This window comes from Porites lutea, chromosome 5 (assembly GCF_958299795.1).
Source record: "Porites lutea chromosome 5, jaPorLute2.1, whole genome shotgun sequence".
Taxonomy (NCBI): Eukaryota; Metazoa; Cnidaria; class Anthozoa; order Scleractinia; family Poritidae; genus Porites; species Porites lutea.
In genome coordinates, this window is record NC_133205.1 from 6,301,023 (window position 1) to 6,445,201 (window position 144,179).

The window sequence follows — 144,179 nt, forward strand, 5'->3', positions numbered from 1 at the left end:
TGTTTTTTTCTTTATGAATTATTAGTGAGTTTCTGAAGCTCTCGTAAGCAATCACTCTCCATTGCTTTACCATGTGATCGCTTATGAGAGCTACATTTTTTCGAATTCCTGAGGTGTCGCTTATGACAGCTACGGCTGTATCCCTTTCTTGGTTGTTACTGCAATGTTACTTCATCATAATTACTTGAGCTCCCTGTGATCATTTTTTTAAATAATGAAAACTTTAAGTACAAGTACCCTTGGGCCTTGGCTTGGCATTCTAGGTGAAAATAAACCAGCAGGAAATGATGGCATCCCTCTTGCACCAGTGCGTTGATCATGGGCCATCATCCCCAGTATTCCTTGCAGATCAGCAGGAGATATTGTGCGATCACGAACTGGAAAGACACGTGAGCCATTTAGTAGTTTGACACTTCATATTACAAGATACCTTTAATTTGCCCTCAGTCATTTAGATCAAACTACAATGGTAATGACATGATTACAGTTATCTTGAAGCAATCAGAAAAGAGTGGCCACTCCGTAGTAACAGCTAATTCAAAAGTAATAATGGAGCAGTTCCTTAGGAATTCTATGGAAACTTGTTTTACTACCAGGGCTGTGCTCTAGCAGAGCCCGGTGGCCCCTGGTGCCTAACTTTTGCCCTCGGGCGACTAGAAAATCTTAGATTTTTCATACAAATCATATGCTGGACACCCTAGATTTGACAGTTTCAGAGCAGTGGGCTCCCTTCAATTTTCCTTAGAGCACAGTCTTGACTACTACCACCACAGTTACAGTGGAAACCAATACAATGAACTAAAACAAGCCTGGAAAAATGTGTTCATTATGGGGTGTTTATCAAAGTATTACCCCCATACAATTACAATAATGTGAGTGAAAGATACCATTCATCAATAATGGTGTTTAAGAGAGAAAGGGGTTATTACAGTACCATTCCACTGGACTGTAAAAGTATAAATCAGTGTAGTACCTCTACTTCTTCTTTCTGGCCGTGGTCTTGGTGGTTCAGTTGTAGGCTGTGGTTGTGGTGGGTTGACAGGAGCAGTAGTTTGTGTTGGAGCTTGTTCTGCAGCTTGAGATTGGGTGGTAGTAGCAGTAGCTGCAGCTGTGGTGGTTGCAGATGGCTGGGTGGTGGCAGCTGGCTGGCTTGCTTGCTCAGTTTGGGATCGCTGTGCCTGGGGTCCAAAATGAAATGACTGGCAAGGTAAGGATGGGTCAGGGTGATTGGAATTTGCCGCACCCATACCAGACATAACATTCATTGAAAGTGCACCAGGTAATCCCTGGGGTCTTGGTTGGGCTTGTCCCGTTGGTGCAGTTGGCACCCCAGGTCTTGACACTGGAGTAGATGGCTGGGGTTGTGACTGACCTGAAGGGGAAGTTGTGCCTAACACACCCTGTCCTTGCACCTGGGGCTGGTTCTGAGTCCCAGCCTGAGTTGTCAGGGGGACCTGTCCCTGTGCTGCTGCAGCAGCAGCAACAGATGCTGGAACATTTGAAATTAATGCAATGAAATCATCAACAATGATACGAGTCCGTACACTAGGCTGTCCAGTCTGTGTGGACTGAGTAGAACTACTGCCATTTGTGTTTGTACCCACAGAAGATCGCTGCTCGCCAAATGAACTTGAGAAAGTCTCTCTAGCTGCCCCATTATCTGCACTTGCACTCATTCGTGATCCACTAGTGGATGTTGTTGAAGAGGATGGCTGTGTACTAGCAGGAGCAGTAGAGCCCACACGTGAAACATTTGATATGATGGTGGTTAAAGAGATTCCACCTTGGGGATTGACATGAATTTGCAAATTCTGGTTGGTTCCCTGTGGCAGAGGTCCTGCAGCTGGGGTAGCCTGTGATGCTGTAACAGGAGGATTCTAAAGAAAAAGCACAAAAACTGCACTGTAGTGATCAGAAGATACCTCCTCACTACCAGTAACCTGCCAAACATTTGTGCAGAAAATATCACTTCCAGAAGGGTGGGTAAAGGGAAGTGCTTGCCTTACAGGTAAGCATTAACTGCTGTTGCTAAAACAGAAAATTCAGAGGAGTGTAGCAGACACCTACTGGGGTGGGATCCGTACTCCCACAATTTTTTTTGATACTTCGTAAACCAGAAAAAGAACCATGTGATAGCAAAATGATTTTGTTCATGTATAGTTTGTCAAATCTGTCTGAAACTCAAGTAATGGTTCTACTTGTCATAGACACCACTTTTGGCCAGTTTCTGTGTAAATATCAAGGAAATCATCCTTGGAATGGACACCACTTGATAAATGGTTAGGTCTTTCCTAAATTTATTTTTAACTTTTTGGTTAGTACAATGACTGGACTGAAAAAGAGCTACGGAAAATCCCACTTTGCTACTGTAGTAGGAAAAATCTTCCTAGCAAAAATATGCCAGTAAACTAACAAATAATTAATCTTGAGCCAAAAGTACAGAAGGAATTAATAAAATAAATAATTTCAAACTTGTAATCTTACTGTTGCTGATTGGGTGGGAACCAACTGAGGTGCCCCCACAAAACTAGACAACATAGGTACTTGTGGAATGTGTGGAGACAGCGATGTAAGGACACTGGGTCTCCTTGGCTCTGGACCTCGGAAATTGAATGTGAGATCTGACAGGGCATGATAAGCATGGCTAAGACTGTGCAAAGCTTCAGCTACTCGGTCAGGCAATGTTTCCTCTGAAGGTTCCAAGTTCTAAAGGAATAAACCTGAATGTTAGTAAAACAAGTAATTGTTACTGTGCAATGTTGTGAAGACAGATCGTGCAGCAACAATAACAAAATGTGCATGTAGGTACTAAGAGGTACTTTTAGGTCAAAACGTTTCCAGTAGTATACAGTAGTGGATCAAGTAAATGAAACTGAAATTAATGCATATTATGCATTTTTATTGAAAATCAGTTTCCTTTACCTATGAGTACCTTGTACCAGAGAGATTTTTTACAAGCCACATTCCACATGTCACAATGATTTACACTGTTTTACTGATGTAAGTAACTAAACCCAATAGTTTCCCCTGGACCAAAAACAACATTTTGGATAAGGATCAGGGCTAGGAGATGCTTCTGGTCTTGCATATTAATTTATCTGTACCTATGTAACCTGTAAAAAACACCTGCAGCCCTGCAACCTCTGTGGAAAAATTGCCAGACTTCAGTCAACTATAAGATGTTCCCACTCGAGACTTAGTCCTCTACCCTTGAATGTCCACAATTTACAGTAAAAGGAGGTGTCCAATTTTCAGAGAGCCAAAGAAAAACAACTGTCAAACAGGGAACAACCCCAGTAAGAAGGAACCCAAGATAGAGAGGTGTCAATCCCCTATCCAGTACTCTAAGCCTTTTTTTTTTAACATTACCTTTGAGTGACTTAAAATTGCATAATGGTCACCAGAAAAAAAAAAAAATTGTGTAATATAACAAAAAAATTCTTGAAAATATCAAACAACCTGTCCAACATTCAAAATCAAATTTGGATACATGTATCTCGAGGTTTAATATCTGGAAAATCAGGGTGAAAGAGGCAAATAATTAAGAAGACAGAGCATAGTATATAAAACATGCATTTAATGTAAATTTTTATCCCACCAGGGGTGTAGCAAGCCCACAGATCTGTAGGCCCATGCCTACAAATTTTGGGTTTGATCACTCTACTGCTTGTAATAAATTGTGCATTGTTGGAGGTGGGGTGAGCTAAAAAGCGTAAGAGCTCAAAGTGTTAATGAGGTCAGTGCATACTAGTCATGTGTACAACTTTAGGATATGTGGAAATGAAAGTCAACCAGGCCTACAAATGTGACCCTCCATATGATTTCAGGGACAAAGGTGATAACACACTCACAACACGCTTTCACTTAAAAACAAAAGAAATTGACCTTAACACGCTTACAAAGCACGCTAGAGCACACTTTAATGAGCTTGTGCTTTTGTCGCACGCAAACTTACTGGACAAGAAGAGAAAGTAATTGTAACACAGTCATTGTACACTCATTCTTGATGTGAAAGCCGAAGCTCTTATCGGTAAATCATCAGTCAGCTTCATGATCGGAAAAAACAATGCTGTAACATTTTCTACAAAGGGTCAAGGATTTAAAATCAAACCCTTTGTATTTTTGGTTTATCTGGAGCCTGTTTTTCCTAAACATCACAAACGTATTTCTTTTAGCTTTCTTTTAGAGTACCTTCAAGTTCAAGGTTGAAATATCAAATTACTGAACGACTTGCCTCAACCGCATAACATGAGCTAACACGTTAACATAACCTGGAAGTTGTTGATAAATCATAAAACTTAAGCTAGAAAATTATAATTATTATTAAGTCTATCTTTTGAAGTGTAGAAAGTGTTTTTATTTTTGGAGCATAGCGTGTGAAGGTATGTATTTGCGTGAGACACGTGTGAAGGGTTAAAAGATCGCAAGTACAGCCACTGAAAATCTTTTTCTAAAACTTTAATGTTTTTGAGATTGGATAATTTCAAAATTACTGCAAAACGTACGGCAAAAAAAAAAGATAACACAGAATAAATGATCTGAGAAATCTCAGAGTGTACCGTTCGTAGCAAGACAGAAAACGCTACTGCTTCGATTGTTGCAGATTGATGCAAGTAATTATCACGCGTCACGCGTAATTTGAAACTTTTTGCTTTTACACACATCGAAAGTTTTTCCCAGACTAAATACATACAACTGCAACCTAAAGTTTTTAAAAGCAAGGGAAAACAGTCATGATTTTAATGCTGAAGGTTTTTCTAAGACTTGTAGATTCATTCAAGATCATTTTTAGACAAGAAACTTTATCTGCACTACAGCGGAAGTCACAGAAGCGAATTTCAAGCGCTTGTTTGTTTACTTTTTATCAGCGGACATTTTTTGTCCAGAGCCGACAATCAATTTAATGATTTACCTTTTCATTGCAAAAGCGCAGAATGAGCAGAGAATTTTGTTGTTTGTTCACTGGAAGTTGTCATAGAGGCTATCCAATAAAAGGCTAAATTTGTACGAGAGTTATATTTTTCAAGGTATGTTTTGTTTTACTTCAGCGTGTTAATCTGTGTCAACTTTGCACACTAAGCGTGTCATCGATCACACTTGACTAAAACAAAGGATTAGCATGCTAAATAAACCGAAACAAAACATTGTGTGTCATTGATTGTTTCAGTAATTAAATATGCACATAAAGTGTGTCTTTGGACACACTAAGCGTGTTGTGTTAGCGTGTTGTGAGCGTGTCATCACCTTTGTCCCTGAAATCACGTGGAAGGTCACAAATAATCAAACAGCTGTCTATACCTCTGCCCACATTAACTTTTAGAAGGACCTAGTGAGAACACTACCAACTGCTTGGCATAGGACTGCTGATCACAAAATGCCAAATTGATAATTTTCACTGACATTTCAGATGCCAAAATTACTTTAGTTGCCATGGTGACCAAACAGCTGCAGCCTGGAGTGCTGCATAGGGTGTTCATAAAGAAATGGTTGTCTGGACACCTACCTCAGGTGTGTTTGCTTCTAGAAGAGACACATATCGATTCATGGCTGTTTGAATGGATGTCATTGACTCCCCTGCTTCCTTTAAGATCTCTGCCAATGCTGCTGGGCTGAAAAGCAGAAGCAAGTAAATACAAACTGTTGAAAATCTTTGACTTTACTCCAGAAAATGCTGAGAGTACATGTAAGAAAGAAAAAAGTCTAACATAACTGAATATCACACAGCCTAGGAAAGTAGACGATATTTTGTGATGCCACCAACAGTTTCCCTGCGAAATGTTTTCTGAGAAACGAGCACAGAAATTCCATGCTGATGACATGTCACTAGCCAGATCTGGGTAGTGTTTCTGATTGGTCGTGCCACTTGTTTTCTCAGGCTAAATATCACATTGCCAACCATACCTAGAAAGGGCTGGTGTTCTTCCAGCTTCAGCAGATGTACCCTGAGCCTGGGAAGTGCTTGGAGCATCAGAAGATTCTGAAGTGTCCATTGGAAGGACACCTTCACCCTAAAGTTACAGTGTAACATTTACATGAATACATCATTCTCACTACCAAAAAAGGTAGACGGCAAATTCATAAATATGTGTGACAGTAAATTTTAATGCCAGACATTAACTAGTACTAAGGTCACTTGGGATCTTTACAAAATACAACCAAAAAGCTGATCGCTTGTGATCACATTCCTTTCTCATTGCTGACTTTCTTGTTTGCACAATAAAGGCAGTAGAAGGCTGCAACCAAAAAGGACTTTCAATGACTGAGTTTCTGCAAACATGCATCCACTTTCTTTGGTTGACAAAGAATGCCACTGTTCAACTTGGCCTACTAAAAGGGTCAGGAATGTGAGCATGTGAGTTCACCTTTTTGGTTTGATAAACAAAGCCACATGACCTAAGTCGTTCACATTTGGCATCAAAATCAACTGTCATGGGTATCTTAAAATTCTCGGTCTACCTGCTTCAATTCTATGTAAAAAAAATCCACAAGTTGAATCCATAAAAATGGAAGCTAACTCCAACAATGACAAGGACAAGGTGTCAAAATAACCTGACAAGAATATTGTCAATAGTTCCTTGGAAGAAAAACTTCCAGTTTATTAGTAGAAACAACATTCATTCATTTGCCTAAAATAAAAATTATAGGTCAGAATGAAATTCGGGTTAAAAAGGCTTCAAACTGGTTTGAATCTCAATTTTCTTTGAATGTTTATTCTCAAACTCATTAATAATTCATAAGAAAATACAAAAGAAATTAATGTTTAATGAGTGTTTGGAAATCAGACAAAAAACTGGTCATTTTAGCAACCTTAATTTCTCCTGCTAAAATCATTTTGTTTGAGAAGTAATATCAATTAAGCATTCAACACAGTGTTTCATCACCAGATGAATCACCTTGAAGTTCGTCAGAAATACTCTACTGCGCATCGTACTTTAAACTCTCTTCTCTGTGTTTCGTCTGGTGATGAAACACTGTGTCTACGTTTGATATGTTGATATGTACTTCTAACCCTAACTATTCACGGTGTCACAGATTTTAAACTACAAGAACCACATCAACATCGACACAGAAACAAAATATAGATGTTAAATAGAAACTTTTTCAAAGTTTATTGCTATATGGAGTAACATTAACATTATTACCTCAGTCCTATTAAGACAAGAGGATGCTTTTCTTATAAAATGCCTTGCCCTGTTTATCCTCTGCGACACATCATTTCCAGGCTACCAAAAACAATACAAAAGAACAAGAAAGTTAAGCCCAATGTTTCTCGAATAAACCAGATAAAACTGTGGCTGAGCATTGGCAAGGTATAATGTATTTTAAATAATAAGTGCATGTTGTGGCTCAATATTGTGCCCTTTGTTTAAACTACATTAATGGTTTGTATTTGAGAAAGGTAATGAATGATAATGAGTTTGAAACAAAGAAAAATATTTTAATTGAAACACAAAATACACACTGTACACCATGTACAGCGATTGTATGATATGTGTTTTATATTGTTGAAACCCAAAGACATTGAATTAAGAGATTTCTATATTATAACGAGGCTTTCAAAAACAAAAGTTTACCTTCATGTGTAAAACATTGACCCATTTAATTCTCATCTTGAAACTCATACCCCCCAAAAACTCATCAATGTTTGGGTAGTTTGTATTAAATTGGCAAATGCACTTACTTGAGTTGTTGCTTGAAGATTAATATGGACATTGACTGAAGACCCATCATCCTGCAAGAAAGGAAGTGCAGTGTTACAGTTGTGACTTGTGAGTCGGACAACAAAATCCTAAGGGTGACCATTCAGATGAAGCCTTTTTTTTCAATACTCTCCATGAAACTATTTGTTTTTGAGCAATTTACACAACAAAACTTCGATATTCACTTTAAATCTTGATTCTATAGAGTAAGTAAAAATAATCTTAGAAGCTGAAGACAATGATAAGGTATTATTCAATCAAGGTTATGAAAGTGTTCCACTCAGAAACAAAGTAGCTATCTATTAACAATGAAAAATTCAAACAAATGATGCCCACTATGACACTTACAGATGACGAGGTGCTGATGTTAGCATGGGCTGAGTCTACACCAAGCTGATTCACCAAGCTCTGAACTATTTGCTGAAACAATAAAAAGTAAAACTTAGACATTAAGACTGTACAGTTCAAACATTGTTCTTTTTATGTACCAAACCTAATTCCTTTAATTAAGTACATAAAAAAATTGACACAAGCGTCAATTAAGTCAAACATTCACGTATCTAATTTGGGTCAACCCGTGAATTAAGTTTGAGTGGCCCACATGGAAATTTCGACTGTGAAACAACTCTGTTCAAACTTTTTCAACTTTTTAAGTGCTGAATCTTATGCAAAAATTGCTTTATTATATGGCTACAATAGAATGTGTGCTCTGATTGGCTGTTTTCTTGTAATGACTGGGCATTACCAGCTAGGTGTCCAAGGTATATACAATCTGTGTTTCAATTGATAGTGGACATCCTTACGGACATCCATGTTATGGTCATTTGGCAGCTGTCAAAAAGGGCATACGCTAACCAGCATCACCTGACTGAAACACGGCTTTAAGTGAACAACTCATTGATGTGCCTTTTTTTTTTAAAATTATCCGCTGACCTGTTGTTACTTTTAATATTGACTGTAGGCTCAGGTTCACAATGGAAAGGCCATACAGTATAATAAATAACTTATTTAACCTCGTCCATTTGGTCATTACAGGGAAATCTCAGACATTGGTCTGAGATTTCCTTGTAATGACCTCACTGTTGGTTAAGAAGAGTATTTTGTGCATACATCATGATAATGAATTGAGTCTGACTAATATGTAATGTTTGACCTCTGAATGAACAGTCTTGAACTTAATCATTTGAGTTGACCCAGATAGGTATTGTGAAGTAAAGTGAAGTGATGCCTTTATAAACTTGTGGCCCCCTATTACCATAAAATCAATAAACTACATGTATTGAAATAATTTTACAATGTCATTATAAAAATATAAAAATTTACATATTAAAAAGTTGTAATACACACAATTAAGACAAGCAAAAATAGTATTTAAAAACTATCTAGAGTGTTATTTTAAAAATTTTAATTATTTAAAAACTATTAACTCTATTTAAAACAAGTGAAAGTTAAATAAAAAATCTACTTACAGCACCTGTATTTTACTATTAACAGACTTAGTATAAAAGGCGACGTAACTATTTAAAAGCTATTATTTAAGATATTATTAATTTTAGGTATTAAGTTCGGTACATGAAAAGCTTGACATTTAAACTGGGCCTAAGGTTTCTTTAGCACATGGCCAAATCAACCTCCCAGATGTACTTTCCTTACCAGTCTGTCTGATCACACAAACATAACAGTTTCCTTGTGATAATTCTTTAAAGAGATGGATGACTAGTCACATACCTGAGTAGCTCCCACTACATCCACTGGCATGGAGAAAGCTCCCATTACAATGTTGGGAGGATTAAAGGCACCTCCCTGAGAAGCTGAACTGGTAGAGGTACTTGATCCATTGGTACCATCTAACAAAAATCATACACAAACAAAATTAAAAGCAGAAAATCCCGCAAAAAATAATTATTTCTCCATCAATATTGTACCTGTATTTTCAAGTCAAACTGCAAAATCAACTAGCCGAAGGATGTTGGACGCAACTTTCTCTACACACTTAAAAAGCTGTATGTGTACACTGTATGTTTTACCCACTAATTGGGTGTGATGAACGTGTACAATAAAAAACATACATATTTACTACAACTTGTCAAGCTAGTGTATGTTAATGTATATTAATGTTGGCCTTCCCAAGAATTCATGATTACTTGAAAGGAAAATGAACAAACCTTGAGAGCTTGCACCCCCTGTTTGAGGTTTTCTTTCAACAAGGTGAATCACACAACCATCAGCACCTGAAATGTAAACACAGGGATTCAGGACTCAGTGTCAATATTAATGGGGTATGACTGTCCAGTTGAAATGCTCTCTCTCCTGAGGGTAGCTGCTTAAAAGAAGTTTGGCTGTACCACATTAAGCTTGATCAAACTCTTCTTACATGTAACAACTCAGATTATAATAAATTCTCAATATCAGTTCTGAAGAAAATTAAGCAGCAATGCAATTACATTTACTGACATCAATACTAAGGGGCTTTACAAAAAAAGTGGTGAGAGTGAAAGGTGATTTGCATGTATATGTTGTTCATGTAGGTAAAGTCTGTTCCCAGGTCAAACCAAATATTTTGTTTGTCTCCTGCATGCCTGAGTAAACACAGCTGTAGGGCAAACAAAAAAACCTCCGAGGTTCTTGTTTAACCTGACAAAGGATCCTACCTAAAAATGATTTTATTTTATTTTATTAGATTCTCCAATTATTGGCAGGGTCACCGCAACAGCATGACGCCAATTACTGCGGGCCCGTAACAGTTTCTCTCCCCATGAGAGATAGACCACCACACCAGGGACTACGTCCCTACTCTTTACGAACAGTGTGTGGGTTCTTTAACGCCCCACAGAATTTATATATGTAAGGGTTGTGAGATGGGCCTACGGTTTGTCATCCTTATCCGAGAAGACTAGAGAGTCAAACCGTTTGCAGATGTCTTTACAAAGGCAGCACTTTCTCCTCAGTTATTTAAAGACTTTGAGTGTTGGTCCGGCCAGGACTTGAACCAGTGGCCTCCTGCTCAGCAGACCGGCGCTTATCTGACTGAGCTAACCGGGCGGCGGTTCAACTAACCGTGTGGCAGTTCAAGTTCAAATTAAAGTAGACATTATTTATAGGGCTTGACACCGAATCGTTGCATCCAAGACACTTTTTTGGAAAAGAGATTACACTTGAACCTCTCTACAACAGACAGAAGAAATTAAAGTGGCCATTGTAGACAGGTAGCCAACAGTTGAGGTTTGACTGCAGTTGTTATATAAGAAAATTGGTTCAGAAATAATTTTTGTGCACTAGGCGTCAAGGGCAATGAACTGGCTTATTAAAGAAAAATTGGAATGAGAGTGAGGTACTTTAAAATTCCGAAAATAAGCCCAGCTATGTGTAAGCCCCCCAAACTCATAATGCAAAAACTCTCCGTTAAATCGCCCCTCCAAATATAAGCCCCCCAGGGGCTTGTACTTGGAAACTGCCCTCGAACACAAAGTAAAACAAAGCAAAAATGGTAGATTTCCTTCTAACTATAAGGCTAACCCAATCGATTTTGAAATGCAAATTGCCCTCCGTAGGTAAGCCCCTCCTCTATAAGCCTCGGGGCTTATTTTTGGAATTTTACAGTATATGAAAAGAAAATTATGCTGGAAATGTCAGGTTTGACTTCAAAAACAAAGTTACATCAATTAAAGTTAATTGTACACGTTAATGTGTAAAACAACAGCATCATACCATATTCTGAAAGTTTTTTGTCATCTTGTAAGACCTTTCCTTTGAAAATAAGTCTTTGTTTATCAGCAGGTATGTTCTGAGGGAGTAAAACAATATCATTAATCACAGCCCCAACAAATAAAGTAATATTATTTGAAGTGTATCGGACTTGATTTTTTTTAAAAACTGATTTTGGTCCTAACATAACTTTAAAAATAGTCCTCTGAGAGGACATGAGCCTACTGGCAATGAATAGTCTGTACAAAAACCACGTGCTTGCAAAACAAATTCATTCTTCAAGGCAGTCATGTTTTGTAGCAACTTCTAATCAGCACGTGCACTTTTTGTCACTGTTCGTTACGTGCTATACATGTAAGTGCTTTATAGCACGAAAGGTTGGTTCAGTGGACACAGCTAAAGTTAAAACTTTTACGGATATGGTTTTGGTACCATTGTAATTTTTTCCAAGATTACAAAGCATGCAAATGTTGTCACAAAATAACCATAAGATGAAATTTTCAAAATGCCTTTTGTTTACTTTAGTTTTAGTTTAGTTTACATGTAGTTTATTTCACCACAAAAAAAAAAAAACACTACTGCATGTACGAGAACAATAGAAATGACCTTACATTCATTCATTCATTCATTCATTCATTCATTCATTCATTCATCCATCCATTCATTCATTCATTCATTCATTCATTCATTCATTCATTCATTCATTCTTACGCAAATGATAGCATACAGTGTTACTGGCAACAAACCAGTAAGCTCGCTCAAAAATGTGTCTTCAAAAAATTAATATTTCTTGCATTTTGGCCATCCAAAAACTTCTTTTTTCCCTGAGAAATATTCCAGAGACTGGGAAGGAGTAAAGGATCAGAGAAAGGCCGATATGATGTCAAGTGATGTCATAAAAATATTGCTCCAACTTGGACAATAATAACTGTTTTAGTGATACTTACTACTTCAGATGCTATGTGTTCTTTGAATTCTTTCACAGTGATCTGATAAAGAAACAAAGAATAAGACTTGAATACAGGAAGGTTTATTTAAGGTATTATTTCCTTTTATGTAAAAATTCACACGCAAGTTTTTTGCGTGGATTTTACACAGAAATCCGCCATATTGCACGCAATTTACGAATGTGTAAGTGCTGCAATGCCCATGGCCTGTACTGTATTTTTAAGTACAAAAAACAAAATACATGTCACAACATTCTTAGAACAGTAAGTATTCATTAACAGTAATTTATTCCCTACATGTCCCTATTTGCTTTGTTTCATGAAGAAAGCAAAGAAAAGAAACGGAGCTTTCTACACTCATGCTATGCATGTCTATGTTACAGGTCTAAATTGATGTTTTACTGACATTCCCTCCATGCAATGTTGTGCTGCTGTTCAAGCTACATATAGAAAACGACAACGGTGCAGATTCTTTTGTTCTCTGAAGTCATCCTATTTGAGTATGTCTCACAATTTTGTCAAACATTGTGGGTTATTTCAACCAGAATTTAATTTTGACCATTAACATGCACATTTAATAATAATAATAATAATAATAATAATAATAATAATAATAATAATAATAATAATAATAATAATAATAATAATGGTTTATTAACAGTGTATCCACCCAGTGGCTCTTCACCTGTTAAAAACTACAATATATAAAAAAAGAAAAACTATAATATACTACAAAAATAAAATTGAATTAAAATCTACAATATATATATATATATATATAAAAAAGCAAAAAATTAATATCGGACTATAAAAGGATATTGTATAAAAAATTAAAATGTTATAAAGATTAATACAACCCTATATACAATTTACAAACTATTTACAAATGTTATTTAATAGATAGGCATTAACTTCCCTACAATATACTTTGAAGTCGCTACAGTTTCTAATATTTGCCGGAAGGACATTAAATAACTTGGCAGCAGAGTCTTGAAAAGTGCCCCTCTCCATTGGTATAGTTAATCTTCATCCAACTGATCAAACACAAGGAAATCCCTGGCTGCCCTTCCCCTGCTCCTAGTTTGTTTTCTGTATTCTTGCCAAATGCCTTTGGGCATCTCCCATGCTTCTACCGCTTGGCTTAAAGGAGAGAGAAATGCCTCCTATACAGGCTACATTTATCTTTGATACAGTATTTCCCAAGCTTAGCATTATTTGTTTCTACAACTGCGGTTGAGAAAACATGCCATTTTGTATGTTTGCTTCAAGGCATGAATTGCTGAGGGAAATTGTCACTTTTGCAATGCATCTAATGCACCTTGTTAGTAAGAAATGCTTGTAGCTCTTTAATGAAACAACTCTTCCCCGATTTCATTTGCATGTAACCATTATATTGTACAATGTAACACACTTATGACACGCAAGCAAAAGAAGTTCTAACACGTAAGAAACGATGTAAGGGAAAGGACTAATAATTTCTTACAAGGGCAAGACCATAAAATTTTCAGAAAAGTTTCTAATGCTGAAGGACATCCACTTTCATCTACTATGCCTCATGTTAAACCATCCAGTTACAATCTTAGGAAAGAAACTCGTTTCAAACCTAAGATTAACACCATGCATTTTAAAAACTCTTTTATTACTGTTTAGTTTTTTAAATATGAGTTAGCCATGTAATAATACTAGATTTTTAATTCTTACTTTTTATCTTTTTGAAATTTCTTACAGTTACTTATAACAAAAGATATGTATTTTTATCTTTTGATGAATGACGACTTTATTATTATTGTTATTAACATGGTAGTGAAACGACTTAACATCAGTGTTCTCCTTATCAGGCGGTAAGCGGTAAAATTTACCGCCTGCAACAGCTTGAAGATTTACTAAAGTTTAAGAGGTAGTTTTAAAAAATAAGTTGTGATGCAATCCCATTGTCACAAGGAAATGAATGAATATATGGAAAAGTGCTAAAGTATACACAGCTTTTCTTTTTATGGGCCATGCATTTTGGAAAGAGAACATGGAAGACAGAGCATAATCATTGAAGTCAAACATTTTTAATTGCTCTCTAAAGATAACAACAGCTGATTTGCGGAAAATAGGTCTTAAAATGAGGGAGTGACTTTTAAGAGAACTTAGCTCCTAAATCTCCACTATCCCTCCTCTGCCCAGGAAAAAGCTTCTCTGGCACATACTCTTTGCCTTACAAGCCATGAATGGTCTGTTACCTGCTGAGCTAAAATTTAAGGAGAACACTGAAAGGGACAGGTTCAAAGTTGAGTGCATGCTCGTTAATCAAAATGCTATTTTTCTATCGGGACTTGCTGTATTGTCTATGAAAGCAATATAATCATGTCATAATGTTGTCAAAGAACCAATCTGCACACTCCCCTGGCAGTCACTTGATCAACTTAGCACACATGTCCTTAGGTGCAAATAGCTGTAAATTTATCAACCATGGCATAAAACCTCTGGGTCAACAATAAATTCAATGTAGGAAGTGTTGGCACAATCCACTAATTTTTCCGTGATTTTAGTACTCCTTCCTTTCCTTTGAATACTTTGAAATACACTCTGAGATAGCTGAAATACATGTACATGTGAATGGGATTATTAACCAATAGAATTAATAATAAATTGGAAAAAATTAATTTAATTAACCCTTTAAGCCCCGATATCCACTTACAAATTCTCCATACTGATCTCTATACATTGCCATTAACAATTAGTTGAGAGAATTTGAAAAAAGATCAAGGCATTTTCACTTTGGTGATCATATTATTAATTCTCATAACCTTTTCTTTTGATAACATATGAATATTCTTGGGAGAAAATTGATGTTGGTCACCATTTGGACTTAAAGGGTTAATGAGCATGTGCTGAACCGTGAACCTGTCCCTTGAACATGTACAGTACGCAAAATGACTCACAATGTACAGTACCGCTCAAAAGTAAGTTGATACTCAAAGCTCGAAGCTCGAAACTCTTGATTTGATCCTCGTGTCTCAAAGCTCGAATACTTCAAGTTTCAAGACGTGAGGATCGAGGAAAACCAGAAGAATGCACCGTGACACAGCTTCAGAGATGGCTTCTTTGCCGTGGAGCTAAAACGAAGGTAAGTACGGACGGACCAGGAAGTTCCAGAAGTTACTCGTGCACAAAAAACACAACAACTTGCAAGTCTCATCAAAACAAAGATAAGTAGGTGCGGACCAGGAAGTTCTACAAGTTACTTGTGCACAGAAAACACAACAACTTGCATGTCTTCTCGCAATTCAAGGTGGCTGATCAACTTGTTCCCCAAAACAATCCCATAAGTAAGCACGTGCTTAGTTTGGGTACCAGGCTATCAGTCTATTCCGACATGAGCTACGTGTCACAGTTTTTGTTGTATCAAACTTCCACAAGGGCTTACAAGATATTTTACATTATTATTCATTCAAAATATTTGTTCTTCAAACACATTTAAAACATTAGGTGGAAAATGAACTTAAGCAAACGGGGGAGACTTTTGACGACCATTATGACCAGACGGAAGTTCAAAGTATATTAGCTTGATTGAACAACTTTATAGGATGCTTGACAAATCAATCAGAAATGATTGACAAATCAGAGTCTATCTACTGAGCAAATGTTTGGTGGATTTTCGTGGCCGACAGTTATTATTTGACTTTTGAGGAGGTCATATGGGTGATTTCAGAAAAAAGTATACTGCAGACTGATTTCGAGGGGGAAAAGCTTGCAAGGATATACACTGTACCTGGGAAAAATATTATCCTGCACTGGAAAAAAATATTGCTCATGATGAATATAATGCTGAAAAAAAAAATCTTAAACTCTTATACATGTATGTCAGGGAAAAAAATCAAGACGTGAGGATCTTACAAAAATGTAAGATAAGTCGAAGTCATATTCCTTGATCTGATTGGCAAATATCAAAACAAAAGGTTTTACATCATGGAAATCATTTTGTCACTCATGTTCGCAGGTGTTATTTTTCAAAGATTTCTTAATCAGTCAAGGATGTGTGTGTACAATAAATTTATTGATTCACCACCTTTTGTCAGTGCTGGTTCAATTGAAATAAATCACGGGTCTGAGCGAGATGTAATAATATTAAGCTATGTTATTTTCCTTTTGCTGTAGCGATTATTTTGTCCAGGTTTTGTTGTGTTACATACTACCATATTGTATAATGTACAAAACAAAGGCCCACATCACATACATAGCTTAAGGAGCTGTTGCTTCACAAAGAAGTCAGCATTCAACATCGCAGGAAACCTTGTTATAGTTGTGAAATTCACGTTCCAAATCGTATTTGGTAACTCTCGCCAAAATCTAAGACATACCAGCACACAAGGTGGTGATGAGTCACTCGAGCTGCATTATAATTATTCCTTGATCTGATTAGCGAATATCAAAACAAAAGGTTTTACATCATGGAAATTGTTTTGTCACTCATGTTCACAGATCTACGTTATTTTTCAGAGGGAGAGAAGCGACGACCGGAAATACGTTTGCTGTTCGCGGGCAACCTCTAAAGGTGAACTGATGCCAAAAGACTCCTTATTTCTTTTTTTTTTTTTGGCTTAGAGTTCACGTTATTAGTTTAAATTTGATTGCTTTTATCTTAAATATAGAAACGGAGGCTTCTCTTTTAGCCCTGGCTGAATCTATATATTGCCTATGCAATAAAACAAAACCTAACCAACAGTTTTATTTTCCCGATGCTTTTCATATGATGTTAGTCTAGAAAACTGTTTCTCCTAATGCATCATTCATGAAAAGACAAAAAGGTGAATTCCCTTGAGAATATCACATGACCTACAGCTGTACAAAATCGCAAAAACAAAACACAGGATCGGGCTGGTTGTAAAGAGGTCTTCTGTCTCTACCACTCCAAAAACAACCCTTCTGTTCTAGTTTATGTGTTCTACTTAATGTCAAAGGAGTTGATCGATGGGTCGCTGGGTATCGGTATTGCATGGTGGCTCAAGTTTTCTTGGACCTTCGAGAGAAGGCCACCCTAACTTTTAATTTAATTTATTCGTGAAATTATTAAGTGGTCCCTTTTAGCTAATTTGACCGGCGTTACTAACTACTGAACGATTAACAAAAAGCTGAAAAGGGGAAAGACACAAACTTGTTTGCTTTGCAGTGCGGAAAGTCTTAAAAGATAAAACTGAAAGTGAACTTCCTTGAAGGAGCATTACTAATCTGCTACAAATACCCGTATAGCAAGCGATTTACAACGTAAGCTTATGACTGTTATTCGATGTTTCCTGTATATACACATATAACGTAGTGTGATTTTCCTTGCGGCATGGGCAGATAGATATTTACAGATGGAAGCTTACAAAGCAACGATGCACTGTTAAAAACACCAATTTAAACTCCATTTCAGTTCAACAAAGAACCTCCCGAAATATCATGAAAGAAATGTACGTGTGTAAAATAAACGTATAAATATCAAATAAAAGAGCGTTGCTTACTTCTTCGGAGACGGTAAAAACCTTTGTCTGTGAGTCGAGCGTCTTCACAGAAATCTTCATACTTTTAAACAGCTCCGAACTTTCACTTTTTCGAATAAAACACACTGCTTAGTCACTCAATCCGACATGGCGGTGCCTGAAGAAGGCTTGGTTTCATTGCTTAGGGGTCGGGTGGGTACGGTATATACTTCATGGCAGACAGCCACAGGTGAGACGGAGTACACGCTGTGTAATGAATAGTATTGTGTCTTCTCTATTTCTAGATATTATTTATTCAAAATGTTTTGCCTAAAATCACACGCACACTTGATCTTATTAAAAACTGAATCATTGGATAATTCAGTTCTAGAGCTCTGATTGGCTTAGCCATCATGGTATACGAGCCATAAATTTTGATGGTTTTCACAGTGACATCATCAAATTGCAAAATCAAAAAAGCGAGGTTTACGAATATTCTTGTTTACGCTAGGTTGAAGATAAATAGAAAATAAATCTTTGTTCAAGTTTCCAGCCCCGAAGCACGTTTCATTTCGAAAATACAGCAATTTGAACTTCCGAGTTTTCACAGTGCATGACACAAATAGGAATGTTTTCTCAATGAAAAAAGTCTCTCCTCTTGATTTTCAGCAATTGAAGCATTTCAAATATTAAAAGATGTGTTTAATGCTCACGTCTGTGAGCTCTCGAGTGAAAAGGAAGAGCTTTATAGAAAAAGTGAACTCCAGATGTTTTTGTTAATTTCCGGCGGCCATTTTGGTGGACCAAAACTGTCCACCAATATGGCGTCTCCATACAAAGGTGGCGGTGAAAGCTATACAAAGGTGTGTCAAACGTTTCGGCAAATAACTCAGAAACTGTGGGCCACAATTAAGACCTGCGATTTGGACAAATTGTTTATATATTAGTCTTTTATAACATTTCATTTTCTTGGCTTCTTCCACTGGACGGTCTCCAATTTATTTTTTTGTGCCGTGTTTATTGCGTGACAGTGAAAATGAAGAATACCGTGTGCCTGCTCAAGATTGAAAACAAGCTGAAAATTGGGTAGTTTCGAAAACGAAGCACTCGAAAACGAAGACCGAAGCACTAAGCACCCAAATCTCGAAAACGATGCACCCAAATCTCGAAAACGGAGCACCCAAGACTCGAAAACGAAGCACCCAAACCTGAGAACTTGGGGTTCGCACTTAGCAATGTCTACCGATGACAGATTTCTACCTCAAGGTGGTGCGACCCATACTCCTGCCCATACTTTAGACAGGGTAGCCTACGTGTAGCCACACCCTCCCCCCGACAAAAGAAAAACCATATAAACTCTTTAAAATATTTTTTAGTTTTCCTGTTAAACTGTAAAATTCGTCATGCATCTACTCCCTGGAAGGACCTAATTCGAAAATCACTATGTTTGCCCATTTTCTGACCTTTTATTTATCGATAGTTTAAATCTGATACTCGCCCCAGTGTCCTACGCAACTCGGAAATGGCAAATAGTCAGGGCGAAGGAAATGAATCTGCAACACCTCGTAGTTCTACTTGAATAGTTTTGAACTGCATTCTATTCGTTATCATGCTTGATTCCTGCTGCTGGTGACTTGACAAGGGACTGTCTCGTGTTGTTAAAGGACAGACATGTTTCGAGTTTAGGGTGCATCGCCTTCGAGTTTTGGGTGCTTCGTTTTCGATTGTTAGGTGCTTCGTTTTCGAGATTTGGGTGCTTCGTTTTCGAGTCTTGGGTGCTTCATTTTCGAGATTTGGGTGCTTCGTTTTCGAGATTTGGGTGCTTCGTGCTTCGGTCTTCGTTTTCGAGTGCTTCGTTTTCGAAACTACCCTGAAAATTGGGAAGAATTCTTGATATTTTGGGGACATTTTTAATAAAACAATTACTTTACTTGCGCCTGTTGAATATGAGATGGCTATCTACCATCTCATATCCAACGCACTCATTGGAATAATTTTTAAATCACCAGCTATTGTTGAACAAATTTGGAAGAATTTTGCCATACTGAACTGATGATATCAGTCCAGCAAAGCTGCAGATTGCTGAAGCATTAACCGAGAGGACCTGGGGACAAGGTTGTGTTATTTTGGTAGGGCTGGGAAGGTTGAGACCAGATTGGATACCCCAAAGCCAGATTGTCAGCTTCACTACAAATACATGATAAGAGTCTTATAACTTAAGAAATAAATAAGAGAAAAAAGAAAACAGAAGAAAACAGTGAGGTAGTATATGTTATGGTGTATGATCCCCGCCAAAATTCATTGTTTAAATTTTAAATTCATCATCATTTAAATTTCTAACCTCGGTTCTTGAATTTTAGAGCCGAATTTAAAAGTTTACACTCTTAATGCTTTAGATTTCGCATCACTGGAAAATGCTTTTACGCTTGTCTTTACGTAGGACTTGATCCTGCATCATTTGATGAAGAATTCACATCCATATCCATGACTACACCATCAAGGCCTAAAGGGCTGACTTTCGAAACCGGTTAATTTTAATGCACCTTACATGACATTAATAATTACTTGCTAACCATTTTTAAAACAGCGCTTAACCCCAAATTGTGTGGCTCTTGAGTGCTATACCCAAACAAGGCAGCTAAGATCCTCTTCAAAGAGAAAATTTTAACTGTAATTTTTTTTTTAATTTTAATCTTGGTAAATTTACTATTTTGTAAAGCACCACAAGCTTTTAGGACATTTTGTGCTATATAAATACTTACTATTATTATTATTATTATAATTACTATTGTTATTATTATTATTGTTATTAACCCTACTCACTTAACCTGAGATCAGGCCCAATTTCACCAGTTCTCATACATTCCCTCTAACAGCTACCACTAAAATTCCGCCTTGCCCACCTGAATGTTATTTTTAAAGTGAAACAAAAATAGAGCCTGATCTCAGGTTACTAATCACTGTACTTCAGTGCTAAACCCTGTATTCAACCCTTTTCCGTGGCAAACCCTCTTACTCTGATTTCCCAACTTTTCTCAAAAATGCGTCCAATCCAATAAATTTTCTTAAAAATAGAAGTATAGCGTTGTGTCATAAACATGAGGTGTCCAACCTTCACAGGTATCCATTTTGCTCACAACCAGTAGTATTTCTACTTTCCCCAATCTTCCCCAGTCATAAAATCATAAACAAGCTTTCGCCTGCCCAAAATAAACCTTAACTGTAGGGTACATGATGTCAAGGAAAACACGGTCCGAAATTTAAGTTTATGAGAGATAGGGACCAGTAATGCTGCCCCCATTGTGTGTTTGTTTCTGCTAAAGATGTTTTATGACGATATTCTATTGAGTGGCCAACCGCCATGAAGCAGCCACTTGCTGGTACACCGAGGGTGGCTGCTTAATTTTGGTTTACAGTGAAACTCACAAAACTGTGAACACCAGAAATATTTATAGAATGTTACCGTGTTGTGAGAAACAAGCCAATAAGGCTTGAGATAATTAAACCGCAAACAGAAACATTCATTAGTTAGTGGTTTTGAGGTTTGATCACGTGTCCTGAACTTTATACAATGATCAACATTCCTGAAAATTTTCAGGTGTTCACGGTTTTCAGGGTTTGACAGTAAGTGTATTCGAAATATTTTATGCAGGGTTGGAGCTCCATATTCCAATTGTTTCTCAGAAAGTATTTAGCCATCTGTTTGCTTTGAAAGTTGAAAGCGGGCAAATTTTGAAATCAAAACCAGTTGAATAGTATCACAGTCTCACAAACCGGTCAATTTTGCTTCTTTAACTGATAGTTTCTTTGTATCATTTTCAAAATTATTGAAACTTTGATCTTGAATTGAAAAACGACAAACATAAAACAGGTTTTCAGGCCCAAAAAGTAATCAGGACTTTTGAGAAATGGGTCCCTGAAGTCAAACAATACAAAAATATAAAATGATATTAATAAATAATGGTAACAGGACTGAGTTCATTTCGGTCTGTAAACATACAAGTGTTTAACAAACTCGGATGATCGGTCGACCACGCAGCCAGAATCCAAGTTGTTTAATCGCAAAAATGATTACAGACTGATTGGACGACATGAAGTTCTGTTACCAATTAATCATGACTATAACAAAAATTTGTAATATTTTAGGCTTTTTTAAATCAAAACACAAGAAATTCCGAGTCTTGTTTGCTAGCAGTGAAAAAAAAAGCCTTATATGTGCGAGCGTGATGGTGTGTACTGTCCAATTACTTAGGTATGACGTGTACTGTCCTATTACACTGTCCTAGCCAATCAGATTTGAGAATTTTGTTATAGTTAAGATGACAATAATAATAATGATAATCATAAGGAATAGTGATAGGACTGAATGGAGTACAATTCAGGGAGTAATCAGACAGGTGAGTAATTTTAAATTTCAAATTATGAGCCTAATTACCCTGAATTGTTCGACACAAAGACCTATTGACAATTAATTGTGTCTGCTCAATAACAAACCACAAGAATCTCAAGACTGGAATATTTATTAAAGTACAAATTAAGTTCTTATTACATCACGTTGCACTCGAAAAGTTACTGGGCCTTTCGAGAAATGGATCCCTGGAGTGCAAAATATCAAAACTAATGATCCTAAGACCTATTGACAATAAATTGTGTCTGCTCAATAACAAACCACAAGAATTTCAAGATTGGAATATTTATTAAAGTACAAATTAAGTTCTTATTACATCACGTCACACTCGAAAAGTTACTGGGCCTTTCGAGAAATGGATCCCTGGAGTACAAAATACCAAAACTAGTGATAACATCAAAATAAGACGAAAACGGCAAATGAGAGTCTCCAGATTTTGGATCCAGCGGTTGGCATCTCTTGGTGTGTAAATAGCAAGCACGTTTAGAATTATTCAACTCTACAATATTTCCTTTGTTGGTATATAACATCATTTATTTGTGCAAAATTTTACAAGAGTTCAATGGTAAAACCAGCAGGCATTTGCCAACATCTTTAAGCAGCTCCTGGCTGTTGTGTCTTGATGAAAACCAATATGGGCGATGTGTAAAATGCTTAGCTGTGCTAACTTGACGGTAAGAATTTTATTCGCTAAAGAGAGAAAAAGAGAAGAAAAAGTCAGCGGCAACAACAAACTAATATGTTATAATTTATGGAAGTAACATCTCTTTTTCAACTCCTAGGCTGCTTTCACCTTAAAACTAAAAGCTGGGATAAAGCCCGTAACAAGCCTGGTTCGTTGTCAAGACAGCAAATTTCAATAGGACAATTGCAGATGATGTCATCTAAGTAAAGTAATGCCATATTTTCTCAGTTAACAGCCGCAACATTTATATTTTGACCTGGCCTTAGTTGTTCAAAAGGTGGATAACACTATCCATGGCATAAATCTCTATCCAGTGGATAATGCAAATGGTTTCCCAAATACTTATCCACTAGATAGTGATGGTGCTATCCAATGTTTGAACAACCGGGACCTGGAGAGTAAAAGTGCCTGCTTGTATCTGCAATTTATTCGCGCTATTTTTTATGACGGGTTTAAAACTTCTTGACACCACAAAAATGTCCTATCCTGTGGCTCACTATATCTTGGATTCATGCCTTATCATGAAATGAGAAATTCAATAACAGTCTACTTACTTGACTTTCAGCAATACACCAAAAGGCAAACCATCCACATTGTGGCAGCCAGTCGACTGTGTTCAGAAATTTGCTTTTCACATCCATACTCAACCATAGAACCAAATGTTCCACCTCTAAAAAAAGAAGCAATGAAAAGATGCAGTGATCAGACAATGAAAGGAAAAGAGAAAATTTATTACACGAAAGCAAAGGTTAATGAAATGTAAATAATAGTATAGCCTGGGAAAACAGCCGACATTTCGCGATGCCACCACTGGTTTGCCCGCGAGATGACGTCTGAGAAACAAGTGCAGAAATTCCATACTGATGATGCGTCACTACCCAGATCTGGGTAATGTTTCTGATTGCATGGTTTTGTTGCATGGAAATTTGCTTCAACCAATCAGAAACACCCAGATCTGGAGAGTGACGCGTCCTGAAACAGTACACAATTTCTGCACTCCTTTCTCAAACGTCATTTCAGGGAGAAAGCAGTGGTGGTGTCGCCAAATGCCGGCTGTTTTCTCAGGCTAGTTTTATTCACCACACCAAAATTAGCCCACGTGTGATGAAAACTTAACCCTGGTCAGACACATACAACAGGTTTTAACGGATCATTAATTATATAACTTTGAAGATGAATTTAAATCTGCCTTGAGCAGTTGAAGGGATCATCACATCGTTCGTTGCTCCTTTCTGTGTATCTTATACAGGTTTTAAAAGTGCTTTGGCCTAGGGACTTGGCAAATCATTAATAAAATCTTCTGATCAGTGGATGGTTTCGCATAAAGGTTCTATGCCGTATACCACACAGAAAGCACACAAGAAACTAATGGGCAAAACACTGGTGGCAGGGAAGTGCTTTAGGGGTAAAAGGACCAGGAGGGAGGCCCTCCCAGAGGGAGACAAGATCGAGTGGTACAGACTTAGCCACCCTGGACAGGAGTCCTGATCAGTATCCGTGGGTAAAGCCCATATCCCCCAGGAACTAAGGGGAACCAGGAGGGGACCCTATTGGGTGGAGTACAGACCAGGTTGAACCGGGGATCATCCTGGAGTGGATATTAAATGCACAGTACTCTCCAACGTCAGTGACTGATATCTTGGAGACTGGGTGGATCTAAGACAAATACAAAATGTGCCTGTGAAACAATAGAAGAACAATTAATACATACTTTATAGTGCCTTTAATTTCCGTGTCCTTCTCTGTTTTTCTTGTCTATGAACCTGATACAAATGAATTTAGAATTCCAAGCTGTAAACAAAAAAGAAAAAGACAAAAACAAAAACAAAAAAAGCATCATTAGATTACAAAACAGTAAAACCAAGTAAAGTAAAGGAGCTGCAAATTTTTGTCTTGCAATGGCACAGAAATAACTCAAATGTGACATCTGAATTTAAATGGTTGGAATTCCTCCATTCTGAATAAAAATCTTTCTGAATTGAAATGTTTTGAGTGATGACATCGGAAATCAAATTTTCGAAGTGATAAAATTCGGAATCGAAATGTTTGAAAAGATAACAATCCAAATTTAAATGTTTAATGTGATGACATTTGGAACTCAAATGTCTCGAAAGATGACATTTGATAGTCAGTTGTTGGAAAGAATGACATTCGATATTCCAGTATTAGGAGAGATGACATTCGGAAGTGAACTGAGTGAAGTTATGACATTCGGAATTTAAATGTTTGGAGTGATGACATTCGGTGTTCCAATATTAGGAGAGATTATAATTATTCCGAAATCAAATGTTTAAAGTGATGACATTCGAAATTGAAATGTTAAGAGTGATAACATTCAGAATATTGAAATGTTAGAAGTGATGACATTCGCAATTCAAATGTTTGGAGGTGATGACAATCAGTATTCCAATATTATGAGTGATGACGTTCGGAATTGAAATGTTTGGAGTGACAATATTCAGAATTCAAATGTTTGGAGAGATGACACTCGGAATTCAAATGTTTGGAATGATGACATTCGTAATTCTTATGTTAGGAGACATTCGGATTTCAAACATTAGCAGTGATGACATTCGGAATTCTACTGTTAGGAGAAATGACATTTGGAATTCAAATGTTTGGAATTGTGACTATTGGAATTGAAATGTTAGGAGTGATGACATTCTGAATTTAAATGTTTGGAGTGATGACATTCACTATTCCAATGTTGAGTGATGACATTCGGAATCGAAATGTTAAGGGTGATGATATTCGGAATTCAAATGTTGGGAGTGATGATATTCGGCATTGCAATATTAGGAGTGATGATATTCGGAACTCAAATGTTTGGAGTGCATGATGACATTCGGAATTCGAATGTTTGGAGTGATGACATTCGGAATTCAAACGTTTGGAGTGATGACATTCGGAATTCAAATGTATGGAGTGATGACATTCAGAACTCAAATGTATGGAATGATGACATTCGGTATCCCAATATTAGGAGTGATGATATTCGGAATTGAAATGTTTGGAGTGATGACATTCGGTATTCCCATGTTAGGAACGACAACATTCAGAATCGAAATGATACGAGTGATGACATTTGGAATTCAAACGTTTTGAGTGATGACATTCGGAATTCGAAAGTTTGGAGTGATGACATTCGGTATTCCAATATTAGGAGTGATGACATTCGGAATTGAAATGTTTGAAGTGATGACTTTCGGTATTCCCATGTTAGGAGTGACGACATTCAGAATCGAAATGTTACGAGTGATGACATTCGGAATTCAAATGTTTGGAGTGATGACATTCGGTATTCCCATGTTAGGAGTGACGACATTCGGAGTCGAAATGTTACGAGTGATGATATTCGGAATTGAAATGTATGGAGTGATGACTTTCGGAATTGAAATGTTAGGAGTGATGACATTCGGTATTCCAATATAGGGTGTGATGACATTCAGAATTGAAATGTTTGGAGTGATGACATTCGGAATTGAAACGTCTGGCGTGATGACATTTAGAATTCAAATGTATGGAGTGATGACATTCGGTATTCCAATATTAGGAGTGATGACATTCGGAATTGAAATGTTTGAAGTGATGACTTTCGGTATTCCCATGTTAGGAGTGACGACATTCAGAATCGAAATGTTACAAGTGATGACATTCGGAATTCAAATGTTTGGAGTGATGACATTCGGTATTCCCATGTTAGGAGTGACGACATTCGGAGTCGAAATGTTACGAGTGATGATATTCGGAATTGAAATGTATGGAGTGATGACTTTCGGAATTGAAATGTTAGGAGTGATGACATTCGGTATTCCAATATAGGGTGTGATGACATTCAGAATTGAAATGTTTGGAGTGATGACATTCGGAATTGAAACGTCTGGCGTGATGACATTTAGAATTCAAATGTATGGAGTGATGACATTCGGTATTCCAATATTAGGAGTGATAACATTCAGAATTGAAATGTTTGAAGTGATGACTTTCGGTATTCCCATGTTAGGAGTGACGACATTCAGAATCGAAATGTTACGAGTGATGACATTCGGAATTCAAATGTTTGGAGTGATGACATTCGGTATTCCCATGTTAGGAGTGACGACATTCGGAGTCGAAATGTTACGAGTGATGATATTCGGAATTGAAATGTATGGAGTGATGACTTTCGGAATTGAAATGTTAGGAGTGATGACATTCGGTATTCCAATATAGGGTGTGATGACATTCAGAATTGAAATGTTTGGAGTGATGACATTCGGAATTGAAACGTCTGGCGTGATGACATTTAGAATTCAAATGTATGGAGTGATGACATTCGGTATTCCAATATTAGGAGTGATAACATTCAGAATTGAAATATTTGGAGTGATGACATCCGGTATTCCAATATTGGGAGTGATGACATTCAGAATTGAAATGTTTGGAGTGATGACATTCAGTATTCTAATTTTAGGAGAGACGACTTCTGGAATCAAATGTTGGGAGTGATGACATTCAGAATTCAAACGTTTGGAGTGATGACACTCAAAATTCAAATTGTAGGAGTGATGACTTTCAGAATTCAAATGTTTGGAGTGATGACATGTGGTATTCAATTGTTTGGAAAAATGATGTCTGGAATTCAAATGTTTGGATTGATGTCATCTAGCATTCAAATGTTAGGAGTGATGACATTCGGAATTCAAATGTTAAGAGTGATGGCACTCGGAATTCAAATGTTTGGATTTATGACATTCTGAATTCAAATGTTTGGTGTAATGACATTCTCAATTCAAAAGTTTGGAAGGATGACATTTGCAAGTCAGTTTTTGGAAGGATCATGTTCAGAATTTAAATGTTTTGAGGAATGACATTCCGAATTCAAATGTTTGAAAGAATGACGTTTGGAATTTAAACTATTGGAATGATGGCATTCTGAATTCAAATGTTTGGAAGGAGGACATTTGGAATTTAAATGTTGGTGATAGCATTTGGAATTTAATCTTTGGATGGATGGCATTCTTAGTCCTAATGTTTCGAGTTATGACCTGGGGAATTTTTGTATTTGGAGAAACGTAATTTTAAGTTCACAAATTGGAGTGAGTTTGTAGTGATGACATTCAGAATTCAAATGGTTGGTGTGACAACATTCGGAATTCAAATGTTTGGAATAATGACATTTGGAAGTCAGATGTTTTGAGTGATGACATTCTGAATTTAAATGTTTGGAGTGATGACATTCTGAGTTCAAAGGTTTGGAAGGATCACGTTCGGATTTTAAATGTTTTGAGGGATGACATTCGGAATTCAAATATTTAAAATGACATTCGGAATTCAAACGACTGGAGTTATTTGGAATTCAAATGTTTGAAATGATGACATTAGCAATTCAAACCTTCGGAGTGATAACATTCAGAACTCAAATGTTTGGAAGGATGACATTTGGAATTTAAATGTTTGGAGTGGTCAAGTCGGTTATGTCTCTCCTTCTGCCGGTCAACCATGTAACCCGGTACAACCTGACTGTTGGGTCGAGCCATCGGGGACAAAACCAGCAACTTAGGCTTTGGCCTAGGTGATGGTACAACTGGGCATCCTTATAGCAGACAATACAAGATCTAACTGAAGGTCTTTGGTGGATCATCCCCAGTAAGGTGACCTGTGGCATCAACAAAGGGTAGAGATAAACAGACCTATCCACCAGCCAGCTACTGCAGCATGGCATAAATGCTAACATGCCTTAGCCTTTCCTTGCCTGCTAGACCACATTTTTGCCCTGCTGAGTAAGCAACCCTAGTCAATTGTAAAAGCTAGTTTTACTAAAATTCTTTTGCATGCAGCTCTAAGTCATAAACGGCACAAAAAACAGGCTCCCAAAAACACCAGGATCAGTTCGACAATAGTGACAAAGAGCTGAAGGATTAGTTTGAGGAAAGAAAGGCTGAACACTAGATCAAACAGGGAATAACTGACTGGCAACAGTGACATTCGGAATTCAAATCTTTACAGTGATGACATTTGGAATTCTTATGTTTGGAAGGATGACATTTAGAATTCAAATGTTTGGAGTGATAAGATTCAAAATTCAAACGTTTTGATTATGACATTTGAAACTGTCATGTTTGGAATGATGACATTCAGAACTCAAAGGTTTGGAGTGAAGCCGTTGGGAATTTGAATGTTTGGAGCAATTACATTTAGAAATCAAATGTTTGGAATGATGACATTCGGAATTCAAACGTTTGGAATGATGGTATTCAGCATGCAAAGTTTTGAAGTGATGACATTCGGAATTCAAATGTTTGCAGTGATAACATTCAGAATTCAAATGATTGGCATGATGAAATTCGGAATTCAAATGTCTGGAATGATGACATTTAAAATTCAAATGTTTGGAGAGATGACATTCGGAATTCAAATGTTTTGAAAATGATTTTCGGAATTCAAATATTTGGAGTAATGACATTTGGAATTCAAACATTTGGAATGATGCCATTCAGAATTCAAATCACTGGTGTGATGACAATCGAAATTCAAATATATTTGGAATGATGACATTCAATTCTAATGTTTCTAATAATGACATTTGAAATTCAAATGTGTGGAAGGAAAACACTCATAACCTAACTGTTTAAAAGAATGAAGTTCATAATTCAATTGTGTAAAAGAATTCCAAGTTAAGGGATTGTTATGGTTCGAAAGACAAACTTCCAATAATTGAAAACATTAACTACAGCAAGGATGACCTTCGTAAAACTTAGAAGGATGAGCTTCATAAAACATACACTTAGAGGAATCAAGCTCAAAATTCCAATGTTCAGAAACAAAAGGTAAGAATTGCAAGGTATGAAAGAAGAACGTCCGTATTCCAGTGTTCAGAAAAAAAAATTACAAAGCTTGAAAGGTGAAGATCAGCATAACATTTTATGGTAGAATAAAGCCACAAGAATTGTCCAATATTTGGACAAATAAGGTCATAAATCCAATGTTCAGAGGGATAAGGACTGAGTTCCAATGTTTGGAAGAATAAGGTACAAGTTCCAATGTTTAGAACGAGAAGGTTCAAAATCCATTAATTGAAAGGTAAGATCAGAATACCAATGTTTCTTAGAATACGGTCAGAATTCCAATGTATGTAAGAATAAGGTCCGAATTCCATGTTTGTAAGGCTAAGGTATGAATTCTAATATTTTAAAAAAATAAAGTCAGAATTGCATTGGTAAAAAGAATACGGTGTGAATTGCAATGTTTCAAAGGATAAGGAGCAAATTCAAATGTTTAAAGGACAAGCAGCGCATTCCAATGTTTAGAAGAATAAGGTGCAAATCCCAATGTTTCAAAGGATAAGGTCAAAAGTCTAATGTTTCAGAGGATAAGATCAGAATTTCAATGTTTTTAAGGATAAGGCCAGAATTTCAATGTTTCTAAGGAGCGAAATCCAGTGTTTCAAAGGATAAGGTGGGAACTCCAATGTTTGTAAGAAAAAGGTTCGAATTCCAATGTTTGAAAAGATAAGAATTGAATTCCAATGTTTGAAAGAATAGGATGCAAATTCATATGCTTGAAAGGAAAAGGTCCCAATTCCAGTGTTAAGAAAGATAAGGTGCCACTTTGAATGTTTAGAAGGATACGATTTCAATTCGATTCTTTCAAAGGATAAGGTCATCATTTCAATGTTTCTAAGGATAAGGTGGGAATTCCAATGTTTAGAAGGATAAGGTGAGAATTCCAATGTTTAAAAGCATAAGATGAGAATTCCAATGTTAAAAAGGATAAGGTAAGAATTTTAATGTTTAAAAGGATAAGGTAGAAATTCAAATGTTTAAAAGGATAAGATAGGAAATTTTATGGTCGAAAGGATAAGGTAGGAATTCCAGTGTTTAAAAGGATCAGGTAGGAATTCCAATGTTTGAACGGATAAGGTAGGACTTGCAATGTATGAAAGGATAAGGTGAGAATTAAAAAGTCTAAAAGGATAAGGTGGCAATTCCAACGAATAAAAAAAAAAGTTGAGAATTGCAATGTTTAAAGGATTAGGTAGCAATTCCAATGTTTCAAAGGATAAGGAGATAATTCCAATGATTAAAAGGAATGTTCAAAAGGATAGAGTAGGAATTCAAATGTTTAAAAGCAAAAGGTAGGAATTCCAAAGTTTAAGAGGAAAAGGTAGGAAGTCTAATGTTTAAAACGATAAGGTAGAAATTCCAATAGTTAAAAGGATAAGGAATTAATTCGAATATTTGAAAAGAGAAGGTAGGAATTCCAATGTTTGAAAGGATACGGTAAGAATTTCAATGTTTAAAAGCACCAAGTGAAAATTCCAAAGTTTAAAAGGATAAGATAGGAATTCCAATCTTTGAAACGATAAGGTAGAAATTCCAGTGCTTAAAAAGATAAGGTAAGAATTCCAATGTTTAAAAGGATAAGGTGAGAATTCCAATGTTTAAAAAGTTAAGTTAGGAATTATAATATTTAAAAGGAAAAGGTAAGAATTCCAATGTTGAAAGGGATAAGGTGAGCATTTCAATGTTTAACAGGATAAAATGAGAATTCAAATGTTTAAAAGGATAAGGTAGGAATTCCAACGTTGGAAACGATCAGGTAGGAATTCTATTGTTTAAAAGCATAAAGTACGAATTTCAATGATTAAAAGGATAAGGTGGGAATTCCAATGTTTGAAAGGATAAGGTAGAAAATCCAGTGTTTAAAAAGATAGGGTAGGAATTCATGTGTTTAAAAGAATAAGGAAGGAAGTCCAATCTTTAAAAGGATAAGTTAGGAATTCCAATGGTTAAAAAGATAAGGTAGGAATCTTATTGTTTGAAAGGATAAGGTAGAAATTCCAGTCTTTAAAGGATAAGATAGGAATTCCAGTGTTTGAAAGGATAAGGTGGGAATTCCAACGTTTAAAAGATCGGGTTAAAATCCCAGTGTTTAAAGGGATAAGGTGAGAATTCCAATGTTTAAAACGATAAGATAGGAATTCCAATGTTTAAAAGGATGGGGTAGGAATTCTAATGTTTAAAAGAATAAAGTAGGAAGTCCAATGTTGATAAGGATAGCTCAGAAATTCCAATGCTTAAAAGGATAGGGTAGGAATTCCAATGTTTATAAGGAAAAGGTAGGAAATCCAAAGTTTAAAAGGATAAGGTAGGACGTCCACTGTTGAAAAGTATAGGGTAGTAATTCCAATGTTTAAAAGGAAAAAGTAGGAATTCCAAGGTTTAAAAGGCAAAGGTAAAAAGTCTAATGTTTAAAAAAAGAAAGGTAGGAATTCCAATGTTCAAAAGGATTAGGTGGGAAGTCCAGTCTTTGAAAGGATAAGGGGAGAAGTTCAACGTTGAAAAGGATAAGGTAGAAATTCCAATAGTTAAAAGGATAAGCAAGGAATTCGAATGTTTGAAAAGATAAGGTAGGAATTCCAATGTTTGAAAGGATAAAGTGGGAATTCCAATGTTTAAAAGGAAAAGATAAAAATTCCAATCTTCAAAAAGATAGGGTAGGAATTCCAGTGTTTAAAAGGACACGGTTAAAATTCCAGTGTTTAAAAGGATAAGGTGAGAATTCCAATGTTTAAAAGGATAAGGTAGGAATTCTAGTGTTTAAAAGGACAAGGTACGAATTCGGAGGTTTAAAAGGATAGGGTGAGACTTCAAATGTTTAAAAGGATAAGGTGAGAATTCTAATTTTTAAAACGATAACATACGAATTCCAATTTTTAAAAGGATAAGGTGAGAATTCCAATCTTTAAAAGGATAAGGTAGAAATTCCAATCATTAAAAAGATAAGGAAGGAATTCCAATCTTTGAACGGATAAGGTAGGACTACCAATGTTTAAATGGATAGGGTAGAAATTCTAATGTTTAAAAGGATAGGTAGGAAACCCAATGTTGAAAAAGATACCGTAGGAATTCCAATGATTAAAAGGATAGGGTAGGAATTCCAATGTTAAAATGGAAAAGGTAGGAATTCCAATGTTTAAACGGATTAGGTACGAATTTTAATGGTTGAAAGGATAAGGTAGGAACTCCACTGTTTAAATGGATAAGGTAGGACTTGCAAAGTACGAAAGTATAAGATTAGAATTGAACAGTCCAAAAGAATAAGGTGGCAAAAGCATAAGTTGAGAAATGCAATGTTTAAAGGATAAGGTAGAAATTCAATTGTTTTAAAGGATACGGTGGGAATAGTAATCTTTAAAAGGATAGGGTGAGAATTACAATGTTTAAAAGGATAATGTGAGAATTCAAATGTTTAGAAGGATAAGATAGGAATTCCAGTGTTTAAAAGAATAAGGTGAGAATTCCAAAGTTTAAAAAGATAAGGTAGGAATTCCAATGTTCAAAAGGATAAGGTAGGAATTTCAATGTTTGAAGAAATAAGGTAGCAACTCCAATATTTAAAAGCATACGGTAGGAATTCCAAAGTTTGAAAGGATAAGGTGGGAATTCCAATGTTTAAAAAGGATAGGGTCGGAATTCCAGTATTTACAAGGGTAAGCTAGGAATTCCAATGTTTTAAAAGATAAGGTAGGAATTCCAGTGTTTAAAAGGATAAGGTAGGAAGTCCAATGTTGATAAGGATAGCGCAGGAATTCCAATGTTTAAAATAATAGGGTAGGAATTCCAATGTTTAAAAGGAAAAGGTACGAATTCCAAAGTTTAAAAGGATAATGTAGGAGGTACAATGGTTAAAAGGATAAGGTAGGAAGTCCAATGTTGAAAAGGATAGCGTAGTAATTCCAATGGTTAAAGGGAAAAGGTAGGAATTCCAAGGTTTAAAACCCAAAGGTAAAAAGTTTAATGTTTAAAAAGAGAAGGTAGGAATTCCGACGTTCAAAAGGATTAGGTGGGAAGCCCAGTGTTTCAAAGGATAAGGGGAGAATTTCAACATTGAAAAGGACAAGGTAGAAATTCCAATAGTTAAAAGGATAAGCAAAGAATTCGAATGTTTGAAAAGATAAGGTAGGAATTCCAGTGTTTGAAAGAATACGGTGAGAATTTCAATGTTTAAAGGATCAAGTAAGAATTCCAAAGTTTAAAAGGAGAAGATAGGAATTCCAATCTTTAAAAGGATAAGGTAGAAATTCTAGTGTTTGAAAAGATAACGTCAGAATTCCAATATTTAATTTAAGAAAAAAATAGGAATTCAAATGTTTAAAAGGATAAGGTGAGAATTTTAATGTTCAAAAGGGTAAGTTAGGAAATATAATGTTAAAAAAGACAAGGTAAGAATTCCAATGTTGAAAGGGATAACGTCAGAATTTCACTGTTTAACAGGATAAGGTGAGAGTTCCAATGTTTAAAAGGATAAGGTAGGAATTCCAAGGTTTAAAAGCCAAAGATAAAAAGTCTAATCTTTAAAAAGAGAAGGTAGGAATTCCAACGTTCAAAAGGATTAGGTGGGAAGTCCAGTGTTTGAAAGGATAAGGGGAGAATTTCAACATTGAAAAGGATAAGGTAGAAATTCCAATAGTTGAAAGGATAAGCAAGGAATTCGAATGTTTGATAAGATAAGGTAGAAATTCCAGTGTTTGAAAGGATACGGTGAGAATTTCAATGTTTAAAAGGATCAAGGTAAGAATTCCAATGTTGAAAGGGATAACATCAGAATTTCAATGTTTAAAAGGATAAGGTAGAAATTAAAGTGTTTAAAAAGATAACGCCAGAATTCCAATTTTGAAAAGAAAAAGATCGGAATTCAAATGTTTAAAAGGATAAGGTGAGAATTCCAATGTTCAAAAGGGCAAGTTAGGAATTATAATGTTAAAAAAGACAAGGTAAGAATTCCAATGTTGAAAGGGATAACATCAGAATTTCAATGTTTAACAGAATAAGGTGAGAATTCCAATGTTTAAAAGGATAAGGTTAGAATTCCAGTCCTTGAAAGGATAACGTGAGAATTCCAATGTTTAAAACGATAAGGTAGCAATTCCAATATTTATAAGGATAAGGTGAGAATTTCAATGTTTGAAAGGATAACGTGAGAATTCAAATGTTTAAGAGGAAAAGGTAGGAATTCCAACGTTTAAAAGGATAGGGTAAGACTTCAAATGTTTAAACGGATAACGTGAGAATTCCAATTTTTAAAACGATAACATAGGAATTCCAATTTTTAAAAGGATAAGGTGACAATTTCAATGTTTAAAAAGATAAGGTGAGAATTCCAGTGTTTAAAAGGATAAGGTAGGACTTCAAATGTTTTAAAGGAAAAGGTAGGAATTTTAATGTTTGAGAGGCTAAGGTGAGAATTTTAATGTTTGAAAGGATAGGGTAAGAATTCTAATGTTTAAAAGGATAAGGTGAAAATTCCAATTTTTAAAAGGATAGGGTACCAATTCCAGTGTTTAAAAGGATAAGGTAGGAAGTCCAATGTTGAAAAGGATAAGGTAGGAATTTTTATGGTTGAAAGGATAAGGTAGGAATTCCAATGTTTGAACGCATAAGGAAGGACTTGCAATGTACGAAAGGATAAGGACACAATTGAAAAGACTAAAAGGAAAAGGTGGCAATTTCAATGTTTGAAAGGATAATTTGAGTTTTGCAATGCTTAAAGAATAAGGTAGCAATTCTAATGTTTCAAAGGATAAGGTGAAAATTACAATGTTTAAAAGGATAAGGTAGAAATTCCAATGTTTGAAAGGATAAGGTGGGAATTCTAATCTTTCAAAGGATAGGGTGAGAATTACAATGTTTAAAAGGATAAGGTGACAATTCAAATGTTTAAAAGGATAAGGTAGGAATTCCAGTGTTTAAAAGGATAAGGTGATAATTCAACTATTTAGACGGATAAGGTAGGAATTCCAATGTTTAAAAGGATGAGGTAAGAATTCTAATGTTTAAAAGGATAGGGTAGGAATTCAAAGTTTGAAAGGATAAGGTGAGAATTCCAATGTTTAAAAAGATAGGGTAGGAATTCTAATGTTTAAAAGGACAGGGTAGGACTTCCAATGTTTTGAAAGACAAGGTAGGAATTCAGATGTTTAAAAGAAAAGGTAAGAAACCCAATGTTAAAAAGGATAGCGTAGGAATTTCAATGATTAAAAGGATAGGGTAGGAATTCCAATGTTAAAAAGAAAAAGGTAGGAATTCCAATGTTTAAACGGATAAGGTAGGAATTTTAATGCTTGAAAGGATAAGGTAGGAATTCCAGTGTTTAAAAGGATCAGGTAGGAATTCCACTGTTTGAACGGATAAGGTAGGACTTGCAATGTACGAACGTATATGGTGAGAATTGAACAGTCTAAAAGGATAAAGTGGCAATTCCAATGTTTAAAAGGAAAAGTTGAGAAATGGAATGTTTAAAGGATAAGGTAGAAATTCCAATATTTTAAAGAATAAGGTGGGAATTCTAATCTTTAAAAGGATAGGGTGAGAATTACAATGTTTAAAAAGAAAAAGGTGAGAATTCAAATGTTAAAAAGGATAAGGTAAGAATTCCAGTGTTTGCAAGGATAAGGTGAGAATTCCAAAGTTTGAAAAGATAAGGTAGGAATTCTAATGTTTAAAAACATAAGGAAGGAATTCCAATCTTTGAAACAATAAAGTAGGAATTTCAATGTTTAAAACGATGAGGTAGAAATTCAAATGTTTGAAAGGATAAGGTGGGAATTCTAATCTTTAAAAGGACAGGGTGAGAATTACAATGTTTAAAAGGATAAGGTGAGAATTAAACGTTTAAAAGGACAAGGTAGGAATTCCAGGGTTTGCAAAGATAAGGTGAGAAGTCCAAAGTTTAAAAAGATAAGGTAGGAATTCCAATGTTCAAAAGCATAAGGTAGGAATTGAAATGTTTGAAAAAATAAGGAAGTAACGCCAAAATATAAAAGGATAGGGTAGCAATTCCAAAGTTTGAAGGGATAAGGTGGGAATTCCAATGTTTAAAAGGACAGGCTAGGAATTCCAATCTTTAAAAAAATACGGTAGGAATTCTGGTGTTTAAAAAGACAAGGTAGGAAGTGCTATGTTGAAAAGGATAGGGTAGGAATTCCAAAGTTTGAAGGGATAAGGTGGGAATTCCAATGTTTAAAAGGATAGGGTCGGAATTCCAGTATTTACGAGGATAAGGTAGGAATTCCAATGTTTAAAAGGACAGGCTAGGAATTCCAATCTTTAAAAAAATACGGTAGGAATTCTGGTGTTTAAAAAGACAACGTAGGAAGTGCTATGTTGAAAAGGATAGGGTAGGAATTCCAATGTTTAAAGGGATAGGGTAGGAATTCCAATGTTTAAAACGAAAAGGTAGGAATTCCAAAATTTTAAAGGATAAGATAGGAAGTCCAACGGATAAAGGGATAGGGTAGGAATTCCAATGCGCAAAAGGAAAAGGTAGGAATTCCACTGTATAAAAGAAAAAGGTAGCAAGTCTAATGTTTAAAAACATAAGGTAGGAATTCCAATGTTCAAAAGGATAAGGTAGGAATTTCAATGTTCAAAAGGATAACGGGAGAACTTAAATCTTTAAGAGGATAAGGTACGCATTCCAATGATTGAAAGGATAAGGTTGGAATTCCAATGTTTGAAAGGGATAAGGTAAGAATTTCAATTTTTAACACGATAAGGTAAGAATTCCAATATTTAAAACGATAAGGTAGGAATTCGAATGTTTGAAAGGATAAGGTAGGCATTCCAATGTTTAAAAGGATAAGGTCGGAATTCCAGTATTTACAAGGATAAGCTAGAAATTCCAATGTTTTAAAAGATAAGATAGGAATTCCAATGTTTAAAAGGATGGGGTAGGAATTCTAATGTTTAAAAGGATAAGGTAGGAAGTCCAATGTTGATAAGGGTAGCGCAGGAATTTCAATGTTTAAAAGGATAGGGTAGGAATTCCAATGTTTAAAAGGAAAAGGTACGAATTCCAAAGTTTAAAAGGATAATGTGGGAAGTACAATGGTTAAAAGGATAAGGTAGGACGTCCAATGTTGAGAAGGATAGCGTAGTAATTCCAATGGTTAAAAGGAAAAGGTAGGAATTCCAAGGTTTAAAAGCCAAAGGTAAAAAGTGTAATCTTTAAAAAGAGAAGGTAGGAATTCCAGCGTTCAAAAGGATTAGGTGGGAAGTCCAGTAGTTGAAAGGATAAGCAAGAAATTCGAATGCTTGAAAAGATAAGGTAGGAATTCCAGTGTTTGAAAGGATACGGTAAGAATTTCAATGTTTAAAAGGATCAAGTAAGAATTCCAAAGTTTAAAAGGATAAGATAGGAATTCCAATCTTTAAAAGGATGATGTAGAAATTCCATATTTGAAAAGATAACGTCAGATTTCCAATTTTTAAAGAAAAAGATAGGAATTCCAATGTTTAAAAGGATAAGGTGAGAATTCCAATGTTCAAAAGGGTAAGTTAGGAATTATAATGTTAAAAAAGACAAGATAAGAATTCCAATAATGGAAGGGATAACGTCAGGATTTCAATGTTTAACAGGATAAGGTGAGAATTCCAATGTTTAAAAGCATAAGGTAGGAATTCCAATGTTTGAAAGGATAAGGTAGGAATTCCAATGTTTGAAAGGATAAGGTGGGAATTCCATTATTTAAAAGGATAAGGTAGAAATTCCAATGTTTTAAAAAAAGGGTAAGAATTCCAGTGTTTAAAACGATAAGGTGAAAATTCAAATGTTTAAAAGGATAAGGTAGGAATTCCAGTGTTTAAAAGGATAAGGTGATAATTCAACTTTTTAAACGGATAAGGTAGGAATTCCAATGTTTGAAAGGATGAGGTAGGAATACCAATGTTTAAAAGGATAAGGTAGGAATTCTAATGTTTAAAAGAATAGCGTAGGAATTCCAATGTTTGAAAGGATAAGCTGGGAATCCAATGTTTAAAAAGATAGGGTAGGAATTCCAGTGTTTAAAAATATAAGGTAGCAATTCTAATGTTTAAAAGAATAGCGTAGGAATTCCAAAGTTTGAAAGGATAAGGCGGGAATTCCAATGTTTAAAAAGATAGGGTAGGAATTCCAGTGTTTAAAAAGATAAGGTAGCAATTCTAATGTTTAAAAGGATAGCGTAGGAATTCCAATGTTTGAAAGGATAAGGTGGGAATCCAATGTTTAAAAAGATAGGGTAGGAATTCCAGTGTTTAAAAGGATAAGGTAGGAATTCTAATGTTTAAAAGGATAGGGTAGGAATTCCAATGTTTTAAAAGACAAGGTAGGAATTTAGATGTTTAAAAGAAAAGGTAAGAAACCCAATGTTGAAAAGGATAGGGTAGGAATTCCAATGTTTGAAGAAATAAGGTAGCAACTCCAATATTCAAAAGCATACGGTAGGAATTCCAAAGTTTGAAAGGATAAGGTGGGAATTCCAATGTTTAAAAAGGATAGGGTCGGAATTCCAGTATTTACAAGGGTAAGCTAGGAATTCCAATGTTTTAAAAGATAAGGTAGGAATTCCAGGGTTTAAAAGGATAAGGTAGGAAGTCCAATGTTGATAAGGATAGCGCAGGAATCCCAATGTTTAAAAGGATAGGGTAGGAATTCCAATGTTTAAAAGGAAAAGGTACGAATTCCAAAGTTTAAAAGGATAATGTAGGAGGTACAATGGTTAAAAGGATAAGGTAGGAAGTCCAATGTTGAGAAGGATAGCGTAGTAATTCCAATGGTTAAAGGGAAAAGGTAGGAATTCCAAGGTTTAAAACCCAAAGGTAAAAAGTTTAATGTTTAAAAAGAGAAGGTAGGAATTCCGACGTTCAAAAGGATTAGGTGAGAAGCCCAGTGTTTGAAAGGATAAGGGGAGAATTTCAACATTGAAAAGGACAAGGTAGAAATTCCAATAGTTAAAAGGATAAGCAAAGAATTCGAATGTTTGAAAAGATAAGGTAGGAATTCCAGTGTTTGAAAGAATATGGTGAGAATTTCAATGTTTAAAGGATCAAGTAAGAATTCCAAAGTTTAAAAGGAGAAGATAGGAATTCCAATCTTTAAAAGGATAAGGTAGAAATTCTAGTGTTTGAAAAGATAACGTCAGAATTCCAATATTTAAAAGAAAAAAATAGGAATTCAAATGTTTAAAAGGATAAGGTGAGAATTTTAATGTTCAAAAGGGTAAGTTAGGAAATATAATGTTAAAAAAGACAAGGTAAGAATTCCAATGTTGAAAGGGATAACGTCAGAATTTCAATGTTTAACAGGATAAGGTGAGAGTTCCAATGTTTAAAAGGATAAGGTAGGAATTGCAAGGTTTAAAAGCCAAAGATAAAAAGTCTAATCTTCAAAAAGAGAAGGTAGGAATTCCAACGTTCAAAAGGATTAGGTGGGAAGTCCAATGTTTGGAAGGATAAGGTAGGAATTCGAATGTTTGAAAGGATAAGGAGGGAATTCCATTGTTTAAAAGGATAGGGTAGAAATTCCAGTGTTTTTAAAAAAGGGTAAGAATCTCAGTGTTTAAAAAGATACGGTTAAAATTCCAGTGTTTAAAAGGATAAGGTGAGAATTCCGATGTTTAAAAGGATAAGGTTAGAATTCCAGTCCTTGAAAGGATAACGTGAGAATTCCAATGTTTAAAACGATAAGGTAGCAATTCCAATATTTATAAGGATAAGGTGAGAATTTCAATGTTTGAAAGGATAACGTGAGAATTCAAATGTTTAAGAGGAAAAGGTAGGAATTCCAACGTTTAAAAGGATAGGGTGAGACTTCAAATGTTTAAAAGGATAACGTGAGAATTCCAATTTTTAAAACGATAACATATGAATTCCAATTTTTAAAAGGATAAGGTGACAATTTCAATGTTTAAAAAGATAAGGTGAGAATTCCAGTGTTTAAAAGGATAAGGTAGGACTTCAAATGTTTTAAAGGAAAAGGTAGGAATTTTAATGTTTGAGAGGCTAAGGTGAGAATTTTAATGTTTGAAAGGATAAGGTGAAAATTCCAATTTTTAAAAGGATAAGGTACCAATTCCAGTGTTTAAAAGGATAAGGTAGGACTTCAAATGTTTTAAAGGAAAAGGTAGGAATTTTAATGTTTGAGAGGCTAAGGTGAGAATTTTAATGTTTGAAAGGATAAGGTGAAAATTCCAATTTTTAAAAGGATAAGGTACCAATTCCAATGTTTAAAAGGATAAGGTAGGAAGTCCAATGTTGAAAAGGATAAGGTAGGAATTTTTATGGTTGAAAGGATAAGGTAGGAATTCCAATGTTTGAACGCATAAGGAAGGACTTGCAATGTATGAAAGGATAAGGACACAATTGAAAAGACTAAAAGGAAAAGGTGGCAATTTCAATGTTTAAAAGGATAATTTGAGATTTGCAATGCTTAAAGAATAAGGTAGCAATTCTAATGTTTCAAAGGATAAGGTGAAAATTACAATGTTTAAAAGGATAAGGTAGCAATACCAATGTTTGAAAGGATAAGGTGGGAATTCTAATATTTCAAAGGATAAGGTGAAAATTCCAATCTTTAAAAGGATAAGGTAGCAATACCAATGTTTGAAAGGATAAGGTGGGAATTCTAATATTTCAAAGGACAGGGTGAGAATTACAATGCTTAAAAGGATAAGGTGACAATTCAAATGTTTAAAAGGATAAGGTAGGAATTCCAGTGTTTAAAAGGATAAGGTGATAATTCAACTATTTAGACGGATAAGGTAGGAATTCCAATGTTTAAAAGGATGAGGTAAGAATTCTAATGTTTAAAAGGATAGGGTAGGAATTCTAAGTTTGAAAGGATAAGGTGAGAATTCCAATGTTTAAAAAGATAAGGTAGGAATTCTAATGTTTAAAAACATAAGGAAGGAATTCTAATGTTTAAAAGGATAGGGTAGGAATTCCAATGTTTTGAAAGACAAGGTAGGAATTCAGATGTTTAAAAGAAAAGGTAAGAAACCCAATGTTAAAAAGGATAGCGTAGGAATTTCAATGATTAAAAGGATAGGGTAGGAATTCCAATGTTAAAAAGAAAAAAGTAGGAATTCCAATGTTTAAACGGATAAGGTAGGAATTTTAATGCTTGAAAGGATAAGGTAGGAATTCCAGTGTTTAAAAGGATCAGGTAGGAATTCCACTGTTTGAACGGATAAGGTAGGACTTGCAATGTACGAACGTATATGGTAAAATTGAACAGTCTAAAAGGATAAAGTGGCAATTCCAATGTTTAAAAGGAAAAGTTGAGAAATGGAATGTTTAAAGGATAAGGTAGAAATTCCAATATTTTAAAGAATAAGGTGGGAATTCTAATCTTTAAAAGGATAGGGTGAGAATTACAATGTTTAAAAGGATAAGGTAGGAATTCCAGTGTTTGCAAGGATAAGGTAGGAATTCCAATGTTTAAAAACATAAGGAAGGAATTCCAATCTTTGAAAGAATAAAGTAGGAATTCCAATGTTTAAAACGATAACGTAGAAATTCAAATGTTTGAAAGGATAAGGTGGGAATTCTAATCTTTAAAAGGATAGGGTGAGAATTACAATGTTTAAAAAGAAAAAGGTGAGAATTAAACGTTTAAAAGGACAAGGTAGGAATTCCAGGGTTTGAAAGGATAAGGTGAGAATTCCAAAGTTTAAAAAGATAAGGTAGGAATTCCAATGTTCAAAAGCATAAGGTAGGAATTGAAATGTTTGAAAAAATAAGGTAGGAACTCCAAAATATAAAAGGATAGGGTAGCAATTCCAAAGTTTGAAGGGATAAGGTGGGAATTCCAATGTTTAAAAGGATAGGGTCGGAATTCCAGTATTTACAAGGATGAGGTAGGAATTCCAATGTTTAAAAGGACAGGCTAGGAATTCCAATCTTTAAAAAGATAGGGTAGGAATTCTAATGTTTAAAAGGACAAGGTAGGAAGTGCTTTGTTGAAAAGGATAGGGTAGGAATTCCAATGTTTAAAGGGATAGGGTAGGAATTCCAATGTTTAAAACGAAAAGGTAGGAATTCCAAAGTTTAAAAGGATAAGGTAGGAAGTCCAATGGTTAAAAGGATAGGGTAGGAATTCCAATGCGCAAAAGGAAAAGGTAGGAATTCCAATGTTTAAAAGAAAAAGGTAGGAAGTCTAATGTTTAAAAACATAAGGTTGGAATTCCAATGTTCAAAAGGATAACGGGAGAACTTAAATATTTAAAAGGATAAGGTAGGCATTCCAATGTTTGAAAGGATAAGGTACGCATTCCAATGTTTGAAAGGATAAGGTAAGAATTCCAATGTTTGAAAGGGATAAGGTAAGAATTTCAATATTTAACACGATAAGGTAAGAATTCCAATATTTAAAAGGATAAGGTAGGAATTCCAAAGTTTAAAAAGATAAGGTAGAAATTTTAATGTTTAAAAGGATAAGGTAGGAATTGAAATGTTTGAAAGGATAAGGTGGGAATTCCAAAGTTTAAAAGGATACGGTTAAAATTCCAGTGTTTAGAAGAAGAAGGTGAGAATTCCAATGTTTAAAACGTTAAGGTAGGAATTCCAATGTTTGAAAGGATAAGGTAGGAAATCCAATGTTTTAAAGGATAAAATAGGAATTCCAATGTTTAAAAAGATAAGGTAGGAATTCCAACGTCTAAAAGGATAGGGTAGGAATTCTAATGTTTAAAAGGATAAAGTACGAAGTCCAATGTTGAAAAGGATAGGCTAGGAATTCCAATGTTTTAAAAGATAAGGTAGAAATTACAATGTTTAAAAGGATAGGGTAGAAATTCTAATGTTTAAAAGCCAAGATATGTCCCTTGTGCTTGTTACCTCACCAAGTCTATTGACATCCATCCTATGTGCGTGGCGTGTGCTGACTTGCGGATGCGTGTTTAAATGACCGCACAGGAATGTCTTGTGAAGATCTGAAATTCATGAACATTGTGGAAGACTCTGTTATGCAGTGTGAGTATGGTCATTACCAAGTTTGTTTGCTCTTTCGTAATCCAAGTTTGACGTTGCCTGCTAATAGATGCCAAGCCGAGCGCAGAGCCCTCTTCCTGAGACGTAAATTCCTCAAGGATGCCAGATTTGCATCTCTTGAAAGCGTAATCCAAGAAGGTTTTGCTGCAAAGGTTCCCTCTGAAGATCTGTGTAGAGCTGACGGAAAGGTCTGGTATATTCCACACCATGGGGTGTACCACAACAAGAAACCTGAGAAGATAAGGGTCGTCTTTGATTGTTCCGCTCAGTTCCAAGGGATGTCTTTGAATAGCGAATTGCTGCAGGGTCCTGATTTGACCAACAACCTGGTTGGAAACTGCTTCGTTTCCGACAAGACCCAGTGGCTGTAATGGGAGATGTACAATCTATGTTTCACCAAGTGCGTGTTCCTGTGGAGGATCGTGACTTGGTAATCTCGGTGGTAATCTCGCTAAGGGTTTGGAAGAGTACCGAATGACCGTGCATCTTTTCGGTGCAGTTTCGTCACCTAATTGTGTTAATTTTGCCATGCGTCGAAATGCTGAAGATCACCAGCACGAGTTTTCGCCTGAAGTCGTTTCTACTGTTCTGAAGAATTTCTATGTCGACGACTGCTTGAAATCTCTACCTTCCAGTCATGAAGAAATTAAGCACATTTGTGATCTGCGCAACCTGATGAATAAAGGAGGCTTTAACTTGACAAAATGGTCAGCAATGATCGCCTGGTATTAGAGTCCATACCTGTCGAAGATAGAGCAAAAGGAACTAAAGAGCTTGACCTAACCTGTGATGTGCTCCCAGTAGAGAGGGCCTTGGGTGTGTCATGGTTCGTGGAGGCTGACCAGTTTGGCTTTAAGGTGTTCATTAAAGATAGGCCGTTTACTAGGCGTGGCATACTTTCTGCCGTCAGTCCGTTGTATGATCCCCTGGGTATGGCAGCTCTTTTCATTCTTCTTGCAAAGCTTCTCCCACAGGATTTGTGCAGACGGGGTTTAGAGTGGGACGACGAGGTCCCAGATCTTCACTTGACCCGCTGGCCAGCGTGGGTAGACGACCTACCGAACATTTCCTGAATTGCCATTGAAAGGTGCGTCAAACCTGTCAAGTCCTCGGATATCGCTTCATGTCAGATCCATCATTTCTGTGACGCCTCTCAGGTGGCCTATCGCACCGTATCGTATCTTCCCTTAGTCGACATGCAAGGTCGGATATTCTGTTCATTCCTCATTGGCAAGTCCCGCCTGGCTCCCTTGAAGGTAACTACCATCCCCAGATTGGAATTGACGGCTGCTACCGTATCAGTTCAGCTGAACAAGATTTTGACAAAGGAGTTGCAGATACCCATTGATAAAGTGACCTTTTGGACAGATAGCATGACGGTTATACGATACATAACGAATGAGTCGTAGCGTTTCCATACCTACGTTGCAAACCGAGTTGCCTTCATCAGAGAGGAATCCAGGCCGTCCCAAGGAGATACATCCACAGCAAATCCAATCCTGCTGATGAAGCCTCGTGGGGCATTACGGCAGCCGTGTTTGTTTGTAATGGCCGTTGGTTAAAGGGGCCGCTTTTTCTTTTAACAACCGAGTCTGAGTGGGCGGACCATGTCCAAGAAAGCGCAGAGCTGACGGAGAATGATCCGGAAATCAAGAAAGAGCCAAAATCATTCGCTGTATCCGTCAGCGAAGTTTATGCAAGCCTTGTTCGTATCGTGAAACGTTTTAGCTCCTGGATGAATTTACTGAAATTTATTGCAATGTGTCGTCGCTGCCAGAGAAGATTTCGATTAAGAAATAGAGAGCCTGGCCCGAATGGTCACGGAAATGTTAGTCCCCTCAGCCTGGAGCCAATGTCTTGTCAAGACTTAGACTTTGCAGAAAGAGAACTAATTATGTTTGACCAGAGGAATGCATTTCCTGAGGAAATTGAAACCATCCAGAAAGGAAGCTGTGTAAATAGGACAAGCTGCCTTGCAAAATTAAGCCCAGTCCTAATTGGTGGTGTACTTCGCGTTGGCGGATGACTTAGCAGAGCTCCTTTACCTGACAAATCAAGGCATCAGATAATTATCTCCAAGGATTCTCCACTTAGTGTTCTGCTTATCAGGTTCTTTCACGAGAAAAGTGGTCACTCTGGGAGAGAATACGTGCTGGCCCTCTTGCGCAAGCGCTTTTGGTTGATTCGAGCCAACACAACGGCAAGAAATGTACTGTTGTCCTGCTTCCAAGGTCAACGTCACCATGGCCCGGCTGGAGAACAGAAAATGGCCGACTTACCTCGTCCCAGGGTCACTCCAGATCAACCCCCCTTTATATTTGTCGGAATTGATTACTTTGGTCCTTTCCTTGTCCGCCAAAAGAGAAGCTTGGTAAAGAGATATGGAGCTATTTTCACATGTTTGGCTTTGAGAGCAGTCCATCTGGAGATTTCCCACACATTGGACACGGATTCCTTTATCTTAGCTCTTAGAAGATTTATTGCCCACAGAGGTCAGGTTAAAGAGGTTCGTTCAGACAATGGTATGAATTTCATGGGAGCTGAAAAGGAACTTCACATTATGATCTCAAGTTGGAATCAGGCCAAGATTCACGACACCCTTCTACAGAAAGGTATCAAATGGGTCTTCAATCCTCCAGCGGCTTCCCACCACGGTGGAGTCTGGGAAAGACTTATCGGATCCACTCGCAAGATTCTTGGAGCTTTGACCAAGGAGCAAGTCCTTGACAACGAGTGTCTTCAAACCTTATTGTGTGAAGCTAAGAGTATCATTAATGGAAGGCCGCAGACCAAGGTCTCCGACGATCCTAACGATTTGGAGCCTCTTACGCCGAATCACCTACTACTACCTCGCCAAAACAAATCTCTACCATTAGGGCTGTTTGAAAAGAACGACACTTATTCCAGGAGAAGATGGCGTCAAGTGCAGTATTTGGCAAATGTGTTCTGGGGTCGCTGGAAACGAGAATACCTTCCTTCGTTGCAAGAGCGCCAGAAATGGTTTTGACCGAGATGAAACTTCACTGTTGGAGACACGGTTATCACTGATGAATCGACACCCAGGAAGGTGCGGCGATTGGTCGAATCACAGAAGTGTTCCCAGATAGAGATGGTTTCGTGTGGTGCGTAAGAGTCAAAACCAAGACCTCTACTTTTGAGCGACCCATTACGAAGTTATGTTTGCTGAAATCAATTGAACATTAAAAGTGTCTTGTTTTCCCGGATTTGTTCAAGAGACTTTAAGTGGTCGATAGGGTAGGAATTCCAAAGTTTGAAAGGATAAGGTGGGAATTCCAACGCTTAAAAGTATAGGGTAGGAATTCCAGTGTTTAAAAGGATAAGGTAGGATTTCCAATGTTTAAAAGGATAGGGTAGGAATTCCAATCTTTTAAAAGATAAGGTAGGAATTCCAATGTTTAAAAGGATGGGTTACGAATTCTAACGTTTAAAAGGATAAGGTAGGAAGTCCAATGTTGATAAGGAGAGCGCAGGAATTCCAATCTTTAAAAGGATAGGGTAGGAATTTTAATGTTTAAAAGGAAAAAGTAGGAATTCCAAAGTTTAAAAGGATAAGGTAGGAAGTACAGTGGTTAAAAGGATAAGGTAGGAAGTCCAGTGTTGAAAAGTATAGGGTAGTAATTCCAATGTTTAAAAAGCAAAGGCAAAAAGTCTAATGTGTAGAAAGAGCAGGTAGGAATTCCAACGTTCAAAAGGATTAGGTGGGAAGTCCACTGTTTGAAAGGATAAGGGGAGAATTTCAACGTTGGAAAGGATAAGGTAGAAATTCCAATAGTTAAAAGGATCAGCAAGGAATTCGAATGTTTGAAAAGATAAGGTAGGAATTCCAATGTTTGAAAGGATAAGGTAGGAATTCCAATGTTTAAAAAAATAAGGTAGGAATCCCAATCTTTAAGAGGATAAGGTACGAATTCCAATGTTTAAAAGGATAAGGTAAGAATTCCAAAGTTTAAAAGGAGACGGATAAAATTCCACTGTTTAAAAAGATAAGGTAGGAATTCCTAACTTTAAAAGGATAAGGTGGAAATTCCAATGTTTAAAAGGATAGGGTAGGAATCCGAGTGTTTGAAAGGATAAGGTAGGAATTCCAGTGTTTAAAAGGATCAGATAGGAATTCCAATGTTTGAACGGATAAGGTAGGACTTGCAATGTATGAAACGATAAGGTGAGAATTGACAAGTCTAAAAGGATAAGGTGCCAATTCCAATGTTTCAAAGGATAAGGTGAGAATTCCATTCTTTAAAAGGATAAGGTGAGAATTCCATTCTTTAAAAGGGTAAGGTAGGAATTCCAATCTTTCAAAGGATAAGGTAGGAATTCCAATGTCTAAAACGATAAGGTAGAAATTCCAATGTTAGAAAGGATAAGGTAGGAGTTCCAATGTTTAAAAAGATAGGGTAGGAATTCCAAAGTTTGAAAGCATAAGGTGGGAATTCCAGTGTTTAAAAGGATAGGGTAGGAATTCCAGTGTTTAAAAGGATAAGGTAGGAATTCCAATGCTTAAAAGGATGGGGTAGGAATTCTAATGTTTAAAAGGATAAGGTAATGTTTGAACGAATAAGATAGGACTTGCAATGTACGAAAGTATAAGGTGAGAATTGAACAGTCTAAAAGGATAAGGTGGTAATTCCAATGTTTAAAAGGATAGGGTAGGAATTCCAAAGTTTGAAAGGATAAGGTGGAAATTCGAATGTTTAACAGGATAGGGTAGGAATTCCGGTGTTTAAAAGGATAAGGTAGGAATTCGAATGTTTAAAAGGATAGGGTAGGAATTCCAAAGTTTAAAAGGATAAGGTGGGAATTCCAATGGTTAAAAGGATAGCGTAGGAATTCCAATGTTAAAAAGGATAGGGTAGGAATTCCAATGTTTTAAAAGATAAGGTAGGAATTCCAATGTTTGAAACAATTGGGTAGCAATTCTAATGTTTAAAAGAATAGGTAGGAACCCCAAAGTTGAATAGGATAGCGTAGGAATTCCAATGATTAAAAGGATAGGGTAAGAATTCCAATGTTTAAAAGGAAAAGGTAGGAATACCAATGTTTAAAAGGATAAGGTAGGAATTCCAATGTTTGAACGGATAAGGTAGGACTTGCAGTGTATGAAACGATGAGGTGAGAATTGAAAGCTCTAAAAGGATAAGGTGGAAATTCCAATGTTTAAAAGGATAAGTTGAGAATTGCAATGTTTAACGGATAAAGTACCAATTGCAATGTTTTAAAGGATCAGGTGAGAATTCTAATCTTTAAAAGGATAAGGTAGGAATTCCACTGTTTAAAAGGATAGGGTAGGAATTCCAAAGTTTGAAAGGATAAGGTGGGAATACCAATGCTTAAAAGTATAGGGTAGGAATTCCAGTGTTTAAAAGGATAAGGTAGGAATTCCAATGTTTAAAAGGATAGAGTAGGAATTCCAATGTTTTAAAAGGATGGGGTAGGAATTCCAATGTTTAAAAGGATGGGGTAGGAATTCCAATGTTTTAAAAGGATAGGGTAGGAATTCCAATGTTTTAAAAGGATGGGGTAGGAATTCCAATGTTTAAAAGGATGGGGTAGGAATTCTAACGTTTAAAAGGATAAGGTAGGAAGTCCAATGTTGATAAGGATAGCGCAGGAATTCCAATCTTTAAAAGGATAGGGTAGGAATTTTAATGTTTAAAGGGAAAAGGTAGGAATTCCAAAGTTTAAAAGGATAAGGTAGGAAGACCAATGTTTAAAAGGATAGCGGAGGAATTCCAATATTTAAAAGAATAGGGTAAGAATTCCAATGTTTTTAAAGATAAGGTAGAAATTCCAATGTTTAAAAGGATAGGGCAGGAATTCTAATATTTTAAAGGATAAGGTAGGAAGTGCAATGTTGAAAAGGATAGGGCTGAAATTCCAATGTTCAAAAGGAAAAGGTAGGAATTCCAGTGTTTAAAAAGATAAGGTAGGAATTTTAATGGTTGAAAGGATAAGGTAGGAATTCCAATGTTTAAAAGGATGAGATAGGAATTACCATGTTTGAACGCATAACGAAGGAGTTGCAATGTACGAAAGGATACGGTGAGAATTAAAAAGTCTAAAAAGATAAGGTCGCAATTCCAATGTTTAAAAGGATAAGATGAGAATCGCAATGTATAAAGGATAAGGTAGGAATTCCAATGTTTGAAAAAATAAGGTAGGAATTTCAATTTTTAAAAGAATAAGGTAGAAATTCCAATTTGAAAGGATAAAGTGGGAATTCTAATGTTTAAAAGGATAAGGTGAGAATTACAATGTTTAAAAGGATAAGGTGAGAATTCAAATGCTTAAAAAGATAAGGTAGGAATTCCAAAGTTTGAAAGGATAAGGTAGGAATTCCAATGTTTAAAAGGATAAGGTGGGAAGTCTAATGTTTAAAAGGATCCAATGTTTGATAGGGTAGGAATTCCAGTGTTTAAGGTGCGAATTCCAGTGTTTCTAAGGTTACAGTACGAATTCCAATGTTTGAAAGAATAAGGTGAAAATTTCAATTTTTAAAAGAATAAGGTAGAAATTCCAATTTGAAAGGATAAAGTGGGAATTCTAATGTTTAAAAGGATAGGGTGAGAATTACAATGTTTAAAAGGATAGGGTAGGAATTCCAAAGTTTGAAAGGATAAGGTGGGAAATCCAATGTTTAAAAGGATAGGGTAGGAATTCCAATGTTTAAAAGGATAGGGTAGGAAATCCAATGTTTAAAAGAAAAACGTAGGAATTCCAAACTTTAAAAGGGTAAGGTGGGAAGTGCAATGTTGAAAAGGATAAGGTATGAATTCCAATGTTTAAAAGGGTAAGGTAGGAATTCCAGTGTTTGAAAGGATGAGGTTAGAATTCCAATGTTTAACAGGGTAAGTTAGGGACTCCATTGTTTAGAAGGTTAAGGTGAGAATTCCAGTGTTTAAAAGGACAAGGTAGGAATTCCAATGTTTAAAGGAATAAGGTAGAAATTAGAATCTCTAAAAGGATAAGGTGAGAATTTCAATGTTTAAAAGGATAAGGTGAGAAATCCAATGTTTAAAAGGATAAAGTCAGAATTCCAATGTTTAAAAAGAAAAGGTAGGAAGTTCAATCTTAAAAAGGATAAGGTAGGAATTCCAATGTTTGAAAGGATAAGGTGGGAATTCCAATGTTTAAAAGAATTAGGTGCCAATGCCAGTGTTTGAAAGGATAAAGTCAGGATTCTTGCGTTTTTAAGGATAAGATGCGAATTCCAATGGTTGAAAGGAAAAAGTGCGAATTCCAGTGTTTATAAGAAGAAGAGGCAAATTCCAAAGTTTCTAAGGACAAGGTATGAATTCTAATTTTTTAAACGATAAGGAGCGAATTGCAATTTTCAAAAGGATAAGATGCAATTTCCAGTGTTTGAAAGGATAAGGTGGGAATTCCAATGTTTAAAAGGATAAAGTGCAAATTCCAATGTTTGAAAGGATCAGGTGCAAATTCCAATGTTTGAAAAGATAAGGTGCGAATTCCAATTTTTAAAAGTGTAAGATGTGAATTCCAGTGTTTGTAAAGATAAGGTGCGAATTTTAATGTTTGAATTGATAAGATGCTAATTCTAAGATTTAAAAGGATAAGATGCGAATTCCAATGTTTGAAAGTATAAGGTCCAAATTCGAGTCTTTGAAAGAATAAGGTGCGAATTCCAATCTTTCAAAGGATGAGGCGCAAATTCCAATGTTTGAAAGGATAAGGTGAGAATAAGGTGAGAATTCCAATGTTTGAAAGGACAAGGTGCGAATTCCAGTATTTGAAAGGATAAGCTATGAATTCCAATGTCTGAAAGAATTAGGTGCGAATTCCAATGTTTGGAAGGATAAGGCCGATAATCCAGTGTTTCCAAGGATAAGGTCAGAATTCCAATGTTTCTAAGGATGCGGTGCGAATTCCAATGTTTCAAAACGTAAGGGGCAAATTCAAATGTTTGTAAGGATAACGTGTAACCTCCAATATTTGAAAGGATAAGGTCAGAATTCTAATGTTTGAAACGATAAGACGAAAGTTCCAATGTTTGTACCAATAAGATGCGAATTCCAGTGTTTGACAAGATGAGGTAAGAATTCATATGTTTGAAAGGATAAGGTGTGATTTCCAATGTTTAACAACTGCATCGCTAAAATGGAGGTTGGGTGCCTGGAATATCCAGGGGCTTCCACTATTGGCAGCCAGCCCCTAGATTGAAATAATGCCCCGATGACTGGCACAACAGTGCGACCCAGCCATGAGCCCCCACACCAAGCCAAAGGGACCAGCAAGCCATGGCACTAAGGTTCGGAGAAGGGGCTTGTGAACTTTGATGCACACGTGAAGCCTGGAAGGATTAACCTCAGCATCTACTTGTAGGTCCTGAACAGTTAAATGAAAGGATGGGTCAAGGGTGGAACCTCCCCAGCCCTTAGGAATCCAAAGAAACCTAGGCAACAGGCAGCCCACAGCATGACGTGCTCCAAGTTGTGGGTATCCAAGGAACGCTGGATAATCTGCATGAGGTCGGCTGTAACTGGCTGGCATTGTGGGAGAGTCGAGTCTTGGTGGCACATAATGCCCTGGAGAATACGCTGAAGTTGGAGGCAGTACATCAAGGGACAAGGGAAATCCTGATTGATGTGCAAGGAAGGTATCGCCGAAAGATAACCTTTATTGAGGAGTGATGTTAACGATCCACCAGATGGGAACAAATACGCAGCAAGGTTTGTTCATTAGTGGGCAGTAAAGAACCATTTGAAGCCATCTAAAGTACAGAAATCAATGAACTGACGCTGCGCTGAGCGATACAACCATTGCATTGAAGGAGCCGTACCATTGGAGAGATAAAATTGGCACTTTTGGTCTAAAGTACAGGCAGCTGGGCCAAGACCAAAGGAGGTACTGGCGTTGCTATGGGAGATGCATAAGGAGCTAGCTCATGGAACTGCTGAAATTGAAAATGAGAAATGGCGTCAGCTATGGCATTTGATTTTCCAGGAATGTGACAAGCAGAAAACGCAAAGGAGTGCCGGGCCGCCAACAGGGAGAGGTTACAAAGCAGCACCATCAAGTTTGAATCTCGTGATCTACCGGACTGCAACACCTTGACCACTGCTGTATTGTCAGAACAGAATTCCACCCGCTTTGCAGACCACTGATGACCTCACAGGGAAGCTGCCAAAACAATCGGAAAGAGTTCTTTGTAGACCAATGGATAAGGGCATCTGTAATGGAGACCATCTCCCTGGGAACCAGTCTCTACCTAAAATAGCCCTGCATCCAATGGAGCCAGCAGCGTCACAGGAGACATGAATATCTGGAATGGGAGCCCGAAGAGGAGACAACAGTTAACTGTACCTGTTCCATGACTGGAAGAATTCGAGCCACCATGACAAATCCAAATGAAATCCTCTATTAACCCTTATAGGATGGTCCTCTCTGTGAAAAGCTGCGAGCAGATTGATATGACGGAGGAAGGTGCGACCAGAAGGGACAACTTTGCATGCATGTTGAAGACTTAAGGAATCCAGCTCCTTCCGTGTGCAATGGCGTTTTTGTGACCAGGAGACCAGGAGTGTGTGGATACGATCAAATGTTTCTTTGAGAATCGAGTTCTATGCCTAAAACAGTAAGGAGAGTGGAAGGGCCCTCCAACTTGTCGGGTGAAAGGGAATCCCCCAGTACTGGAATTATTGGATACAGGTGTCTAGGTTCTGTTGGCACATCTGAGAAGTAGGAGGACCCAGGGTGTGGAGATCGTCCAGATAATGAAGGAGAAAGCTCACGTCATACTGTTTTTTGAGAACCCATTCCACCAGGTCAGAAACTGAAGAAGAAATGTAAGGCACTTAACGCAAACCAAAAGATAAGGCCATGTCCACAAAGTAATAGCCTTGCCACTGCAAGCCAAGAAGATAACGATCATTGAGGTGTATGGGAATAATGCGGAGGCACTTTACACATCAAACTTCGCAAGCAGAGTGCCCCGACCAAGTGACATGATCCCGTCAATAATGTCATGCATTTTCATATATTGAACTGTGAAAGGGCTTTTTCTAATGCCGTCATTCACAGCGTGACCATCAGAACCAGAAAGATCCAGAATCAAGTGCCATTTGCCTGGCTGATGTTTTTTGGGGATGACTCAAAAACGACTGATGTGAAGGTGAGGTAACAGAGGGGAAGAGAAGGGGCCAGCAATGCAACCCTTAGCTAATTCCGTGTGAAGGTAGTCATCAATAACCGAGGGCTGAAGACTAGCAGAGGGCATATTGTGTGTGGCCGATTTTAAGGAGACTGAAGCAGGGTTGACACCAACACGAAACCCATTCCGAAGACCATCCAGGACATACGTTACAAAAGATTGATCTGGATGTGTGAGCGCTCCCTGGCGTATTTTTTCACTCTTATAGGAGAAACTTTGTAGGGAGGAAGCAGTGGCTGATGCAACGACAGAGCCAATTTAGACGAGCAGGAATCATTGAAAGAACAAGAAATTCAAGGCAGTCCAATCTTCTACTGGGAATCAACACTAGTGAAGGCAAACGTGGAACAAGGAACAGTCAAGGAATTACTAATGCTATTTACACAAGAGGAGGCTGCCACCTGCAAGGCAACCTTGTTGTTAACGCCAACAGCATTTTCCCCTGGATGGAATGAGGGAGCGGGAGCACAGAGACCCCTTGTATGCTCGAAAGGGGCAGTTGACCATCGCATCGTTCACAGACATGCTAATACTGACATTAACCCAGAGACCAGTGACAGGCACCATCACTCCAGGATCGACAATACTGAATGGGGTCGAAGGAATGCTTGGGTGGGAAGTTTGATGAGGCTGAGGTATGGGGTAGAGAAGTCGAACGAGGTGCTGATTGACCAGTAACGGTGCTGGATGCAAGAGTGTGGAAGTTATATAAATCCAGGTTCATCTTAGACCAGTCAGCTAGAAGAGAGGCTGAAGCATCGTTCCTGAATGCCCTGTTGTAATTCAACCAAGCTGGTCCAGGAAACTGACAGGCTCTCTAGCGGATCAGTAACTTATACTGAGTAGTATCCGCCAGCAAGAAGGGTAAGTACAGCAGAAGATCCACTGCTTAATGGTAAAGGTCTGAATCCATGTGAGAATGCCGGTGATCTCTACTACCCTTTTTTGGCAGGGGCAACAAGTAGCGCGTAACCAGGGCCAACTATGAACGCTTTCCTGACCAAAGGCGCCAAGGTCGAGCTGCTGGTCAACGGTACCAAGTAAGAATCAACTGAGGATGGTGCCAACAAAGCCAGGAAGGGCAGCTGAGAAGCACGAGAAACCATGGGAATACCAATGGACGAATAAGTACAAAGAAATGATGTTTCAGTCACGCTACCTGCTAAAAACGATGAGCAACAACCAGTCGAGGTCGATGTAGGAGTATCGGTGAAGAGTCCACGCTGGAATTGCCAGACATACTGCTGGAAGAATTTGACGCTCTGCTATCCCGAAAAGCCGCCAACATCTGAGGGAGCGACTGCTGAAAAACTTGGGAAATGACCTGTGACAGAGTCTCAGCTGCGATGGGCGAATTTCAGTATTTAGAAGGATATGCTCCAAATTCCAGTATTTGTAATGATAAATGGCGAATTCCAGTCTTTGTAAGAAAAAGGTCCGAATTGCAATGTCTAGAAGAATAAGATCCCAAATCCAGTTAAGAAAGCATAAGGAGCGAATTCCAACGTTTAAAAGAATAAGGTGCGAAATCCAATGTTTAAAAGGAAAAGAAGCGAATTCCAAGGCTTAAAAAAATAAGGTCCAAATTTCAATATTGTAAAGGATAAGGTGCGAATTCAAATGTTTGAAAAGATAAGGTGCGAATTCCAATGTTTGAAAGGATAAGGTGCGAATTCCAATGTTTTAAATGATAAGTCGCGAATTCCAATGTTTGAAAGGATAAGGTGCGTATTCCAGTGTTTAAAACGACAAGGCACGAATTCCAATGTTTGAAAGGACAAGGTGCGAATTCCAATGTTTGAAAGGATACAGTGCAAATTCCAATATTTGAAAGCAAAAGGCGCAAATTCCAATGTTTAAAAGGATAAGATGCCAATTCCAATGTTCGAAAGGTATAAGGTGGGAATCCAGTCTTTGAAAGGATAAGGTGCGAATTCCAGTGTTTGAAACGATAAGATGTGAATTCCAATGTTCAAACGGATAAGGTGCAAATTCCAATGTTTGAAAGGATAAGGTACGAATTCCAATGTTGAAAAGGATAAGATGCGAATTCCAATGTTTAAAAGGATAAGATGCGAATTCCAGTGTTTGTAAGGATAAGGTGCGAATTCCAATGTTTGAAATGATAAGATGCGAATTCTAATGTTTAAAAGGATAGGATGCGAATTCAAATGTTTGAAAGTATAAGGTGCAAATTCCAGTCTTTGAAAGAATAAGGTGCAAATTCCAATGTTTGAAAGGATCAGATCATGCGCCTTCCAATGTTTAAAAGGATAAGATGCAAATCTCATTGTTTAAAAGATAACATGCGAATTCCAATCGTTGAAAGGATAGGGTGCGAATTCCAATCTTTGAAACGATAAGATGCGAATTCCAATGTTTAAAGGGATAAGATGCCAATTGCAACGTTCGAAAGGTATAAGGTGCGAATCCAATCTTTGAAAGGATAAGGCGCGAATTCCAATGTTTGAAAGGATAAGATACGAATTCCGATGTTCAAAACGATAAGATGCGAATTCCAGTGTTTGTAACGACACGGAATAAAACTCCAATGTTTAAAAGCATAAGGTGTGAATTCCAATGTATGAAACAATAACATGCGAATTCGAAGGTTTAGAAGGATAAGGCTCATAATCATTTGAAAGGAAAAGGTGCAAACTTTAACGTTGAAAGGATAAAGCCAGACTTAAAACATTTCTAAGGTTAAGGTTCGAATTCCCATGTTTGAAAGGATAAGGTGTGAAATCCAATGTTGGAAAGGATAACCAGTGAATTCAACTGGTTTAAAGGATAAGGTGCGAATTCCAATCTTTAGAAAAATAAGGTGCAAATTGTAATGTTTAGAAGTATAAGGTCAGAATTTCAGTGTTTTAAAACATAAGGTCAGAATTTCAAGGTTTCTAAGGATAATGTCAGAATGTCGATGCTTCTATGCATATAATGAGAATTTTAATGTTTATAATCAGCCAAAAATTCCAACGTTTGAAAGGATAACGTCAGAATTCATACGTTTCTAGTGATACAGAGCAAATTCCAACGTTTGAAAGGATAAAGTAGGAATTCCAATATTTCAAAGGATACGGTGCGACTTCCAGTGTTTACAAGCAGAAGATCCAAAACCCAATTATAAAAGGATCAGGTGCGACTTCCAATGTTTGTAAGGACAAGGGGTGAATTCTAATCTTTAAAAGGATAAGGTGCAAATTCCAGTGTTTGTAAGGACAAGGTTCGAGTTCCAATGTTTAAAAGGATAAGGTGCAAATTCCAATGTTTGAACGGATAACGTGCGACTTCCAAGGTTGAAAAGGATAAGGTGCCAATTCCAATGTTTGTAAGGGCAAGTTTAGAATTCCAAGGTTGGAAAAGATAGGGTGCGAAGCCACCGTTTGAAAGGATAGAGTGCGAATTCCAGTGTTTTAAGGATAAGCCCTAAATACATGTTATGAAAGGATCAGGTCCGAATTCCAATATTTCTGTCACAAGCATAAGATGCAAATTCCAATACTTAAAGGATAAAGTGCAAATTCCAATGTTTTTAAGGACAAGGTGGGAATTCCAATGTTTAAAACTAAAGGAAGCGAATTCCAATATTTGAAAGGATAAGGTGTGAAATCCAATGTTGGAAAGGATAACTAACGAATTCAAATGTTTGAAAGGATAAGGTGCAAATTCCAAAGTTTAAAAGGATAAGGTGCGAATTCCAATGTTAAGAAGGATAAGGTGCGAATTCTAATGTTTAGAACGATATGGATATGATATTTACAAGGATAAGATCCGAGAGCCAATTATGAAAGGATCAGGTGGGAATTGCAATGTCTGTAAGGACAAGGATACGGTTCGAATTCCGATGTTTTAAAGGATAAGGTGCGAATTCCAGTGTTTAAAAGGTTAAGGTGTGAATTCTAATGTTTGAACGGATAAGGTGCAACTTCCAAGGTTTGAAAGGATAGGGTGCGAATTCCAATGTTTGTAAGGGCAAATTTAGAATTCCAGTGTTTGAAAAGATAGTGTGCGAATTCCAGTGTTTGAAAGGATGAGGTGCAAATTCCAATGTTTACAAGGATAAGACCCAAATACATGTTATGAATGGATCAGGTGCAAATTCCGATGTTCCAAAACCATAAGATGCGAATTTCAATACTTGAAAGGATAAAGTGCAAATTCCAAAGTTTCAAAGGATGAGGTGCGAATTCCAATGAATGAAAAAATAAGGTGCGAATTCAAAGGTTTACAAGGTTAAGGTTCATATTCCAATGTTTGAAAGGATAGAGTGTGAAATCCAAAGTTGGAAAGGATAACGAGCGAACTCCAATGTTTAAAAGGATAAGACGCGAATTCCAATGTTTGTAACAACAAGGTGTGATTTCCAATGTTTAAAAGGAAAAGGTAGCAATTACAATGTTTAAAAAGATAAGGTGCGAATTCCAATGTTTCAACGGGTAAGATGCGACTTCCAAGGTTCAAAAGGATAAGGTATGAATTCCAATGTTTAGAAGAATAAGGTGTAAATTCCAACTTTTGCAAGGACAAGATCCAAACACATATTATGAAAGGATCAGGTGCGAACTCTAATGTTTCAAAAGCAAAGGATGCGAATTCCAATCCTTGAAAGGATAAAGTGCGAATTCCAATGTTTGCAAGGACAAGCTGGGAAGTCCAATGTTTGAAAGGATCAGGTGCGAATTTCAATGTTTGAAAGGACAAGTTTTGAATTCCAATGGTTGAAAAGATAGGGTGCGAATTCCAATGTTTGAAAGGATAAGGTGCGAATTTCAGTGTTTGTAAGGACAAGGTATAAATTCCGATATTTAAAAGGATAAGATGCGAATTCCAATGTTTGAAAAGGATAAGGTGCAAATTCCAATGTATGAAAGAATAAGGTGCGAATTCTAAGATTTAGAAGGATGACGTCCATATTGCAATGTTTGAAAGGATGATGTGTGACTTCCAAGGTTGGAAAGGATAAGGTGTGAATTCCAATGTTTAGAAGGGTACGGTGCGAAATCCAAGGCTTGGAAGGATAAGGTGCGAATTCCAATGTTTCAAAGGATAATGTGCAGATTTCAATGCTTGAAAGGATAAGGTGCGAATTCCTATGGTTGTAAGAAAAAGCTGCGAATGCCATTGTTTAGAATAAAAAAGGTGCTTATTCCAAAGTTTTAAAGGATAAGGTCAGAATTCCAACGTTTCTAGGATAAGGTAAGAATTCCAATGTTTGAAAGGATAACTGGCGAATTCTAATGTTTGAAAGGAAGAGGTCAGAATTGCACTGTTTCTAAGGAGAAGGTTTGAATTCCAATATTTACAAGGATAAGGTCCAGATTCCAATGTATGAAAGGATAAGGTGCAAATTTTAATACTTGAAACGAAAAGGTCAGAGTCAATGTTTCAAATATAAGATCGGAATTCCAATGTCTCAAACAATAAGGGGCGAATTCCAATGTTTGAAGCGATAAGGTGTGAATTCAAATGTTTGAAAGGATAAGGTAGAAATCCAGTGATTGAAAGGATGAGGCCCAAATTGCAAGGTTTAGAAGGATAAGGTCCATATTCAAATGTGTGGCAGGATAAGGTGCATATTCCAATGTTTGAAAATGTTTGAAAGGAAAAGGCCAGACTTAAAGCATTTCTAAGGATAAGGTGTGAATTCCATTGATTGAAAAGAGAAGGTGGGAATTCCAGTGTTTGTAAGGAGAAGCTGTGAATACCAATGTTTGAAAGGATAAGGTACGAATTCCATGTTAAAAGGATAAGGTACGAATTCCAATGTTTGTAACGACAAAGTGTGAAATTAAAGGATAAGGATAGGATCAGAATTCTAACGTTTAACAGGATAAGGCCAAAACTTCAATCACAATTTCAACGTTTGGAACAGTAAGAAGAAATTGCAAACTTTATAAGGACGAGGCCAGAATTACTATGTTTGGAATGCAATGATTGAAAGTACAAGGTCCAAGTTCCAGAGTTTGGAAGAATAAGGTCCGAATTCCAATGTTTGTAACGATAAGGTTAGACTTCCAATGTTTGTAAGGGTAAGGTCCGAATTACAATGTTTGTCAGAAAAAGGTCGCTATTCAAATGTTTGTAAGGAAAATATCTGAATAACAATGTTTAAAAGGATAAGGTCCGGATTACAATGTTTATAAGGAAAAGGTCCAAATTACAATGTTTGAAAGGAGAAGGTGAAAATAAGGATGTTTCCAAAAGAAAACGTCTAGACTGCAATGTTTGAAGGGAGAAGGTCCAAAGAAAAACATTTGTAAGAGTAAGGTCCGCATTACAATGATTAAAAGGATAAAGTCCAAATTACAATGTTTGTAAGAATAAAGTCCGAATTAAAACGTTTTAAACGATAAGGTCGGAATTAGAATGTTTGAAAGGATAAAGTCTGAATGAAAATGGTCATAAGGAAAAGGACAGAATTATGTTTGTAACAATGAAATCCGAATTACAATGTTTGAAAGGATAAAGTGTGAATTACAATGTTTATAAGGAAAAGGTCCGATTTACATGGTTTAAAAGGATAAGGTCCCAATTACAATCTTTTGCAGAAAAAGGTCGGAATTACAATGTTAGTAACAATAAGGTCCCGATTGCAATGTTTGAAAGGATAAGGTCCGAATTACAATGTTTAAGGAAAACGTCAGAATTACAATATTTGTAACGATAGGGTCTGAATTACAATGTTTGAAAGGATAAGGTCCAAATTACAATATTTATAAGGATAGGGTTCGATTTACAATATTTGCAACGATAATGTCCGAATTACAATGTTTGTAAGGAAACATCTGAATTATAAGGCCCGCAAGCAAAAGGACCTAATTAAAAAGTTTGTAATGATAAGGTCCCACTGATAATGTGTGTAAAGAAAAGGTACATATTACAATATTTATAAGGAAAAGGTCTCAATTACAATGTTTGAAAGGATAAGGTCCGAATTACAATGTTTAAGGAAAACATCATTTCAATATTTGTAACGATGAGGTCTGGATTACAATGTTTGAAAGGAAAAGGTCCAAACTACAATATTTATAAGGAAAAAGTCCGAATAACAATATTTGTAAGAATAAGGTCAGAATTACAATGCGTGTAAGGAAAATGTCCAAATTATAATATTTAAAAGTAAAAAGTCCGAATAACAATATTTGTAAGAATAAGGTCCGAATTACAATGTTTGAAAGGATAAGGTCTGAATTACAATGTTTGTGAGGAAGAGGTCCAAAGAACAACATTTGTAAGAATAAGGTCCGAATAACAATCCATGTAAGGAAAAGATCCGAATTACAATATTTGTAACCCTAAGGTTCGAATTACAATGTCTGTAACCCTAAGGTTCGAATTATAATGTTTCAAAGGATATGGTCCAAATTACAATATTTATAATGAAAAGGTTCAAATCACAATGTGTCTCATGATAAGGTCCAAATTACAATGTTTGTAAGGAAAAAGTCCGAATAACAACATTTGTAAGAATAGGTCCGAATTACGGTTTTTGAAATGATAAAATAAGAATTATGATGTTTGAAAGAATAGGGAACAAATGCTTCTAACCAAAGCGTCTGAATTACAAAATTTGTAAGGAAAGTGTCTGAATTACAATGCTTGTAAGGAAAAGCTCCAAAGAACAACATTTGTAAGAATAAGGTCCGAATAACAATCCTTGTAAGGAAAAGGTCCGAATTACTAGGTTTGTAAGGGAAATGTCCAAATTACAATATTTATAAGGAAAAGGTTTCAATTACAATGTTAGTCAGGAAAAGGTTCGAATTACAACGTTTGAAAGGATATGGCTCGAATTACAAGATGTATAAGGAAAAGGTCCGAATTACAATTTTGTCACCAAAAGGTCTGAATTACAATGCTTGTAACGTTAAGGTCCAAATTACAATGTTAGAAACAATAAGGTCCCAACTGCAATTTTGAAAGGATAAATTCCGAATGATAGTGTTTGTAAGAAAAAAGTCAGTATTACAATATTTGTAATGATAAGGTGTGAATTACAATGTTTGAAAGGGACTTGAATTACAATATTCATAAGGAAAACGTCCCAATTACAATGTTTATAACGATAAGGTCCGAATTACAATGTTTGACATGACAAGGTCCAAATTAAAATATTTCTATGGAAAAGGTCCGAATTACAATGTTTGTAAGAATAAAATCTGAATTTGAAAGGATAAGGTTAAAATTACAGTGTTTCAAAGGAAAAGGTCCGAATGGCAATATTCGAAGTGATAAGGTCCCAATTACAGTGTTTCAAAGAATAAGGTTCGAATTACAATGTTTGTAAAGAAAAGGTCCGAATTACAACGTTCATAATAATAAGGTCCTAATTACTATATTTGAAAGGATAAGCTCCCAATTACACTGTTTGCAAGGAAAACGTCTGAATTACAAAATATATAAGGAAAAGGTTAGAATTACAATCTTTGGAAGGAAAAAATTCGGAATAACAATATTTTTAAGGATAAGGTCCGAATTACAATACTTGAACGGATAAAATCCGAATTACAATGTTTGAAAGACTAGGGTACAAATTGCAATGTTTGTAACGATAAGGTCCAAATTACAATGTTTGTAAGGAAAATGTCTAAATTACAATGTTTGTAAGGAAAAGGTCCCAATTACAATGGTGGCAAGAAAAACGTCTAAATTACAATATTTGTAAGGAAAGTATCTGAATTACAATGTTTCTAAGGAAAAGCTCCAAAGAACAACATTTTCAAAAATAAGGCACAAGTAACAATCGTTGTAAGAAAAAGGTCCGAATTACTAGGTTTGTAAGGAAAACATCCGAATTAGAATATTTATAAAGAAAAGGTTTGAATTACAATGTTTGTCAGGAGAAGGTCCCAATTATAATGTTCCAGAGGATATGGCCCGAATTACAATTATTTATAAGGAGAAGGTCGGAATTACAAGGTTTGTAACGAAAACGTCCGAATTACAATGTTCATAATAATAAGGTCCTAATTACTATATTTGAAAGGAAAAGCTCCCAATTACAATGTTTGTAAGGAAAACGTCTGAATTACAATATTTGAAAGGAAAAAGTCCGAATAACAATATTTGTAAGCATAAGGTCCGAATTACAATGTGTGTAAGGAAAATGTCCAAATTATAATATTTAAAAGGAAAAAGTCCGAATAACAATATTTGAAAGAATAAGGTCCGAATTACAATGTTTGAAAGGATAAGGTCTGAATTACAATGTTTGTGAGGAAGAGGTCCAAAGAACAACATTTGTAAGAATAAGGTCCGAATAACAATCCATGTAAGGAAAAGATCCGAATTACAATATTTGTAACCCTAAGGTTCGAATTACCATGTTTGTAACCCTAAGGTTCGAATTACAATGTTTCAAAGCATATGGTCCAAATTACAATATTTATAATGAAAAGGTCCAAATTACAATGTTTGTCATGATAAGGTCCAAATTACAATGTTTGTAAGGAAAAAGTCCGAATAACAACATTTGTAAGCATAGGTCCGAATAACGGTTTTTGAAATGATAAAATAAGAATTATGATGTTTGAAAGAATAGGGTACAAATGCTTCTAAGCAAAACGTCTGAATTACAAAATTTGTAAGGAAAGTGTCTGAATCACAATGCTTGTAAGGAAAAGCTCCAAAGAACAACATTTGTAAGAATAAGGTCCGAATAACAATCCTTGTAAGGAAAAGGTCCGAATTACTAGGTTTGTAAGGGAAATGTCCAAATTACAATATTTATAAGGAAAAGGTTTCAATTACAATGTTAGTCAGGAAAAGGTTCGAATTACAATGTTTGAAAGGATATGGCTCGAATTACAAGATGTATAAGGAAAAGGTCCGAATTACAATTTTGTCACCAAAAGGTCTGAATTACAATGCTTGTAACGTTAAGGTCCAAATTACAATGTTAGAAACAATAAGGTCCCAACTGCAATTTTGAAAGGATAAATTCCGAATGATAGTGTTTGTAAGAAAAAAGTCAGTATTACAATATTTGTAATGATAAGGTGTGAATTACAATGTTTGAAAGGGACTTGAATTACAATATTCATAAGGAAAACGTCCCAATTACAATGTTTATAACGATAAGGTCCGAATTACAATGTTTGACATGACAAGGTCCAAATTAAAATATTTATATGGAAAAGGTCCGAATTACAATGTTTGTAAGAATAAAATCTGAATTTGAAAGGATAAGGTTAAAATTACAGTGTTTCAAAGGAAAAGGTCCGAATGGCAATATTCGAAGTGATAAGGTCCCAATTACAGTGTTTCAAAGAATAAGGTCCGAATTACAATGTTTGCAAAGAAAAGGTCCGAATTACAACGTTCATAATAATAAGGTCCTAATTACTATATTTGAAAGGATAAGCTCCCAATTACACTGTTTGTAAGGAAAACGTCTGAATTACAAAATATATAAGGAAAAGGTTTGAATTACAATGTTTGTCAGGAGAAGGTCCCAATTATAATGTTCCAGAGGATATGGCCCTAATTACAATTATTTGTAAGGAGAAGGTCGGAATTACAAGGTTTGTGAGGATAACGTTTGAATTGCAGTGCTTGTAACAGTAAAGTCCGAATTACAATGTTTGAAAGGATAAGGTCTGTCTGAATTACAATGTTTGTAACAAAAAGGTCCAAAGAACAACATTTGTAAGAGCAAAGTCCGAATAACAATCCATGTAAGGAAAAGGTACGAATTACAATGTTTGTAACGCCAAGGTCCAAGTTACAATGTTTCAAAAGGATAAAGTCCAAATTACAATATTTATAATGAAAAGGTCCAAATAACAATGTTTGTCACGATAAGGTCCAATTACAGTTTTTGTAAGGAAAAGGTCTGCATTACAATGTTTGTAAGGAAAAAGTCCGAATAACAATATTTGTTAGAATAAGGTCCGAATTACAATGTTTGAAAGAATAGGGTGCAAATTGCAATGTTTGTAACAATAAGGTCCGAATTACAATCTTTGTAAGGAAAAGGTCCCAATAACAATGGTTGTAGGAGAAACGTCTAAATTACAATATTTGTAAGGAAAGTGTCTGAATTACGTTGTTTGTAAGGAAAAGCTCCAAAGAACAACATTTGTAAGAATAAGGTCCGAATAACAGTCCCTGTAAGGAAAAGGTCCGAATTACAATGTTTGAAAGGATAAGGTCTGAATTACAATGTTTATAAGGAAAAGGTCCAAAGAACAAAGGAAGAGGTCCGAATTACTAGGTTTGGGAGGAAAACGTCCAAATTACAATATTTATAAGGAAAAGGTTTCAATTACAATGTTTGTCAGGAAAAGGTCCGAATTACAATGTTTGAAAGGATATGGCCCGAATGACAATGTTTGTCACCAAAAGGTCTGAATTACAATGCTTGTAACGCTAAGGTCCGAATTAATATGTTAGAGACGATAAGGTCCGAACTGCAATGTTTGAAACAATACGTTTCGACTGACAATGTTTGTAAGAAAAAGGTCAGCATTACGATATTTGTAATAACAAGGTGTGAAAAACAATGTTTGAAAGGGATTGGAATTACAATATTCATCAGGAAAACGTCCGAATAACAATGTTGATAACGATAAGGTCCGAATTACAATGTTTGACATGACAAGGTCCAAATTACAATATTTATAAGGAAAAGGTCCGAAATACAATGTTACTAAGGAAAAGATCCGAATTACAATGTTTGAAAGGATAAGGTTAAAATTCAAGTGTTTCAAAGAAAAGGTCCGAATTGCAATATTCGAAACGATAACGTGTGAATTACAGTGTTTCAAACAATAAGGTCCAAATTACAATGTTTGTAACGAAAACGTCTGAATTACAATGTTCATAATAATAAGGTCCTAATTACTATATTTGAAAGGAAAAGCTCCCAATTACAATGTTTGTAAGGAAAACGTCTGAATTAAAATATTTGAAAGGAAAAGGTCCGAACAACAATATTTGTATTAATAAGGTCCGAATTACAATGTATAAAAGGATAAAGTCCAAATTACAATGTTTGTAAAGATATGGTTCGAATTTCAATATTTATGAGGAGAAGGTCCAAATTACAATGTTTGTCATGATAAGGTCCGAATTACAATGGGAATAAGGAAAACGTCCGAATTACAATGTTTGAAACGATAAGGTCACAATTAAAATGTTTGAACGGATAAGGTCCGAAGTGCAACGTTTGTAAGGAAAAGGTCAGAATTACAATGCGTGAGAACATAACGTCCGAATTACAATGTTCATAATGATAAGGTCCAAATTACAATATTTTAAAGGATAAGCTCCCAATTACAATGTTTCTAAGTAAAACGTCTAAATGATGATATTTAAAAGGAAAACGTCTGAATAACAATATTTGTAAGATAAGGTCCAAGTTACAATTTTTGACAGGATAAGGTCTGAATTACAATGTTTGTCAGGAAAAGGTCTGAATTACAATGTTTGTAAGGAAAAGGTCCGAATTACAATGTTTGTAATGATAAGGTCCGAATTACAATAATTGTAATGAAAACGTCTGAATTCCAATGTTTGTAACGATAAGGTCAGAGTTACAATGTTTGAAAGGATACGGTGTGAATGACAATATTTGTAAGAAAAACGTCCATTTTACAATATTCATAAGGAAAAGGTCTGAATTACAATGTTTCTAAGGAAAAGGTCCAAATTACAAAGTTTGCAAGGAAAACGTCTGAATTACAATGATTGCAAGGAAAAGGTCCAAAGAATAAAATTGGTAAGAATAAGGTCCGAATAACAATGCTTCTAAGGAAAAGGTCCGAATTACAAGGTTTGTAAAGAAAATGTCCGAATTACAATGTTTGAAAGAATAGGGTACGAATTGCAATGTTTGTAACGATAAGGTCCGAATTACAATGTTTGAAAGGATACGATCCAAATTACAATATTTATAAAGAAAAGGTCCAAGTTACATTGTTTGTCACGATAAGATCTGAATTACAATGTTTTTAAGGAAAACGTATGAATAACAATGTTTGTAATGGTAAGGTCCGAATTAAAATAATTATGAGGAAAAGGTCTGAATTACAATGGTTGTCATGAAAAGGTCCGATTTACAATGTTTGAAAGGATATGGTCCGAATTACAATGCTTGTAAGGAAAACGTCCGAATTACAATGTTGGTAACGATAAGGTCCAAATTACAATGTTTATAACAATGGGGTCTGAATTGCAATTTTTAACGATAAGGTCCGAATTCTAATATTTCAAAGGATATGGCCCGAATTACAATATTTACAAGAAAAAGGTCCGAATTACAACGTTTGTAATGCTAGGGTCGGAATTACAATATTTATAACGAAAAGGTTCAAATTACAATGGTTGTCACGATAAGGTCTAAATTACAATGTTTGTAAGGATAACGTTCGAATTACGATGTGCGAAAGGAAAAGGTCCGAATTTCAATACTTGAAAGGATAAGCTCCGAATTACAATGTTTGAAAGGGTAAGGTCCAAATTACAATGTTTGTAAAGAACACGTCTGAATTACAATGTTTGTAAGGAAAACGTTCGAATTTTAATGTTTGAAAGGATAAGGTCCGAAATACAGTGTTTGTAAGGAAAAGGTCCGAATTACAATGTTTGAAAGGATAAGGTCCGAATTACAATGTTTGTAAGGAAAAGGTCGAAATTACAATGTTTGTAAGGAAAAGGTCCGAATTACAATGTTTGAAAGGATAAGGTCCGAATTACAATGTTTCGAAAGATAAGATCAGAATTTCAATATTTGAAAGGATAAAGTCTGAATTCCAATGTTTGTAACGACAAAATCAGAATTTTAATGTTCGAAAGGATAAAGCATGAATTCCAGTGTTTGGAAGGATAATGCCAGAGTTTCAATGTTTGGAAGGAAAAAATCAGAATTCCAGTGTTTGGTAGGATAAAATAAAAATTTCAATTTTTGAAAGGATGTGATTAGACTTGCAAAGTTTGGAAGGATAAGGCCAGAATTCCAATGTTTGTAAGGATAAGGTCGGAACTCCAGTGTTCGTAAGGATAAGATCAGAATTTGCATGTTTGTAAGGATTAGGCTAGAATTCCAATTTTGCAAGGATTAGATGAGAATTTCAAATTTTGTAACGATTAGATCAAAATTCGAATGTTTGGTGGGGTAGAGGCAGAGGAGCCTGGTACGATGATTAGCCAAGCAAAGAAGAGGTTATCAAGGTTGGGGCCCATGATGAGCTTCCCAGTGAGGTTGTGACATGCCAGGCAAGAGGGAGTATGAGTACCGCCTTACTGATACGACTCTAGTTGGAAAACTCAAACTTGGTGGTGAATGTTATCAGGGAGTAGATATATCGGATACCGAGGGAGGTGGACTTGCAGAAGATGTTCAAAATGGTGAGATGAGCGGGCAGGAGACAACAGAAGATGAACGCGAGGCAGAAGTTGAACAGCCCACTGGCCAGAGCCAAAGTCCAGTACGTATCAGAAAACCTCCAAACCATTATGGTGAATTGATTCTAAATTACCTACAGCAGATGTTAGAGGACAAGGAGCCGATAAAGACACTGAAACCAAAATTGCTGAAGAAGGCAAGAACACTGAAGGGAAACTGTTCATTCTTTCAGTGAGATAAACCTTCAAAAGTTAACTGACTGACTTCCTTTTGTTTTATTACTTCAAGTGACCATGCAACAGGAAATTCCTTCCATTAGGGAGGGAATAGTGTAATGGCACATTTTGTGCCGGATATAAAGCATAGGATTCAGTTGGTAAAACAAGTGCATGTTTTCCGTTTGGAAGGATAAGGCAGCATTCCCACGCTTGAAACAATCAGGTCACAATTCCAGTGTTTGGAAGAATAAGGTCAGAATTCCAATGTTTGGAAAGAAAAGGTCAGAATTCCAATATTTAAATAGATAATGTCACAACTCCAGTGTTTGGAGGGATAAGGTCAGAGATTAAATTGTTTGGAAGGATAAGGCCAGAATTCTAATGTTTGGAAGGACAAGGCCTGAATTCTAATAGTGGACGAATAAGGCAGAATTCCAATGCTTGGAAGGATTACATTCATTATAATACTAAATGAGAAATTTCTGCAATTTGATTGGCTTAGAGCGGTGGTATTTCAGCTTAATTTGAAATACCTACATATGAAAATTACAAAACCTTTGCAGGTAGTAGTATAAACAAATGATAGCATGATTTGTACGTGATATTTGGAATAAATACCACTCACAATATTTCAAAATTGTCTCAGATTTCACCTGCCTAACCGCTCATGAAATTACATAAAAGCAATTTCGAAATATCACTCGTGGTAATACAATTTGTATTACCTACAGTATAAGAATTCTAATATCTGGAAAGATTTTATGTCGAATTAAAATTTTTGGAACACATTCAGGATTCCAATGGTTGGAGCAAGGCCATTTAGACTTCAAATGTTCGGAAGAATGACAATCAGAATATTTGGAAGGATGATTTTTGGAATTTAAATGCTTGGAAGGATGACATAAATATTTGAAATGCAAATGTTTAAAAGGATTTCATTCTCAATTCTAAAGTTTGAAGTGATGAAATAAAGAAATGTTTTGGAAGAGAGATAGACTGTTCACAGACCATATTTTTCAGTAAGACCGTTGAGATCGATTTTATAGAAACGACGACTTGTCAACGACTAGTCAGTGTCGGCATTTTTAAGCTAATCCTGTTATCAATGCAAATTAACATCTATTGTCTAACGACAAATCAAATGCCTGCATTGCTGGTACAACACCCTTTGCGAATGAGTGTCACAGTGATGTTGGTACAGTCCCTCTATTTTTTTCAAATGTTTAAAATTATTTATTTTATTATTCTAAGTCATTACCTGAATGGTAAACTTCATTTGACTTTGTTCTGTTACCTTCACCACCGTTGTGTTCATGGAAGAGTTAAGCCTGCCCTTGTAAGTTAAATATCCCGCTATGTGCTTGTTGAGTTGCCAAGAAAGCACTGAGTTAAGTAACAAGAGAAAATATTGTTAGTACCTATAAAGACTAAATAAATACTATCGCAGCGGGCACCACAGTCACAACTCTTTTCACAGGAACAAGACTTGGTGCATGCAGTCATAAAAATTAATATAATAATAAATTACAAAACAAGGATAAGTTTTTTATTGTTGAAAATTATCTTTATTTTTTTTAAACTTTTAAGATTGTTTTTTACCGAGAGTAACAAGCATAATCTATATAATTATTGATTCGACCATATTTTTTTCACTCCACTCCCCGTGAGGAAAATGAGTCATGAACTAGTTGTAGCTTGATTTCAAAATTTCCCCCAGCAAATGTTATCATAATAATGATTATTCAAATACATGTTCACTTACTGCCATTCATTCCCAAAGACATCCCCTGTCCATGACTTCCAATCGGAACTCCTCTAATGCAATAACTATAAAGAGCAAAGAAAGGATTTGTCACACAATAAATTACACAGTGGCAATTATAACTTAAGCGATTAAAGGTGCCATCTTTTTATAAAGGTAAACGTATCTTTGCATCATTGAATTCCAAAAATAATGGTGCACTTCAGTTATTGAACACAACAATAGCATTAATAACTTTTAGTGTATGGGTATTAAAAGGAGCTAAGTAACGACTTCAACACAGAATGAGCCTAAGACGGTGATATACTTGTGACAAACACGAAGGAACTGTTTTAAAGAGGGAAGAAGATCCTAGTATCAGAAAGATCCTAGAAGGTGAAACAACTTTATGTTGGGTTTACATGCAGAAATTTCAGTCCATGTGGCTCAAGGAGGAACCACAAAAACAAAATTGCAATTTGGGTCCTTCCACTCTCTCTACTAGCATTAATAACTCACTCTCAGCAGAATTATCACAGTAATCAACTTGTGGTAACACCAAATAAAAATTAATGGATAGCCTGTATTGCTGTGATTAGACAGTAAACGGCCACTCACCATTTTTGTCTGGTTTGTCCCTAATACTAGGATCTTCCTAACAAAGGCAGTTAACGTGAAGCAAATGTTATCATAATAATAATTATTTAAATATATGTTCACTTACTGCCATTCATTCCCAAAGACATCCCCGGTCCATGACTTCCAATCACAATTCCTCCAATGTAATAACTATGAAGAGCAAAGAAAGGATTTGTCACACAATAAATTACACAGTGGCAATTATAAGTTAAGCGATTAAAGGTGCTATCTTTTTATAAAGGTAAACGTCAGGGGCGTAGCCAGGAGCCAGGGGCGGGGTCACAGAGGCCACTCACCAGATCACCATCCGGGGATAGCCAACTATACAGTTTTATGGTTTATACCGCTGCTCTCCCTCTTGTATCAGCGGGCTCTGTTGTATTATCGCGGCATGAAGGCCCATATTAACTAGAGACAAGAGCCGTTGACGAAACTACTTTACAAAAAACAAATTTTAAAAAAGTGGGCTTTTCAACAATGGCTTTTACGGCTAAGATATTGTCATGGCGTTTTCGCCCCCTGAATATTGTAGGTTGTTTGCTCAAAAGAAGGCCTACCAAGGACGGGTCACGGGCACCCCAGGACCCCCCCCCCCCCCCAGCTACTTTGCTGAATGTATCTTTGCATCATTGAATTCCAAAAAAATAATAATGGTGCACTTCAGTTATTTAACACAACAATAGCATCAATAAATTTTAGTGTATGGGTATTAAAAGGAGCTAAGTAATGACTTCAGCACAAAATGAACCTAAGACGGCAATATCCTTGTGACAAACATGAAGGGGCTGTTTTAAAGAGGGAAGAAGATCCTAGAAGGTGAAACAACTTTCTGTTGGGTTTACATGCAGAAATTTCAGTCCAGGTGGCTCAAGGAGGAACCACAAAAACAAAATTGCAATTTGGCTCCTTCCGCTCTCTCTACTAGCATTAATAACTAACTCTCAGCGGAATTATCAATTTGACTCACAATAGACGACTGTTTAACTGTGACAATAGACAGATCGAAATGCATCAATTACTGATTACGAGTCTTCACAGCCAATAACATCACAGCTCAACCAACAGACGACGTGGTTTTGTTAAACACTGGATAAACTTCTTTAAAATAATAACTAGCCCATTTTTTTTTAGATGTTCTTGTGTCATTGCTTCATTGGATCTTAAAGTCCCTTTTATCGAGGCCCTGTTAGAGTAAATACTGACAGCGACATGACTTTCTCCTCAATAAGCAAAACAACAGGTTTTGAAATTCAGAATAGGGGCATACTGTATGTAACCAGCCCAACCCCCCCCCCCCACCCCCCGCTTAGCAAGCAGACTTACTTCTCCACTTCTCCCCAGCTTTGTGTGATAGTATTCTTCTCTCTGATACTGACATGCTGCCACTGCAATTATCACAGTAATCAACTTGTGGTAACACCAAATAAAAATTAATGGATAGCCTGTATTGCTGTGATTAGACACTAAACGGCCACTCACCATTTTTGTCTGGTTTGTCCCTAGTACTAGGATCTTCCTAACAAAGGCAGTTAACATGATGCTATGATCTTTCTGCAGTTTGTACATTTTGTAAGAAGACGCTAGCACAAGGAAGATCCTAGCACTAGGGACAAGTACAACCCTTTGCATGTAAACCAAATACACAAAACATATGGTGATAGGATGATCCACCTTCAAGATCTTCCTGGTACTAGCATCTTCCCCCCTCCATGTAAAAATGTAAATAGCCCCACAAACTCTTAACAGAAACAATAAAATAGACTACCTTCTCTGTGTAAGGTTTGAGAATGCTCGCAGAGTTGGTGTGGGACCATTTCCAGCTTCAAATGTTGCCTGAAATGAAATTAAGAACGAAAACATCAGAAAAACTTTTACTATTTGAAATGTATCAACAATAAAGTTGGCTTTGGCATGGCAGCAAGAGTAATAAAGGAAGCTAAATTTTAAATACCATCTCAACCAACATTCAGGAGGACTTGACACAATGCCATGCTGGCAAGTTCTACATTATCTTCATAATGACAACACAGAAGGTATTATTGACAAAGTCTGGACATCCGATGGCCACAACGACTATTTACAGAAAACCGACAAATACCGACCAATTACTAGACCAGTCTTCATACAACCTGACCTCTCACAAGGCTACTACTATCTGGACTTTGACGAGATGAGCGCAACTAGTTTGCGACTCACCTGACGGCCTACCAGATGAGACTGATTATCTTAACAACGTTTTTAGTAAGAAAAATTACAACACCAACTTTGTTAGACGGAACACTAACAGTAACACTGATTCCAACACTCAGAACAACTCGGGCCCTGTTACAACAGCGACTATACCGTACATCAGAGGCACCTCTGAAATTATTGCACGTATAAATTACAACCTTACAGTATACGTGTTGCACACAAACCGATAACCACTTTACGGTGACTGCTTACTAATGTCAAGTACAAAGACAAACCGGAGGACAGTCAGGGAGCAGTATACAAGATCAAATGCTGCGACTGCCAGGCTTCTTACATTGGTGGAACCGGCAGAAACCTAAGCACGTGACTGACCAAACACAAACGAGCGACAAGGAATGGTGGCATCAACAATCACATTGCTGAGCACCATTTACAGACGAAACATCAAATTGACTGGGATTCTGCGACATGTACATGTGTAACGTATTCTACAGACTGCTATCAATGTCTTCCTCTAGAACACTGGTTTACTAACTTAGAACAAACGCCACTGAATTGAGCCAACAGTTACCAGCGCTGTACAAACGACTTATTGACCAGATCAAGCAAAACTAACTACGAGAGAATGACTGGAGAACTGACAATTTGACTCACAATAGACGACTGTTTGACTGTGACAATAGACGGATTGAAATGCACCAATTACTGATTACGGGTCTTCACAGCCAATAACATCACAGCTCAACCGACAGATGACGTGGTTTTGTTAAACACTGGATAAACTTCATTTAAAATAATAACTAACCCATTGTTTTTTAGATGTTCTTGTGTCATTGCTTCATTGGATCTTAAAGTCCCTTTTATCGAGGCCCTGTTAGGGTAAATACTGACAGCGACATGACTTTCTCCTCAATAAGCAAAACGACAGGTTTTGAAATTCAGACTAGGTGCACACCGTATGTAACCAGCCCAACCCCCCCCCACCCCCCCCCCCCCCCCCCATGCTTAGATGGCCTCATTATCACAAACAAGCAGACTTACTTCTCCACTTCTCCCCAGCTTTGTGTGATAGTAGTCTTCTCTCTGATACTGACATGCTGCCACTGCCATTTCCACTCTTACAGTAGTCTTCAGAGAAGCAAGAGTGTGGGTGTATCTGTATGAGTCAAAGGGGCCTTGAGAAAGAAATGGTATTGATCATTTCAAAGGAATATGAAAAACATAATTATATGAACAGGGATGTACAGCCGTAGGTAAGGAAAAACTGAGCAGACTTTTCTAATAGTCAAGCCAGCTTTTCACTCAACTGCACCTTTAAAATGAACCCATGCCTTTGTTTATCAGAGCAATTTGAGCCTGTGGTAAGGTTTTTTTCAGCTGGTGAAATTAGCCGGCAGCTGGCTCTTAGGAACATCAATGTACAGCGTATGTGTTGTACATTATTATTTGTTTCTTAGGTCAATCTGTTTTCTGTGGGTCTGTAACACCATCGCCTTGGAAAAATTATTTTGTAATCCTTGTAACCCCTTGTAACCCTTTCAAACGGTTTTCGCTCGTTTTAATGAACATTCCTAAAAGATTAGCATCGGTCGAAGAACTCACAAATGGTGGCGTCTTTAGACTCTTAAGGTACTAAATAGTGAAGCATAAATTTCCTCAAACAGGTATTTAAGCTTCCTGAAATGACATACACTTGCACTTAAACAAACTTTGGGTATTACAAAAAAAACTCAGGTGGGTTCCTTAAAGAACAAAATCTGCAAACATTTGTTTTGCTTCCCATATTTGCATTGAAGCTCTGAAATGAACATTGGTGAAACTTGATCTATTTCGTTGCCTAGCACACGATTGAAAGTCTCCTCCACCAAAAAGAAACAGATTGTAAATATTTTAGTGCAAAAGTTGATTTGGGGAGAAGTCTGTTCGACAAACAGCATGACTTTATTAGAAGTCAATAAAATACCGCAAAGCTTTTACATGTATTTGGGTCGTCATGCAACTCTTTATCGCAATGGGCTCAATGTCAACAGAAATTTGCACAAAGTTGTTTACAAGAAGTTCGAGAAATAAGCGCCGAGATAGATGACGTTTGTTCTCGATTAGCTTCAGTTTTTATAAGACTAATCTGTAAGCGAGTCCGCAATCAAGATACATGTTCAACATAAATTATAAAGAAATTTTTATTAATTGATGTGCTAAAGAGTATTAACCGAGAAACACACGACCTGTTGAGTATTGCGATTGATTTGCCCGAAAGTCAATAAGACCAGACAAGGCTTCCGTCAAATTCATCACAGGTGATTTTCACAATCCTCTTACAAGTAAATAAGAGTAAATATTAGACAGACCAACCATTAGCTGTTTAAAATCAACCGTTAGATCGAAAGAGAAATCCATTGGAGCATTGGAACAAAATAATCATAAGAGTGTTTGGACAAACCATTAGAGCATTAGAAAAGCCATTAGCTATCCATTTATTATCTGTTAGTTTTCTAACGGCTAACGTATTATCGTTAGTGTACATTTTCCCAAAGAAGGTCTGAAATTTGCACTTTAAGGAGCGCGTTCTTCTGGCAACGAACGCGTTCTCGTGCACACTAATTTGTGGCGTTCTCTTTGTGTTCCTTTTGCGTACCTCTTGTCAGGGTCGGCCAGGGTTTTTGGGTATACGGTATACAGGGACTTTTTAAATTGGGTATACGGTATATTGCCGCTTAAATATGGGTATTCGGTATATCACTTTCTTTGAATTTTAGGTATAAAGTATACCTGGGTATAATTTTGGGTATATTTGGATGAATTTTGGGTATTTTGGCGATTTTTTTTCGGGTATACTGGTATACCACTACCCCTCCGGCCGACCCTGTCTTGTGTTCCATTTTGCGTTACATCATCATTACATGAATGCGTTCAGTGTTAGGTTAATTCTCTCCAGTGCTGTACTTACTTCAGCAGGTGCTCTCCGTCTTTCAGTAACCTGAAAGAGAGTGGCTTATTTCAGTCTTTTGTTTTTCAAGAGGCAAAGTGTCTTTCTCTGAACATTCAATCTTACCTCCCAGCCTGCATCCAGTCCCTTCTGTCCATAAACATTACAAATACTTCTTACTTCAGGATTACTTAGGACTAAAAAACCATGAAAAAAGAAAGGGTTAAAATCAGGGGCACTTTCCATTCAACCCAAAGTTCCAGAAGTTTTTGCTTAAAGTTTTTCTGCGTATTCTCAAATAATAGACACCCTGGATAGCTTCATTGTACATCTTTTTCACCAAACAAATTAGCACTGTTATCTTAATTGATAGCCAGTGTACAGACGTCCCCCCTCCCTCAGAAAAAATCGGGAGAAGAGACGTCTGTGAATCGCCATCATTAATCATGTTCGAGTATACATTTGCATAAATTATTTTTTTGTTGTTGTTTTATATCTGACAGTTGAAAAGGTGTTGACAGACCAACACAACTGGGGACTCTTTTAGAGCACGTACGCAGTTATTCTCTCGGATGTTCTCAACATTTATTGCTAAGCTAGGCTCTAACTTGAATATCTAGCTAAAATGTCATTTAAAACGAGTATTTCATGCTTTTGAAGTTTTTCTTTTTGTTAATGTTTTTTTTAGCTCATAAAGTCTGACTGTTACTGTACATCAATTTCCTGTGGTTTTTGGTTTGACAGAATTTTGATCTCAGAAGCACTGTTTACATTTCCAGTCAAGTGTTTTATGCAGGAGTTGATCCATTTGATGATTTTGAGTAGGTTTCAAGTAAAGGATCATTCACTTCTCTTCAGCAAGAAACTACAATAGACTTACTTTTGCCTAATTCTGTGAGTCATGACCGGCACATGTAGGCCAAAAAATAGCCCTGGCGTCTGTACACAGGGTAGCCGAACCTCTTCACGCAATGTCCACGCTAAAATCCAGATAATATAAGATCTCTGATTAAGCGTTGATTTCTGTACGTCCAGCCACAACCGGTGCAGCAAACATCGGTGGTCTTAATTTCACATGCCGATTCCAGAAAGCCGAAATTCAAGTAAAAAATATAAATGCGGTAAGCTGTCCACAAAAGTTGAGTTTTTCCCCGGGGAATCTATTCTGAGATTCATTCACCAATCGCAACACCGGAAATTATTTGAGTCATGGCATTAACATTATGCACCTATCAATGTAAATCCCGTGAGGGGGGAGTGCAGGCAAGGGGCGGGGATTTGATGCCTGAGACTATCCCCCTGTCGGGCTTTTGATCGTGCGAAGCGACCCCGGGGTCAGAACATTTGACTTTGACTGACAGAAGCCTGGTATCAATTCAGAAGCGGTTACCAAATCCAACCCTCCAGGCTTTCTGAAAGTCACGCTGTTGGAGAAAGGTGTGAAGTTTTCATTTGTTTTAATCACCATAATCCAATACTTTAAACTGTCATCTAAACAGATAATGTCTATTTTGAGAAAGTTTTTATCTTCAAGTTCCCATCTGATTGTAAAATTCGATTGAAATTGAATTCCACCACGAAAGTCAGAGGATTTTTTATGGCTCACTGATCCGACCTGTTCCGACAAGTTGAGCAGACGTTATAAAGTATTTTACGTTTCATTAATATTATAATAGCAGGGTCAATCTTCCTAGAGTGATTTTGTTGTTCAAAATAAGAGATGCTAGTGGAGAGAGATAATACTTAATTACAGCGAGTAATTTAACGGAGCTTATGTTTAGTAAGGACATATTTTTAAAATGTTCTTTTAATTCGTTTTATACAGTATTATAGTATTGTTTGTTTAGATTTTTTCCCCTGGGGTGGGGGCTTTTTTGACACTTTTGATTGACCTTTCGTTTCCCACCCTGGGGAATTTGATCAAAAAATTTTAAAATTTGTCAAATCTCCACCCCTTGCCCGCACTCCCCCCCACGGGGTTTACATTGATAGGTGCACTTAACTAATCAGAGGCTGTCCCCAACATTCCAGGGAAACGGGAACACGGCGATTCACAGACGTCTCTTCTCCCGATTTTTTCTGAGGGAGGGGGGACATCTGTACACAGGCTACTTGATTGAAGGATTTTCTGAGCTATCTGCCAGCCAAAAAAATAATAAAACCTATAACACTTTATAACTTGTGTCCACTAACACGACATTCTCGCTAAAACTCGTAGCAGAGTAACCATGACTATCACATTTTCCCGCCAAAATGACGCTTGTTTATGCGCGCTTACTATTTAGTATAGAGAAAATGTCATACTCAAAGTCGTTCTTGTCTTAGAATGCGAAGGTCTCTAATAACCAAATGCATGGTGGCTTGGGTCAGGTCTGTGTAACAAGAATGTACCGTTCCATCGGGCATGTGGAATTTCCGAAATTTCAAACCGGGATGTTTGTTGAATGGAAAGCGCCCCAGATGTACAGAAATCTTCTATTTCTAATCTTTTCAGACAGTCATTACAGCACTCCAAGCTGTGACCATTTTGGTCGCTATGGAGGGTAAAACAATTTGGAAACTAAACTTGTGGTGAAAGTCACCAATTTTGGGACCTGTGTTTGGCAGAAATGTGCCATGATGTACTAAGTTATTTTGTTAGCAAGTGTTAAAGGTCTTTCTTAACTTTAAATGTTTTCTTTCCCATCAATGCAGAAAACTGGGCTATAATCTAAGACATGCTTGAGTATTAGGAGTTAAAACACGAGAAAGTGAAGTACCAGCAATCAATGTGGTCAATGGTAAAACCTTTCATGTACATGTAATATAAAATTATTGCACCAAGTATGTTTTTATATCTTTATTTTCCTTTTTTTCATGGAAACCAATATTTTATGTCTGGCAATCGTTATATAAGTTTAGGTCGCCAAAAGGTGACTTTGAAGAAAAATTGAGCTTGCGGAGACCTGTGGAGCATTGCATTGCTATATTTACTCAAATAATAATTATTGCCATGCCACTAATTAAAATTTTCACTCCTTAAATGTGGTGTTTATTCAAAACAGAAACATTATTTTGATTGCACTGGCATGGTGCTTCTTCGACGGGTGGTACTAATACATACAGTACACTGTAGTACATGGGTACCATACTGTGTACCCTCATAAGACTTTTGAATTTTATTGAATAACTCTAAAGCAATTTGTGAAACAAGTGTAAATAAACAGTTGCTTGTACCATCAATTTTACGTAAAAGCAGTAATTATTTGGGGAGCTCCATGCGCAGCGCAAAGCGCAATGCGTGGGCGGAGCCCCATAGCTAAGTAAATCTACCCATCCCAGAAAATTCGGTAATCACCTGACCGTATACAGACAACCGAGCGTCCGTCTGCACCACAGGGAAACCAATGTCTACTCTCAGACTTTCTAGCTAGTAAAAACTAATTGCACATCAACGTTGTGATCAATTGACAGCTGTCAAAACAGGGTATCCGCTGACCAGTATCACCTGACCATACCACAGGCTCAAGTGTCCACCCATCGAGGTCGAGTATTTTTTGAAGTTATCCGCTGACAAATTACCAGTTTCAAATGATCGCAGGCTCAAGTTTATTTTTTCCAATGATTCACATGAAATATGTTGTGTTTATGTCACTATGGCCCTGCACTGTTAAGATTTTGATTTCAAACTGACCTCGGACATGAAAATTCAGCCAGTTTTTTAAAAATACAGGTGGGGAAGACCTTTTCTTACCATGGTCACGCATTGGTCACGCTCTACATCCAATTTTTATGCTCCGATTGGTCAAAATTTGACAGGTGAGTTCATGCGGAAAATTTATGCAGCATCTTGAAAGTTGTTTACTTTGACAGCTGAAGCTGACAGAGTTTTGTGTTAATTTGTGATGTTTTTTTAACTGTCTTTTTCCACTGGATGTACAAAATGAAATACAGCTGCTATCTAGAATCTTCTGTTATTCATGGCTTGTTTGTTTATTGGGTTTTTGCTTGAGAAATGCGTCACTTGTCAAAGTTCAGTAATCTGATTTCAGATGGCATCGTTTCCGTTTTTCACCTTGCTTAATGCGTAAGAGGGTTTAAAAGTCTCAAGCAACTGTGGCCTTCCTTGATAGCTTTCAGGAACTGAATTTCGAATGGTAAGCCTGAGTAATCATTATATTAAATACAATGATTTTTTGACGTTTGTTTTTGTTATATCTTATTTCATGAAGTCGAGCACAGTTTATGCGGCCAGTTTATGTGCGTTTGTAAGATCTGAGTCAATGATCTGACCTAGGTTTGATATAAGCTTAAAGAACTTTAAAAGGCCTTCAGATATATTTTCTCACTGCAAATAGAAAGAAAACATTCCGAAGAATATTTAGTTATAAATTTGGCTGTAGAAAGAAAACTTTGAGCGATTTTCTTGCTTCGAGGACTTCATCTTTGAAAAAAGCAAACACTGGGAGGCCGGCTTAAAGTAAAACATAATTAACTTAAGCTTAAGCTTTAAGCTTACAGTTGTAAAGACTCAGGATTTTAGAGACACTTAAATACTTGTCTTCGTTAATGAAAATTGTTGTCTCTGTAAATGTTTCACCGAATTATATTTCTTTTGTTGATTGTTATTAGTCTCTCTTGTAATTTTAATCACTTGTCCGTGCCGTTTGTTTTCATTGTCATTGTTCATCAATATCGCTTGCAGGAGTACTTAAAATAGTCACGCGTATCAAACGCTTTATAAGATTACACATCGTTATAACTGAAACCATGATTAAAAAACAAAAAAATAATAATAATAAATTCATTATTATGTTGAGGCGTAACTCTATTAAAGTTCATTCAAACACTCGACCACACTGACAGCTCGCACTAGAAATGAGAACCGGCTGGCCTTATGGATGATTTTGGAAATTTTTAGAACGGTTTCACTAAAAGTGTGCGATTGATCGTCCTGAATATTGCTTAAGTGCAATTTGTCTTGAAAAATTGCGAAACACAGCATTCTGTCCAAGGTCTGTATGATAAATAGCACGGTTTTACCTCAGATGTGATGTATATAAAGTGTAAAAAGGTTGGTCTACACAATCTCAGATTTGTTGGCAAGATTTTTGACGCCTAATCTACTATGATCAAGAGCCATTATGGCTCTTGAATGTGATCGAAGATGTTTGCTATTTTTTGGCTAAACATATATGGTAAGGCTATCAAGTCGATGTAAGATGTTTCACTCTAAAATGACTTAGCCTTTCCCTCAAAAGTCACATGAATGTGCCCTCGAGTTAACCAATTTGTGGATTACAAATTTATTGTTTGTTTTCAATTACAAATTTATTAATGGGAGCTTCGCTTTTAGCCCTGGCTAAATCTATATGTTGGCCACTATGAGGATAGGCAGAGGGTACCGGCATGATGTTTAAATGTAAACTAAATCTTACTGCTAAATAATTACAATGTCTACAGTGAAACGATCCTTCATGAGACCACATAAAAGCCATGGAACTCTGGTGGTATTAAGCTGTTCGCTCCTGAGCAGCGATCCAAAAAGCTTTCCCAAAAGCAGTAAATGTCTCGACTAGCTTCAAAACAAGTTTTTCTGCAAAACCCCCAGGAGGAGATGGTCATATTAACAAGGTTTTAAGAAAACGGCTGCGTACTTTTTAAGATTTAGGTCAAAGAATCTTGTTGTATAACATGGTGAAGGGTAGCTGTTAATGATAAGGAATAGAGAGTTTGTCGCCTGACAAAAATTTGTAGGCCTCCAAATCTTCTGGACGCCATCTTTGAACTTTGGTGACAGTTGAGATAATTTTGGCGGGCGGAAAAAATCATTCACACTAGAAATAGCTCCCTGTTGGCAGATTTTTTTGCAAAACAAACAAAATTTTGCTAAGTGCGAGCAAGGTTTAAGCTTTTTTAACCTTACCTTCTTTTTCGCGGGTCTTGATGTTTGCAAGTTGATATGATGTGCACATGCATCTGGAAGCAGCTTTAAGCTCATCATCGTTTGGCTGAAATGAAATAAAATGCACTTTATATGACTGATCAAATGTTTCTCTTTTTTTTTCTCTTTGAAAGACAACTTTTACCTCTTTGCTGACGTTCAAAACAGCGTAATAATCTACTTCGGCCTCTTCCGATTCCGCCATTTTAAATTTTACCGCTAGAAGACATCCGACTGACTAATAGGACTTCGGGGTATTGCCGGATAACCTTGACGTTGATTGGTTCAAATTAAGATACACACCCCCTATTTGACCATATTTAGAAGAACTGCGTTGCTTGTCAAAAAACCTAAACGGGTCCTCCCATCCCAGAGATCGCTCGGGACCTTTGGTGCTGGCTTACATGAACGGGTACTATTAAAAGCTAAACAAAAAAATGTCGGATCGAAACGTACCCGAATGCTTGATAGAAAGTTGGAAGAATTTTTATTTTTCGTTTCCTGATACCTAAAGACGAGTTTAGGGGAGAAGCTTCAATTCTACTCAAATGTCTGTAGCAAGAACTAAATCACCGATGTTGGTTGGATTCAACAACATTTGGAGAAATCTTCCAGACAGTCTCCTGCTGCACATTTTTTGTTTTCTTTCTCCGAATGAAGTTGTCCTTGCTGGTGAAGTCTGTCGAAACTGGAATCGCGTTTCTGAGGATGAATTGCTCTGGAAACACTTGCTTCAAAAGACTTTGCTCAACAGAGCAGGCGACAACATTGAGCTTCCGGTTAAATCATCTTCTTGGTTTGAAGAATATAAAAGAATCTACCAAACCACCCCTGTAGTGGAAGGCCAGGTACTGAAGGAACACACCGATGAAGTTCTTCACGTGACTTTTTCACACGATGGTCAACTTTTGGCATCAAGTTCGAAAGATTGCAGCGTGATTCTCTGGCGGGTCTACGATTTCCATCGTTGTGTTAAAATGGTGGAAAAGATAAACTTTGAAGATCACAATTGGGAGTATGTTCAGTTTTGTGAATTCAATAAAACCAGCACTCTCCTTCTTGTATCAGGGGTTAATAAGATGCGAGACTTGAGTTTTAGAGGTGAGTTCTTTTCATTTGCCTTTTTTAAATTTTCCATAATACACTTTGTTTGCCCCAATAATAAAAATAATGATAATAATATCATGAGAATAATAATTGATAATGATGATGGTGACGGTGGTGGTGGTGATGATGATGATAATGATGATGACGATGATGATGATGATGATAATGATGAGGACAATGATAAGACAACTTATTCAAGGAACCCTCAATAAAAATAATGACAAAAATAATAGTAATAATAATAATATAATGAGAATAAAATGATAGTTAATGATGATGGTGATGGTGGTGATGATGATGATGATGATGATGACAATGATGATTGTGATGATGATGATGATGATGATGGTGGTGGTGGTGGTGGTGGTGGTGGTGGTGGTGATGATGATGATGATGATGATGATGATGATGATGATGATGATAAGACAACTTATTTAAAGGAACCCTTAGTTTACACAGCCAATTCTCTTTTTAAGATGGACACCTTTGGAACCAGCAGTAAGTGTCCGTCTTAGAGAGATGTCCATTTTATAGAGAGTCATATCAAGGGTGCAAAGAAAGACAGGGACCGAATCTAGGTGTCCATCTTATAAAGATGTCAGTTACAAGAGAGCCAACTGTAGACTGCTTGGATCATCACAAAGGTTTTGATAGTCTGAGATCTCGGGTCAATACTTTACTTTGTTTCAGAGGCAAATCATGTGTTAAGTAAAAGTTGATAGTGATAGGTAACAATAATAATTATTGTTTTCAATTTCTATTGGCACAACAGAAAAAAAAGTTAAATGCAAAGTTTGGGGAAAGACATCTGCAACTGCGTAAAGAACGTTTTAAGCCTTTGGGTCAAATGGACAACAGTCTCAAGTACGGTTGTACATGTATTTTGTAAGGGGCAATGAAATGGTAGCCTGTGTCGCAGATGTACATGTAATCTAACCCCAGTTAGTAATGTCTGTGAAGCAGCATTAAGATCAGACTCAGCGTATTACGGGAAGTGTGTTTTGACTTTTCTTTCAACCTGGGCCAAGTTGTTCAAAGCGAGGTTAAGATAATTCAAGGTTAGTGCGAGATTTGAATTCAGATTTAAAAGCTTAAAAAGCTTTTCAGTTTTAATTCTTTTTGTCTACAAGTTGATGATTGGAAGCTCTAAAAAATAATAGAGAAATTTATCCCAGAAAATGCTTTTGAACACAAGAAAAAGAAACTTGGGTTAAATTTAACCCCGGGCTAAACGCTAATCGGCCTTCGAACAACTAGGCCCAGATTAGAAATTATGACAAGTACTCAAATCCTGGTACACTGGTGGGGCCCAGAATAAGTATTTCAACATACTGTTTTACGGACTGACTTAACCAGAGTTTAGTTTCGTCTGTGGCGCAGGCTATGACATTGTTGTCCTTTATACATTTTTTTAAATCATGACAAGTACTCAAATCCTGGTACATTGGTGCTTGCCCAGAATAAGACTAGTATTTCAACATACTGTTTCACGGATGGACTTAACCAGAGTTTAGTTTCATCTGTGGCGCAGGCTATGACATTGTTGTCCTTTACATTTTTTATGCCTGTTGCTATAGACTGTGTTTACTTTTACAGGTGAAATCTTCATACTTCAGCTTCAAGGATTCAATGCAGTTGGTGTACTTCATTGTGTAAACAGTGAACCATATGATGTGTTTGGAGCTTGGCTAACAGAAAGATACTATATTTCAGGCACATTTGAATTCATGGAAAACGATTCATCTACTTCAGAGTTATGGGCAAACTGTGCATATGGTTTTAGTGAAGACTATCAAACAAAACTGGCCCGGGTTGTTAATTACAATTCTAGCTCTGTGAGAACTGTTCTTGTAGCCAGGCCAAGCGGCAAGTGTAGTTCACGACCTACCAAAGGTTCCTCAGCATTGCGAAGAGATGATCATATTTGCTTGATTTTTACCCATGGCACAGTGACTTATGTCCCCCATCAGATTGTCTTCAAATGGCTTAAACTTGAAAATGGAGATTATGCCACAAGGAAACTGTCCATAATTAGAAACAGCCATACAAACAGTAGCTGCATGGAAAGAGGCAGAAAAGGTGAAGTTGGCTATGAACCATGTTACACAGAAGAGGAACATTGTATCGAAACCAATGCTCACATTATTGGCATGAGCTTGTCACCAGATCAGCAATTTCTCTATGTCAATTGTCGCCCTTGGCAACAGCAAGATGGAAAAGATAGAACTGGTCCACGGCTAATTGCTTCTCCTCCCGAAATCTCCAGTGAAATAACCCTACGGGTTTACAGCTTGGCCACATACAAACTTGTTGGTGTTCATACTGGCCATGAAGCATATACTCCTAATGATGGCTGCTTCTTTATTTTTCTTAATGTTGCAGACAAGTTTGTTGCAAGGTAAGACCTCCATTTAGAGCGGTTTTCATTTGGTTTTGCACTTTCTACACGATGCGATTGGCTTAAAAGATTCGCGCCACCTTTTCATCCAATCAGAAGTAAAACCAAAGCCAATTGTGACGCGCTCGCATGCATTTTCCCGCGCTTTGCGTCAGCCACATGTAATTACTTCGAGTTTTGATTGGTTCAATGTATTGTCTGTGTCCTATGTGATTGGCCAGAGTAATTACTTTGGTTTTGGTTTTACGACACTCAAACGAAAACCACTCTATCGCACCAAATATTCCAAGAGCCATATTCACAATATAATTCACATTTAGGTCAATCCAAATAAACAAAATTGTTAAAAAGACACTTGAATTCGAGCTTGCACTTTGGGTAAGCAGTGCCCTCATTTTGATTACCCTGGAGCCACTTCTTGCCCTGACTTTAGTTAATGATTTTCTCAGAGGTTGACTTGCCTTGACACAGGGGCAGATCGAGGGGGAGGGTGCAGGGAGTGTCCCCCCCCCCCCTCCCGAGATGACCTACAGCTTTCTAATACAACTGATATTCTGCAAAAAAAACATTGTGGTTTATTGGTGGTGAAGTAAAACATGAGACAAGGTTGAAGAATTTATGTTAAGGTGACCGAACACAGTTTTGCAGGTAGTCAGCGGTAACTCGCGTGACAGCACAAGTTTTAAATTAGACATACAAACATGGTGGAGAAAAAGCAATGGTACACAAAAGACAATTTCTCAAAATCTACTCATTATTAAAATTTTGTGATATTTGGCAGAATTTTTTCTTTTATGTAAATAATGAGAACTTTAGAAGTTGAACAGACGAATTTTATGACACATTTGATAATAACAGTACAATTACATTATTGATTATCTAAAAACCATCTGTTAAAATTTGGTCAAATAAGTTTCAAATAGTAATGATTAATTGTAGTAAGCTGTGTGCAAGTTTATAGGAAAATCTAAGGAGGGAATTTTATGTAAACTGAGCAAAAGTGAAATTTTAAGGTTGTATTCAATCGTTCATGTTGCATGGAAACAACGAAAACGTCACATATTACCTGTCAATCAAAATCTTTCGTCAGTATATTTTTCACTTGCCAAGTTTCAGCTTGTGAGCTGCAACCTTTTTCTTGCCATGATTTGGCAAGTGACATATACTCACAAACTGCCGAAACTGTGTTCAGCCAGTTTAAATGCTGTAAAAATGGTAGTTTGGCACATCACGTCACCAGTCAGTTATGCCATTGCTTAGGGGTGCACCCCCTCCTAAGAAAAATCGTGGATCCACCCCTGTGACGCTTGCCCAATGGGCAAGTAAGCTTCAATTGTAGCTCGCCCAGCAAGAGAATCTGCTTGTCCTGGACTTAACCAGGTGGAACTATTTTTTCAAGCTTAGCTATTGATCCAGATGCCATAATTGAAACCTGGGGATAGTAGAGCATCTTCCTTTAACTTACATTTATCTTGTGGATACAATTTCACATGAATAGCAAAGTATAGTTAAGCGTTTTACTGAGATTTTCGTGATTGTTAGTTATTGCCAGACGAAAGAAATTTTTTTTGTGTCCTACATGTGTAGGTTGAAATTGCTTTTACAATCATATGTATTAACTTCATCAATTTTTTATATCACTGAATGGTGTTTTCAGTGAAATTTTGTGATACATGTATTTGGTAATGAATATGTTTGGTTAACAGATTCCAACATCATATCGTTTAAACATTCAAAACCAGGCCTTGTTCCAAACCTGAATTTTTTTATATCATAATTACTCTATTTAAGAACATGAAGGTAATAACATTCTCTTTAAATTAGCCCCCCATCCCCACTCCTCTCAAATAAGCCCCTCTCTCTAGTAAGCCACCCTTTTCAGGAGAAGAAAGTTTATAAGCTCCCTTCTCTTTTAAAAGTGATTGACGGTTTCATATAAAGGGGGTCAGGGCCCCTAGGTCTGCTACTTGCATACCATACAAAAAGGCAAGGAAAGGCTCATAAGGCCAGAACTTATTCTGGTTTCTGTAGCATGAAGCGATTAGAAATATTTCTTCTTCCTCTTGATGTGATGCCAGTCTGTCACAGGGTTTTCCCCCATTACTAAATTTGCCAGTGAGAGTTAAGTGTCTTGCCCAAGAACTAAACACGATGACTCAGGCCAGGGTTTGAACCCAGACCTCTTGACCTGTAGTCCGAGTCCCATATCTTGAAAGTCCTGGTAACTTTACAGGCCCAAATCAAAATAATAAAATAAGAATCTTACTAATAACAGCATGGATCCTAGTTTAAAAAAAGTCCAATTTGTGTTGTTAACCAATAGGTTTACCTAAAATGTGATCAAAAATGCTTTCAGGACCCTCTGATTGCCGGCACTTTTGAGAAACAGGTCAGACACAGTGAACCATGGGAGTGCTATCACGTCCAATAAGTGTTCCAAATTTGGTTTCATGATTAATTTTCAATGACAATGTCCTCGGCTTCAGAGCTTGAATGGTCACTGATCAGTTTTGCTGGATCAGACTCCACTTTAACTTGACGGGGAGGGGATAAAAGAAAGAGTAGATGGCGAGAAGGGTGGGAGGGTGCGATAATTCAAGGGAGGCGATTATTTTAAAAATTTCCGTCTAAGGGGGCGATTATTCGAAGGAGGCGATTAATCAAGGGATGGCTATTATTCAAGGAAATACGGTCATTATTTTATTGTTTTTAATCTTCAGTGGAGCAGAGGATCATTGTGCTCATGTTTGGGACAGACACTTTGGAACCAAGCTAGCCACTCTTAAAGGACACAGTAATGTAGTGAACTGTGTTGCATTCAACCCTGTGAACCAACAAATGCTGGTCAGTGCGAGCGATGATCAGACTATCAGAGTATGGAGATCCAGGCAGCTGTCCAAGCTACCGGTGAATGATTCAGTGGAGGTAGAAGAAAGTTACGAAGAAATAAGCTTTGTGGAGGAGAGATTTTTAAGAGAAACAAATGTGTGAATTAATGCTATGTAAATGTAATTATTGAATAGGGAGCTGAAGCAAAGTAGTTTTCGAGGGTTGACATCTTCCGGAATTGGACTTTTTGCATCCTTGGGCAGTGGTTTAACCCAATTTTTTTGGCAAATCGTCCCTATGTAGCTATACAATTTTAGTAGCGTTTAGGCATATTAAAAGGGGAAAAGCCTTACTCCCGGTTGATGTTCGTGAGGCCTTTCAATGGTGGGGGTGGGGTTGGGATATGATGTTTCTTTCTCGGTCACTTCCGAGACTGCCTGTCACCTAGAAGGTTAGGAAAAATGTCACTGTAACATTTTAGCTGGGACACCCTTCAAAAAACGTCCTTGGTTAACGCCGTTTCATTTTCATTATCATCATCATTATTTCTAGAAACGCGCATTTACGAGGAGGGACAAAACGGAAAAAAGTCTCCGTTTGAAAAAATGACGTGCGTTTGGACTGGGTCTTAAGATCAGTATAGCATCACTAGGTCTCACTATTTTACTTTTAAAAAAATTGCTTTAAATAATATATTCGCGACCGTAGAAGTGTTATTAGGTGATATATTTTTTTTAATAATGTTGGAGTGCCAAAGTTTTATGAAGGAGTTACTCAGAATAGGAGGGAAATTTGTTTTTGACATTTTATTTCTAAGGATTGATTTCATTAGGCTTATTTAGCAACAGAACGGGAACGTCAGTTGACGACGGCGCGCGCAAATCAAACAAGTGGCTTGACCAATGGCTGTGCGGCAAATTGGGCACCGGAAGTCGAGTTTAGCCCTTTCTGCGCGCTTTCCCGTCGTCAAATGACGTCCCGGTTCTGTTGCTAAATCAGCCTATTACTTTGCTTGCGTCCAGCCTGCGTAAGTTGGCAGGCATACCAGCTGATCAGGTCATAGTTTCTGCTTGTTATAACGTGGTGGCTGGAGATAGCATTTGCTGCAATTTTATTCCAAAGCAGAGAAGAACCGTCAAAGTAAGGTTAGACCTTAGGTTAGGTCTTGTAAGTACGGTGGCCCATAAGGGACATAAAAACCCAGCTATTTATTTGGGAAATTTGAATGGTAAAAGCCACCGTATGTAAGAGAACTGAGCCACAAAAAAAAATCGGCCTCATTAATGTTTTCAGGTTGTTGCAGGTTGCGAAAAGATGTTACAGAAAGTAGAGAGTAGTTCTACTTTTTGCAACAAAATCTTTACATGTTGCACGTTTTACCGGCCCCAGGAAAACGTGATTTGCATTTTGCAGGAAGTGACGTAATTCCCGTGTATGGCGAGACTCCCGCGTAATTTTGTCCAATCAGAAGTCAGTATTCACGCAACTTGCAACAAACTGATTTTGTTGTAAAACAGGCTTGAACGTGGTTGGTAAACTCGCAACATTGCTTCTCAAGTTGTTTAGCAGCAATGTTGCAAAACAAGTTTTTTTTTTTTTTTTTTCTTTTTTACCGTAGCTTTACCTCGTAATTTAAAAGAAGACCTCCTTTTTAAGACCCCACTGGCTTCTAGGAATGGCACAGGTAACCCAGGCTCTTTAATAGTACCACAGGACGGTTCCAGTAAAATTACAGTGTTTGTATGGGGTAAAAAAACAATCCTAAAATTTGCAGGAAATACTAAATAAAGGTCAATGAACCGTACTGTGGTATTATGACAGAGCCTGGGTTACCTGTGGGAATGGTTGACACGTTCCCATATGCAGACAGTAAAGAGGCAACCGAGGCAGTTGCATTGCTAATGATTTTATAAGTTTCTTGTTTTCGCCTTTACAAAAATAATATGTTGATAAGTCGGCTATACATTAAAACAAATTTTCTCTTATATTAGAGAGATTTAGAGTCATGTTCACGGAGTTAGACTAACGTCAGATTCAAGTTTAAGAATTTCTGAAAAAAGAAAATAAGCTGAGGATAACTGTCCAAGACAGTTCTTATGGATATAACTAAAGAGAAATAAAGATAACTAATTTTTTTTTGCAGAATGAATGAACAGTAATCGACATGAAAAGGGACAACTTGGTCACGTGGTACAAAGTCAAAATCTGCCGTTTGCCGTTTAAACGCGACTCTAAATTTCTCAATTGCCTCGGTGAAAATGTTGTCTGGCTACTTCCCCGAAGTATTTCAGTTAAAATAACTAGGTGTATTTCCCGTTATTAACTAGTGTTATTGACTGGGGGGGCGGTATTCATTTCTAGAAGGGAAAAAATGTAAATTAAGCTTTTGTTACTGGCATGGGCGGTTAGACTACCCGCTCGAACTAACAGAATAAAAAGAAACGCATCCAGAGTAACACTTGAATGATGTTTCAAAACACGTCACAATACTGCGAAAAGAGGCTTTTCATAAGTAAAGGTACCCGTTTCGCTCTTCACGACAGTTGTTAAAAAATATGAGATGACGAAAGGGTTTATCAACAATAGTAGCCGTAATAGCAAGCGTTTCCGTGTGGTTTTGCAGCAAAGGAAGACCGAGGAACGACGAGGAAAGGCCTTATTTTTTTCAGATTTTTTAACCGCGCGAAAAATGCAGGGAACGAGAGCCAAACTAAGCGCAGTCTTTGCTCTGAAACAGCACGGAAACGCGTGCTACGGAGGCTAAAACAATAGCAACAACACAATATAGCACTTTTTTAAAGTGAACTACCGCTTAGTTAAGAAGATTTTAACGTTCTCTTTTTTAACCATGTTGTCCCGGCATACTCTGCGGAAATGCGTTAAAGTCCCGGTTCCATTAAGCAACTGGGAGTTTTTCGCAACCGAAATTTTCTGAATACAGTTAAACCTCGACATAACGAACCTCTGTATAACAAAGTCCTCGGTATAACGAAAGATTTTCTTTACCCTAGTAATAGTAAAACGTGAAAATTAACCTCGATAAACGAAACCTCATTATAGCGAACAATTTTGCAATTTCAAAAAAATTGTCACCTTGAATATAATCTCACGTTGTTGTTTGCCTCAAACATGACTTTAAATCTCTAATTAATGCAAAGCGACGTGGTAATTAATAACAATATGCCATTACATTGAACAAATAGAAATCATATAATATTCCATGAAAAACATTGAGTAAATGTGATTTAGCTTTATTATGTAAGCGATACCTCGATAATTACAAACAAGGTTCTTTCAGTGCATCTGTGGTTACTAGGGGAACAATCGAATCGCTTCATTGGTGGCGCAAGCGAGTGGAGAGAAGATGCTGCAAATTGCTAGATATCCCTTACCTTTTAACCCTACCCCGGTTTTGTGTCCGCTATGCACCTTACCTCCCGGAAATACCCGTTTTACTTTTCAACCGTGTTGTTTCTACCCCACGGAAACACATCCAGAATCGCAAGTCCATCTTCCGGTAAATTCTCTAATGAGTCTGCGGAGGTCCTCTTTTGAGCCTTACAGGGCCCCGGTCCGATCTGTGAATGGGATCCCATTAGCATCTCAGAATTTTCATTCTCCGTCAAACGAGGATATTACGCGAGTGCAGCCTGTGCGAAGTAGTGGCGTTGGTGCTAATCAGCACGGTGGTAAGTCGAACAAGTTCTCTTTACATTTGTGTTTTTCTTTAATTTGAAAGGGCGTTTATCTCCACTTTTAACAGCCCAAGGAAGTCTGAGAGACTTAATTACAAATCGCAAATGACTTTTTAAGAGATACAGTAAGCTGTAAGGACTGTTGAAAAGTTTTCTAGTCTCAGTTTTATCGAGAATTGTTCTGATGAACACGCAGTGAAAACGATTCTCTGACTCATTGGACTGTTCCTCAGTTGTTTTATAATCCTTATTTTGAAGGTATAACAAAAGCTTTGCGTACTTGTGGACCTCTATTTTTTAAGAAATGCGATAAATAAAACAACAGGATGATGAGGGAGTAAGTGTATAACAAAAATAACATTTGATTTTTTTTTTTTTCGAAATGCAAAAAAGAGCGCAAAAGGGGTAAAGCTGAAACGTTGCCATGGTACCGGTTATCACACGCAATTAGATTAAGCTGTCATTGTTGTATTCTTGTAAAATCATAAGCGCATGTATTTGTAAACCGCAGCTAATACTGCTTACATAGGATCGTTTTGTAATAATTATCCAAGTAATGACGTTTAACAAAACTTTACAAAACATAGAACGATTAGACTGAAAAAGTTGACTTGGTTTTTACCCCTTTGGCTACTGTTGCTGAGAGACTTTCTTTCTATCTTGACCATTGGTCCGCGTCAGCCTTTACCACTCATCTTCCAATCGTCTTTGATCATAAGTAATTTTTCCGAAGTTCCCAAGGGGCGATAATCATTTACTGTTTAAAAATACAAATGTCTCTCAGTTGCGGCAAGACTAGAGAAAATGCAGGAGTTCTTTGCTAACTATTTAAAATTTAAATGTGTTGGTAGGTAACAGAGACGATTCAGGAAATTTGCATTGCACTGCCCTTTCTGGCATCAAGAAAAAGCGACAAAAGAGAACTATTTTCACATGTGAACAGCTGAGTCGACTGGAATCTTTGTTTGAAGAGCAGCAGTATATAGTGGGCACAGAGAGACAGCAGTTGGCAGAAGCTCTGAATTTGTCTGAAACTCAGGTTAGCTGTTGGCGACGTTTTTAGAGATTCAGGGCGAACCTTGTCTTCAGGACTTCCCTCAGAAAATGGGTGAAAAGCCCTGGGGACGAGGATGATTCCATTTCTATTTGCACTGTAGAAACGAGAAGGAAACTGGGGCGAATGGATTCCGGAGTCCGATCCTAAGCGGGATTCCGGATTCCTTAAGCTGAATTCCACTATCCCAAAGCCCCGGATTCCGGGTTCCAAAAGTAAAAATTCCTGCAATTCCGGAATCCGGATTACCTTGCATTGGGCGAAATGGTCGTTTGTGCCGATAATCTTACAACTATCTCTTTTTTTTTAACACAAACAGATCAAAATTTGGTTCCAAAATCGCCGAATTAAATGGAGGAAGGAGAACAAGCAGAATTTCCCAGATTTTCTTGGCGCCAGTCCTTTCTCTGTTGCGTGTGCCCGAATCAGACACTCAAGAGGACTGGATTCCTGGGATGACGAGTGATGCGTTGGCGTAATGATAGTAGGGAGCTCAGTATTGCTTTTTAATGATCCACGTGTTTTCATGTTTGCTTTGAAATCGCGCAAGTCTACTTGCGTTTAGCTGGTTGTTAAGAGTTTATAAAGGTCGTTTGCAAAACGAATGAGTGATAGAAACTTTCCGGAAAGCTCCGAAAGTTAGCAAATAATTTATACCCTGTTTTACAAATTTCAAGATGTCTCGAAATTCCTCTTATAGATTTTTGTGAAACTTCGCACAACAGAAGACAAGCACCCAAAAAAGTATAGGTAGCGTAAAGCATTTCCAAAGAAAGGCTGATAAGGGCAGAAATTTGATTTAGAGATAACACTATTGTGACGTCATTGTCGCTTGATATTTATCCGATCACCCAAAAAATAATATCATAATAAAGTTTAGTCTATGTGTAATACATGTATTGCAATTGGATTTACACTAAAGATCAATTCGCTTAAGTATGGAAGATGTCGCTACAAAAATACTTGGTCGAGCCACCTTAAGCTCCCTAATTACCCTTTTAGTAGACCTAACTGACATTCATTATAAAGCAACGGTTTATTCTCGCTAATGCCCTCCATATACTTCTAACCAGCCCAGAAACACTAAACAAAAAAAACATATATGTTTTTTATAACACCCCAGCCACAACGAAGAGAAAGCTTCCCATGATATTGCTTGTTTTATTTTAGCAGATTTTTTTGAAAACGAACCTAACGAAATATGCAGCCATTTGAGTAAAAGGAGCCAAAAGGCAGGGTTTTTTGCGCTGGATAAGCTCTTAAATCACACAAGCGAAAAAAAATGAAAAGAAAAAAGAAAGATCTAGGAGGAAGAAAGGAGGAGAAGAAAAAAAAGCAATGGTTGAACTCTTAGCTTTTATATTGGCTGCTTTGGAGATAGCTTTTGGCTCATACAATCTGTTGACGGAAAAGTTCTACTTGGCGCTTAAATGTTCAGTACAGCAAATGATCGTAACGTTTTCAAAAATCCGGCTAGATACACCTAATTCAATAACTTTGCCTTTAAAAAATGCTTAGAGGAAAAATAAAAAAAAAGGAAAAGCCAATTTACACCACTCTAGCCGCAACAATTTGAAACATAAGGGTTTCAAGATCTTTATTCGGCAAGCGTAAAAACAAATGGAAAATACAACAGCTGTACGCCTACAGTCACTGTATGTTGCAAATTGATGAATCTTAGAAGAGTTTATCAGTAAGCCTAATTAATTCCTATTTGGCTTTTTATATTTTCCTTTTTGAAATTGCGCATATTGGACTTAGTGTGAACCTAAGTATGGCAAGGTGTATGGATACTGACCACGAGATTAATTGTATTCTATAGACGGGAGTATCTGGCAATTAAACACACGGTCTCCTAGAATCGATGTGACCATTACATCTGGAAACCGAGTGTCGCATTTTTAGTATGCGACGCGTCCCCTCTCGACTAATCATATCACAGGGTGCCCAGGCTCAAAACAGTCTCCAAAACCAAAATACAGTATAAGAACAGGTTTTGTTTGGGTGTACATCGTAAGATCGATAAAACGGTTATAATCCACATAAACAATACAGCCATTAAAGTGTACATACCTCATAAAGAGATGTCTCTGTCTTGTTTTCTTTCTGTTTCCTGCTCTAAAAACGTCGTTTTAGCAAGTTATGACGTTTTGGTTTCCGGGGTGTACTCCTGGGAATTCTTGGTGAGGGTGTGCCGCCCGGTTCCCCAAATCCTTACCCTATTCCAGAACAAAAATGTCATTTTTCACACCCGTTTTCAGACCTGGTCTCTAAAATCCATACCCGTTTCAGAGCTAAGAAATTATGTCATCATTACTTTGATTAGAACGGCAACAACAACAACAAAATTAAAATCCGAAAATTTAATATTTCGAAATCGCGTATTTCTCTTTCTTTCTTACTCATTTAGAATTGAAACGACGAATACCTTCATACACTCCTGTAGTTCCCTCGAAGAAACAGGTATCAAAAAGTTTTAGGAGTGTCAAAATACTGTACTTTTGAATACAGAATAATATTCGTGACATTTATACGTGATCTACGTTTATTTCCGTGCATCACCAGTGCAATAATCGTGAATAGCGGTTTTTCCAACATAAATAACAGTACAAGGTTATGTCGTAGGATTTCAAAGTTATTCACATTTTTGGAAAAAATGAAGTTTTGTAGTATATGCCTAGAAAATTGATGACATTCTCTAATAAGTTCCACTATATTCTTCATTAAGGAGGCCAAAAATCATAGAAATCGGTTTGATCTTTCCTGCTGAAAAACGGGATTAAGAAACGTAACCAACACGCTATTTAATAGTTCCGGGCTACCTTACGTAATGTGCTCTATTGGCTCTATTGAGTCTAGTCCCCCTGCAAATGTGCCAACTGGAAGTAAAATATGTTATGAACTCATTATGTTACTATGATAACTTAGATGCCAAGTGCGCTGAATATAACAAGGGTCATAGCAAATTTTCATCTTTATTCTATACATGTTTTGTGGTCGCGGCGACTTTGTTAATGCTCAAACTTGGAAGGTATCGCTCCTAGACATTTACATGGTAAGTGGTGTAGCGTGAAGAAAGAAATTAGCGAAACGAAAGAATTCTTTATTTAAGGTAAGATACTATTTACAGGAAAAGTTATTCTACTTGTATGTCCCTATTGGTTTTCTAAACACGGCGAGAATCTCTCTATCTTGACTCCTTTTGTCTATAAATTTTAAGAAAAAAATAGTTATACTTTTCATTTGAATTGTTCTTTTTAACCAAGGGGCGCAAAAAGGCGGTAAAAAAGTCTTTCGGAAACAGTCTTCGGAGATCAGACCGGTTGTCTTTTCAAATCGCCTTAAATATATGCGATTCTTTCCTTGCATGATGATCATAAAATTTGATCACCACTATCTGGCTTCGGATTGAAGTCTTGTCAAAATGCAGTCTTTACAGGGTTCTTGGTCTTTATCTAGACCTGTCACTCAAATTCCACCATTGGGAACTTAAAGCGTAGTGTTTGGCAAATAACCCCGTGAAAATAAACGAATTCTGTGTGTTAGATTCAAACACTGAAATGGCGAGTAAATTTCAAACCTATATATTTTCAATAATAGCCGTGATAAATGAATGAGTAAACAAATTCTACACCACTAAAGTTACTCTAAAGTAAGAACACTTTGCTGCTTGATATCAGATTTTCACTCCATTAAATTTTGGTGTATTTTTTTATTCTTGATCTTAGAAAATTATTTTATTTTTCCCCTAAAGTCCATTCCAAGTACAGTAAAACCTTATTCAAATTTGGGATCTTTTTTCCTTATATACGGAATGGCTCTGTAAAATTCTTTAAAAAAAACTCATCACATAATCTTCATGACGTATAAAAATAACTAGCGTGAAACTGTCATTAATATAAATTTACATCAACACTTTCAAATTTTCAATCGAACCTAGCTTACATGCCAAAAAAAAAATTGGCGTTCATTCTTGACGCCTTTGTCTATTTACAACTTCAAAAACTTGATATATATACTTATTAATTTTTGACTATGTGTATACACCTTTAAGAGACGAAGACTTTAAATTAAAATCAAAATATCTCTTTTATGAACGGACGCTAACCCGCAATGGCTCCAGATATTGAGCCATTAGAAGTTCTCTTATTGGACACTGTACCCATAGCCATAGTTTAAATGCAGATTTTGGCATGAGTAATGTATGGAGACAAAATGATTGTGTCTGTTTTGCTTTTGATTGCGAGACACGTAGTCTAGTTAAGATAGATAGATAGTTCATTAAAAATCGCTTCGCAGCCCAAAGGCTGAATTATGCAATTATTTTCAACACTATTACGAATTTCTAGAAAAAACTACTTTAAAATATATACTATAAAATATGGTAAATCTAATAAATAATTTAAAATATATCAGAATTAAAAACTTTTATACATCAAAATATTTACAATTTGCTCAAAAAACAGTCGATATTCTTAATTAAAAGGAGGCATCTGTCTTGCCCGTGCAAGAATAAAAGAGTTCTTCGCCCTATTAACACCAACAAGTGGAATGTTATAGGCGCGATTGTTTCTCAAACTAAACCTAGGATTGTTACGACGCGGCAATAAGTTGAAGAGATTATGATTTTTGACGGAAGTACTAGTGTTAAAAAATGTGCTACACAATTGGCGCTAGTGGTTTACCATTGGTGTGATGCCCCCAAATTTGCAAGCATCGCCTTAGCTCAAGTCCGGTATAATTATCGATAGCGCCCTCTTCTTGATACGCACGAGCTCATTAATAAGATACTGGTATTGTATAGTCTTAATAGCCCACGTTCAATACATGTATATTAAAATTCTAACATGACTCCGAGGCCTTAGGATCAAAATTGCAACTTTTTCACGACTCCATTGTCTCGCAATTCCCAGAAGTGAATTGAGCAAAGAGAAAACCAAACCAAGTGTAGAAAAATGACCAGAAAGTCTTGGAATCATGTTACAATTTTAATGTATCGAGCGTGGGCCAACGTAGATCGTACACAAGTTGTGTAAAAAGTTGCTAAATCTACTCACGGCAATTGTGCCCACTTTAGCTGTACTAAAAAGTATAACCTCTCTCTATTGTGGCTTTCTCAACAAGATCATCTATTCCATTATTTGTGTCACTTATAGTGATCCCAAGAAGCTTAGTACTACTTACAACTTGTAGCTCTTTTTCCTCAACTACAACTGCATGAAACTCTTGGAGCTACAAGCAAACGAAATCCTGAGCTCTTTACATTTTTCCGGATTTAGGTTCATCGCAAGTATTTTTATGCAACCAAGTGATACTCTGAGCATTATTAACATCTCCCCTATGAATGATCTCTAAGGCCGTGGTATCATCAACAAATTTCCATCAAAAGGGCGAATGAATAGTAAGATCATTTATCATTAGGATAAATAACCACGGCCCCAATTTGTTACCCTGTGGTACCCCGGACGGGACTGAGCCCCATTCAGCGAAGCAACCTCTAGCTAATTTTATTCTTTGCGAACTATTTGACAAGAAGTCTATAATCCAATTAACAATGCTGCAAGGCATGTCTAGGTTGCATAACTTGGTTATTAACGTATTATGGTCTATGTAATCGAAAAAGACGTAGCTCTTACCCAACGAACCACGAACGAAAAATACGCTAAGAACAGTGTAATCGCTTTCCATTTATTCCAAGTTTCGTTTCAGGTAAGACTCAAGGTAAGCCTCCTTGCAGATAGTTGCACTATGACGGATTGCATGTTTCAGAAACTACCGTCTCTTATTATTTTACTCCCCACTGCTTTCTGGATATTGGGAAAAGCCGCTGGTCAATGTAATTCCAGAGGTTCAGATTATGGAAAGATGCTTAAAGGTCACACATATGAGACATTCAAGATAAACCGCCCTTCTGATTGCGTCATAAGATGTGAAAACGACCCAGGATGCCAGAGCTACAACTACAAGCTGGAGGAAAAAGTCTGTGAACTAAATAACAGATCCAAGGAGACAAGACCTCAGGACTACATAACTGATTTGACCCGAATTTACATGACTGTTCAATTCATTGAAGGTTTGTTTTAACACACACCGTCTTCAAAAACGGGTATAGACTTTGCCCCAGTTTGGTCTGGAATTGGGTATGGTTTTCGAGGTAACTACGGGGGAACATGAACGTATTTGTCGTTTCAATTAAGTCAGATGAATAAAAAGAAAGTAATATACGTATTCGAAATGGAATTAATAAGAAATCTTTTTGTTAGCGTTCTTATCTAACTAATGATGACATAACTTCTTAGAGCCCAAGTCTGAAAACAGTTGTGAAAAATAACATGTTTTAGTCTTAAATACGGATTTGGAGAACCGGGCAGCACAACCCCCACCAAGAATTTTCAGGAGTACTCCCCCCCCCCCCCCCCCCGGGTTCTCAGTCTTTCGTGTATCACAATTGCGCAAAGGTTAACGTGGACTTTTGTAAGTGAGTAATTAAATCCAAATCTAGTATATCTAAATCAAACTAACTGATTTGCTGAAAGAAGTTAACTTATATCCCAGGAAAAGATGAACCCACATCAGATCATCGGGACATGGCTGATGGTAGGTTGAACCATAGTTAATTGAGTGGAATAGTTATGAAACCCGTCAAAGTCCTTTGTTATATGTTTTTGTGGACCTGAAAGTGCACAACGTTCAAAAGAATTCCTATCATTTTGATTGTATTGACCAATAAAAACGTTGCATTAATTTATTCCGTAACAATTTGCCAACAGAAAACAAAGGATTGTGCACTTTCAGGGTGCTTCCAACATAAACTGCAGCACTGTTGTTTTTATCATTGATGTTTGTCGCTTTTCATAACCAATCTCCTCTAATAACTATGGTTGAACTAATCAGGTCAGTATTGATAACTCTCGCCTCACAGCACAGTCTTGGATTCTGGATTCAGACGCCTGGTTTCCCGATTCTTTGTCTCTGGAACTTGAATTCCAGATCCCAATTGTTGGTGGGATTCCGGATTTCTTGAAATATATTCCGGATTCCAAAGGCCAGGAGTCCGGATTCCACAAGCAAAAATTCCAAAAATTCGCGATTCCGGAATCCAGATTCCCTCACATGGGGCGAGAAAGTCTTAACCGATCTAACTCCTGGCCTGCAGACCCCACAAAACAGAAATATTCTCATAACGATATAATAGAAGCTTTACCTTAGACTTCAATTCCTAATTTTCTCGCCTGTTCTCTAAAAATTGATTCCCCGGAAAGCATCATTCGGCTTTTTTTTACCACAAAAGTTAGTTGGCTTATTTCCGTTGAAGGAGATTAAGCCCTCTCCCGATTGCTGAATGATAAAACTCCTAACATTTTTGATAATTTGTTTTCGCCACTACGACATTCTTGCTAAATTAAAACCCGTAGTAAAATGACGATGGCTATCACATTTCCCCGCCAAAATGACGTTGTTTCGCGCGCATGCACTACTTAGTCTACTTAGTATTGGGGAAATCTCTTAAATGTTTAGATGTTACGGAGAAGGTTCTATTTAATGACTTAGTTTTAGTATTCAAATGTGTAAATGGGTTAGCTCCAGATTATTTAGGTAAATATTTTATTAACGTTCAGCAGTTCACAACAAGAACACAAGGGGATGTAACAATTTTGTGGTCCCCCAATGTAAACTATCAATGGGACAAAGGGAATTTTATTTTCGGGGTCCAAAGGAATGGAATGGGCTACCTGACAATATTAAGAACACTAAAGATATTGATAGTTTTAAGCGGAGACTTTTTAATAAGATATTTCATGCGAAATAATTTTGAATATATTTTGAATAATTTTGAATGTATTTTGAATTTAATTGAACTACTGTAAATAAGTTTTCTTTTATTTTCTTTATTACCAGTATTATGTAAAAATTAACATTGTGACTAAAAAGCCCTGTTGAAGGGAGTCTCAATAAAGTATGTATGTATGTATGTATGTTCTCATAGTCGTCCTCGTCTTAGAATCTAAATTTCTCTATTATCTGTTTTAAGGAGAGATTGTTTTAATTTAAAAATCATCTCGAAACCAGTTGTAAACATCCTTTAAATTCTTATTTCTTTAATTAATCCATATTACTTATCCTTTTCCGACTTTTTTTTTTAAAGCGCTATATTGGCGTCGCGCGGTTTTTAGCCTACCCTGTGCTGAAACTGCAACGATAATTTCTTTCAGGTCTCCCTCGTTTCTGGCCTCTCAATGGTACGGATAGTCAAGTCAGGTAAGAAAATAAATGAAATAGTGAAGAATCTTTTTTTTTTCCTTGTGTGTTCTTTTAAGCCTGGTTTCCATATGATCGTCCGGATCGTCCGGATCGGCCCATTTGTGTCAAATAGTGATCAGGGCTTGATGTACATCAAGAGGCCTAACTACAACCCAAATAGAGTACCGAAGTGATAACGTCATAAAAATGAAATTTGTGAAATTATGGGATTTGTTAAGATATTCTGAAAGAACAACGTCCAAGACGCCTACTCGCCAAAAATTAGCAATTTGGAGCAGATTGTCTCTGAGATATTAGCCCAGTTATGCTGTGACGATCCCATACAAATCCTTCTTAATTTGGCTTGGTTCATAAGATTAGGAACCAGGTAAGATTTAGATGATTTGTATGGAGTCATCGGAGCATAACTGGGCTAATATCTAAGAGACAATCTGCCCCAAATTGCTATTTTTTGGCGAGTAGGCGTCTTGGACGTTGTTCTTTCAGAATATCTTAACAAATCCCATAATTTCACAAATTTCTCCAAACAATGGAAACTGGCACCAAATTTAGTGAAACATGAAAATAACTGCTCAGAACATGAAAAGAAGGTACAAAAAACAATTCAAAGACAGTACAGAGGAGAAGTGTGAGGTCACGTTACCATGGTAGCAAAAATTTCTGGATCACAATAAGGGGGAGCTTAAGGAACGACGACGGCGACGGTGACGAGAAAGGGAAAAGCAACAGACTTACGTTAGCAAAACGACAACTCTGCACCTGCATCACGGCTGCGTCATGAAACTTCCTAATTGCACGCGCCCGCCTTATGGAGTAGAAGAATAATTTTTCTTTTTTTTTTCTTCTTAGATACGGTCCTTCCGGATTGAACCCCAGATAATTTCGCCAACATTTGAGAAATTTAGTGAAAGTTGATAACATCGATAAAGTTTATTCACTTTTTAAGTGACGTTTTCGGTTTGTTTTCATCCAGAAATTTTGCTACCATGGCAACGTGACGTAACCACTTCTCCTCTCTATGGATAAACGTGATGAAGCCGGATTGAAACGGAGTACGATTATGTTTTTTGAAAACTTGTTAGCCTCACAGTTTTTCAAAGTTCTTTCTTGTGAGTGTTTATAACGTTTGATGTAATGTTTGGCAAGCGAATTTGTTTGACACCAAGCTCTGGCTTTGTCATTCACAAGTGATTTCTCTTATTCCAAATAACAACAATTTTATTAAAAAGCAAAGAAATACGTCAAACATACACAAAAAAAATAAAGACTCGTGATTGGTATTTCAAAAATGAATTCGAAAACCAAGACACAGTCACTTTAAGACTTATTTGAAGAAAAAAAAAAAGGTTTTTAGCCGGTTGGTTTTGTACAATATTGCGTGAGTGAGGGTAAGTAAACTGTTTTAAGATAAGTTTTAGAATTATCAGCAGTAGGCCATCTCCGAGTTCCCCTGGGACTCTGTACGTGCTCAGCCTTTGATATAGAGATGATTTTTCATTCTAATGCAAATAAACTCATTTTCATGAGAAGGCACTGAGAAAGGTTGTGAACTTTGCTTCATTTTGAAAGTGAGGGTTTTTTGGAACTCGGAATTGGCTTATTAACTAGTGTAAAGTAGGGTACGATCTCAAAAAATCTCTATTCTACAGAGTTCAGATTTCTTCGTGTGGCAGGAATTAACGACGTAAGATGAGACAAACTGTCTTTATATCTTTTGCAGTTTGAAGGGATCTGCAAGATACGAGGAACAAGATGGAAGAACAGCTCTGTATTTAGACGGAAGTAGTGGGACGTTCGCGGAGACTCCGTCTCTTCCCATTCATCGCACAAACCTGACAATCGCCGTATGGATCAAAATGAAGACCTTGGAGGGAAACGAGTATACAGTTTATGGCGACTGGTCTTCTCCTTGGTCGTTTCGATTATTTATTGACCAGCATAGTCACTTTTGTGGCGAGGCACATGCACGACGATCTGGTAAAAAACTTTTCGACCGCACCTGTACAGGGTAGGTATCTTCACCTAGTTAAAGTGCCGATATTACACGAAATTTTGAATTTGGTCCTTAAATATTAAGTTTAAAGAACAATTCGCCACTACCACATTTCCCATAATGCACATTATTTGCCCCTCCCCCCCAAATTTTGCATGACCTTTGTTTTTCATTTCTCCTGGGTATTACAGCCGTCCCAAGAGAAATTGAAAACAATGCTTATGCAAAATTTTGGGGGGTTGAATAAGGTGCATTATGGGAAATGTGGAAGTGGCGTATTGTGAACTTTAAAAATATGTCTTCAGAAATGGGGACTGGGAACGAGCAAACGATCAAAGGAAAGCTGATGACTTCATGTGAAGTCAGTCAGTGCACTCGAGCTCAGCTTCAGTTCATTGACTTTTTTGAGGAGTTAAGCGATATAGCTCACTGTAACGAAGGTATAGCGCAGGAAATGAAGATTCTGAAGATAACTGGGGAGTTTCCGACAACGACAATCCTTCGTATTTGCCACCATCTTATCAATTATTATACATTCTTGCAAATCATTCTGTGTCATCCTTGTAGTGCGATAACGCGGACATTTTTGAAGGAACTTCGCGAGTTTTGAAGACGTAAAAATGGTTCTTGCAAGATTTTTAAGGAGTTTAAATTTATGATACATATTTTACACATAATTTTGAATCGTAAAAAAGACATTATTATATACACTTAAAACACCAATGTAATACCGAGCTTTCGCGTGAACATTTCTTAACCCTCAAAGAGAAATTTCGTATCTTCGCTTGGCCTTTTTAGTATGTATCTTCGCCTGGCCATTTTAGTATGTAGTAGTACATGATTTTCATTAATTTTTGTTTCTTTTTGGATTTCGGTATGGTCATAACATCCATCTGCCGGACTGGCATCCACTGTTCTTATTCGAAATATTTCTGAAGGCAGATGACTAATCAATGGTCAATAGCTTCAAGCGGACATCGATGGGTGATCATCGAGTAAATCACTGAGTATTTAATAACTGATTTTATCATTTAATGCAAATTTTTCTTCCTTTTCATTGGCAGATCGCTTACCTACAAATAATGGTCTGCTCATACACAATGTCGTCCAACTGTGTTTGGCTGCAAATAATATTCTGCTCATGCGTAAATGAAAGCGCGCTTTTCTCCTTCTTGCGAGCGCTTTTGCGTAACAATGGCAAAATGACAGATATTCATTAAAAAACATACTCAGTGACCGAATGATAAAACGATTATCGAACTCGGTTATTGCAAAATACCGTGACTTGTCAGTGTCTCGCAGATCAAGCCTCTCCGATTTGTAAAATTTTTCATTTCGGATCGGGAGCTTCCTCCAAAAATTGTATTTTAACTTTTGATACCGTGACGTAATTTGACGTCAACAAAAGCTGGTTGATTATAATACGTACGTATTGGGTTCGCTCACTTTATTTCAATATTTCAATCAAGTAATGTAAACATCAGTATATTTAATAGGGCCATTTATACGAGGAAAAATAAGACGCGTCTTACATAAGACGCGCCTTAAATAAGACGCGAACTGTACCATTTATACGAGCATGTCTTATCTAATAAGACGCGTCTTAGCTAAGACGTGTCTTATTTTAGACGAAATGTGCCGTTTATACGGAAAGTTCGCGTCTTATTTAAGACACGTCTTATTTTTCCCCGTATAAATGGCCCTAAAATTTCAGAAATGTCAGATTTTTGGTTGAAATGATTTTTCGTTGAAAAGTTGGCTATCTTGGTTCCGCTACTCGGAATTAATTCAAATGTAATTAGGTCCTCCATAGTCAAATAACTCGAGGAAAATAAGTTTACCTTTTAACGCCACCCATTACAACACAATCACCTCACTATTAATATTTTGCAGCAGTGCTCTCTTAGTTAACCAGTGGAGTCACGTGGCAATGACTTGGGGACGTATACAAGCCACCCAAGGTACCCTGAGGCTTTTCATAAACGGAGAGATGAAGAAGAGTATGATTGTCACGGGCGACTCAATGGACTTTAGGAATTCAGGCCATTCAGTGTACGATATTGGCTTAAAGAGAGATAGCAGAACAACAACACATGCCTACTTCAGTGACCTCATGGTGTTTAGTCGCGAGCTGCGCTTTTCATCCATTGAAAATATGAATCAGATAAAAGAAAATCTTGTTCTTAATCACCCATTGTACAATTATACCGCAGAGTTACCATAGTAGCGACCCTCTTTACTTTCGGAATGAGCAGCCTTTGGGGCTCGTTACTTTCGGGGTATGGTTACTCTCAGGGGGTCGTTATTTTCGGGGACCAAAAACCAAAATCAACATCGATGGTCTACCGGACTACCGAATGGTTGAATCAGCCGATGTAGAGAAAATCGAATTCTTCTCTGACTCAGGAGCGAGGAAAGCTAAACTCACTGTGCTTTAAGTCCATGATATAAAAATGAGTTTTATAGTCAGGAGCCTTCCCGGTGATGGGCTCCTGTTATTGTGCAGTATACAGAAGTTTCAGTTTTAACTTGAAGAAATGTTCCTGTTCTTGATAGCGGAGCTCTGGCGCGCGAAGCGCGCCTGCGGAGCACCATGGGTAAGTAAATCTACGCATCCCAGAAAATTTGGTAATCACGTGACCGTACACCGCCCTCAGCCCGCCCGTCCGTCCGCACCACAGGGCAACCAATGTTCAATCACACTTTCTAGTTTGGGAGCACAGGAAGACTGATATTGCAGACATATTGCACATCAATCTTGTGATCAATTGACAGCTGTCAAAACAGGGTATCCGCTGACCAGTATCACCTGATCATATCGCGGGCTCAGGTGTCGACCCATCGAGGTCGAGTATCTTTTTAAAGTTATCCGCTGACAAGTTACTAGTTTTCAAATGATTGCAGGCTCAAGTTTAATTTTTCAATTCATATGAATTATGTTGTGTTTTATATGTGCCGCACAATTAAACTTTTGATTTCAAACTGACCTCGGAAGCTAAGAATTAAGCCAGTTTTTATAGGCAGGGAGGACATGCTAGTTGCTTTTGACTTTTCTCACCAAGGTCACGCGTTGGTCACGCTCTACGTCCAATTTTTATACTCTGATTGGTCAAAATTTGACAGGTGAGTTCACGCGGAAAATTTATGCAGCATCTTGAAACTTGTTTTCTTTGACAGCTGAAGCTGACAGAGTTTTGTGTCAACTTTGTGATGTTTTTAACTGTCTTTTTCCACTTAATGTACAAAGTGAAATTCAGCTGCTATCAAGAGTCTTCTGTTATTCATGGCTAGTTTGTTTATAGGGTTTTTGGTTGAGAAATACGTCGCTTTGGCAAAGTCGGAAATCCGATTCGGATGGCATCGTTTTCGTTTTTCACCTTGCTTGATGCGTAAGACGGTTGAAAAGTCTGAAGCGGTTCTGGCCTTACTTGATAGTTTTCAGTGCATCTCAAAAGGTAAGCCTGAGTAATTATTGTATTTGTTTGTTTTTTATATCTAATTTAATGAAGTCGAGCGTAGTTTACGCGGCTATTTGGTTTATGCACGTTTGTAAGATTTGAGACAATGATCCGACCGAGAGTGACCGAGTATCAGGTTTGATTATCAGCTTATGGAACTTTAAAAAGCCTTTAGACATTTTCTCACCGCAAATAGAAAGAAAACGTTCCAAAGAATATTTGGTTACAATTCTGGCTGTAAAAGAAAGCTTTGAGCGATTTTCTTGCCTCGAGTTCGTCTTTGAAAAAAGCAAATACCGGGAAGCCGGCTTAAAACGTAAACAAGGATTTTCAGAGACACTTTACAGGTGTAATACTTGTCTTCGTGAATGAAAATTGTTGTCTCTGTATATGTTTCACCGAATTATTTTCCCTTTCTTTATTGATTGTAAGTAGTCTCTTTTGCAATTTTAATCGCTGTGCCGTTTGTTTTCAGTCGCTCATGAACATCGCTTGCAAGAGTAGTCAAAATGCCGCGCGTATCAAACGCTTTTGAAGATTACAGATCTTTATAATAAATTCTTTATTGTGTTGAAGCGTATAACTATATTAATCTTAATTTAAACAGTCGACTTATCAAAAGTGAGAACTGGCTAGCCGTATAGGTGATTTTGGAAATTTTTTTGACGATTTCGCTAAAAGCCCACACGTGCTTTGATCGTCCTGAATATTGAATGAGTGCAATTTGTATTGCAAAATTGTAAAACACTGCATTCTGTCCGAGGTCTGTATGATGAAAACGGCGCAGGTGTTTTCCAGGCCTAATCTACTGTGATCAAGAGCCATTATGGCTCTTAAATGTGATCGAAGATGATTGCTATTTTTTGGGTGTACATATAAAGGCTATCAACTCGATGTAAGATGAAGTTCACTCTTAGCTTGGACTGTTTGCAAATTATTTTTCTCGAAAATCACGTAGTCTTTCCCTCAAAAGTCACATGAATGTGCTCTAAAGTTAACTGATGTGTGGAATACAAGTTTATTGTTTGATTTGAATTATAAATTCCAGTTAATAGGAGCTTCGCTTTTAGCCCTGGCTAAATCTATATATTATGAACTTTATATTAGTGTAGCTTTTACATTGTGTAATCTGTGAACTGACGGCAACGACGAATGATAGTTTCAGGCACGCCATGTTCTCCTTGTTGTAAAGTGCCTCACCGTGATAAATTTGTAAATGCACGAAGATATCAGTGTTGTACATTAAATATTTGACTATGGATTGCAATTAGAAAGCATTAAAGGCATAAGATTCGGTACATTAATAATTGAAAACCTTAGTCTCGACAAGAGAGAATGAGCTCTCTTGGTCTCGATACCTTTTTGGGGACTCGCTACTTTAGGGGGAGGGGAGGGAGCGCCACTTTCGGAGATTCGCTACGTTTCAGGATTTATTAGAAGTAAGAAACTTTTGACGTTACTTCCGGGAGGTCGCTACAATGGGAACTTTACGGTATTTAACTTTTAAGCTTAGAAACTCCACGTATCGGTAAGGTAAATCAATGTAAATAAAACAAGGGTTCATAGAGAGGCAAGGAATTTGCCTAGCTCTTTCGGGGAAATTTCTTCAAAAGGAGTTGTGAATTCTCTTTGTATTTAAAACCATTCTGTAAAAAAACTATTAAATTTAGTTTTAAGCTTATTTATGAAAATGTCAGCTAAATAAAGTAACGCAAGATTTAAGCTTCAGGCATTTGTAAACAAAAAACTTTTTCGCCGGTTTCTTGCATAAATTCAAGTCAAACAGACAAAGCTTTACCTCTTAAAACTTCCAAACCGAATTTCCTCACCATCTTCGTGTGTTTCGGGAACAGCTCCTTTGATTATTTGTGAAATTTCTTTGTTTGTTATGGCGGCAAACCGAGAAGCCATTTTGCTTGTAACTTCCACGAGTTTGGCGTGGCTCACTCGGAGAAGCTGGAGGTGAATCAGTGAATATCCGTAGGTTGAGTAGCCAATCAGAGCACGCGATAACTACTATCCACCGTTTTAGCGGATCCCCACGCTCGGGCGCGCGAGCGAGCGTAGCCCCATACCTAAGAAAATGTGGTACCTATCCCAGAAATTCTGGTAATCACATGACCGTACGTCCGCCCGTCCGTCCGCGCCACAGGCATACCAATGTAAAATAACTCAATAAACAGGTATAGCAACCTAAATGCAACTCGAGGTTATTTTGGCGGGAAATCGTATAGCCACCTGGGTCGTGTAAAGCAGAGACAACTAAAGAGTCAATAAAGACGAAAACGGAAAGCGGAAATTGTTTCTGTATCCGTGTTTTCTAAAGTACTAAGCTTAGATTAATTGTTATGTCCACAAATTTAGAAAGAGAAAGACAGAGAAGAAAGAAAGCAGGTGACATGATAGCGAAGCTCAACGAGAAAGATTGAGAGAGAACAGAGCTAGAGCGAGAGATAAAAAACAAAGGTGACAATTTTTTGTTGGGAGAACAACATGAAAATTTTGTAGCGGTGGTGAGAAAATGAGAAATGCTAGCGGCCACCAGGGTGAAATGAGCGGCAGTAGAAAAAAAGTGAAAAAGAACGCGTACGAAAATTCCCCCATAAAACGTGTTACTAGGAAGTTTATGGAACTTTCCGGAAGTTTCACGGAGTAGTCGTGCAAAACAACGGCAAGGAAATATACAAAAAACGTGTGCTGCACGTGCAAAGTTGCCTTTTGCTAATTAGGCCTATTGTTGTTTTTTCATCGTTCTCGTTGCCGTCGCCACTTAGCATTACACGATTTTATATTTTGTTTGAGCAAACTATTAATATTATCGAGAGCTTCGCTGTTAGCCCTGGCTTAATCTATATATTAGCATATACCAAACCAGTATGTGTAAGCAGCGATGAGTGGATAACGTATCGGTTATGTACAGCTATAGTGTAACACATCGCATGGCATCAATGACGTGTCAATGACGTAATATACAACAATTATTCACCGAAGTGGAGGTGGCTGGATAGACTTAGTCAGGGCTTAAAGCAAAGCTCTGGTTAATATCCTTATAAACGAAAAAGTAAAATCGTGTAATGGTAAACGGAGACGGCAATGAGAAGGGCATCAAAATTAATAGATCTAACTAGGGGTACATTCCGGCAAGTGCCAACGAGGCGAATCCGTTTATCTTTTGCAGAATGTGCCTATTCAGATCTTCGCGATTTCTTACATAATTTTAGAGGTTTAAAATGGATTCCGCTATAGAAAACGATGGCACCCAACTTTGAAACAACAACTCTAGCACGTCCTAGGCTATCTCTTTTATTAAACCAGGAGCCGATTAATCGGCTCCTGATTAAACAATAACAATATGGCTTGAGGCTTTGTTGGTAAATTGGAGCAAGTTAGCACATATGTTTCATGGAAAATTCCATTGTATCAAGACTATAAACGTTAGAAAATAAAATATAGTTCAACTGAGGCCTTTGACTGCTGAAATTAAAAATAAAAATTAAATTTCCGAGCTTTCGCCGATCAGCATCATCATCAGGGATAAGAAAAATATTTCGCGTTGTAATATACATATGAAAAAATTGGTGTAGAGCAAAATGTGTGAAAAGCGCAAGAATGGGGACGAATGTATCAGAGGCATAAAAATATAAACTTGAATAAAATGCAAAGATCTAATGAGCGAGTGTCACAAAGAGTCTCTCGAAAGGCATAATGATAGTCTTCAAAACAAAAGGTCCGCAAATGCGTTGCATTCCACACGGAAGGTGAGGACTGTCTCTATGTAAATCGAACTGCGAAGAACACGCAGGTTCTGATAAAAGTTTTGAGAATATAACCCTATTCCTTGATCAGCTACCGCTTAAAGGTCAATTTACAAAGGAAAAGAGAACACTGAAAACCCTGGTTCTAAGTCGAGAAGCGAACATGCTACCTCAATATAATGTAAATCGAGCTGCGAAGAACAAGCTGGTTCTGACAAAAAATTGAGTGTAAAACCCCATTCCTTGATCAGCGTCTGCTTTAAACGCAATTTATAAAGCAAACCAGAGCACTAATTAATAATAGCACTTTCAAACTAGAAATCGTATTGAAGCTTGCTCACCTGTTAGGTCCTCTTCAACAGACAACGAACAGCTGCACACTGGATCACCCAATTTCGGACTACGAGTAGTAAATACCATGAGGTCACTGCCCAAATATGGGGTCTTACTTACACCGCAAATATTGTCAAAAATGCAAATTTTAGAGGGTAACGCAGAATATGAGAGTCTTTGCCTACATTGCGCGTTATTATGGATCTGCCGCCGAGGCAACCTCGCTTATTAGCTCGGTTGCCTCGTTAGCAATTATCCAAAACACAAATTTGCACGTACAGCACACTTTTTTTGTACATTTCGTTGCCGTTGTTTTGCAACGACAACAATGCCGTTTTGCACGACTAAAACGTGAAACTTCCTAGTTACACATTATTTTATGAAGGAATTGTCGTATGTTCTCACCAAAAATTTTGTTGCTTGTGTTCCCGTTCGCTTTTATTTTTCCCATACCGCTCATTTTCACCTCGATGGCCGCTGGCATTTCTTATTTTCTCACCGCTATTTTGAAATTTTCATGTTTTTCTTCCAAGGAAATTCGTCTCCTTTGTTTTCAATCACTCGCTCTAGTTCTTTCTGTGTTATCAACGTGAGTGTAAACATCAAAAATAACGTCGAAAAAGACTCAATTTTGACATTGGTGTGTCTGTGGTGCGGACGGACGGGCGGTCGGGCGGACGTACGGTCAGAACAGTAGTTCGGAAAAACACAAGCCATCGCTGTGGGAAGGAGGAAGGCTGCCACTGCACGTTGAGCCATGTCGGCCAATTAATTGAAGTGTGGAATAAATTAAGTATGCCTCCTGTTTACTGTGTTGTCGATATCTTCTGTTCATGTTCTGAGCATTTATTTTTATGTTTCACTCAGTTCGATGGCGGTTCCCGTAGTTTGAATTTTGACAAATTTTGTGACAGTCCCTTTAACCTGCTCCTTCTTTTGTAAATTACCAATTTTAGAATCTGAAAGATCTTTCGCTGACGTCGAAAGGAGCAAGAAGGGTATGCAAATCCGCCGATCCGTTATGATTTATTAACCAAATCTGCGCTTCCAGCGCCCTGAGTCCGAAATCCAGGCAAAAATATTCAATTACACGCAAAGTCCAAAATCCGGGCCCAATTGAAAACATAGATGAATCCGCAATCAGCTGCAATTGCAGGATCCGGAAATCCGTTAAAATCTCGCTTTGAATCCGAAATGCGGGCAAAAATATTTTCAAAATCCACCAATCCGTTCGCCTATTCAGCTCCCTCCTCTTCGCACATTCATGATCGCCTAGTGCAGTTTTTTGCGAGATAACTAACTCTTGATTTGGACCTTTTCTTCGGGACAGTAAAGTGCACTTATACATAGTGTTTCTTTTATTGTTGTCAACCGTAGAATGTTCTCGGAAAAAACCATTAATCTACCCGCTTTGACAGCGATCGAGTCTTTGCGATGGCTTCACAAAACTGCACGGGAAACCTTTTTTAAGTTTAAACTGACTGTATTCATATTATTTTACTCGTAATACTTGTAACTTGAAGCCGCTGGTTATAAGAATGAAGGATTATGCAGATCGGATAAGGGAGGGAGGAGTTATCTAGCCAAATTAATAATTCAGTGTTTGTGTGAGATTCGTTCCAAAAATTACCCAGCTTCCTGACCTTTGGGTAGAATTCTTCAAAACATTTACCAGTCTCCTTCTGCAGTTTCTTGAAGTTTTATGATATGAGGGGATTTTCTTTGTTCTTCTAAGCAAAGCCATTTGCATCGGACTATCTAGTGCCTTGTTTGTTTTCAGGGTCCTAGTTATCTCTTTGAGTGTTTGAATTGGCTGCAGTTTATCTTGAGTCTAGCGTAATGTGCCAAAAATGAGAGTAAGGCCTGTTTCAAACGTCGTGCTCAGTACTGCCGGGCTAAGCTGGCTCGACTGTAGCTCGACTGCAGTACGACACTAGCGCGACTTAGTTTCAGACGTCGAATTTAATTCAGTAGAATAGAACGGCTGTTGCCGAAAACAAAAATAAAAAAGTAAAGAAACGGTTTAGCAAACTTTTAAATGTATTCTAATGTATTCATAAGTTATGAATTGAGTTCGGCACGGCAGTAGCGCGACGTTTGAAAGTCGTTTGAAACCAAGTCGTACTGCAGTGTAGCACGGCAGGCTTTGCCGTGCTGCACTGCAGTACGACTTGGTTAGTTCGGCACGGCAGTAGCACGACGTTTAAAACGGGCTAAGTAAAAAAAGTTATGAGGTTATTACGTTGCTATGACAACTTCGAGGTCACCGAATAACATTGGTGAACTAAATTTTATCTTTACATTGTATTTAGTATGTCTGTGGTGACCGCTATTTCGATAGCATAGCACGACGCAAGTCGGAAAAGAAGATGAAGACCAAGAAGACGAAGAAGAAGAATCGAAGAAGAAGAAGAAGAAGAAGTAGAAGTAGAAGAAGAAGAAGAAGAAGAAGAAGAAGAAGAAGAAGAAGAAGAAGAAGAAGAAGAAGAAGAAGAAGAAGAAGAAGATTATTTTGAAGAGGTAAGATCACCTGTAAGATGCACTGCATGAGTAAATTCTGCTTTGCGTACGTCACACATTAGCCTGCTAAACACAACGTTAATCACACCATGCATCTTGACACCTTCATGTGAATAATTTGTTTCAAAAAATTAGTTTTTATATTTGGGCAGGAAAAAGTTTGTTAACTCTTAGGACACAATATCAAAATAGTTTTTCCCATATATAAAAGACAAAACACGATATATCTTTACCATGAAAAGACTCAATGGTTGTATATGGCTATTAATTTGAGCATGGCAATGCAGGGAAGTCTTTATCTTTGTAAAACATTTAGGGCCAGTCATTTAAACGGAGTCTCGCAAGTGTTTAACAAAACACCGTTTCATTTGCCATTTTCAATTTGCCCCGAACGCTTTGATGTAAACACCATTCATTGTGAACAGTTTCATGAAAGCATTATGGCGAAGACCGAAAAAAGCATTTGTTTTTTTTAAAATGATCCACTTAGGAAAGGATCTGAAGGTCGAAAGATTTCCGAAATTTCGGTATAAGTTAGACTTCGAAGTTAGACTCTGTAGGTCTAAGTTGAAGTCTAACTTAGACCGCGGTTAAGGAAATCTTTTGACCTCCAGATCTCTTCCTTTATATAGGTTATTTTAAAAAGAGAAATGCTTGTGTAGTCTAAGCCACATGCTTTCATGAAACTGTTCACGATATATGGTGTTTACATTAAAACGTTCGGCAAGCTGAAAATGGCTTAGGACGCGGTTTTGTTAAACACTGGCTAAACTCCGTTTAACTGTTAACTGGTCTGTAGTCTCCGGCGTTTCGATGGCTTTTGGCATGAGTAACCACTTTTCTGTAAGGACTTCAGTCTAGTGTAAAAATGGAAAAAACACAGCAGTGGGAGGGTTTTTAAGAATTTATGATTTATCTAACAGAAAACTAGAAACTAACTAAAATAGCAAAATTGAAAAGAAGCAAGAATTCAGAGTTAATATGCTCTACCCAGTAATAACAGTTTGAGCTTAGCAAGGCAGGGAGAAGTCAACGATCAGTCTCTTGATTTTCGGATGCCTTTCATGAACACCAATTTTAAGCACTAAAGTAGTATAGTAAAATGGGTAGTCTGGCACAGTCTTGTATTTCTAAAACAATTCAAAAACCTCCAAAAATCCCAGAATATGCAAAAGACTTCAAAAATGAATGGCTTTATATTCGAGGGATTAACAAGAAGTGTGGAGAGGTTAAGTTAATTCTTGCAGATTATATTACAGATGGTCCTAAAGCTTTAGAAAAAATTTGTTATACTTTCAATGAACTTCGTAAACATTTTAAAGATGTTTTGGAGGCTCAAAAAGTTGGGAAACTTCAAAATTTTAGTAAATTAAAATTAAGTTCTGTTGATCAAATAATTTCTCTAAGAAGTGATATATATTTTAATATGGGAGACCCTTTATATTCATATTTCTTTTTAGATGAAGAATTTCAAGATTTTTTTGAGGATTTTATAATTTTTGTTAACAATTTTAAGTTTAAATATGAAGAAGATTTTGAAGATGATCTTTATTTAGAGTATTTAAATGATGGTCAAATTGATAGTGATAGTGAGATTGAAATTGATGAAGAATTAAGAGAATCAATCAATCATATAATAGATAATGATAGTGTTTAAAAAAAAAAGCTTAAAGTCTTATAATCTAATAATAAGATTATAAGACGTCATGTCTAACCAAGAAAATGGTTCGTGGGGTAGTGCACCCTTTATAACAGATAAAGAATTTCAGAATATGTCTTTAGATGAAATAAGACATATAATAGAAGCAGAAAAAACAGGACTTAAGAAAGATTATAATGAATTACAATCAAGAAAAAGATTAATTAAAAAATATAAAAAATTGGTAGAAGCTAGAGAAAAAGTAAGAAAAGGTATTGATATAAAAAAAGAAATTAAAAAACCTAAACCCCCAATTGTGGAGACGCAACATTATAAAAAAAAGATAAAAACATTTGATGAGTATTTTGAGGAATGTATAAAAAATAGAAAGATTCCCAAAGATACTCCTCCTTATTTACGTAAAGCTCTTGAGCGTGCTATTTTTGAACATTATGAATTAGGACTTGAAAAAGAAAAATCATCTCTTGAAGAATTTGCTGTTAAATATATTATTCAAGGAATTTTTGGTCTTACTCCAATGGAGTTTCTTGAGAGAATAAATAAAAATTTAAAAGATTTTTTTACATATCATCGAAATATAAAATTTAAGATGGTACTGGTTTGTATTATGGAAAAACAAAATATTTCACAAGGTGTTGGTGTTATAGGAATAGAAGAAAATAAAGCTTACTTTCATACAGCAACACATATTAATATTAAATCCACAGATGTTGACAATTTAATTCAAATATGTAAAGAGACTATTGACGCAAAGATTGAAGCTTATCAAGAAGCTGGAAGTGCATGGTATTTTAAAGAAGTTGATAAACTTGAAATTCATACTGTTGAATATAATCCAACGAATGGTTCCTCATACATACCTCTTCCTGATTGGATATCAAATAAAAAAGCAATAGTTAATATTCAAAACAAAGATGAAAAATGTTTTCTTTGGTGTATACTAAGATATCTTCATCCAAGAGAAGATAATGATTATCGATTAACAGATTTGAAAAAGTATGAAAATTCTCTTAACACTAATGGAATTACTTTCCCTATGAAATTAAAAGATATTTCCAAATTTGAAAAACTTAATCCAGAAATTCCAGGAATTAATGTTTTTTCAGTTAACGAAAACAAAATATTTTACCCTTTGAAAATGACAGAGAAAGACTGTATAAATACTATTGACTTATTTTTATATGAAGAAGATGGTGTTTCACATTATTCGCTAATTAAAAATTTTAATCGTTTGATTAAGTCTCAAAAAACCAAAAGTAAGGAAAAAATATTTATTTGTAAAAAGTGCTTTACTCATTACACTAAAGAAGAATTATTAAAAAAACATATCTTATATTGTTCAAATAAAGAAACAGTGGTTGTCAAAATGCCTGAACCAAAAACAATGTTAAAATTCAAAAATTACTACAAACAACTTCCTATTCCTTTTGTAGTTTATGCAGATTTTGAATGCTTTACTAAACCATTAAATAATTGCAGCCCTAACCCAGAGAATTCTTATACTTACAACTACCAAAAGCATGAACCTTCAGGATTTTGTTTGTATATTAAGGGAATAGTACCAAATATAACAATTAAACCAATTATTTATACAAAAAACAATAATGATGATAATGTAGCTGAGATATTTGTAAATAAACTCGAAGAAGTAACTAAAAGTATTTATAATGATTTTTATATTCAACCAAAACCTCTTCGTTTAACAAAAGAAGAACAAATATCATTTAATAAAGAGAATTTTTGCCACATTTGTAAGATGGAATTAAAAACTGACAAAGTTAGAGATCATTGTCATTTTACAGGAAAATACCGTGGAGCTGCACATAACAAATGTAATCTTAAGTGTAGGAAGCCAATGATTCTTCCAGTTATATTTCATAATCTTCAAGGTTATGACGCACATTTGTTTATAAAGCAACTTGCTTGTTTACCAGGAGATTTAAACTGTATTCCAACAACAGAGGAAAAATATATTTCGTTTTCGAAAAAGATTAAAGTTGATGACTATAAATCTAAAATTACTGGAGAAATGGTTTCATTGAATTTTGAAGTACGATTTTTAGATTCATTCAAGTTTCTTCAAACATCACTTGCCAATCTTGTTTCAAATTTACAACAAGAAGATTTTATTAATACAAATCATGTATTTAAGAAGAATGTAGATTTACTAACTCGTAAGGGAGTTTATCCTTATGATTATGTTTCCTCTCTAGAAAAACTATCTGAAAAAAATCTACCTCCAAAAGAAGAATTTTACTCCTACTTAAATGATGAAGGTATATCAGATGATGATTATCAACATGCTATTAATGTTTGGAATACTTTTAATTGCGAAACAATCAGAGATTATCACAATCTTTATTTAAAGTCTGATGTTTTACTTTTGGCAGATGTATTTGAGAATTTTAGAAAAACTTGTCTCCACCATTACAATCTAGATCCAGCACATTATTATACATCTCCCGGTCTAGCATGGGATGCTTGTCTAAAAGAAACAGGTCAAGAATTAGAACTATTGTATGATTATGATATGTTAATGATGTTTGAGCAAGGTATTCGTGGTGGTATAACACATATATCAAAAAGATATGCAGAAGCGAATAACAAATATATGAAAGATTACAATCCTGATAAAGAGACTAGTTATATACAATATCTCGATGCAAACAATCTTTACGGTTGGGCAATGTCTCAACAACTACCAACACATGGATTTAAATGGATGCGTGATTTAACAAAAGAAACTGTAATTGATATTTTGGAGAAAAAAAATCATAGTATGTCAAATCTTGGAAAAAAAGGTTATATATTTGAAGTAGATCTGGAGTATCCTGAAAAACTATGGACATCACATAATGACTATCCTCTAGCACCTGAGAGAATGATTGTTAATGGTGTGGAAAAACTTATTTGTCATTTTAAACCAAGAAAAAACTATGTTGTACATTATAGAAATCTAAGACAATATCTTGAAATGGGAATGAGAATAACTGCTGTTCATAGAGGAATATCATTTCATCAGTCTTCTTGGATGGAACCATATATCAGAAAAAATACTGAACTTAGAATGCGTGCAGCCAACAATTTTGAGAAAGATTTTTTCAAATTAATGAATAACTCCGTTTTTGGAAAAACAATAGAAAATATAAGGAAAAGACAAAATATACATCTTATAGATAATCGTAAAAAAGCTTTAAAATTAACAAGTCGTCCAAACTTTGAAAGAGCAACAATATTTGATAAAAATCTTATTGCAGTACATATGAAAAAGACTGAAATTTATTTTAATAAACCAGTATATGTTGGTCAAGCAATTCTAGATTTATCAAAAACACTAATGTTCAATTTTCATTACACATACATTAAAGAGAAATATAAAAATAAAGCAGAATTATTGTTTACAGATACGGATAGTCTTATTTATCTAATTAATACAAAAGATTTTTACAAAGATATATCCTACGACATAATAACCAAGTTTGACACATCTGATTATCCTCCTAATCATGAATCTGGAATACCAACAGGAGTAAATAAAAAAGTTATTGGAATGTTTAAAGATGAAGTTGCAGGAAAACAGATAACACATTTTGTTGGATTGCGTCCCAAACTTTATAGTTTTAAAATTGAAGAGGATAGGGAAGTTCGTAAATGTAAAGGTATAAAGAAAAATGTTGTAAAAAAGAAAATAGATTTTGATGATTATGTTAAATGTCTATTTTCAGGTGAGAAAGAAATGAGAAGTATGAAAATAATAAGAAGTGAAAAACATGATATTTATTCAAAAGAAGTAAATAAAATAGCTCTGAGTAATGAAGATGATAAAAGAATAGTCTTAGAGGATAAGGTTCACACTTTGGCTTTTAGATAAAAAAAATTATTTAAAAGTAGTAAAGTATTAAATAATAAAATGTCTTATACAGAAGAAGAAATAAAAAAATATTTAGCTATACTTCATAATTATAAAAAACCTATTCAGAAAGTTAGTGAAAAAAGACAATGTTTAAATTGTTCAAATACTGAATCTTTTACAATAGATTCAGGTCAAAAAATTTGTGATGAATGTGGTACACAAAACGGCCATGTATTAGGATTATTTGATTTAAAAGATTTGGATAGGTTGCATTATAAAAAAAAGAGTATTTATCATAGGAAATACCACTATGAGAAAAAGGTAAATGAAATTTCTAAAAAAATAAACCTAAATGATGAAGAAAAATGTGAACTTTATGATAAACTAACAAAAATAGATAATCATATCATGGAAATACTAAACAAGCAATACTTCAGAAAGAGAATGATAAATATTAATTATTTAACCAAAAAAATTTTGGAGGAGATGGGTTGTGAAAAGTATAAACTTATTGAACTTAAGATTAGTTCTATAACTTTTGAGATTTATGAAAAATGGTGGAATTGTTATAAAGGGTTAAATAAATAATTTTAAATTTAAAGATTTAAATGTTGCCCCCTGAAACGGGGTGTCAACAAAATAACACTAAAATAAAGCTATTCGGATGCATGTAGATAAGGAAGATAAATATAAAGGGGGCGTCCAGACGACGGGGGGGGGGGGGGGGTTTACAAAATTGTGTTTTATAAGTTTGAAAGTAAAGATTAACATATTCTAAAATTGCAGTTATCATTTTTATGTTATTTTTCGAATAAAAAAAAATTAATTATGGTTTAAAGAAATAAAATATAAAATAAAATGGAAAACACTTTAGAAAAAGTTTTTATTAATAGACATCTTGGAATAAAATTTAACTCATACATTGATGAAGATTGCAATGTTTGGTTCAAAGCTAAAGATGTAGCACAAATACTTGGTTACAAAAATACAGTTGATGTTATTAAGAGGCACGTAAGTGAAAGTAATAAAATAAAAAAAGTTCACCCGCGTGAAACACGCGGTTGTACTTTTATTTATTATATCAACGAACCAGGTTTCTATGAACTTGTTTTTAGATCTAAACTTCCTGCTGCAAAATTCTTTCGCGAGTGGGTATTTACTAAGGTATTACCATCTATAAGAAAATATGGTTACTATAACAAATTTAAAAAAGAAAATAAAAGATTAATTATAGTAGATGGAGTAGAATATTATAAACATCAAATATTTTCTGATTATGCTGCAAATAAAGATGGAGATATTTACTCTCTTAAAAGAAAGAAAATAATAAATAAAAATAAAGATTCTAATGGATATTTATTTTTTATTATTTGCAATAAAAAACTAGAAAAACCAAAGTTTTACTATCAACATAGATTTGTTTATGAAGTTTTTCGCGGACCAATTCCACATTGTTTTGAAGTTGATCATATTTTTCCTGTGAAGACTGATAATAGAATTAAAAATCTTCAAATACTTACTCATAAGCAAAATGTTGAAAAAAGTAATAATAAGGCAATAATTTCTATCAATATTAAAGATGGAAAAGAAAGAAGATTTATATCAATTAAAAAAGCTGCTAAAGAATTAGATATTAATTCTACTTATATTTCTAACATTTGTTGTAAAAGAAAATCTTATAAAACAGCTACTTCAAAGAAAGATAATCAAAAATATACCTTTAGATACTTATGATTAAATATTAACACTAATATTTAATCTATATTTTCAAATTTATTTTTATACTTCTCAACAAAGTTATCAACACTCGATGGACATTGATCAATTATCATTTCATCCAAAATCTTAATACGATCTACAAACTCTTCCTTATTCCACTCATCTCCTCTGAGTGCTGATCGTAATTCAACGAGCACTTTCTCGTAAGTAGTATAAGCCATCTTTGATGTTTCTATCTTCTTTTTAAAATCCTTCTTTTTTGTAATTCCAGCCACAATTACTCCTACACCATTTACTACTCCAAGAATAACAGGATTTAATGTTAATCCTCCTGTGATAGTGCCAACAGCAATAAGAGATAAACTAGTAATAGTAAAAAAATTATCTAGAAATTTATAGCTTTTATAAGATTTTTTATAGCACCAATGTTTCTTATGGTAATGTTTATAAAGGTCTTTTATAGTTTCTCTTTGCTCTTCTGATAAAGATTTATCAATATGATTAAATTCAAAAATACTCTTTTTTTTACTACTATTTCTTTTCATTTATTCTTTTGTTTACATTATTTTAGCGTAGTCAAGAGAGGGGTTGTTCACCTAATCTACATAACTTCCACTTAACTTTTCTTGAAGCATTACTTTGTGAAATTGCACAGAGTCAGTGTCGTAAAAGTTTGTGGAGTACATTAATCTAATTAACACTCCATCTTCAGTTGTAAACTTCCAACGTTGATTAGCATTGTAATTAACAGCTGGTATAGTTAATGTTGCGCTGTAGTTACTTATTGAAACTTTTGTGACATTTGCACTAAGATTTTCTGTTAGCCATAAAACAATAAATTTTCCATTAAAACTACTTAGCATAGTAAAATTTTGAGTTGTTTTGTTGACAGTTAAAGTTATTTTATTGTTTGATTTATTATAATCCAATTTTACTAAAATATTATTGTTTGTTGATAAATATTTAGTTAGGGTAAAACTCCTATTTCTCCAATAACTAAAAACAATACATAAAGTATATTTCGAAGAATGTGAAGGAGAAAAGGTAATATCATAACCATTAATATTTAATCCTTTTTCTGATATTTCACTTAGGTCTTTATTAGTAGGTAGTGTTATATTAGGTTTTACAGAATTAATAATAACTCCAGATGAGCCTATATTTATTCCGTAAGTATCCGCATCAGCAAAGTCATAGAACTCACTAAAATATTTTCTGTACAAAGTATTTTTAGTAAAAGGAGCTAGTTCTTTTACCATTGCAACTGTTGCAGCACTATTGTTATTGCTTCTATCGAGATTAATGTTTAATATTTTTTTTTGATTTGCATCAATATTAACATTATACACCACTTCTGTTGGTTTGATATCAAATGCGGTGTGATAGTCGTAAACTTTATCTGAATCGATATTGCTAAATGTACCCTTAATACCATAAGCAATCATATAAACTCCTGAAAACTGTCTCGGATACAAAGCCAGGTTATATCCTCCACGAAGAATATCAACCAAAATGTGAAGAAAGAACTTATTTCCAGATGAAAACTTCCGGAAATTAACTATTATTCTGTGGTAGTACATAGTTTGTGTTTTTCCTGCTGAATCAGTATACCTATGGGATAGTTTTTTTACGCCTAAATTTCCAATTGATAATCCTGTTGAAGTTCCTTTGTCAACACTTATTTGAGTATTATTCCAAAGATTATAATCAGTGTTGAGTATTTCCAAACACAATGTGTAATCAGTATTTGCATCTAGTCTGAAAAAATTAATTCCCATCTTATATCTATATCTACCTCCCCAATTTTTATATATAGTCATGAAAAGTACTTTGTAGTTATAGTCATGAAAATTACCTTTAGAAGGAGTTAAGTTTCCTATACTTTTTACAAAAAAACTATATCCAATATCTATTTCATCAGTCCATTGAGACCCACTTGACATAAGATAATCAAACTCATTTTTGTAATGACTTGGTTGAACTGCAGTATGAGAAACTAAATTGTCAACATAACCTTTGGTTACTGCTTCATTGTCTTGGGTTGCTCCACCCAGATTCTGTATTTTATTACCACCAAAGTTGACATCATCTTTTATAACGCCACTTATTACAATTTTAGGTGTGTTGATTTCTATTCTCTTAAGTGGTTTGGTTATTGCTTTTGGTAGATCAGTGAGTAGCTTACAAGTGATAGCTGTGTGATTTGAACTGTTATGAGTTCTTAGTCTTACTCCTGACATATCATAACTCCAAGATTTATGAATATTTAATGACCAAGTGCCAGTTCGATTTCCACTTACCCAAAAGTTAGAATTGGAATGAGAGCTATCTCTGGGAATAAACCACAGAAAGTCAACGTTTATATTTCGCGAACCAAATTGAAATTCTATTTTGTTAATGTATGTGTTAGCAGTTGGTGCCCATCCTACAAGAGGTTGACCAGGTGTTGATGATGTAAAAACAAAATCATCAAATGATGAACCTGAGATATATTGTAGATACAAAGTCGTTGGCGCAGCTGGATCTGTTATAGTAAATACACCACTTGTTCCATCTCCAGAATGATGATCAAACCTTTCTATTTGTTTACGAACCCATCCGCGATTAGCAGCTTGTTGATCTGTGATGGGGTCACTGAGGTTAACTATTTTATTATTACCAACATTAAGGTTACCAGTCATTGCAACAGTACCATCTTTTTCCAAGTAATCAGACAGGTCTGGACTTACAATTTTATCATCAACATATTTTTTTGTTGCAGCATCAGAATCATTTGTTGGTGCAGAAACATTTTTTATTTTTTTTGAATTCATATTTAGTTCTCCCATCATTGGTATTGCTCCATTTAATTTTAAATAATTTGAATTAGAGTAGATTACAGTGGTTGGTTGGTTATTACCATTTGGCATTGGAACATTTAATATTCTATTGTTATTCATATCTAAAGCACCAGTCATTTTTCTTGATCCATCCAATTTAAAAAAAGAACTATCATTAACTTTGTTAGCTGCAACTATATCATCAACATATTTTTTGTTTGTTGCATCTGTGTTTGATGTTGGTTGATTAAGGTTAATTATTTTTTTATTATCCATGTTTAGATTATTAATCATTTTATTTGTTCCAGAAACGTGGAGATACTTTAATTCTGTGAAAGCTAATGGTGTTGGTTGTTTGGGACCTGATGGAGTTGGTAGATTTAATATTCGGTGGTTGTCCATATTAAGACTTCCTTTCATTGGGTAAGATCCATCTCTGTCAAGAAATGTGTTGTCTACGTAATATTTTGTTGTTGGATCTTTTGCATCCAGTGGTGTGCTAAGATTTTTAATTCGGTAAGTATCTTTCATATCAATGTCTGAATCAACTATTAGTTGCGATGTTTTGGGTGATCCACTAGAATTATCATCAACATACTTTTTTGTAGCAGCATCAGTATTAGCACTAGGTGCACCAACATTTCTTAGTTTTTTATTTATCATATCATAATCCCCACTTGAAGTTAGATTAAATCCAACTCCTGGTGCTCCTTGTATTCCCTTAGCAAAGGAATGATCTAAAGATTGTTCGTTAAATATTCCCATTTTAATTATTGGTTAGATTACCAGTAAAGTTTTTTGCAATACGTTTTCTTGGTTTATCAACGTATAGAAATGAATACGGTTTTTTAGTTGCTGCTTTATAATCTTCTTTATTAACTCCTAACTCAGATGATATTCTGTTGGATTCCCTCGATGATGGAAATTCGTACAGGCAGTAGTGAGAACAATTCAGCCGAATGTCCTTTGGTGTTTTATAAAACGACTGACTGAGGTACACCACCGAACAGTTCTTATGTCGTCCTTGAATAAAATAATCTATTAACTGTCTTTGATTTCGATCGCAAACATAGTCATCGAATATCACAAGTTTTTGATTGTCTTCATAATCCATTTCTGTCACTGGTGTTATTTCATCATTACTTACTTGAAGTATTTCATATCCCAATTTATGACTTAACTCCCTCATTTTTTGAATTAGCTTTTGATACTTATCCTGTTCTAGATTACGCGCGTAAAGATAAATTTCATCGTAATACAGTAGAGGTTTAATTAACATATGATACAAAAGATTAGTCTTACCACTCCCACTATTTCCACAAATTAACATCCGAAATGTGTCTGATGGCATGTAAGAAAATAACTGTTTATATTTTTTATCTGGATTGTTACCACTATCATAGTTTGGTATTTCCATTTTATCTAATATGTACATTAAATAAAATGGATGTTGAAGAATACAAAAAACTTGCAAGAAATAAAATTGAAGCTGATGCTTTGACTCGACAGGTGAGAGATGTTATAAAAACAACAAAATGGCAAAAACAAGATATGAGAGAGGGTTTTAAAGAAACATTTAAACCACTTATTGAATCACAGGATAGTGTAAAAAAAAGTATTGATGAGCAGCAAAACGCAACTATAGCACAACTTAAAGCTAATCAACTTGCTCTTACACAAGGACTTAATCAAAACAGACTTGCTATAACTGAAGGATTTGATAAAATGGATGAGGTAAAAAAATGGGATTTGGCTCAATTACCAGGTTTTGAAGCAATTGAAGAGCCTAAAGAAGATGATGTAGTTTTACCCTCTACATCAGATGAGGGACCAAAAATAGCAAAATTTAAAGCTGAAGACCTCAATAGATATTTAAATAGTAAAGAATCACAAGATATACTAAAAACTAACGAATATCACAAACTCCCCTCTGAGTATTTTAAAGAAGATGTTTCTACCATTAATAAAGTAATTGATAATGTTAACGAAGATTTAGAAGAGTTGAGTGCAAGAATAAAAAACACTGCAGATTTTGTACGAGACGCAAACGGTTATGTTTTAGCTCAACCAAAAAGTAAAAAACCACGAGAAGAAACATTAGATTACATAAAAAATTATAACATGTTAAGCATATATGCAACAAATTTAAGTAATCTTAAGTATTATAAAACAAAATCTGGCTCTGGGATTGTTTACTTTAACAACCCACATCAACTCCTAGACAGACTTGAATTACTCGGTGGTTCAATTCTTGCTGGGAATAATGGTGTAATACCTGAGTTTTCTCAAATAGCACATCTTCTCAACCAAATGAAAGTGATCTCAAAAAAACAACTTAACGATCTACTAAAAAGTTATATATCTATTTAAATAAATGGAAGAACGAGCTATCCACATTTCCTCAATAAATAGGGAAAAAAGAGGAGCAAGCAGACCTGGTGATTTTACTATCAAGTTTAATCCATCTCTAAAACTTGACCCTGATAAATCCCACCAACTTGCTCTTGATCGGTTGTCAATGACCTACTCTTGGTATAATATTAGAAGTGATTATGGAAACAATAAAATTAAATACACTCATGATGGAAGGACTTGGCAAACAATTACTTTTACAGATGGAATGTATTCCTACTCAGATATTAATGATTACATTCATCAATATATGTCTCAAAAGTCTCATCACTCAACAGATTCGGGTGGAAAGAAAACTTATTCAATCAATCTAACTTTTATACTATCTACCTATCGAGTGTTAGTATCACTTGATGGTGATTATCAACTTGATCTGAGAGGAACAGATTTTGGAGACCTGATTGGATTTGAAAAGAAACTTATTACAAAAACAGAATATGGAACAAAACTACCAAATATCACAAATTCTATTGATGTTTTAAATATCAACACAACCGCAATAACTGATAGCATTGTAAATGAAATAAATACAAATACTATTGCTGTGATTCCAACTGATAATCTCACAAGGTCTTATCCATTTACGTTTGAGCCTAAAAGACCTTTGTATTGCCCTGTATCATCATTTCAAATTGATGAAATGAAAATCTATGTGACAGACTCACTTGGAAGACCAGTAGATTTTAATGGTATAGATTGGTTTATGACTTTGATACTTCACTCGATGTAATATAACTATTAAAATAAAATGATACGTCAATCAGAGTTTAAAATGAAACTTGACCCTGAATTGGGTAGATATACGAGACAACACATATATGGAGAAGGAATAACGGATGTTTTTAAATCGTTTGGTAAAAAAATATTTGGAAAGACAATGAAAAAAGCTGCTAAAAAGAGTGCTGAAAAAGCGATGACAGCAGCTGCAACAAAAACTGGTGAACATGTTGGTAAAAAGGCTGGTGATAAGATAGTTCAAATGTTATCAAAAGAAAAGGCTGCTCCCACCAAAAAACATTCTAATAAAAAAGTTACTTTTAACAAGAATGTTAAAACAATTCCAAACACTCAACAAGATATAAATAAAAGAGTGAATGCCATTCTTAGTGGAGGTTCAACACGTAAGAGAAAATTATATAATTATTAAAATAAAATGAAGTCTTTTAGAAACCCAAAATATTTAGAAAGATATGAAGATGTTGTTTTTGACCTTGAACAGGCTTTAGCAACACCTGGAAATAATGCTCATCAAACTAAAACAGGTCATAGATTTGTTGCTGATAACACAGGAGAAGCTACTCCTTTTGATTGGTATAACGCGCGATTTTCAGTAGATTTCGAAGTTAATCAGCTGGCTGCTGGAGCTGATGTAGATGCAGATGGTGATAACATGGGGATTGTAAATGGAAGTAATTCTCTTATAGAAAAGTTATCCATCCTTGCAAATGGTCGAGATGTTTACAGTGGTAACTATGCTAATCATATAGTAAATATTAAAAATTTGCTTGAGTATAATCCCTCTTATGCTGAGAGTGTAGCAACAAATGAATTTTACTATCTTGATACATCAAGAAATGCAAATAGAGAGAAGTACTCAGAAAGACAAGTTCAACACGGTAGAAATGATGGTGATAATGCTTGGGAAGCAAGAAATTTTGTAGATGGTGATAGTAATACTTACAACAAAGGTTTTGCAATAAGAAAAGCACTATTAGGCGACTCAGCAACAGTACGATGTGAAATTCCTCTTAACAGATATTCTTTCTTTGAATCATTAGAGGACAAACTTCTTCCAAATACAAAAATTGAATTGAATATTGAACTAGAATCAGATAACAATCTTATCTGGCGAACTGGAGGTAATGCTTGTAGAGTTATATTAACAAGATTTCAACTATTTGTTCCAAGATTAACATTTAACTCAGAAGGACAAAAGTTGTACATGGAAAATTATCTTAAGCCCTACAAATGGGTGTATCTTAATGAAGTAGTAGAGCGATCAAATAACTCTCAACAGCAAACAGGTCATTTTAGAATTACAAATGCAATCTCAAAACCTCGCCATGTCTTTGTTTTTGGAATTAACACAGCCAATATTGAATCACAAACAGAAAATCCTTTTCTTTACAATACTTTTAATCTTCCAAACAATGCTGGTATGTCTCGCTGTTATCTCGAGGTTGGAAATGGAAATGAGTACCCTGATATTCACTTTAGACCAGCTACAGATCCAGCAAGAGTTTTCAGAGAAGTAATGTCATACGTTTACGCAAATAACGACTTTCAAGGTGGAACACTTCTCAATAGAACAAATTTTGAGTCTTTGTTTCCTTTTGTTTATTTTGATCTTACAAAACAAAAAATGGATATCAAAGATGGAGTTACAAAACTATCATTTCATTACGAGTTGTCTGCTAATCCAAACGCTAATTATAATATTTACGCATTAGTCTTACATGAAAGAGTGGCGGAAATCGAACAGCAAGGAGGAAAACTATTGCTTCGTGCATAAGTTAACCAATGGATCCCTTAAATACACTACATATGATTTAATATAAGAATAAAATAAAAAATGGTAAATAATTCTTTGATGAAACAAAGATCTAAAGACCATCTTAAGACTTTAAAAAAAAAAAATGCTGAGAAAGCAAAACAATTAAAGAAATTAAAACTACAATACCAACTTGAGAAATTAAAAAAAGAAAATGCTAAGAAAGCAAAAAAAATAAATAATTTGAAAAATAAAATTAAAATTGATCTTTTTGTTAAAAACTCACTAAAAAATTATAAAAAACCTAAACCTAAACCTAAAAAAAGTATGTTGAATATAATTGAAAATTATAATAAAAACTTATTATCTAAATATTAAAATAAAATGAGTACTTACTTTGAATATGGTGTAAAACTTACAGATGGGCAAAAGTCAAAACTGGCTTCTGCAATATTAAATAAATCACCACTAACTCTTCGATTAAAACACTCACATCTTAGAGGTTCTGATGAGTTAATGCTAACCCAAAGACAAATTTCTAAAATAAAAAAATCTATTTCAAATGGCACAGGATCAGATATAAAGATAAGTAAAACACAGATTAGACGTTCTGTAAAACATGGAGGAAACTTATTTTCATCACTCGCATCTCTCGGAGCAAAAGTTCTTCCTTACGCAATAAAAGGAGTTTCAAAAGTTGTTCCTGCATTAGCAACTGGTGCTGCTACTGCACTTGGAGAAATTGGATTAAATAAAATATTTGGAAAAGGAATCACAATTCCCCCTCAGTTTTTCCCAATGTTACCACCTATTGTAAGAGAATTTACCAAATCACAAATAAATCAAATTAACAAAGCTTATCAAACAGGAGGGCGATTAGTTATTAAACCAACTCGTAAACAGTTAGAAGGAGGATTTCTTGGAACTCTTGCATCTATTGGTATCCTAATGGCAATTAGTTTAGTATCTAAAATGTTTGGATCTGGACTGCAGGTTGATAGAAGTGGATCATCTAATACGGCAAATGTTTACGTTCCACATCCTCCTCCACCACCAACACATGGTGAAGGTTATCCTTATTACCCACCACCCTTTATTGGTAAATGGTCTAACCCAATTGGAATGGGGGTTAAAAAAAAAAAGTCCAAGGGCAAGGGTCTTCTTCTAGGGAAAAACAGCCCATTCAACTCAATTCCAATTCTCGGAACCATTTTGTAATTAAACCTCTATCCAACTTTGACCTCATGGAATGGATAAAAAGGCTTGGTATTAAACATTTTAGAGGAATTTACAGTAGGGATGGACTACCTAATAAGATTAGAAAAGAATGTGGAATAATTAATCTAGATGATATAACAGGTCCTGGAACACATTGGGTTTGTTATAGAAATATAGACAATGTAGTTGAGTACTTTGATCCTTTTGGGTTGATAATGCCAAATGAAGCATTAAAATATTTTCATACTTCTGGAAAACGAATAGTTTACTCAATGGATGAAATACAAAATCGCAATACTGTTCTATGTGGTTATTGGTGTTTATATTATCTGTTTGAAAGACAGCGGGGTAATAGTATTCTAGACATAATACATAACCCTCATTTTGATGATGACAACAGTGATTTTATAAAGGCATACTTTGGGGGGTAATATATTTTTGATATTAAATTAATATCAAAAATTAAATATTTTTCTCAATTCTATGTATTACTTTGTAATGATTATTTAGTGTTTCTTTACTACAAAATGCTTTTGAGCAATATTTACAAGGAATACGAATACCTTCCATATACTTATGTAATCTTTTACAAATATAATCATAATCATTACTTAAGATAAATTTGTAACAATTTATTTTATATTTTTCTTTCATTTCTTTTTGCGCTTCTAAAATCTCATAGTAATTAGTTGGAGATTTAAATTCTATACAAAGGCCATTATAATCTTTATGATAATTAAGTATCATAAGGTCAGGTGTCCCACGCATATAACCTTTCTTCCAACTATCTATTCTTTTTACTGGTGTATCTTGATTTTCCCCAAGTCCTGCTACCATAATAGCATCTGGGTAGAATTTTCTAATTACACTAACAATTCTGTAGTGAAGATCTGTCTCACTCTCTATCTTAAATATTTTACTTGGGTTAATATTTGCTTTATAATATCCATATTTTCTTAAAAATGGGAGAACATCTGATGTTACCCATTTTTTAAACTTTCTAGCTGAGGCTAATTTAGAGGATAGTACAAGAGAGTAGAACCCAGATTCATTAATATAAGTGCACATACTACCACTTGGCGCCACCGGACCCATTTTGGGTCCCCTGGGATGGGGAGTAAATATCTGTTGTTTATCATCACTCTCAACATGATTTAATACAGCTTTTTTGGTATTACTATACCCAAGTATCTCAGCTACATCCTTTCCACGAAACCAAATATTTTGCTGTTTGTCTATATAAGATTTTAACTCAATGTCTAAATCTTTATTAACAAACTTTTTCTCCAACATGTTAGCCATTTATTTAATAATTGTATTCTTTAAGTTTTAAATCAATTTATTCTCCATCATCTGGTAAATCCTTTAGATTTTTAACCTCCCCAACTTTTTTATTTAATTCTTTAACACTATCAACTATTTCACTAAATTGAGAATAAATATTAATAAGTCGATAAAGTTTCTTCTTTTTATCATTATTTATTTTCAACCAAGAATAGTCCTCATCTCTGATTTTTCCCCACATCTCACATTCACCAGCCATTAGTATTCTAGAAAGATCATCATTTTTCTTTCTAAGAGCCTCAAACTCATTATTTATTTGTGTTCGTACATCTTTCTCAAAATCTTTGAGTGTTTTAACATCCATCTTTTTTTCTATCTCAGAAAAGAATTTGGCTTCCATTTATTATATAAATAGATAATTACCTTTTACAATATTAGCTAAAGTATTTGATTTTTCTCTTATTTCCATAAGCAACTCAAATACTTTTATAAATCTAGAGTTATTTTCCAATCTAGAAAAATCAGAATGTTCATAACTCATATTTAGGTTGTTATATATCTTTTGAAGTTCACTTTTTACAAAATTAGATCTAGTAGACATATTTATCTAAACATTATACTAAATGACAGAATCATATTGTATTGTAGATAAAAGAGTAACTCCTTGCACAGAGCCAAGTGGTTACCAAAAAGATAAAAGAGGTAGAACTCAATTCTTTTGTAGATGTGCAGTTTGTGGAAACAAAAAATTTAGATATGTGAAAACGGGAACAGTTTCAATGTCTGGAAGTGGAAAAAAGAAGTCAAAAAACTAGTAAGCCCGTCAGTGATGGCGGGCAAAGGTATTTCTGATGCTTTTGGACCAATCAAAACAGGAATAAATGTGGGAAAAAAATTTCAGAAACCTTGTTTCCTCAAACAAAGCAAATATTTAAAGATTATTGGTCTGGTGATATTGCTAGAGGTGTTGTTAATTCAGAAGATGGTATATTTACTTCCAATTTCTGGACGGGTGAAACAACTGTCTTTCGTTCTGGTGGTAAAAAATTTTATCTCAAAAAAGGTAATCCCATAATGATTGTTAAGAAAAATGGCAAACAAAAGTAGTAATACTGGCTACCTTGTCACACAGCCAATCAGAATCGCGTATTTCAAACACGTGATCGCTCTCGACCAATCAGAAGGTTGGATTTAATTACCCCAGAAAAGTTGCGTCATACCAAAGGGTACGTCATGTAAGACATCACGAAAAGTCCCCAACATTCCCCTTCATGTAATAGCACACCAAATGTCACTTTTCAACTCATTTTATTCTGACGTCATTCCTTATTTTACAAGCGGGACGTGTGTGACCTCCTAGTGACGTCACGCCCTTTTATTTCGTTTTAAAAAGATAAAAAATGCATTAAAAAATAGCCGGGAAAGCAGTGGCCCTGTGGCGATTGCCGGTACTGGCTAGAATATTCTCGCATCGGTTGATGAGTCTAGCCAGCCAGGTACGACTCGAGGCTTACAGGTTCGAATCCTGTCGAGAACAATTTTTACAAGTCTAACAACATATCTACATTATCGTCATCGACCTCTGACCAGGCACGGTAGCCAAAAGGATAGCTAATTTTAGTGTCTGGGTCAATGACCCGCTTGTCAAAGACCAGTCCATATTGCTTCACTTGGTGGACCAGCTTGATGGTCTTGTTCGTCGTGTTACGCTGAAAATGATTGGGGTTGTTCACCCGAATCACTCTTCGCTCTTCCAGTGGGTCGTCTATCTCTGACAGTATGTTTCTTTTCATGGTCTCGAAATTGAGGACCTCTTTACCCCTGACATTCAGGGTGAAACCACGCACTTTACATTCAGTTTTTCCTCCCCTGGTTTTGTAACCATAGTTCTTTGCCCCGCCCGAGATGAATTCGGTGATGACGTCACCATCTAACTCGTCTGTCATCTCGCCCAAAAAATCACCGATAGGGATGGAGGGTCGTCCGGGTTTCCAGCGGTAAATGACAGAGTCGGTGTCATAGTACAATACTTGCTGCTGTAACACGTCGAGGGCCTCGTACAAACGTAGTCTGGCCCAAGCGGTCGTAAATGCTGCCACAAAAATATTTGTTTTGTTACTGGGAACCACATTGTCATCAAGGTCCGTAGACACGGCTTCTAACACGTCCTCGTTACAAATCCGCAGAGTAGACACATTTTTGTGGGAATGGAACAAAAGGGTAAACAGCTGGGAAGGAGAAGTGATGGTCTCGGTCCTGGGCTTGTTTTGCCTTTCTCCGAATTTTCCCCAGAAGGAGTTCAGCATCAACTTGGCCGTCGCTTTTCGGCCGGGATTTTTTTGAATGCTGGCATAGTCCAAGTCTATGCCCTCTCTTTCTCTGTACTGCGTCAAGTATTGCTGCTTTTTTTCTTCCGTGTCACACCATCGTGGCCAACCGGCGGCTTCCTGTTTTAGCTTTAGCCACGTGTTGACGTAGTCTCGAAATAGACCATCACGTTGCTGTGAAAAATGCCACACCTCGTGAATTTTGATTACCCTGTACCCCTTCTCCAATGCCTTTTCGATCTCCGGGGTACACCATGTTCCTCGCAACGTCCGTTCCTCGGGAGTGTGATTGCAGACGTCGCTCCTCTCTAGCATGGGGTTGTCCTGTTCTTGCTTGACACAGGCCGCACATAGGGGAAAGGTCAACTTGTTCCCACTGCGGACGGGTAGGACAGGATGGAATAGTTCTGCAGGTGCTAAAATATCGACGCTGACAATGCCAAAATAGCTGGCAATGTCTTGAATTCGCGGTTGGGTAATGATGGTGGGGTGACCGATAGGGTAGCGTGCGTTCTTGTTCACCCACGGGTACAGGGAGGTCACGTCGACATATCGAATTTCCTCCCCTTCAGAGGCCACCGCGTGTAGGGCCACGGCACCGGTTCTCCCTCCGAAAAAGGCATTTCTCGGTTGTAGTGGTTCCACTAGCTGCAAGGTGGTCACAAAATCCTTAACATTAGGGTCGTGTTGGCACAACTTGTCCCAATCGTGTTCCCACATGACTTCGAGGTTGTAACCATGGTTGCGGAGAGCGTTTTCTTTGACCTGAGTAGCCCTCCAGAGTTCTTCCATGGTACGATCCGGGTTGACGGCGTGTTTGGTGTGACGGTTTCTGGGATGGCATTCGGGACAACCGTGAAAGAAACATCCGTGAAACTCGTAAACCGTGTTGGTCTGGGGATCGTACCCATCCACAAAGTAAGAATCTGTGGCAGTGGTTACACTCTGTTCACCCCCGTTTCGCACATGCCTTATTCGGTCTGGGCAGATACCCTGCTTGGGGATGCAATGCTCTTTGTAGTATAACCACTGCAATGCTTTCATGGAATGGTTGACGTTGGCTCCTCGCCATCCTTTGAGTGGTTCCACGGCAATAGTAGCTTCTTGGAGGCAATGCTTGCGCCAGTACAAATTACAGGCACTGGCAATGGTCATGCATTTTTCAAAGGGATTGAAGTCAGCGTGACTCTCGAATTCTTTGGTGAAGGCTTCACAACCAGCTTGTAGGAGAGCCACGTCCGACTTGCAATACTCCTCCATCTCCCGGGCAAAGTCATATTGCACTCCGCGTCGTACTTGGTCAGCGTGCCACTCTTCCAATTCTTTCTTTTTCTTTTCAGACATTCCATCGGGGTCAAAAAACTCAATGCCAGGGATGGAGCCCACGTAATTTTGGTTATGTGGCAAATTGAATTCGTGAGGAAAGAAGCCTTTTTTTAGTTCCGTGAGATTGAAAGCCGATGGAAATGAAGCCAATGGCATGGGTAGGAAACACAGTGAGTCCTTAAACGTGATAGATGCACTTTGAAAGGAAAGGACCTTGGAACCCACAGTGAGCTGATTTTCGATCTCGCGTTGCTGTTTGTACAGTTCATCTATAATAAACATTCCGTCAAAACCTTTGAGATTGTGAAAGATGACGATGACGGTTCTCTCACGGTCATCGTCGGGAATCTCGGTTACATCGTCGAGATCATGTAAGAAGGTGCAGACACAGTCCTTTCCCTTGTGGGTAACGATCGTCTCGCTTTCGCTGGTCCGGTAACACAGCAAGTTGGCTTCAAATTGTCTGTCCGGCAGCTGCATAGCCTCAATGTCGGCATAGACAAAGAGGGGTGGAGGGAGGGGTTTTTTCTTACCATTATCATCATCATCAACATCTTCTTCTGCGTGGTCCACGGCCGGCTGAATAAAACATTTGTGTGCGTGGATCTCGACCATTTCTTTACAGCTTGGGCAAGCGGCAAACCCGCATCGATGTCGCTTGCCCTTGATGACATTGTATTCTGCATTACACTTGGGACAAGTTCTGTGTTTGGCGCATTGATTTTTTTCACGATGATAGTCAAAACAGTCGTTGCCGTAAAATCGACAATGGCAATTTGGACAGACCAGAGTGGGACTGACATCACGATTGTAGTCGGAACAGGTTTTTCGATTGCAGGCTTGGCAAGTTCTTCCTTCGCAAGGGTGATTCTTGGCATCATCCACATTAAATCCTTTTTCACAGAGAGAGCACCAATACGAACGGTTTACAAAGGCTGGAAACGAGGTGCAACCATCGTAGTGGGTGTCTGACTTTAGGAGTTTGATCTGTTTAGGGGCAGGCGGTCCCTTGAAAATCAGAAAAAATGGTTTGGTGCGGCACATCACCAACAATTGATAAGTCGGTTTTAGATACGCCTGAAACTTTTTCAGCTCCTCTAATCCACACGGACCGGGGTCCACGCCTGCCAAGTGGTGCAGCTCGCGGGCTTGACGTTCTTGAATGGCTCTACCCTGGATTATGTCTCGATAATCGTGATACGCATCATTGGTGTCGTCTTTGTGGGCATGGGCTCGCATTGTGACGATGGCACGGGCACAGCAGAGAACGTCATTGTTTTTAATGGGAATGATGCAACGTTTCTTTTTGTTTTCGTTATCCAGGCATCGACGTCCGGGATTTCTCTTTTTCCCTCGACCACTACCAGGTTGTGGGCGCCTCACAAAAACCACCTCCACTTGAAAGCCTTGTTCAGGGTCGAATGATTCATTGCTATTAAGTTTGCCAGCTAACTCTTGCAACAATTCATTTAAACGCACAGATCGTTCCAGAAATTCCCCCACCGTAAAGTTGATGCTCTGGTAAGCATGGGTGAAACCATAAGCGGTGAGGTTAAAGTTGACAAAATCGTTGTGGTGTCTGACCTCCCTTCTCAGCTCTCTCTCGATGGTGGCGTGTAAAGCCTCGGTTAAGGCCGCACCAATGTCGTCGCCAGGCACGGGTTCTCTTAATTGGCGAAGCGCAGCTCTGTACTGTGCCCTTTCCACCACGTTTCTCCAGCGTCTTCTCGGGCCAATGCTTGCCAAAGTAAAGGCAAACAAAGGTTGGCGCGAACCTCCTCCTTGTTGTGTGCCTTCAAAGTCGTCCATGACTTGGTTAAAGAGATCATCATCATCAGAGTCCAAAGTGTCTTCCCAGGAACGTTTCATCTTGGCAAGCAAAGCTCGAATGAAAAATGATTCAACCCACTCTCTTATTATCGAGAACGATTGCACCATCATGATGAAATAAAAATTGCACCATCAAGGTGCAACAAGTATTGCACCATCCTGATGAAAAAAGACTATATATCCCAAAAGAGGAAGAAATCCATGTGGGATGGCATTTGTGTCTCTTTCACAGAACGTATGTGCACAAAGGAATTTTGGTAAAAACACTCCAAAACGTTCTGTAGTTACCCCGAGGGCTGGTGTCGGCCATGTGGGATGGTATTTCTGTCCCTTTTTTCGACACGGCGCATGCGCAGAAACAACTTTGACTAAAAACGTTCCCAAACGTTCTCCATTTACCCTAAGGGTTGCGGGTAGCCATGTGGGATGGCATCTCTGTCTCTTTTTGAACACCACGCATGCGCAGAAATGAATTTTGGTAAAAACGATCCAAAACGTTGTCCATTTACCCCGAGAGTTAACGGGAACCATGTGGGATGGCATTTCTGTCCCTGGTTCGACACCGCGCATGCGCAGAAACAAAAGACGCGTTTTTAGTGACAAAAAGAATAAATTTAATAAAACAAGACATTACACTACATTACATTACACTTTTAGTTTTAGTTTGGTTTGCATGATGCCTTTGACAATTTTTTCAGTCTTGGTTTTTCGCCCCGGCAAACGATTGATCTTGGCGATCATCTTTTCATCGGCTTTCCACTTGTCCTTGAGTGACTTGGCTTTGCTGTAGTCAATGTCATGCTGTTTGGCTATCCTGTCCAATCGATTGATACCTGGATCTCCGCGGGCCAGTCGTTTCTCAAGCTTGGTGCCTGGGCCCATGTACTGGTACCCTGGCCAATGGAACTCGATGCCCGTTTTGGACAAAGCCTTTTGCACGTCCAATCGACCACCTCTCTGTCGTCTCAACGAATCACGTCTCAACTTGCGTGTGGTTCGAGGCATCTTACTTGTACTCTAACCACCGTCCCAATAACTGTTTTCCTTTTTTGGTGACTGCCTGTTTACCCTTTCGCTTCACCGCTGTCTTTGCGTGTTGCGTGACCTTGCTTTTAACAGACGTGGATGGAGAGCCTCCTTGTTTATCTGGAAACAACCTTTGATAACTTCTTTCTATAAATTCCTCAGGTGGTTCGTCGTCGTCTTCGTCAAAAGTGTTCAATGGATTGAAGCCTGAGAGTGGTGTCTCGGGTTTCTTGGGTCGTCTGGGAGTGGGTGTTACCACAGGTGTCGGTAGTCTTCTTTTTCTGTTGGGTCTGTTGGCGGGTGTCATAGACTGAGTCGGTTCTTGTTTGGTTGGCTTTTTTATAGTTTTGATCAACTGTTTGACCAGAGCCTGCACGGGACCCGCTTCAAAGTCATCCTCATCTTGTACCGTTCCACCAGTACCGCTTCCACCCGATGGTCCAAAAGGTTGACGCACACGTTGCGTCCATTTTTGAAACTGACTATGGACACCCCTCAAACGAGCCTCTTTCATACTATCGTCTTGATTATTTTTCAAGATCATGTGTTGTTTGGCAGCCAGTTCAGCTGCTTTGGTAAGACGTTTATCTTCTACAATTTCACCCTTGTATTGGTCTTGCAAACGTAAAAACTCGGTTGAATTTTTCACTTCAGTACTTGTCAGTGGTTCACCCATGTTATACGCAGTATCGCACGCAATTGGAAAGCTCTCTGAAGACCGCACCTCCTTTCTGTTTCATCAACAGTTGTCGTCTGGCTTTTATGCCTGCTCTTCGTCGACTCAATTGGCGAAGTGTGTTGGCGTAAGGTCTTAACCTTGCCTTGGCTTGGTTAGAGACGGGTACGACACCTTTTATGACGTTGAGGACCAATTCACTCACGGCATTGATTTGATCGCCATTAGCCATTCGAAATTGTTCTTTGCGTTTGTGATCGTCGGCTTCTCTCAGGACAGACTTGAGAAAGGCAGCTTGTCTTTTCACTCGAGAGGCCATTCTTGTTCTTTCAGTAGTAAGGTCTGCTGGTCCTTTTTATACGGTTTTTAGCTTGGAGCGAAGCTTGTCCATGACGTATTGAACCAACACTTTGAAAAGTTCTACCAGGCAGAACGAGACCTCCTCGCTGACTCCGTCTGATGTGTCCACGGGGTCTTCTACGTTTACGATGATAGTAGGTTCTTCTGGCCCCGTTGGCTCCTCTGACCATCCCTTTTCCATGACGTGTGTCAAGTGATAATTCGAAAGAACTATCGATGCACTTTTATAGCCTAACGTGTGGCTCTTTCCAAACCTTTCTTGACACCAAAGCCCACACCAGCACCAATGCCACCCATTGCAGCCGCTTTGGCTCCTGCAATGGCTAAAGGAATGAGGAACGGTAGAATACCACCTCGCTGCTTTCCTCTTTTTGTCATTTTGGGTGTATAGTAACGTCGCAATGTACCACCGGTTTGCTTTTTTCGAGGTCGACGTTGACGTCGACTGGTCGTCTTCCTCTTGTAGTGTCTTGGCATTGTGTAGGAAAAAATGATGACGGTCTAATGACGTAGGCTGTATTTATACTTAAGGCCTATGTGTCGAAACCAATGCTTGTCCAGCGTCACGACATTGCTCGGGCGAAGGTGATTGGTCGAAAACCAAGCATGAATAAAACGAAGTTCACGCTGTAAGAGGTCTTTCCACTCCATCGTGTTCTGGCCAATACCTGGCGTAAAGTCTTGGTGAAGCAGTTTGAATGGTCCATTTAATCTCTTTTTTTAAATAGTCAAACTTGATGATGTCGATATGATGTTTGAGGTCTTCCCATTCTTGTGCCTGAGCCAAACAGCGACAAAGGTTCCAGTGATACCCCTCGCACAGCACAGCTGGGTCGATTCCACGTCTGTCGGGTGTTATGTAATCAGCCGCAGGTGTTGTCATTTCGGCCATTAATCTTTCATAGTCTTCTCGATCGACATTGACAATAGGACGAAAATGGGGTGAACCTATTCCTGCCGGTCTGCTCATTCTTTCGCTCAATTCAGTAAGCTGTCCTCCTTCTCTTTGCCTTCTTTGCCTTTCCCTTTCTCTTAGCAGTGCGTTTTCGAACGAGACTCGTTGGGACATCCGTCGGCAAGGTGTGCACTTGACTCAACCCCTCTTGACCGGTGAGATGACTCCACAATCTGTATCGATCGTCCGAGGCCGGGTGAACATCGATGAACAAATAACCATAGGGTCTAGAGGTCACTTTGTTAAATAGATCCAACACGTGTCTCCAACGTTGAGGGTAGGCTTGCAATAGTAAATTGCGAATGCCCGTCTGATCGCGTGGACTTTTGAAAGCAATGATATAATGAGCGTTGCGACTGATGGTCTTGGAAAATTTGCCAGGGGGAAATAAATCCTGTGTGAGGTACAACACGGTAATGTTGCGATGATGAGAGTCTTTGGTAAACAAATCCAACACGCGTTTATCGTCACTGCCCTCAGCCATGAGATCGTCTAGCACCAACAAACCCCCTTTGGTGGGTTTGAACCATTTGTCGAGGTGGGTTGGATCGGGTATGCCTTCATAAAACTGAATCTTGTCTTTGGTCTTCATGCGATCGAACCTCGGTTGCCATCGGTCATAGCAATACACAATCTTTTTAGGAGGCACCTGAAAGAGGGTCTTTTCCCGCAATAAATTTTCTGTTAATTGACTTTTTCCACTGCCAGACTGTCCAGCAATAATCACACTCGAGGGATGGCGAATCATTTTCCTAATTCTTGACACCTGAGTGTATACTCCTCAAACAGACGTTTTGAGGTAGACTGAAGAAGTTCCTCCATCTGATCTCTTAAATGCGTTTCGAAGATAGAACAAATAAAATCGAAAAAAAGGGTCCAATCACCTCTTTTGTCAGCTTCGTTAATCTTGTTGCAGGCCATGGTCCAAAAATAGCCGTCCCATTCGTCTATTTGTTGGACAGTGTGCACTCTTTCTATGGGATGCATTACCCAGTAGATGGCTTCTTGTGCCCCAAAGAGGTTACGAACAGAGTCAACGTCTCGTCTGGTGATCATGATGAGAAATGAGTGACGAGTGAAAGGGGTCTCGAGTTTTATGAGAAAAAATAGAGGCGGAGTCATTTGATTGATTGACAACATATGGTTTATTGATTTTGACAGCATAAGAAAGATTGGTAACTACAATTACATTGTTCATGGTCTTGCGGTTTTTCCAACATCTCTCTGACTTCAGACTTGATGAGTTTGGTCATTTGTTCCGCCACGCGTTGATCGTTCATGACTAGATTGTTGATGTTCCATCGCGCTAAAAAGTCTTGCAAGGATTCTCCTCTGGCTTTGGCTTTCAGATAAAATAACACGTAATGACCACACGTTTGACTGTCGAGGGCTTGAAGGCTTGTATCACTCCTTTGAATGACGGGCCATTTACTCCACCAACGGTGCAAGTCTGGATCACTGTATTGGGTGAGAGGTAGTCCATAACTGTCAAAGACTTCACATTCATTCCCTTCGGTCCATATGCCCAGCCAATGTTGACCCGGTTCCCCTGCTGGATCCGTGTTGACGATGTAAGCTTGTCTGACTTTGGTGTTGGGGTTGCGTGGAAGACGGTCCGCTGGATACACGCCCTGAAACATTCGTTTCAAACATCTGTCTTCTTTGGCCAGCGTGTTAAGAACGTCCGTACTGAGGGCCACAAACTCCATCCTTTCTCTTTCTTAGTCTAGAATGTTATACTTGACACCACCAAGGTTATTGATCTCAAATACATTTTCGTACTCGCTCCAGACCATCACGGTGATATTGTTAGTGGTGGCAGCGCTAAACAAGAGCTGCAGGCGCACATTGCCACTCTGTCTGGGATTTCTGTACTCTGCATTGTCAGCTTTTCCGCTGGGCACATTGTTGAACATGAACAGGGTGCAATTTTTACCATGTCCCCAATCACCTGGTTGAACCATGGGTGAACCATCTTTGTAATACCCTTCACTGGCAGTCAGGAAACGATCGTACCCCAGGAAATCCGTTCCACTTTCTTGATCATTGACATTGCTCAACTTTAAGGTCTTGTAAGGGTACTCTTCGCCTTCCACCGTTTGAATGATTTCTGCCAGTTTAAATTTTTCATAAGCAAAGCAGGATCGATTGATTTTTCCATTAAATCCATCGGTGTGAATCAAAGCGACAATGTTTCTGTCAGGCAATCTGTTCAAGAAGATATTGTCTTGTTCCCAGAACGTGGATCCGCTAGGAATGGAGAAGGTTCTTAGTTCACTTCTCACCACAGGATACGGAACCGCTTGTTTGCTCAATTGTCGTTCCTTGGCCAGTTTCACATAGACGCTGGAATTCAAGGTCAATTTTCGCATGGACAATTCAACCTTAAAGTCAGAAGCTGTGAAATAGGGAAACTTCTTGTCAGTGAGGGTTCCTTTGTTGGGTGTTCCATACAGGTAAATGAGGTTCGAATTCAGATAACAGTCCAAGTCGATTTGCACGCCTGGCACCAACGCTTTTCCCGTTTGAAAAGCGGCCAAGTTGGGTTTGACAACAAAGGTGGTCCACCGTTTCAGTTGCAAAGGTTTGGTGATTTCTTCTAGGGCTTCAAAGGCACCCTTTCCTTCTGCTTCTGTCAATTTATCAGAGTTGGCTGCTGCGACAGTCAATTCTGCTGTTGGGTTGACTTGGTTGACCCAACCTTGTGCAGCCAGTTTAGTCTTGCCTTCTTCTTGGGAGAAGTTGAGAAGGGTCTTGAGATAAGCATCTTGATGGTACTGATTAGTCTGCTGCGTCATCAACACCTGATTGAATTTCAAATCCATCTGTCGGAAGATCGTGTGAGCAAAGTTGTTTTGAATGGCCATGTTTCGAGTGTCGTTGCCATCGGAAGCAGTTCTTGCACCGGAGGTTTGCACCTCGATGCCCGTGTAATCCGTACTGGGATGAGTGAGTCGGCATTCGATGATCAGTTTGGCTTCTCCCAAATCATAGAAATCCTCCGAAGCAGGTATGTTGAAGGAGATGGGGTTGAGTCCTGTCAAAGCCGGTCTGAACCGCACTTCTCGGCTAGCTTCATAACGGTAGTCCACATTAGGGAGATCGAACAGGTTCAGAGACATGATGAACAATAATGCTAGGCTTTACTGTTCTCGCTTATTTATACTCTATTTGCTTGGTATACGCTTTAACGTTGTTTCTTTTTGCTAGGCATACGTTTGACAATATTATCGACTGCCCATTTGGACATCGAAACGTTGGAAACCTCCTCGCTGTTTTCCCTTGGTTCTCTTGACCATCCATTCCAACACGTCGCTGTTAGGTCTACGCTGTCGGCTCTGTCGAAACACAGCCTCCTCCAAAGGCGTGTAGATATTTCCACCTTTTTGGTAAGGTGATTTGTACCGACCCGTGGCACGTTGTTTGCGTTGTCTATTTTGGGTTTTCAAAAACCCTCCAGGTCTGCCCATTATGAAAAAATGTCTTTGACTGCTCTGACTCTCTTGGCAGCCTTTTTATAGGTGGCGCTGGCCTTTCGTTTGACGGCTCCTTTGGCGAGTCCCACGGCAATAGCAGGTGCTTTTCTTTTCAGGTCTTTGGAAAATCGGTCGATGGATTGTCCCAAAGCCTTAGTGGTTGGAACCCCTTTTTTCACCTCGGCGACACCTTTCGACAGTTCTCTGATGACCATAGGACCGGCAATCTTGACGAGGTCGTCTGTGACGCCTCTACCCTTTTGTCGGGTCATGACGGGTGAGTGATAACGGTTTAAGCTTCCTCCTCGCATTTTTCTGTTGTAATGACCCAGACGTGAATAAAGTCCGCTTTTTATAGTTGTCTAAGTCCTATGGTGACAATGGTTTTGCCGGGTGGTAAGACTGCCAAGGGGCCTCCTGGGGTAGCCAACTCGAATTCCACGATTTCAAGTTCGTTCCCTCTCAATGGAATCCACTCCCTTGTGACGGGTTCTGAGGTGGCTGTACCTTCACTCTTGCGTTCGATGGTCACTTCGCGCAACAGAGGGTATCGATCTCCACCCACAATGGTGGGGTTGGCCACGTTAGAGTATAGTAACACGGTACGTCTGGTTTTTCCCACCAATTTGTCGAAAGATTCGTTGAGTCCAGTGAAATGCCAAGTCACATATCGACTAAACTTGTAGTAGTCTCCGTCCAAAGCCACCATTTGGGGAGATGATCCTGACGCTGCTGTAAGGGTAGTGGTGTCTGGTGTTTTGTTGGCTCTGTACACTTTGTGATCAAACGTGAACAGTCCCAAGTCGAGGGAGGAAGCCCAAGGAAGATTTGAAGGAAGATAGGAATCTTCTTCTGTCACAAACGATGTATTGACTCCATCTGTGTAGACTTGTCTGGTAGGGTCGTAGTCCACAAAACCAAATAACTTGGCTATGTCTTTGTGGATTGAAAAGGTACTGTAATCCTTAGTGGTTTCAGAGGGCACTTTTTCCAACATAAATCCGTTTGCATCAAACTTGACAGAGGGACACCATTCTTGTGGAATAAGCAGTAAATCATCGTTTTTAACATTTTTTTCAAACTGAAGTTGTTTGATAAACGTGTTATGCAGATCCGTCATCACATTTTGCCAAAATTGCACTCCGCTGCTGACGGGTTTATCATCACTCATGATGTATTTCAACGTGGAGGATTTGGTCATGGTTTTGAGATTCACAGATTGGAATTTTCCTTTGGAATTCTTGTTGGTAAATTGAAGCATTTTCAAGGTCGATTTCACCACCTTCAAGTCCATGTCGGAACTGATGACGCTGCTGCTTTGACTATGATCTGGCACCGTCATTTTCCACAAGCTGACGTACCATCCTTCTCCTTTCAGGGTCATTCTTTCGGGTAATCGCACCTTGAAACTAGCATTGGTGTTGTCGGGAAATTCGTCCGTGGTGTCGCTCACAAAAGTCAAACGAATAGGCTCAGA

General features: G+C 36.9%; 7 protein-coding genes and 1 long non-coding RNA gene across 8 annotated transcripts in view; 3 read left to right on the forward strand and 5 right to left on the reverse strand.

The window, feature by feature from the left end:
* LOC140936401 (large proline-rich protein bag6-A-like) overlaps positions 1 to 17,993 on the reverse strand; it is a 33,304-nt gene extending 15,311 nt beyond the window's left edge. Inside the window, exons 1-13 of the mRNA XM_073385868.1 lie at positions 17,845 to 17,993; positions 12,353 to 12,394; positions 11,409 to 11,484; positions 9,866 to 9,931; positions 9,429 to 9,547; positions 8,049 to 8,120; positions 7,682 to 7,732; positions 7,143 to 7,223; positions 5,902 to 6,008; positions 5,504 to 5,609; positions 2,485 to 2,706; positions 974 to 1,877; positions 238 to 377 (exon numbers count right to left, since the gene is read on the reverse strand). Coding sequence (XP_073241969.1) covers positions 238 to 377; positions 974 to 1,877; positions 2,485 to 2,706; positions 5,504 to 5,609; positions 5,902 to 6,008; positions 7,143 to 7,223; positions 7,682 to 7,732; positions 8,049 to 8,120; positions 9,429 to 9,547; positions 9,866 to 9,931; positions 11,409 to 11,484; positions 12,353 to 12,394; positions 17,845 to 17,904 — 2,046 coding nt within the window. The 5' untranslated portion in view covers positions 17,905 to 17,993. The remainder of the gene's footprint in view (positions 1 to 237; positions 378 to 973; positions 1,878 to 2,484; positions 2,707 to 5,503; positions 5,610 to 5,901; positions 6,009 to 7,142; positions 7,224 to 7,681; positions 7,733 to 8,048; positions 8,121 to 9,428; positions 9,548 to 9,865; positions 9,932 to 11,408; positions 11,485 to 12,352; positions 12,395 to 17,844) is intronic.
* A 4,268-nt stretch (positions 17,994 to 22,261) lies between these two features.
* LOC140939035 (uncharacterized) lies at positions 22,262 to 70,266 on the reverse strand. The gene is made up of 5 exons (XR_012165598.1): positions 70,207 to 70,266; positions 69,703 to 69,827; positions 24,607 to 24,686; positions 23,450 to 23,565; positions 22,262 to 22,900 (listed from the first exon to the last, which is right to left on the reverse strand). It is a non-coding gene; the product is annotated as an uncharacterized lncRNA (long non-coding RNA).
* Positions 70,267 to 72,579: 2,313 nt separating this feature from the next.
* On the reverse strand, positions 72,580 to 82,116 carry LOC140937147 (dnaJ homolog subfamily C member 11-like). The gene is made up of 6 exons (XM_073386679.1): positions 82,012 to 82,116; positions 81,849 to 81,933; positions 76,070 to 76,140; positions 75,965 to 75,994; positions 74,059 to 74,192; positions 72,580 to 72,657 (listed from the first exon to the last, which is right to left on the reverse strand). Exons 1-5 carry the CDS (start codon positions 82,069 to 82,071, stop codon positions 74,148 to 74,150), a joined length of 291 nt encoding a protein of 96 aa, XP_073242780.1. The 5' UTR covers positions 82,072 to 82,116; the 3' UTR covers positions 72,580 to 72,657; positions 74,059 to 74,147.
* A 187-nt stretch (positions 82,117 to 82,303) lies between these two features.
* LOC140937030 (F-box/WD repeat-containing protein 5-like) lies at positions 82,304 to 88,410 on the forward strand. Its single transcript, XM_073386553.1, has 3 exons — positions 82,304 to 82,967; positions 84,570 to 85,371; positions 88,092 to 88,410. Exons 1-3 carry the CDS (start codon positions 82,415 to 82,417, stop codon positions 88,360 to 88,362), a joined length of 1,626 nt encoding a protein of 541 aa, XP_073242654.1. The 5' UTR covers positions 82,304 to 82,414; the 3' UTR covers positions 88,363 to 88,410.
* A 2,635-nt stretch (positions 88,411 to 91,045) lies between these two features.
* On the forward strand, positions 91,046 to 93,582 carry LOC140938886 (ventral anterior homeobox 2-like). The gene is made up of 3 exons (XM_073388411.1): positions 91,046 to 91,889; positions 92,747 to 92,934; positions 93,269 to 93,582. Exons 1-3 carry the CDS (start codon positions 91,565 to 91,567, stop codon positions 93,413 to 93,415), a joined length of 660 nt encoding a protein of 219 aa, XP_073244512.1. The 5' UTR covers positions 91,046 to 91,564; the 3' UTR covers positions 93,416 to 93,582.
* Positions 93,583 to 98,697: 5,115 nt separating this feature from the next.
* On the forward strand, positions 98,698 to 105,547 carry LOC140937821 (uncharacterized). Its single transcript, XM_073387397.1, has 5 exons — positions 98,698 to 99,022; positions 99,505 to 99,546; positions 101,163 to 101,208; positions 102,932 to 103,219; positions 105,098 to 105,547. Exons 1-5 carry the CDS (start codon positions 98,698 to 98,700, stop codon positions 105,426 to 105,428), a joined length of 1,032 nt encoding a protein of 343 aa, XP_073243498.1. The 3' UTR covers positions 105,429 to 105,547.
* Positions 105,548 to 139,254: 33,707 nt separating this feature from the next.
* On the reverse strand, positions 139,255 to 140,611 carry LOC140937823 (uncharacterized). Its single transcript, XM_073387398.1, has one exon. The coding sequence runs from the start codon at positions 139,972 to 139,974 to the stop codon at positions 139,255 to 139,257; it is 720 nt and encodes a 239-aa protein (XP_073243499.1). The 5' UTR covers positions 139,975 to 140,611.
* Positions 140,612 to 140,947: 336 nt separating this feature from the next.
* On the reverse strand, positions 140,948 to 142,348 carry LOC140937824 (uncharacterized protein F54H12.2-like). The gene has a single exon (XM_073387399.1). The coding sequence runs from the start codon at positions 142,346 to 142,348 to the stop codon at positions 140,948 to 140,950; it is 1,401 nt and encodes a 466-aa protein (XP_073243500.1).
* Between the last annotated feature and the right edge of the window lie 1,831 nt (positions 142,349 to 144,179).

Excerpts from the sequence above, each read along its gene's own strand:
- LOC140937147 (XM_073386679.1), bottom strand. The coding sequence starts at position 82,071 with ATGGCGGAATCGGAAGAGGCCGAAGTAGATTATTACGCTGTTTTGAAC. Across the intron at positions 81,934-82,011 it reads TTTTGAACGTCAGCAAAGAG|CCAAACGATGATGAGCTTAA; the intron begins GTAAAAGTTGTC and ends ATTTCATTTCAG. Across the intron at positions 76,141-81,848 it reads CAAGACCCGCGAAAAAGAAG|TCCTAAGTAATCCTGAAGTA; the intron begins GTAAGGTTAAAA and ends ATGGTTTTTTAG.
- LOC140937030 (XM_073386553.1), top strand. The coding sequence starts at position 82,415 with ATGTCTGTAGCAAGAACTAAATCACCGATGTTGGTTGGATTCAACAAC. Across the intron at positions 82,968-84,569 it reads GCGAGACTTGAGTTTTAGAG|GTGAAATCTTCATACTTCAG; the intron begins GTGAGTTCTTTT and ends TTACTTTTACAG. Across the intron at positions 85,372-88,091 it reads GCAGACAAGTTTGTTGCAAG|TGGAGCAGAGGATCATTGTG; the intron begins GTAAGACCTCCA and ends TTTAATCTTCAG.
- LOC140938886 (XM_073388411.1), top strand. The coding sequence starts at position 91,565 with ATGCTGCAAATTGCTAGATATCCCTTACCTTTTAACCCTACCCCGGTT. Across the intron at positions 91,890-92,746 it reads TGGTGCTAATCAGCACGGTG|GTAACAGAGACGATTCAGGA; the intron begins GTAAGTCGAACA and ends ATGTGTTGGTAG. Across the intron at positions 92,935-93,268 it reads TGAATTTGTCTGAAACTCAG|ATCAAAATTTGGTTCCAAAA; the intron begins GTTAGCTGTTGG and ends TAACACAAACAG.
- LOC140937821 (XM_073387397.1), top strand. The coding sequence starts at position 98,698 with ATGACGGATTGCATGTTTCAGAAACTACCGTCTCTTATTATTTTACTC. Across the intron at positions 99,547-101,162 it reads TCATCGGGACATGGCTGATG|GTCTCCCTCGTTTCTGGCCT; the intron begins GTAGGTTGAACC and ends AATTTCTTTCAG. Across the intron at positions 103,220-105,097 it reads TTCGACCGCACCTGTACAGG|CAGTGCTCTCTTAGTTAACC; the intron begins GTAGGTATCTTC and ends AATATTTTGCAG.
- LOC140937823 (XM_073387398.1), bottom strand. The coding sequence starts at position 139,974 with ATGATTCGCCATCCCTCGAGTGTGATTATTGCTGGACAGTCTGGCAGT.
- LOC140937824 (XM_073387399.1), bottom strand. The coding sequence starts at position 142,348 with ATGTCTCTGAACCTGTTCGATCTCCCTAATGTGGACTACCGTTATGAA.